Source organism: Hevea brasiliensis, chromosome 9, assembly GCF_030052815.1.
Source record: "Hevea brasiliensis isolate MT/VB/25A 57/8 chromosome 9, ASM3005281v1, whole genome shotgun sequence".
In the NCBI taxonomy this organism is placed as follows: Eukaryota; Viridiplantae; Streptophyta; class Magnoliopsida; order Malpighiales; family Euphorbiaceae; genus Hevea; species Hevea brasiliensis.
In genome coordinates, this window is record NC_079501.1 from 82,443,188 (window position 1) to 82,587,366 (window position 144,179).

The window sequence follows — 144,179 nt, forward strand, 5'->3', positions numbered from 1 at the left end:
TATTTTAATTAAAGGTGGCTAAGGCTTAGTGAGGTTATATCAAAGAATGCCTTAATCATCTCTTCATCAAGCATATACTAGGATTTTGCCTTGATAGGTCCAAGAGACATGTTCTAGAGCTGGTAAGACATTTTTAGATTTGCTTGTATTTCAAAAATTTTCTCCTAATTTTGCATGTTCAAGGTGATAAATTAATGGCTATGAAGGGTTTTAACTAGTTTAACTCCACTTAGGTGATTTAGCTTTTCATAAACAACATATTGAAGCCTTTTTGCTCATTGAGTTACATTCATTCCTCTTTCCCAGAGGGTCCAATCACTAGCTCATCAAGGTTTTAGTTATAATTCTAAGTTAAAAGCTTTTTGAAAAAGTCTAAAATTTTCAAAATTTATAAAAATTTTCAAAAATTTTCTAGATTTTTGACACACAAATATAATATAGACTTAATAAGGTGATGAAATGCAATATATGAATGCACTCTATATAATATAGACATAATAAGGTGATGAAATGCAATATATGAATGCAATGCATGAAATGCACCCCCAAACTCAAATTTAACATTGTTCTCGATGTCATCAAGATATCATAAATAGGTCAAGAGTAACATCATAAACGTAATAACAAGGAAAAGCTAATGGATATAGAATACTCCCCCTTGAAGCGTGCCTTCCCTTGAAGATTTGTGAGTTTGACCTCCATTGCTCCTCTCAAGTGCTTTTTGAACCTGCAAAGTGAACAAATATCGAAATTAAGTTTGGGAGGGTGCTAAACAAAAGAAAAAAAAAATGCAAAGATTAAATTTAAAACTTGGGTTGCCTCCCAAGAAGAGCAAATTTAAGGTCATTAGCTTGACCCCTTTTAGAATTACTGATTAAAAAGTGGTTTTCGCCCATAGTAGTTGTCATGCAACACCACATATGGGTCTTGATTTGTGGTACTCTCAAGATTGGCAAGATTTGGAATAAGATTGCACATAACACGAACAACACATGGTTTAGAGTTATCTACTTGGGAAGAGGACTGTTTTAGCTCATGGAGGACATGTGATGATGTAGGAGGTGTCCATGATAGAAAATGGTCTTCAGGTGGTGTATGTGTAAGCATCATTAATGAACTTAAATTGATAGTCTCATCAATTTCTTCATCTACCACCTTTTGTCTTTGATTTGTCTTCATGGAAACACTCTTCCGATGATCCCCCAACCATAAAAGAGTTGTTTCCTTTAGCTCTAGGTTCCACTTGTTCTTTAAGTAACTCCTGTTCTTGTGGGAATTCTACTGGTAAGTCATCTTCAAAGGAATTTTATTCTTGAAGCTCAACTTCTTATCTAGGTTCAAATTCCCACGAAGCTTCTTCATTCTCCCAACTTTGTTCATATAATTCCTCTTCATAAAGTGATAGCTCATTGTTCACCATTAGTTTGTCAAAATTTTTGAATGGAGCTATCACCTCTTCAAGTCCCACTCTATTTTCTAATTGCAACTCGAATGGTTGGTGTGAAATATTAGGTTGATAGGTGTCTAGAGGGTATTGGTGACTCCAACCCTGCAGTGAAGGATCCCAATGCCAATGGTAATCAAAATCTGTCATGTCATTCAACAAGTGAATGGCATCCCTATGGTTTCTTTGAAGAACATTATTACCGATAGCCCAAGCTCCATAATCTACCCAATTCCTTATCACTTCATCTAGACCATTGTAGAAATTAAGAGTGAGTTCATAATTTGAAAGGCTATGATTGGCAAATTGCTCTACCAATTCATTGAATCTTCTCCAAGCATTATAAAATGGTTCATTGTGTTGTTGAATAAAACTTACGAAGACTTATTGATGAAACATCTCAATGTACCTCACAAGAAAAACAACCAAAAATTAAAATTAGATAATAAATAAACTATAAAAGAAATAAGAATGTCTAGAGTAACCAAATCACTAATCGTTCAATATCAGGCATCGGTCCCCGGCAACGACGCCAAAAACTTGTTTGCTAGTTTTTCAACCACCGCAAGTGCACGGATCGCTAACAAGTAATAAAGTGATGAGTAGAATATCATTCCCATGAGAATCGTGTTGAGTACTGAACTATAGTGATTTTAATTATCTAGACGATCGAATTGTAAAGAAATAATAATTAAATCTAAGCTAAAAGAAATAAAGTCTAAAATAATTATCTAAACTAAAATAGTAACGGATGAGAACATTCTAGAGCTAGGGGTTCACACTTCAATCAATTATAAAATCAATCTAATTCATTCAATAAATGGGAGATTATTACTTTGATGGAAATTAATCTTAAGTTATCTTAAGTCCTTTCTCAAGGCACTCAAGGTGTATTTTAATTAACCTAAACCCTACTTTCATGGTGATTAAATTAATTAAAACCCTTTAAGATCCTTGATTAATTTTGAAACTCCACAAAGGTCATCAGCCTATCTCTAGGTCAGATTTTCTAGGTTCAAAATCCCGATTTTCTAATATTAACCTTCACCTTTCAGTCCTTCGATTAATATCTATAATCAATACTAAGTGGGTACCAACACATAGTATTCATTAAGATCACAAGAGATTGAATCAAAGAATAAAATACCCAATGTATTAAATAAAATCAAATCAGATCCATGATAAAATTAAGTGCTACACGCTAACCCTAGAATAAAGAACCTACTCACCCATGGTGAGCTTTACAATCAAGTTTATAAAAAGATAAAGAGAATACATGAGAAGAAAATAGAGTGAAAGAACCCAAAAGGAGAGTTGTAGCCTTGGACTTTTGGAACTTTAGCTGAAAATCCCTTCTAGCAATCTTGCAGATCTTGTTTCTCCCTTACCTCCCTTGAGGTTGATGTGCCTCCTTGAATGTAAATCGGCTCTTGAATGTTAATTCTCCTCTTTGGATGTAAATTCTCTCCTCCTCCTCAATTCATGACTTGTTCTATTTATATATGGTGTAAAAAAACCCTAATTTCAAAGTCCTAGAAGCATTAGGAGTCCATCCGGGTCTAGTTGGAGCGAAGAAAGTAGCATTAGAATTACTGTCAGGGGACTTTACAAGGGCCATGTAGTGATGCACGCCCCATGTAAATTTTTGCCACTTCATTTTTCACGTTTTCTTCAGTCCAGAGAGTTACACGAGGTCCAAGAAGTTACACGGGGCAGGTTACACAGCCCATTTATTGCTTCTGGCCCTGTATTCTTCACTTTTTGACCTCTAGATCTCTTCCAAACTCATCTTTGATTCTAGAATAACATAAAAACACCTGATAAAATATAAAAATCAATAAATTGAGTTGGATTAATATGCTTTCTAAAATAATAATGAAAACATATAAAAATAAACATAAAAGAATACTAAATGCTAACAAAATGCAATGGATGTTAAACTTGAATGTTTATATAAATTGATGCAATCATCCATCTCATCAGGAATTCAATAAATGGTTTATTAGGCTTCTGCTTAGTAGTTTCCAAGTCTCTCTGAGTGACATCCAAGGTAGTATTATATGAATACTATCCAAAAAATGCTTTAACCAGCCTATCCCACTCTTTCCTGATTTCTACCTTCAAACTGCAGTACCATGATATAGCAGCTCCTTCCAATGATAAAGAGAAAAGATAAGTTATTTGATTATCACTTAGGCTAGTTGTTTTCATGATGATCAAATATCATTTCACGTGTACAACTGGGTCTCGTAATCCATTAAATTTTGGCAAGTATGGAATCTTGAACTTGCTTGGTAGTTGTACCCTCGTTTGGAGTCCAAATCTTCCATTTCACTCATGTCTTGAAGCATAGATTGCTTCCTAAGGTCAACTTCAAACCTTTCCATCTTTTCATTCAAAGTGAAGTATGCTTCATTCATCTCATCTTTCTCCTTTGCTGCTTTTTTTTTTTTTAGGGTAGTTCTTTCCATCACAAGGATCCTCCTTATTGGATTTGCCTTTTATTTCCATTGGCCTTTTTGTTCCTCTATCTTTTTTTGCTTGTTGCTTTCTCAAGAAGTTTTCCCATCATCTCTTCTATTCTACCATTCACCATTTCTTCTAAAGCTTATTGTTGCTCTTCATTTGCCATTGCTCTCTAGCTTGTAGAGATAGGAATATTTTTGTGATGCTAAGATGGCTATAAAACAAAGTGTTAGTATGCTATGAACATGTTATGCTTATGTTATGAACCTTTACTCATTTGATTGCATATCAGTTAAAGAGCTTTGTCATGGTTATTCAACCTTGTATAAAGAAAAGCAGAAACATAGATAAAATAGAAACGCAAATCTTTATTGATAAAAATATTCAAATCTTATTACAAAATAAGCTTTATAAAGCTTTTATCTAAACTTTTCTAGAGTTCCTATCCACTTGGTTAAAAATTCTCTAGGGAAATGTCAACATGTAAGGATTTAGTGTAGAAGACTTCGCAGCTAAAGCTGTCAAATGGCTCTTCTTTCACTTGAACTCTTAGAATCTTCTTTTTGCATGGTTCTAGTCTTATCCCTTGAATCTCTTCAAGTCTTCTATTTAGGAATTTAAGTTGTTCATGTATCTCCACTTCTTTTATCATGAGAGCATTCTTAATTTCTTTTATCCATGTTCTTCTTGCATCTAACCCATGTAAGTATTTCTTTATCTCTTTAATCATTTGACTTTCCCTTCTTGTTGACATGACTCCCAACCTTTGTGCAATCAAATGATTAAAGGTTAATGCAACATAATGTAGATACATGAGAATGCTTATGCATGATATCATGCCTTTGATTTCAAACTTGTGATTTTTAATATAAAACTGAAAAGATCCTAAAAAATATAAACTCTAAAGATTTTGGAACATGAACTTTGACTCTTGAAAATTGCATGTACAAACTTGAGAAAGAAAAAAAAAATGAATGGACTTTAAACATGAACAAATTTTAGACCATGAATTTGGAACAAAAAAATGGAAAAAAATGAAAAAAATAATTAAAAAAATAAACGCTCATGTAGCTTCACCTTTTTATACCTCCAAAATACTCGTGTGAAATAAATGGTCAAGTCCAAAATTTATGGTCCTAGGTAATGGTACATTAGGCATATCAACAATGGATTAGCCTAAGATGAAGCCTTCCCTCACAAATAAAAGGTCTATAAACCCAAAAGTCCAATATCTAAGTGGGCTTTCACTTGCTCTTTAGGGAGATAAAATGAATTTGGGCTTTAATTTTCCAAAAGAAAACAAAGGACTCAAATCTTAGCCCAAATCAATCATATCTTCCTTTAAAACTTACATATCTAACACACGAGTTTACAAAGCAAACACATCACATGCAATAAGGGTCCTAAGGCCACATGTTTCTGGGGTTAGCATACTGAATCCATCCTTATACCTTCATCTCAAGTAAAAAAGGTTCTCAAAAGTGAAAGCTTAACCATTATGTCTCCCATTGACCTTAAGAAAGTCACAGGTACAAATGATTGGGTTCATGCTCTTTTTATACCCTAAGGTATGGGCCATGGGTTGCAGAGATAAGTTGACTTCCCTAAACTTGAGTGGAACAAAGGCCTCCTCAATCTTATCCCCACGGGGCTACATCATATTATGGTTGATAACGTTTTTATTGTGTATGCAAGTGGCATAAAATGCAAAGGAACTTAATAAAAGATATAATAATAGACTAAAGGAATCAAGTTAGAGTAACTGTCCTCAATCTCTAGTGGAGTCGCCAAGCTATGGGACCCTCAAACCTAGTTTAACATTATCTTCCAATAACAGTATCACAATACTTGGATATTAATGCCACAAAAGTGAAGGAAAGGAGTCACCACTAAGGTAATAATTAGGACAAATTTAAAAAAAGGAATGTGGGTGGCAACTTACCCCTTATAGAGGTCCACTATCCTTCTTTTACCATAAGCCCAATAGCCTAGGTTTGAGATAGTGGGTACAAAAGAGGGAATGTGTTAGGCACTCTTTTCGCCTGGACTTACCTTAAAATAAGGGTCAGCTTCTACTAATGATTCTTAAAGTCTATCTTAGTGTTTCTTATTAAATTCTCTAATCACACATTTTTGCAAGCTAAGATAATACACACATTGAAATTCAACCATTCAAAGAAATAACATGTATGTACATGCGAATAGAAAGTCCTAGGTGATGTTTTCAAGTTAAAAGAATTACCTTATTTACCATTTTACCCTATATGTATATTTAACTAGGTTAATTACATGCCAAGTCATTTTGCATGTCATACATAACATACAAAAGAAAGAATCCTAACAATTTTCAGTCCAAAGTACATGCATAAGAGGAGGGTCCTAACACGTCAAAATTTCTAGGTTATGTACTTAGCATTAATTACCATGTTTTCCCTATATGCATTTTCACTAAACCCAATTACATGTCAAAAGTCCCTTTGAAAATATTCAAAATAATAAAAATAGAATTAAATTCCTAAATTAAAGAAAGAGGGAGGAGAATGGAGATTAAAACCTTAAAAATAACCTTTACATCCCAAAAATAAAAATTAAATAAATTAATCTACAACTATTACAAAACCTTAAGCCTATTAACCTCATGTAAGAGGCCTTAGAGTTCCATCTTGAATTGAGCCAAATCCATCAAAGAGTCCAATTTTCTCTTCTTCTTGCTTGGCTATTCGGTTTTGGGCTTCTCCTTTTGGGCTTAAGCTTATTTATTCATTAATTATTAAAAATAAGGAAACAGTAATTAAAAGTCTTAAATAATTGAACATTACAACAAATAATTAAATAAATAAAATACAACAAAATAGATGAAAGATAATTATCAAAACAAATTATAATTAAAATTAAAATAAAATTACTAAAAGAATAAAATTTGTACTCCACCACAATTTGAATTTAGCTAGGAAATTGTTCCTTAGCCAAAATCTCAATTTTCTACCTCATTTCTAACTCTTTTAGGTCTTTTAGTAGTGGTTTCCCTTGGAATTGTGGAGTCTCCTTGACATGTTAGAAGGCTTAGAATACCAGACATAAAATAAAACAAAATATTTTGGTGTTTAACCAATGAATTATCCTAAGAAAACTAAATAAAAATTATGGTGACCGGTGTGCTAGTGTAGGTAAATTGATGAAGTTCAATTGGAATGAGAAGAGAACCGCTATGAAATAGATCTTTCCACATCAAAATATAGCAGAAAACACCCTAGATTATTTGATTTTTAGCCACTTTCATTCCCCTCCGAACCCTAAACATAAAGATAAATTTATAGTAGAGAGGGTGATAGGATAAAACTAACCTAATTTAATTAGGTTCTTAAAATTTGAAGAGATAAAAAAATAACTAAGATAAATAATAAATAAAAAATAAAATAAAATAAAAAATTATCTTCCTAATATGGGGCAACAAGGAATTTTATCTTTTTTTTAATTTTTATCTTTCCTTTTTTTATTTTATCTAATAATAATAATAATAATAATAATAATAATAGAAGTTAACTTCCACCACATGCTAAGTCTTTTTTTTTTATTTTACAAATTAAAATGCCTTTTTAATAAAGCCCAAAATATTTAAGATCATATTCATTTAATAGCTGAAATCAAAAGTTTAATGGACTTTATTATTCAATTTAGCTCAATTAAATATTTTCTAGGACTATTTAAAACCTAAAAAAAAAATAGATTAAGCTTAATTAAATAATACAGGCTTATATCTCTTAAAAACCTTTTGTGTTTCAAAACAATGCAATTAATTTTGTAAAATGCAAATTTATTTTTTTTTATTAATATTCTTGCCATTCCATAGCCTCCTAAGTACTTTAGGATTTCTCACTATCTAATATTATTTTCATCACATGGCTTCTTACTGCCTGTACAAAACATGCATTCCAAGGTGAGGAGATATAAATGGAGAGAGGGAACAAGGGGAGAGAGAGAGAGAGAGAGAGATAAATACAGAGAATATGAATAACAATTATTCCCAAACTTGATCCAGTTTGCCAGCACCTAATCAATTTTCCTTGACCTCTATATTGTGTGAGACGAGGACGAGGAGACCTTCGTCTCGCCTTGAATCCCCATATCCTAAACTCAATCCACTTCACCAGCACCTAATCAATTTTCTTCAACCTCGATATTGTGTGAGGCAAGGATGAAGAGACCTTCTTCTCACCTTGAATTCTCGTATCTTGCCTCGATAATAATATATCATTAATTTTTAATAAAAATAATTTATTTGTATGTATTCAAATATTATAATTTTAATAAAAAAATATGTGTATTATTAAGAATGTTTGAAATTTATATTTCTAACATATAATATAATTTTTAATAAATAAGTTTATATTAAATAATGATAAATTAAAAGAAAAATCCCTATGAGAAAATTTGTCCTACCTTTAATGAAGAAGTCTTCATCCCGACCCTAATCTCTTATGGGGCAAGGACAAGGGGAGCAATTTGCACCCTTACCTGATCCGAGAGAGAGAGAGAGAGAGAGAGAGAGAGAGAGAGAGAGAGAGAGAGAGAGAGAGAGAGAGAAATGAAATAATAAATAATTATAATATTTAAAAACTAAATTTTTAATATTATGAGAATTGACAATAAAAGAATTATTAGATCTTCTCTCTCATATAATCACCTTTTATAACCATAACTAACCATTAAATTGACTTAAAATAATAAAAAAATCATTTGATAGACAATCAAATTTGCACCCTTACCTGATCCGAGAGAGAGAGAGAGAGAGAGATGAAATAATTATTAAATACTAAATTTTTAATATTATGAGAATTGACAATAAAAGAATTATTAGATCTTCTCTCTCATATAATCACCTTTTATAACCATAACTAACCATTAAATTGACTTAAAATAATAAAAAATCATTTGATAGACAATCAAATTTTAAAATGCTTTAATATATTTTTTAAAAGGTAAAAATATTAATTATTGTAAAATTTAAGAATAAAATAGTAATTTAGCTTATTATATATTCTTTTGTTCCATAAAGATAAAATTATTTCTATTTTTACAGAGTTTAAGTTAATAAATTTTGTTTAGTTTTTTTCTAATATCTCTCTATTTATTTTATTTTTTAAAAAAAATTAAATAACTTATATTATTAAATCATTTTTAAACTAGTAGATTTAGGGACATATTAATAAATTAATTAATAAATTAATATTTTAAATAAAAAATTATCTATAATTTAGGATAGATTGAGGGAGTAATATACATTTTTTGAAAGGCCTAATATTTCAAAAAAATCCAAAATTTTATGCATTTTTACAATTATTGTAAAAACTTTTTTTTGTCAATTTTGATCAGATTTAAAATTTTGTATTTATTGTAATTTGGTCAAATATGGGAATTGGGGGTGTTATTGTGACGCTTGACATAACAAAAATATTATTTTTTAATATATTGTTGTTGATGTAGCGTAAACCTTCATGTTCTTGCTTATATGGTGGCTGATGTGAAAAAGTTTTTTTTTTTTAATTTCATATGTTGCTGCTACATGGCATAATTTTAACAATAAAAAAAATCCAAAATTTTTCGACTGTGTCAATTATAACTAATTATATAAGTTTCTTTCAGTAACAGTCAGTTGATTAATTGTGATCTAACTTTATCAAAAATCAATATAATAATATTTAATATAATTGTAAAAATGAATATTTATGTTACTTAGTAGGCCTAATGTACCAAAAATCTAAAATTTTACGCAGTTTTATAATTATAGCCAAAACTTTTTTTTTGTCAAATTTAGTCTGATTTGAAAGTTTAGTATTTATTGTGGCATAGTTAAAAATAGGGAAATGAAGGTGTCGATGTGACACTTGATATGGTAAAAATACTTTTTTTTATTTTTATTGATATGACAGTTAACATAGCGTGAACCTTAATGTTCTTACTGATGTAATAAAAATATTATTATTTTATAATTTATTACTGACGTGGTATACTTTTAATAATTAAAAAATTAAAATTTTTTTGATTTTTGTTAAGTATAGCCAAATCTATAAGTTTGTTTTAGTTATAGCATGTTGGCTAATTTTGATCTAACTTAGTTAAAAATTAATATTTTATTACATAATGTAATTATAAAGATAATATTTATGTTACTTAGTATAATAAAAAAATAATTGTCCTCTCTCTTTTTTTTATTTATTTAAAAAATAAAAATGCATGTAAAAAGTATCAATAATAATAATACTCATCATTTTAGAACATAATAATAATAATAATAATAATAATAATAATAATCATCAACATATGGATGGATGTGTATATATATTATTGAATGATAGTGGGTGGCAAGAGAGAGAGAGAGAGAGAGAGGGGTATATGGATATTTTTTTATACAATATTATCATAGTATTATAAATATTATATTTAATTATTTAAATTAAAATATTAATTTTAATGTTATTTTAATTGGTTATATAAATAAAATATTTAACAATTTAAAAATTATTTTTTTATTCGATCATATTTTTATTAAAGTTATGTGTTATATTACAAACATATAATATTAACTTAATTACAAACTTAAATGTAATATAATAAAAAATATATAATAATAAGTTTTAAAAATATAAATAGCGAAAATATTTAAAAATTAAAATAAATTAATAATACATATAAATTTCTCTTAAACTCTATTATTTTTTTTTAATTTGATTTGTATATATTTTATTTTAATTTTTCACATTTTAAAATAATATTAACTTGCATATCTAGATTAATACGAAAGAAATTTATTTATAAAATTAGAAAATAGAATAATTTTAAAATAATTTTTGTTAGTTTAATGTAATATCATTATAAAATTTTTATTTTTATTATATTAATATCTTGAAATTTTATATTATCATATTGTTTAATACAAAAAATTTTAAAACATAGTTAATATATTAATTATTTAATATATTTAATAAGTATTTTTTTTTAAATTATAGATTATATTATGTTACAATTCATTATCATATGTTTAGGTTTCTAATTTTAAATTAAAAATTACAATAAAATTTAAGTAAAATAAATTTTAAAAAAAATTATAAAAGAAAAATATAAATTTAATACTAATAAAAATATTTATAAGAATATTTTTATTAGTTCAAAATGTTGGCCCCTCATTCGTACTTGTATATATATTACAGTGCATGTAGTCTATTATTATAAATGTATTATATGTATATGTGTTTAAATTTTAATTATATTAAAATTATATTATATTTCTAAAAAATGGAAAAAATATTTTTATAAAATTGATTTTAGCTTTAATTATTCCTTTACTTCGTATTTAGTATGATTGGATATAATATAATTCTCGATTCAGTTATTAATAAAAAAAAAGAACTACATCAACATAATAAAATAAATTTAGTCCAATACAGTTTAATTCTTACAATATCTTTTTATTTCAATTCTTATCATTTTTTTTTGTTTCATTCAAAAGAATAGGAATAATAAACACTACTATTTTTAATGATAAAAGGAATAAAATAGAAAACATTAACAGCGTAATACTATAAATATAAATCTAATTATTAATATTACTCATTTATTTATTATTAATACAAGATATAATATTTTATAAGAAATCATACTTGTGTTAAAATAGATATATATAGCAATAATTTAATTAAGTTTAAATTTAATTTCCTTTAATGTTTTTTTTTGTTAGTATTAACATTTAATTAAAATAAAAAAAAAACTCTTTTATGTTGTTGATTTAACAAATTTTAAAATTAATAATAATCTTTGAATGATTTATATTATTTTTATTTTATTTTTATGAATTATAATCATTAAAATATTTAATTTTAATTAATATTCATAATTTTATAAATATTAACATATTATTTCATTGAAATAAAAAAATTTAGATGGAATTTAATTAAGTGATAAAATTTTTTAAATATATATAATAAATAACTAATTGTAAATATAAAATTGAAAAATTAAATACTAATGAAATATTTTATTTAGAGGTAAAAATTTTAAATTTATATTAACTCCAAAATTAAGAAATTTAAATTTATGTAAATTTTAAAATTAATTTAAATAATAAAAATATAATTATTATTAATTTTAAAAATTAAAAATAATTTAAATAAAGTCAATATTCTCTTCTATATATATATGAAGTATATATAAAGGAGATGACAATGGGTAGAAAAAGAGGTAGATTGTTAAAAAAATAAAAGGAAGAGATAGAGATTTGTAATTTTAAATAAATAAAAATTTACCTATTTTCCTATAAATGCTTAAAAAAAAGAGATAAATAGATAAATATTATTTTTTATATACAAAATAATATAAATATTTATTTTGATAATTATATTAAATAATAAAATATTAATTTTAATCAAGTTAAATAAAATTAATTGATTGACTATAAATAAAATAAAATTATAAAATTAATAAAATTAAAAAATTTTAAACTTTTTAATTATTAAAATTATACTATATTAATAATAATATATAAAATAATAATATTTTTATTATATCAATCATTACATGTATCTAACATATTAAAAAGATAAATATTTTAATTATGTTAAGCATCACATAATCACCTATTTTTATAATTACAATAAATATTAAATTTTTAAATTAAATTAAAATTAAAAAATTAATTATAATTACAAAAAGCTTAAAATTTTGAATTTTTTTTTATGACATTTGCCCTTTTTGAAATTTGAACACAAGTTCAAATAAGAATGGGACAATTTGAACATTTGAACCAAAAAAATATCAGGGAAATCTCTCATCTAAATTTCCGCCACCATCCAAAAATCCAAAGTCCACTCTTGCTCTCTACCAGACACACAGAGAAGAGAGGAGACTACACAAGCAAACAAATTAAAGAGATCACTTCATAGATAACAATCAACGACAATCAATGGCTGAATCACCACCAACGCTTTCTCTTCCTCCTCCTCCTCCTCCTCCTCCTCAGCCTATTCACATGGTCCCTCCCATCGCATCTGCAGATCCACCTCCTCCACTCCTACACCCTCTCCAATCCCCACCGCCGCCACCTCTACCTCCACCTTCACCGCGTTCTTCACTTCCCATTTTCTTCAAGAGACCCTCGGCTAGGGTCACCTCAGAGTTTGACAGTGATAGTTCCTTATTATTCCATAAGGTCTCATGTAAGTTGTTTGATAGCTTGGTTAAACTCAAGCTCTCTTTCCAGAACAACAACAAAGGAGAGGTCTCTGAACCCCAAATTACCTTCACTTCGAAACTCCTCTCCATTCACTATGATCTTGCTGACCAAAATGCTCTTATCAAGGGCTCCTTTGATGTGGGTCCCGCTTTGCAAATCAGGGCTGCCCATGATGTCAAGGTCCTCGCCTCTCTTTCTATCCTTCTTGCTAGACAGTAGATAATGTGGGTTTCTTGGTAGGCGCTACAAGTTTATACGTGTAAAAGAGTTGAAACACGGGGATAATTGTGAATGTGATTAACATTTTATAGGCCAATGTATGAAATCATGCATGGATGTGTGTGAATCTAGGCCTCTTTATGTGTGCTTTTTTCTTAAAGTGTTTTGATGCAATTCTGAGATATGGGTCCTGTGGTTAAGAGTGTAATTTTACAAATAAATTGATACAATTCAAAATTTATTGCTTCTTTCATGTAGAAGATCGCTTCTCAGCTGATAACCTTGTTCAGGGTCTGTCCTAACTCCAAAATAGGGAGAAGCAGTATTGCTTTTTGTTTACATTCCCTTGATGGCTATCTTATGATTTTAAGCTGCTTTCTAGTATATCGATGGTTTCTATAGTTTTACATCCAATGGAATTAACCTTAGCTATATGCTCGCTAAAGCTAAAATCTTTGTTTTACGTTGGTCAGTTTTCAAATGCAAGAGTATTTTCCCTTGATAACAATGATTGCTGTACTCAATTTGTAGAAAATTTTGTTCTTTATGCCTTGGATATCATGATGTATTTTTGTTTCACTTTCATGTGTAATTCATATAGTCTTGAAAGGAAGCTTCTGGCTACTTAGATTGGTATTTTTGCATTGCTTTACTATTCTTAAGTATTTTACTTATATAGTAGGGATATTTACTTCTGGAAAATTAAGGATCTTCTCTTGGTTTGATATACATATCTCCTTTTATGATGCATGCAATTCAAATGTCAGTTAGAGTTGTAGAACACCGTTCATATATTTGACATTGGCATATTTTTCCTTTAGGCTCAACAAGGAGAGTTGTCAATGCTTGCAAAGCTTGCTGATCCTGCCTATGCTCTTGAGCTGTCATCTCCTGTTCCAACAATTGGTTTGGTAAGTATGATCGTTGGCATGCTGTGGGATAGCTAGAGAGTGCTCTGCACTCTGCAGCCTCGTGTGGCGTCTATTATAGACAGCTACTTAGTGTTCCATTATTAGTTGACGTGCAAATTTCCTTTTCTTACATTCTTAGTGCTGTGGAATGCTTGTTTGGGGATAATGGATGAAACAAGATAATTTCTCTCGTCCACCCTTCTGGTCCTCCCTCCTGGTTTTTGTTAATCTTTATGGTTATCCTAATTTTGCAGCCAAGAGCAACCTTGAAATTCCCCCTTGGCGAGGTTTCACTTGAGGAGAGAGAAGATGAGGAAGTGAAAAGAACATTGTCAATAGGTGGAATTGTCAAAGGCCAGATTCTGAATGGACTATGCTCTGCTCAATTCAATGATGAAGATTTGAAACTAAGATATGCTTACAAGGTGGTTTCTTTTCTGAATGATAAATCATCATAATCTTCCATTACTTTTCTCTTTTTGAGTTGAGAGATTTGAAAGCAACATCATTTCTTAGAGGTGTTTCAGCCACTAACTTAATCAATTTTACTCGCGTTCTCCTCATGACTATTAGCTGTCCTATCTTTGTGATTGCTGCTGCAGTATTATTAATCTTATGTTACTAAATTTTGATAAAATGGATGGGATAATGTACAACTTAACTTAACTCAACTCAACTAAGTCTTTATACCAAAAATTTGGGGTCGGCTATATGGATTCTCTTTCTCCACTCTAAACGATTTTGGGTTAAATCCTCGGAAATGTGTAAGGATGGGATAATGTACATGTTAAAAAATTGGCCTAGGTGATTGTTGTGTTGGTAGCATTCTTCATGGGTTGCTTTGCATGGTTATCTTTAATTGCCCTGTTGTCAATTATATGTTGTTGAGGGTTTTGAAATATTTGCAGGATGAAGAACTTTCATTTATCCCTAGCATTTCTCTGCCTTCAAATGCTTTATCATTTGCATTCAAGCGTCGGATCAGTCCCAATAATAAGTTGAGGTTAGAAGACTCTTGAGGCTTACGATTCTGTGATTGGAATTTACTATTTTAACAAGATAAATTGGCTTGTTATGAATAAGTTGTATTTTGGGATAGTCTGCGCTTTGGATAGAAACATTAGGTAAGAATCATCACTAGAAGTAAGGGAGATGAGCAAAGATGGATGATCCTGCTTTAGACTCACTACTGGCCCGATCAATAGGTCATGACATTTGTAGGAAACCTTCCAGTTTGTTTACTTTTATAATCTTGGAATTATCAATAAATTACAACTAGCATTTAGAAGCAATCCACAGATATTTTCATCAGTATAAGTGGCTTAAGCATAGTTGGAGATGCAAATGCTGATAGTAAGCTGAAAACATCTGAAGTTTGACAGTAATTTAGCTATGCTGAAATGCTCTTGAATTGCATGCTTAGATGCATGTGGATGCAGCTAATGTTATAATGTTGATTTCATGACAGCAACTAACTAGATTTCAGGATTTAATTTGCTTGGATTCAAAGTATGGGTTTGGTCACAAGCAGGTTTGCTGGAAGTCATTGTCCCTTGCATATGGGGAGTCATCATCCAAGTACCCATGTTAGTTCTAACTTCTAAGCGTATAGGATAAAGCAAAAACTAAGTGCCATAAATTTAACAGCATCAATAAATGTACATGGTGTAGTTCTCAATAGAACAAAGGTCTCAAGAAGGTGGATTGCCCACTTTTAAGAAGTCTGTGAGACCTATATTTACAATGTAAAGGAATGTTCAATGAAGCCTATACTTATTTTCTGTTTTTTAATGAATTTGCTAAAAGTGAAAAGTCCCAAACAATTCCAGAAGTAGAGAAATGGAAATTAAACTTTGGTAACATGCTTCAAGTTGCAGGCTTGCTGTATGGATTGATGATCTAAAAAAATTTTTTTTTTTTATGATATCAAATAGGTTGTAGAAATTTTTTTTATCATTGTCATTTCCCCCCTCCAAGAGTCGTGTACTTTTAATTTGGTTTCTCATTTTTTTGGTTCATAAATATGATCCAGCTACTGGTACAATTTTGACTACAACAACTGGAGTGCTGTGTACAAACACACATATGGCAAGGATTATAAATTTAAAGCTGGCTATGATTCAGATGTGCGCCTTGGTTGGGCTTCACTTTGGGTAAGTGTTAATGTTTCCTCAATTTTGTTGCTGCTTATCTTTGGCATTACAAAATTTAACTTTTATTTGTTGATCACATCATCTTCATTGCCATTGTCATTGTCATCGTCTTATCAATTACATGATACTAGAGATTTATGCTAATCATAAATAAGGTGAATGTGAAAATGTTAGTGAGCTCTCACCTCTCAACAATCAGTATCGTTCATTGCATCCAATCAATTTAGGTCATGCTTTCAGCTTTTTTATGAAGATGTGGTTTGTGACCATTCCTTGAACATTAGAAGTGGGAGGAAATTACCATGTGATTCACTGCAGCATTGTAGTTTTACAGCTATACATATCAGCAGCTCAAACTTAGTGCAGTCTTGAGGCTTTTTAGTGATCTTACAAGTTTCAACATGGATTGTGAATCAGGAACTCTGCGATTTTTTCCATGTTTGTTTTTCCACTGTCATCAGAGAGCTTTTTAAATTGGTGGCTTAGACCATTTAAATTTCAATATACTTTAATAATGGCCACAGTGGTACACATGTTAAAATTGTATAGCCTTTTGTCATCTGTCATCCAATGGAATTTCAGGTTGAATACTGGCTAGAGTATCATGAGAGTGCTTGCTTAGGTAAACTTTCTAGGATATCTTGGTAGTTGGACATTCAAAGTTAAGTTGAAAATTTCTACCCTTTCTGCAACTGAGAGCTTTTGTTAAACCTTCGCTGTAATTTTTTGTTGTATGAAGTTTCAAAACTAGGTGTTGGTGTGAGTTCATAATGCATAATGTCATTGTTATTAGGTTGGAGATGAAGGTGGAAAGGCCAAGACTGCCCCGATGAAGATGAAAGTCCAATTTATGCTACAAGTGCCGCAAGATGATATCAGATCCTCAGCATTAATGTTCCGTGTTAAAAAGAGATGGGACATAGGGTAGGTTTGTGCTGAGAGCTGCTCTTTTCTCACACATTGTGGGTTCGATATGAGTAGTTCTGGGTGATGTTCCAATGTAATGCATATTGCTACATAATGACAACAAATGGTTTTTATAAGTTTGTTATTTGGGAAAATGAAAATCATAAATACGTGATTAAATTGGCAAGCTAGAGTATCCATCAACATCAAGTGAGGAATATCCAGCTAATTTCTGGAGAGGCTAACTGCAGGAGTCTGCTTAGTTACCATGTTGACTGGATCTGTGATGCAGTAATTTCTTGCCCAGGCTAAGCTTGCTGACTGGAAGACTTAGCAAATGCTGGAGCTATGCAGCGTGCCTGTTATCTTGAGATGCTTTGTTGGCACTCAAGTCCAGAGTGCAAAAGAATTATTGAAGGCAACTTTTAAGTACAACTTTCATTAATATGATTATTTCAGGCTCAAGATCAACTGTCCACATTTTTGCAATCCAAAGCTTACTTTTCCTAAAGAGTTGCATTTTGATTGCAAGATTTTACATTTTGGTAAGAGAACCTGAACCTCTAAATGCTGAAGGAAACATCTCTTCCTCAACTGCCAGCGACTGAGCAAACAACATGAGTATATCTGCAAATCTGCCTTGAATGAGGAGAACAAAATAGCATCGTCAAGGGAAAAGAGTTTAAAGTGGGAATTGTACCAAAGTGGGAATTGCTATGTTAGGGAGAAGTCATTCAAGATCCAGTTGAGTAAACCTATGTTTGATAAACTATATGAAGCATTTTATTGCATTTTTCAACGTATACAAAATAAAATTAGCATTGATAGAACCAATTCAAGGAAACTCTTTCCATCTTCTAAGTGAATATGGCTAAAACTTTTTTGGTAAATTACAATTTAATTTCTGAGATTTGATAAAATTTACAATTTAATCTTTTATTTTCAAAATCAAACAATTTAGCCATTGAAATTTAATAAAACTTACAGTTTAGTTTTTACAGTTAGAATTTTGTTAAGTTATTACTAATTTTAGTAAAAATAATCAAAATGTTTTATCTTTATGTAACATCCCTAATTTTTAAATTTATTATTTTTGGGTAAATATTAATATTTTAATTTTAATTAAATTTTAGGAAATTATTTGAAATTTTTTGAATTTTCGAAATCGGGTTTGATTTCCCAAAAATATAAAACTTTGATAATTTTTAAAAATTTTAAAATCCACGTGGCAAAATTAAAAATATATTTAGAGTCTACAAATTTTTCTGAGTTTTCTAGAATTTTTTCGAAATTTTTTGGCATCGTTTTCAGTCCCAAGGTTGAGTAAAAATTCAAAATTTTGTATCTTGAATCGGACCGGCCGAATCGAACCGGTCGAATCGGACCGGCTTCTTTTTCCTTTTTATTTCTCCCCGCGCGCGTCCCAACCTCTCCTTCTCTCTCTCCCGTTTTCTCTCTCCTCCCTCCTCTCCTCGCCGACCAGCCGCCACCCAGCCCTCTCCACCTCGCCGGCGTGCCACCCCAGCCTCCCCCCATCACTGGCCGCCGCCTGGAACTCCGGGAAACCGCGCGCGAAGCTGCGCAACGCATAGCGCACCGCTTTGTCTTTCAGACCGAAATCCGGCCGATCTGGCCACCGATTGGGCCGGGTCTTGTGTCAAACAACATCTATACCTCGAGAGCTTTCTATAGACACCAAGAACACCAAAATCCATTGAGCGGTTTGTCCAATTTTTGTCCGGAAAGTTTTAGCCCATTTTGACTTTTGGGCTAGATTTCTCGCAAACCTTGAACCCCACGAGGAAACTGAGAGTACAAGAGAGCTTCACTCGTCGAGAGCCAATATAAATTTCGAAATTTTCTGACACCGTTTTTCGGTGGGTCCTATGGAACTTCGTAGTGTTTTTCCGAGCATTAAATGAGTTTAGAAAATTTCGCAAAATTTATGTACTAACCCCCGTGTTGTGGGCTTCGTGTAGGTATCTTCAATTTGCAGAAATTCGACAATTGTCCGGGTCTGTGAATTTTCGACCAGACAGACCGACTACCGAAAAAGTCTTGGAATCAGATCGAGATTTTGGCTACCCCACCATTGTCAGACGTCTCGAGCGCGTCCCCGGATTCGGAATGTGCATAGGTAAACCAGAACTTTACTTTTTCGTAATTTTCTAGTGCGTAAATGAGATTAAAAATCCATAAAATATTCGTGGTAGCTCAGAAAATTATGATTCTTTTTGCATTAGCCTAGTAATATTGCTAAGGACCGCAGGGCAAAGTTTTAGAATTTTAGAGTTTATTTGGGTAATTTTTGTAAAAAGGGTCAATTATAAGGACTAAACTGTAATTTTACATGTTGTGATTGATGACTGTTTGGATGGGCCCAGGAGGGACTGTGTGATATGATTGAGTTGTAGGTGTATGGTTGGTGGATATAGAAGTGTGTTTTAAATCCATTTGCAGGTTGGGTAGGTCCTAGGTATAGGGGAGACTCTGCCGGATTTTCGATACGACTTAGGACGTATTTGGTCTTTTCTTAGTTTGTATTGAGTCAATTGTATTAAATAATTATAATAAAATTAAAATTGTCGTCGTGAGCCGACACCTTCTTTCTCTTCCGCCACAAAGGATCACAAGTCTGTGAGTAAAATATTAATTTTAATTGTAATTTCGATATTATTATATGTTCAAGCATGCCCATGCATCACTTATATGCATATATCTATGTAGTTAAACTCTAGGCACGTTTTATGTTGCATTCACAACTGTTAAAGTGCCATGGATGTTGTTGTGGTAATTTGGAGCAGTGTGCGTGCGTTGGTGTGCGTGTGATGTGGTGTTGACTATGGATAGGACGGGTAGATAAGGCTTGAGTTCTTCACTGGGACCTCGATTTGGTTTATTAAGTGAAAGTCCGGCTTGAGTTCTTCGCTGGCACAGGTTGGATTTAAGAGAGCTGTATAGGGGATCAGCTCCCATATATTTATGATTTGATATTACTAGGTGTGTGAGTGTTCCAAATTACCTTTTTGCTGTTATGATGTGAAAATATTGCTGATGTTGCATATCACTCTATAGGGTGCATTAGCTTTAGATAGTTATAGAGATTATGGTTAAAATTGATATTTTACTCTCTGAGTCGAACGCTCACTACTGTTCAATATTTTTGCAGGCCACAGGAGGATATTTTTGAGGTTAACCTGCTTTTCTCCCTCGCAGGTCGTTTATTAATGTTTGTAAAAATCTGTTAACTCTTAGAATTTTCGCATGTGTTAGAAATATTTATTTGAATTGGATCTGTAATATAAATTGTCATTTTGGACTTGTAAACTTATTATTTTATGCATGTGTATTGGGCTGGATGAGGGAGCTGAGCTCCCATTTATTTTTATGTTGTTATGAGTATGTGGAGGGTGAGCTGAGCTCCCGAATTGATTATATATTGTGTTTATAGGTCGGATGAGTCAAAAACTCCCCGTTGAAAGGTCTATTTTATGGCCGGACTCTGTTCGGTTGAATTCTTGAAATTGGGCCCAAATGGGCCTTAGAGTTGGGTTAAGAAATAGTTAGGCTTACTACGGGCCTCAGGGGCTTTAGGCTGGCCCAGGTCCTAGTGCCGATCCAGCCCATAGGTTGGGTTGTGACACTTTATTTTTAATCTAAAAATAATTTAGTACTTGAAGTTTTTTTATTAATAATTTAGCTCTTATATTTTTAAAATGTGGATCGCATAAAATTAAAAAATTTTAAAGTTAAATAATTACAATATGAATTAATTACTTTCAGACTCTTAAAAATTTTGTTTAATTACAAAAATAATCCACACATTTCATAAATTGATCCTTAAATATTATAAATAAACTCTTATAATTTTATAAAAGTCTATTTCTGCCATTTTATATATGTAATATTTTCATATATTATATTATATTATTATATATGAAAAATATATATATGAATATGGACAAATTGTTATTAAAATACAAAATTCAAAAACTAAATTGTTTTTAGATTGAAAATAGAGTTAAAAATATTTTGGTATTTTTACTAAATTTAATGGGAAATTAACCGTAATTTTAATGGTAGAGACTAATTTATAGGTTTATTAAAATGTCAATGATTAAATTACTTGATTTTAAAACCATATGACTAATTCATAAATTTAACCAAATCTCATGGACTAAATTGTTAATAAAATAAATTTCATGAACTAAATTATTTTTATATTGAAAATATAATTAAGGGTATTTTGATCGCTTTGCTAAAATTAGCAATAACTTAATTGAAATTTAACGGTAGGACTAAGTTACAGGTTTTGTTAAATCTCAAGTATTAAATTGCAGTACTTTTGAAAATATAAAAACTGAATTATAAATTTTGTCAAAACTTAGAGATTAAATTATAATTTGCTCAATTTTTTTTACAAATGGATGTCCCTATTGGATTCATGTATGCACTTGCACTGAAAGGCTTAAAAAGGCCTGAAATTTATTTCCCTCAAGTGAATCGTTCACTAAACTGATAATAGAAAATACTTGGTTTGACTATGAATTTTATTTTATTTTTTTTAGAATGTTTACACTAATAAAGACACCTTTTCAAATGCTTATTTGACAAATTCACATGTGAAAAAGTTTGCTTTCCCATCACGATAATTAGTAGAACATAAATCTGTTATCTAACAAGAAGCATTACAGAAAAAAAAAAAAAAAAAAACTTCATATGTTGCTCAATTGCTCATATTCGTACCTGGAATTCAGTCATGATGAAGATTACTGTATGGATTACTTCATTGTCCAGGCTTTCTTCTGTACATGCATTAAAAGAAAGGATACAAGTTTCCATCATGTTTTTCATTTTCGTTGTCCAAATTCTGTCAACGAATAGCTGTTAGAATTGTTGTTAAGAAAAACTCTTCAAATATGTTAATTTAAGGATATTGAAAGTTAGTTTACAGTTAAATTTGATATTTTAATTATAAAAACTTCAAAAACAATAAATAGTTAACCTTTATTTAAGAGAATCTTTTTCAACTCATATTTGAGAGTAGAAGATTATTTAATGTATGATTTTTAAAAAATTTTAAAAGTTTTTAAAAATATTTATTTTTCAACATTAAATTAGTGAATTAATAAAATTTCATTTTTAAAATCTCTAAATACCTTTAGAAAACCACATTTTCTTAATCATGAAAAACCTTACATTGAAAAATTTTCCTTTATAAAAAAATATTACTTCACCTCATACCACACAGAATGTAAAATGATACTTTGTAAAATGTGCTTTTTGACCTCCCAAATGATAGTATAAAGTATTTTTTAACTACTGGGCAACTCTACATATTAATAATAATAAATGAACCCTAAATATTACAACTCTGTTTCAATGCAAGAGTTATTATTCTAGTTAAAGTGAACTCTTAATTTAGCACGTACTTCACAGTCAAAACACATCTCAGACAAAAACAGCCACGCAAATTGTGCACAGAACTAGATATTCCCTGCCCCAGATAGGGGATAAATGTTCAATAAATACATAAAAACATGGACAACACTAACTGCAGTCTGAAAAATTGTCTGTCGTAGCACCAAATTGATACACCTGTATGCTCCAAGACTCGGGGAAAAAGTGCAAGTTCTGATCATATATTAGATGATGCCATTGTTTACTTTTGTCCACCAAGCATAACTGCAAATTAATCGACTTGCCACTTCCAGTGTCAGGGATGAAAACCCATGATTTGATCTTTCATGTCCAGGAAATTTTTCTTTGCGGCAAAGCATTTGTAATTCCAGCAGCCTGATGAGGCCTGGCTCTCTGGGGACAAGTGGTGCATTTTGACTATCCAGACAGCTATTGAAATTTTGCCACAATATTTGAAATCTGACAAACCTAGAACACGCAAGTTTAAACCTGAAATTTTCAGATTCTTTGCAAGGACCTGAACTGCCATAAAAATTGATGATTCGAAAATGAATAAAAGGACAGGGGAGAGAAAACAACCTGCATACGCTGATGTGAGCATGTCAATCATCATCATCATCATCATCATCATCATCTTGCTCATAAATCTGATACTCTCCATCACTACTGTCAGCATCCTGTATTTTATCACCACTGGCATCCACTGGTTGAAAGCTATCAAAGAGCTCTTGCAAATAGCTTCTTGAGTTGTTCCCCATATCTAGACCCAGTCAATATAGGATTATACAAAGCATCAAGATAAGGACAGATTTGGCAATGGTGGGGAAGAAAGACAGACTCCTGAGATAATTAAGATTTACATAATTAATTACAGTGAGAAGATTCCAGTTGTTTCTTCCTGAAAAAAGAAGGAAAGAATGAGGAAACTCTGCAAGGCACCTTGTCTCACCCAAAAGATCTTGTTCTATTGTTGAAAGTATGAAAACCTTCAAATTTTGAAGTTGCATCAAAAGAAGCAAAATACTATTAACTGATCCTTTTTTTTGGTTCAAGTATGCTACCTATTGGGACTTCATTTACATAACATGGGTAGTTCTTTCCCACTACATAAATCCCCCTTCGCCCAAATTCCAGTGATTAAAAACTGGGCCTTTGAAGTTAGAAACCATAAAAATTATTTCATTCTCAACTTCAAATGCACAGAAACAATTTGAACTCTCAAATCTTTTACTGGAAAATGATTATGTTGGATGTTATGCATTGACTCATGCATGAAAGAGAGACTATACCACAACTATATATCACAAGACTCAGGACAATGCATCAACTCACTAACAACTTCTTTCAACAATGTGCTATGATTCTTAAGAAGTTTTAGCTTCGTATTCGCTTAGGTTCAAGTACACACTCAAATGTACCACATCAATTTTCTGAGACTTCCATTTTGGTGCTGTCTAAATCAAAGAAACAGAACAATGTGCTTCATTAACTCTTCAAAAGAAATGGAACAAAAAAAAATTAAAGAGAAAAGTGATGCAGAACAAGCTCTAATACCAAATTGATGTAGAAAAACTGGAACAAAGGGATTAAAGGAATGAGAAACAAATTCTCAAAAAGAAAGAGAGAAATTCTCAAATTTTGTTAATTCTCAATAAAAATATCATAATAAAACTCTCCAATAAAATGCTAAGGAATAGGTATTTATAGTTTATCAACAAGTCCTATTAGTAACAAATTAGGAATACTAAACAAACTCAAGCTAGGAAAATAATAAGCTTAGTACAACAATAACCACAACTAAACCTCAATCCTAATCTAGTTGGAGTTGACCATATAGATCTTTTTTCACCATTCAACTCTGTTTAAAATTAATTCTACATTAATATCTAAAAATTGTAAATCTTTTGATACTAATTCCCTCCATACCATTACAAATCTTTCCCTTTCCATTCTCACTCCTTCCACCACTAATTCATCCCAAACCTAATATTCCCAAATAATTATAATAGAATTCCTAAATAACAGAAATCTAAGAGCTTGTTTACTTATGGAAAATAATTCTCTATTTTTCAGTTTCTAATTTCTAAGAAAACTTTAGTTTTCATCTTCTAAGGAAAACAAGGGAAAACATAAAAAACGCGTTCACCTGTCAATAATAGAAAATGGTTTTCTAATCCAAAAAATTTAAAAAAATTACATATTTCATAATTTAAAAAAAAAAATTATTATAAAAATGTTTAGAAACTTATTTTATTTTTAAAAATTTGTTAATATGTGTTATTCATTTATTTTATAATAATATGATTAATTTTATACAATAGCAACACCTAAGCCTTAATCTCAAACTAGTTGAGGTAGGCTGATGCTTAATTTTTATAATTGTAAATAAATATTTTCCTAAATAATTATTCAATTTTAGTTAAAGAAAAGTTATAGTATAATTTAGGTCATAGAAAAGTCATTATTTTCCATTTGGAAAGTAGTTCGAAAATATGACTTTTGCTATAAAGGAAAATAACTTGTTTTCTAAATATTAAATTTTGGAAAACTAGAAAACTAGATTTCAAATTTTCCATTTTGAAAGTTAGCAAATGCGAATATAAAACTCTGTTTTCCAATTTTCTCATAAAACTTTTCTAGAAAATTACTCTAGTCCTCCAAAAGTGACTGGCCCTAAACTTCTTAATTTTTACAATGAAAAATTAAATCAACATAATTCCTAAATTGAGTCTTCTTGGACTGCATCAAAAAGTATCTTATCAAATTGTGTAGCAATAATTTGTCAAACTTGCCTACAGGAAAAATCATTTCTTATTTGCACAATGCAAACCTAAAACAAAACAAGGGATAAGTATGAAGCAAGGATACATGAATGTGATAGCAAAGAGGCTTCATCATCGTCCCCAGCCTACCAACAGAAGAGTAAAGTCAAATATAAGTTAGAGAGGGAAATAGAAACATGAAAACAATAGAGGACTTTTTGCGTACCAGATCCAATGCTTCATATGCATCTAATTCCTCTTCAGGATCATCAGCCTCAATGTCATCTACCTCACCTTCATCAACAATGTTTTGATTTTCATTTGTTTCATCGCCTATGACTTCTGCATTGCAAATTTTTTTCCCCAAGAATTTTACCTTAAGAGTGTATTTGGTAGGTTAAATAAAATGCAAGAGAATGTGTTTGGTAGGTTAAATAAAATGCAAGAATTCAATTCAATTCATTTCTATTTCATTAATTTTCATGTTTGATAAGTACATAATTGCCAAAATTCAATTCTTTCAAATTAAGAAAAGTAAGTCCTTTTGGAAGAAATGATATCAGGCAAAAGGTGGTGCATTTTGCAAGAGTCCAATTCATTTAATGAGGCTCAAAATAAAAGCCCAGAACATCCTTAAGGAAATTAAATTTATCTTTTTGAAAAGAAAGGCCAAGTAGGAAGCAAATGCATTCATTTTGCTTTTCAATTGTTCCAAACATAGAATTCAAATGAATTCTATGACTTCAAAATATATTCCAAACACAAGAATTCTTTTATAAAATCATTTGAATTGAATATTATCGAAAGAATTTACTTGAATTCTACCAACTGAATTGTTTCAAACCAGGTATAAATGAGAAGGCAAGCAGAAAATAAATTTAATAGTAGACCCCACTATCTAACAGCACTCTTACAGTAGTAACCGCATTGTTATGTAAAGTCAATCAGTATATTATTTCTCTGTATATTCTGCATTCTATATTCCCATTTAGGATTTCTTATTTAGGATTTCTTCCTAATTAGTAGAACACAATTATAGGAATCAATTGTATATATATACCCATGTACAGATTAATTGAAATTAAGGAGAATCATCTCTTTCTACATGGTATCAGAGCAGGTCATTAATCTAGGGTGACTATTTGTTCTCACCACCTAGCTCATGAGAGACCTTGGCCGCCGACCGGCCGTTTCGACCCCGATCAACATCGCCCGCGTCGCCTCAACCCCCTCATTCCACCACTGTGTGCTGTTGCCTGATCCAGTACACCATTAAAGGACTTCTGAGGTTTGGCTCTCAGATCCTATTTCGACATTTGCTTGATTTGTGATTTTGGGTTATTTTGCTGCTATAAGTACTTTGGATTAGCATTTCGGTTAGTTTTCTTTGTCTCAACAAATGGCAGACAATAAGAATGTTATTTCTGATGTGATTTCGGTGATGACTAAGATCACGGAACACAAACTTAATGGTTCGAATTACCTGGAGTGGGGTAAGACTGTTAGGGTCTATTTGCGTAGCATTGATAAGGATGATCACCTTACTAAAGATCCACCCGTTGATGATACACGACAAACTTGGCTAAGGGAGGATGCTCGGTTGTTTTTGTAGCTTCGGAACTCGATTCACAGTGAGGTAATTAGTTTAATTAATCACTGTGAATTTGTTAAGAAATTGATGGATTACTTAGATTTTTTGTATTCTGGTAAAGGAAATATCTCCTGTATTTATGATGTTTGTAAGGCATTCTACCGTGCTGAGAAAGAGGATAAGTCTCTCACAGCTTATTTTATGGATTTTAGACGGGTATATGAGGAACTTAATGTATTGTTGCCTTTTAGTCCTGATGTGAAAGTTCAGCAGGCCCAACGGGAGCAATTGGCTGTTATGAGTTTTCTTGCAGGCCTTCCTTCAGAGTATGAGACTGCTAAATCTCATATTCTCTCCAGTTCTGAGATTTCCTCTTTGCATGAAACGTTCACACGGGTCCTTTGTACAGAGAGTGCCCAATCTTCACAGTCTACCAGTAGTGCTCTTATTAGCCGTAATCCAAATGGACAACTAGGTAATAGAAGAGGAAGTAGAGGAGGAATTACAGGTAACAGAAGTAATCAGCGTAATGGAGAGGCTAGTTCTAATCAGGACTCAAGAGGAGTCATTTGTTATTATTGCCATGAGCCTGGCCATACAAAATATAATTGTCCGCAACTTCAGAGGAAAAATCAGCGATCACAGATGGCAAATATGACAGCAGAGAATTCTACAGTATCTTCCTCTGAGAAAACTATTTTGTTATCTGCAGAGGATTTTGCGCAATTTTCCCAAGATCGAGCATCTCTGACCTACGGTTCACCAGCCTCACATCGAGTCGAGTCGTAAATCCACTACATGCCTTGTGTCTTCCTCATCCAAATGGGTTATTGATTCTGGTGCGACAGATCACATGACAGGTAATTCTAGTCTTCTATCTACTTTTTAGTCTAATCTCACTTCCTCTACTGTTACTTTAGTTGATGGTTCTACTTCTTGTGTCATGGGTTCTAGAACTGCGAATCCGACTTCGTCAATTTCTTTGTCTTCTGTTTTGTGTCTACCAAAATTTTCTTTTAATCTACTTTTTGTTAGTAAACTTACTCGTACCTAAAATTGTCTTGTTTCCTTTTTTCCTGACCAGTGTTTGTTTCAGGATTTTACGACGAAACAGATTATTGATAGAGGACGCGAGTCAGGTGGTCTCTACATTCTGGAAAATTATGTACCGCAGTCGCTTGTTTGCTCCAGTACCTTAACACCTCTTGAAACTCATTGTAGATTGGGTCATTCTTCTTTGTCTACCATGAAGAAGCTGTGTCCTCAATTTTAGTCTTTATCAGTACTAAAATGTGAGTCGTGTCAGTTTGCAAAACATCATTGTTTACCTTCTGTGTCTAGAGTCAATAAACGGGCTTCATCCCCTTTTGAGTTAGTTCATTCTGATGTTTGGGGTCCTTGTTCTGTTACTTCTAAAACTAGATTTCGTTATTTTGTTACTTTTGTTGATGATTACTCTTGTGTTACCTGGTTATATTTAATGAAGAATCGTTCTGAGTTGTTTTCTATCTTTTGTACCTTTTGTAATGAAATCAAAACTCAATTTAATATTTTTGTGCACATATTAAGAAGTGACAATGCCAAAGAATACTTTTCAGCACAATTTCAGTCTTATATGACACAAAATGGCATTCTTCATCAGTCTTCCTGTGTGGATCCTATCCCAAAATGGCGTGACCGAAAGAAAAAATCGACATCTTCTTGAGGTAACTCTACTCTTCTTTTTCAGATAAAAGTTCCTAAACACTTTTGGGCGGATGCAGTCTCTACGACATGTTTTTTTATCAATCGTATGCCGTCTTCTGTCCGTAATGGGGATATTCCTTATACTGCTTTGTTTCCTACAAAATCTTTGTTCCCTATTGAACCCCGTATTTTTTTGTTGTACCTGTTTTATGCGTGATGTTCGTCCACTGATTACTAAATTGGATCCAAAATCTCTCAAATGTGTCTTCCTTGGGTACTCCCGGCTCCAAAAAGGGTACCTTTGTTTCTCTCTTACTCTTAATCGTTATCTTATTTTTGCAGATAGTCACATTTTTTTAGTCCACTCCATTTTTTCCTCAATCATCTGTGTATGAGAGTCAGGGGAAGGAGGATGATCTCTTAATATATACTGTCCAACCAATGTCTAATCCTCTCCCACAGCTTATTCCTTCTGTCTCTAGACCTACTCGACCTCCCGTTGTTCATGTTTATTCCAGGAGATTGGAGATTCCTGACTCAGATCCTCCACCAGCTACTTCGTTGGGAGATCCTGTACCTCATACTGATCATGATTCTGAGCTAGACTTACCCATTGCTCTTCGTAAAAATAAACGTTCATGTACTTACCCTATCTCTTCTTTTGTTTCTTATAATCAATTGTCTTCTTGTTCTCGATGTTTTGTTACTTCTTTAGACTCTGTTCTTATCCCTAATACTGTTGGTGAGACACTGTCTCATCCTGGCTGGTGTGATGCTATGAAAGAGGAAATGGAGGCTTTAGATGCCAATGGTACATGGGAACTGTTGCCTTTGCCCACTGGTAAGAAAGCTATTGGTTACAAATGAGTATTTACAGTAAAGGTAAATCCTGATGATTCTGTGACTAGGTTAAAAGTACGCCTTGTAGCAAAAAGATATGCTCAGACATATGGGATTGATTACTCTGACACTTTTTCTCCTATAGCTAAACTTACTTCTATTCGCTTCTTATCTCTTTAGCAGCTACAATGATTGGCCCCTGCATCAATTGGATATCAAGAATGCTTTCCTTCATGGTGATCTTCAGGAGGAGGTGTATATGGAGCAACCACCTGGGTTTGTTGCTCAGGGGGAGTTGGGTAAAGTTTGTAGGCTTCGGAAGTCTCTTTATGGCTTGAAACAAAGTCCTGGGGCATGGTTTGGGAGATTCAGTGAAACAGTACAGGAATTTGGTATGCAAAAGAGTAAGTGTGATCACTCAGTATTTTATAAGCAATCTGAGGCTGGTTTAATTCTCCTGGTAGTCTATGTGGATGACATTGTCATCACTGGGAGTGACTCCGCAAGTATTTCATCTCTTAAAACCTTCATCCAAACCCAGTTTCAGACCAAAGACTTGGGATTGTTCAAATATTTCTTGGGTATCGAAGTTATGAGAAGTAAAAAGGATATTTTCTTGTCTCAAAGAAAATATGTCCTCGATCTATTGACAGAGACAGGAAAATTAGGTGCTAAGCCTTGTAGTGCACCAATGACTCCAACTTTACAACTGTTAGCAGGGGATAGTGAGTTGTTTGAAGATCCAGAGAGATACAGGAGACTGATAGAAAAATTGAACTACCTTACAGTCACTCGTCCTGACATTGCTTATGCCGTTAGTGTGGTAAGTCAGTTTATGTCTTCCACAACTGTTGCTCATTAGAAAGCCTTGGAACAAATCTTTTGTTATCTGAAGGGCGCTCCAAGAAGAGGTTTGCTATATGGTAATCATGGGTATTTGAATGTTCAATGTTTTTCAGATGCCGACTGGGCTGGATCTAAGGTTGACAGGAGGTCAACTACTGAATATTGCATTTTTGTTAGAGGAAATTTGGTGTCTTGGAGAAGCAAGAAGCAGAGTGTAGTTTCTCGATCTAGTGCTGAATCCGAATACAGAGCCATGGCACAATCAGTATGTGAGGTAATGTGGATACTTCAATTACTAGATGAGACAGATTTTAAGACCTCCCTGTCTGCGAAATTGTGGTGCGATAATCAAGCTACTCTCCACATTGCTTGTAATCCGGTGTTTCATGAGCGGACCAAACATATTGAGATTGATTGTCACTTTATTCGTGAAAAGATTCAACAACAAATCATTTCAACAGGACACATCAAAACTGGAGAGCAGTTAGGAGATATTTTCACAAAAAGCTTTGAATGGAGCTAGAATTGATTACATTTGTAACAAATTGGACATGATTAACATCTATGCTCCAACTTGAGGGGGAGTGTTAGGAAAAGTCAATTACTATATTATTTCTCTCTATATTCTGTATTCTGTATTCCTATTTAGGATTTCTTATTTAGGATTTCTTCCTAATTAGTAGAACACAATTATAGGAATCAATTGTATATATATACCAATGTACAGATTAATTGAAATTAAGGAGAATCATCTCTTTCTACACGCATATTTAGCATGAAAAAGTTGAACCAGCTTTCACAGAAAGTGCAGCAAGATTCTAATAGTAATTCAAGATATGATAACAAGTTTTTCCCCGTCCCCCAACCCAGAAAGAAAAGAGAAACACGCACACAGAGGGACGAAGAGTGCACATGCAAAACTAGCACGTTATGTAGCAGGTTCTCTGTAATGTATCAGCTGCTTCTCACTCAGAATTTACACAGAAGAAGGGAGATTAGATGAGAAAAGAAGAGAATCTGGGATGAGAGGAGAATTTAGAGAGGGTTGAGAGGAGAATTTGAGAGAGAGATTTCTGTTGTTGAGTTTTCCCATGCCAGTGTAGCATTATATTGCTATTCTTATACAAGTAGCATAACTGTTTTTCTTAGCTGTCAACAGCTCTAACATATTCTGTTACTACTGTTACTATTTTCCAAAACCCCAAAAATAACATTCCCTCCAAAACAACCACTGAATATTAGCCCTCTTCCTTCTCCTATAATATGTGACAATACCCTGGTGGCGACACTTGTATAAGAATAGCACTTCATGCCACACTTCTTCTCCCTCCAATACTACTTGGTTTTGTAACTGAAAGGCTGCTGCTCCATCATCCTCAATTTCAACAGCCATTACAGATTTTTGTCTACATTGGTGGCCAGGGAAGTACTTCTCTCCACATCTAAAGCAAGGTTTGGGCTGTCTCATAATAGTGGAACTCACATTAGTGTTTGGTTTCCGTACAGGCCGGTTACTGGAGCTGATAGATGTGGCTGGTTTTTGAAGAGGGATAGGCTGTTTGGCAATGGCAGATTGTTCTCCAATAAGGAGCTTTGGTGGTGCATAGGGTTAAGACTGATTGTTGAAAGTGGGTTTAGATTGAGTGGGGCTAGAATAGGAGGTGTAATTTGCTTTATAAGTGTTGTAATAGGGTCTACTGTTGGAAACAGGTTTCTTGTTACAATTCAAGATCTGCTCCTGGAATCTGGCAATCTCCAAGGCATGTGACAGTGTTGCTGGCCTAAACATCCTCACCATAGGCTTAATTTCTTCCTTTAAACCTCCCACAAAGCTGGCCAGAAAGAAGGCCTCCCCTAAGTTAGGCATGATCCTTTCCACTCTAATTCTTAGATCTTCAAACTTACCTTGATATTCCCCAATAGACCTATCCTGTCTTAATTTCATCATTTCTTCCACTACATCTTCTAGCCCTTCCTCACCAAATCTAGCACACAAAGCCCTTTCAAACTCCTCCCAGACATGCTACCCTTCACCCTTGATCCAATTATGGTACCATGCATCCTCCCTATCTACTAAAAACAAATTAGCTACTGCCACCATTTGATCCCTAGCAACACCATACACTTCAAAATATTTCACTCATTTTCTCAACCACACCCTAGGCTCCTTCCCTTCAAAAGTAATCAGCACAATCTTAGGTAAATTCTTTGACATACCTTCATCCAAATTGGATCCACTAGTATCTCCAATCTGCTTGTTATTCTTGGCTTCTCGGTTACCCAGAATTCCCTACCCCCCGAGAGAAGCAGAGGATTGCCCAGCATCTTCATGATCCACAGCATGTTTCTCCACTCCCAAACTTCCAAACAGGGCTCGCATCTCTATCAGAATTCTGTCACTAGAAGCTGCTACTAAGGAATCAATTTTCTGCTCCAGCTCCTCCTTATTTCTTTTCACTTCCTCCTACAGAACCCGATACTGCTCCTCCAGGTCTGCAATTCTAGCAGTAGCTACATCTTGAAGAATGGCGCCAGATCTAGTCATAATTGTGACTCTTTTGCAGAAATTTCAAAAATACTTCCCTTTGCAACTAGACTCTGATACCAATTTGTAATGTATCAGCTCTTCCTCACTCAGAATTTACACAGAAGAAGGGAGATTAGATGAGAAAAGAAGAGAATCTGGGATGAGAGGAGAATTTAGAGAGGGTTGAGAGGAGAATTTAGAGAGGGTTGAGAGAAGAATTTAGAGAGAAAGATTTCTATTATTGAGTTTTCCCATGCCAGTGTAGCATTACATTGCTATTCTTATACAAGTAGCATAACTGTCTTTCTTAGCTGTTAACAGCTCTAACAAATTCTGTTACTACTGTTACTATTTTCCAAAACCCCAAAAATAACATTCCCTCCAAAACAACTACTCTCTCAGTTCATTATTACATATTAGCCCTCTTCCTTCTCCTATAATATGTGACATTCTCAAGCACCAAATAGGAAAATGCTGCAGAAGAAGAAGAAAGAAAGAGAGAGAGCAGAAGGAAGAACAGAACAGAGAAGAGGATTGAGAAGAAGAAGAAGAAGAAGAAGAGGAAGAGAGAGAAAGAGAGAGAGAGAGAGAGAGAGAGAAGGATTTGTTGCATTATTTAATTCTTGGCTGACCCATCAGTTACAATACTATTCCTATTTATACAATTTATTCTCCTACACATTCTTATACATTCTCACAGCTCCTATTCTCCTCATTATCGTAACATTCCCTACTACTTGAGATCATTCTTGTCCTCAAGAATGAGTAAAGTAACAAAAACACATTTCTGCCCGCTAAAAAAAGATACAACACAATTTGGCCAACTCTTACGTGAATGTGCTTGGGAAGATTGCTCTGCCCCAACTCCTTCAGCAAGTTATATGACAGCAATGGAAATCTCACAGATGAGAATGAGTCATCAAGAGCCTGAAACCTTTCTTGAAAAATGAGGTCAAGAGTTGAATTTGCCAGTAACTCATCCATCGTTTGCCATCCACACAACTCCTTAACTCCCTTGCACCTCATCAAAATTGCATTGAAGAAATTCAGTGAACCAGCAAGCAAGATTGGACATACCAAGTCCTCTAAGAGGCATTCTAAAAGTGTACTGCAGCACTACTCCTTGTAAAGAAGAGTGATCCCAAGCTTGTCATCTAATAAAGAAACTGAAGTAACAAGTTTCCAAAATCCTCGGTATCTTCTAAACTGATTTCCCCATTGTACATGAAGTCGAGCACAATCTTGAATGCTTCTGGTGAGACAACACTTAAGGAGACCTTTGAGGACTGACTCTCACTTATTTTATTTGTAAACATCTCCATTGCTTTCTTTTTCAAGTCAGAGACAACAACAATCATTGCCATATTAATTCCAGCCTGCAAATCCATCACAGCTACACCAACAACAGCTACAAAATTGCAAGAGTAAAACAAAATTGAATTTTCTTCCTTTGTCCCCTCCAAATTTCAAATTTATGCTCCTTAAGTATCATATGACTATGACTTTCTACAAAATAGAGAATTAGTTTCTTTCTTTGCCTTCTTGATATCTCCCACTCATCCCTCATGAGAATTATGAGATCACAAAAATAGAACTCACAATCATGGTTAACAATGAAAGAATCATCTTTACAAAGACTACATGAACCCAACCCAAATATACTACTGTCATCCTAATAATTTTTTACTCACTTTTCTTCTTCATAAAATTTCGAGTCTTCTACTTCCACCAAAACATTCTCAACAATAAGAACACCCTTTTTGCTTCCAGAAACTTTGATAAATCTGTAGCCAAGAAAAATACCTTCATTGATAAAGACTTCAAGTCTTCAACATTCTGAATAGTATTGTTAATACCCATCTCGTCTTGAATCGCAGACTCAATCGAGGGTACCAAATTGCTTGAAGGATCACATTGAACCATATTACTTGAATTCACATAATCAAGTTTTGAATTGTTCCCAAGCTCCAAATCTTGGGACAATTCTTAGATCATTCTCAAAATTCTGATGTTCTTCCACATTTATCTCCAGCACCATGAAAAACTACCTTTTGCATCAAGGGAGATGGTCTCCTCCTAGCCTCACTATCCTCAGTCGTTCTTAATTCCCCACCATTACTTCAACTACAAGAAATCTCAGTTCCAAGGGTTCCAATTTCTGCATTTTGAATTGGTAATCCCAATTCACCAACATTACTCCGAGAATCTTCAGATATATGGATGTTAGTTTTTAATGCTTGAATCGACTCCAACATCCTACCCATTTGCTCTTGAACCAACCTGTCAAATCTTTCCATTTTCTAAACCATTTTTTCCAATCATTGTTCTAGCAACTAGTTCATCTTCTAATGGATTTCTCCATGGGTTCAAACATACCCAGAAGAATCTCTTGTTGCCAAGGTTGAATTTCCATGGTCCAATGGGAGAAAGGCTAGGGCATGGGTTACGACAGACACAGAAGGGAAAGATTATTTCCAAGAAAATTGGATAAAAGAGTTGAAGAAGGAAGGATCAGAAACTTGGAATCAGATTTGAAACAGACATAAAACAGACCTGAAACGAAAAAGAGATTCAAGCAAGAAATCCTAATTTTAGGGTTCTTCAGAAAGGAAAGAAACTAAGGAAAAGAAGAGGACATTGCAGAGAAATAGAGAAGGAAGGAAGAAAGAAATATAGAGTGAAAAATATGGATTTCAAGAAAGAAAGAAAGGAAGGATGGAGAAGAAGAGAATTTCAAGAAAAAAGGAGAACGAGAAAGAAGAGGGGGGAATGAATGAATGAAGGACAGAAGAACTAAAGGACTGAAGAAGAAACCTGGAATTTAGGATGAAAGACTCTGATCTGAACTTGTTTGTGACAACAACAATTTCATTTGGAAGCAAAGCCCATCCTAGGGCAGAGCTCTGATGCCAATATGTTACCTAGCAGGTTCTCAAGCACCAAATACTGCAGAAGAAGAAGAAAGAAAGGGAAAGATAGCAGAAGGAAGAACAGAACAGAGAAGGGGATTGAGAAGAAGAAAAAAAGGGAAGGGAGAGGGAGAGAGAGAGAGAGGGAGAGAGAAGAGAGAGAAAGAGAAGATTAGAGAGAGAAGGATTTGTTGTATTATTCAATTCTTGGCTAACCCATCAGTTACAATGCTATTCCCATCCATACAATACATTCTCCTCTACATTCTTATATATTCTCCCAGCTCCTGTTCTCTTTATTATCATATCATAGCACATGCTAGAAACAGCCAGTGCATAAACAAGCATTTTGGAGAGTGCATAAATTTTTATCAAAATGATTGAAATGTTTAATATACGTGCTAGATTTGAGAGTATCCTACAATGATTAAAATGGCATAATGAATAGGTGCAAGTACACTTGATAAAAAGGAAACCATCAAATATCAACTACAAATCCAGTGGGAGAAGCTGTTATAACCTTTATTAATTTGCTGGTGTTCTTGATCCATTTTTAAGCCATCTTTATAAATGCATGCCCTCTTTGACTTTTCAAAATCTTCAGAAGCAGCTTTTAGTAACTTAGCTGCACCGGATTTTGGGTATACTGATAGGAACCTCACCATCACACGAAGTCTCAAGCTATCATGCACGTGCTGTATGAACCAACCTGTTCCATGCTGTCAACTAAACAACATTAACACAGAACTTTAAACATGATGAAATATACAGTCAATGGTAGAATACTACTCAACTAAATTTTTATCTTGGTCTAGCTGGGGACTTCAGTCACATACATAACAAAAAAAAACTGTAAAGACTTTAAATTTGGTCTCATAAGTTAAAGATCATTGCAATTCTCCCTTTGTAGAAAGGACAAAAATTTAAACCATGCATATTCAAGGAATCTATATTGAAACTATGTTGTTAGTAACCATTTGGCTGGCATTTAGGAAGACAACTTTGAAAATTATCTTACATTGTGATATTTTACCAACCAGTGCAAAGGCAATTTGTGGACCTTTGTTGACTCAAAAAAAAACAAAAACTTTAGCAATGGTCCTTAATAATAGACTAGGAAAGATTGATATTGTCTATATCTGTTACTAGCAGATTAGGAGAGATGGGTGGAAAAGTGAAAATGGAAAGACCTCAGAGGAAAAAGATAGAGAGATGACAATCCGGTAAAGAGGAAAATGTGTTACTACTTGTATGTGCTGATGTCATAGTTGTAGATTGCCATATTATCATTTTTTTTAAACCTGAGCATATGCCATGAAACTAAACACTAACAAGGCAAAACTGTTCTGACAGGAAAGTTAAAAGATGTGGGGCTCAACAGACTTTCCCAATAAGTTCAATATGCTTTTAAAAGGCATCACACTAAGAATAGATAAGAGATAGTACATATCATCTGAAAAAAAAAAAAAAAAAAAAAAAAAAAAACCTATAATTCTGCAAGAAGATTAATTTTGTAGACTACTATAGCATTTATGTTAGACCTAGAAGATTCATTAAGAAAAATAACACTGAATCTGACATATTTTAGCTACATGCAACACCCAAAGGGATGTGCATGCCATGGTTTCAAACAACGGAATTAATTACTGTGTATATCACATGATCAAACCAACTCAAACTGAATTGAACTGCAGCGTGCAGCCACCACTAATATGAATTTTTTTCACAAAATTAGCAAAATGACTGAAATCAACGCTGAAGCAAGAATTTAACTGATATGCAATATCTCTAACACAATCAATGCCTGAAGGTTCATTTTATTAACTAATGAAACATGACTTAGAAAGAGCTGAAGGGTTGTGAAAAGATTAAAACATGAAAGTATGCTGACATGAACTATTGAGTTAGTGGCTGTTATGGCCATTACTTGCAACACAGCAGATGTTTGTGATGCAGTCAAGGAAATCTAAATTTTGGAATTATTTGACTTAATTTTTCATTATAAAATTAGGAAATGTAGGTTTCTATTATTTAGGAAATTTAAATTAGGAAGTAATATTTTATTTTATTTAGGAAGTTTGAATTGATTTGGATTCCTAATTAGTATCTGTTTAGTATTTTTCTTATTTTGTGATTCCAAAACCTAGTAGTAATAGGATTAACAATTCTACTATAGATATCGGTCCTCTTTAAGTATTTTGGTAGATTTTTGTTATTGAGAATTTGACAATTGATATTGAGAATTAATAGAAACTTGATAATTGTTTGTTATCCCCATTGAGCGTTCTATTGTGTTTTATATCAATTTGGTATCAGAGCATTTGATCCAACTGTCTGTGCAAATTACCCAGAACATTCAGTCTAAAAGATATTTGCTTTTCCCTGTGAATTTTTTTTCTCCTCCCCTCATTTGCTGGTCCTCCCCACCACTGCATGTTTTCTCTTCCCTGTCTTTCTCGCAAAGCCCTAGCTACTGCCATACACAACCCACCAGTCTTCCTTAATCAAACGACCGAAATGCCACCGCTGAACAACAGATGATCCTTCTGACACAACTCCAAACTGCCAGAAGCTGCCTAGAATCCGAGATCCGCCCAGGTCAAATTTTGACCTCAATCAACTCTGGCCTTGATTCCAACAATACGACACACCCCAGAGGTTCATGGAATGTTGATGGTCGCATTGACATGGTCAGATTGCTTGTTGGACCACCCACACACCTTACATTCTGGGTTGGGTCAAATCCTCTCCTAAAACTCAATTGAGCTCACACTGTTATGTTACATATAGCAGAGCTAGATATGGGAAAGGAAATAATAGGAATGAAGCTGTTGTTGTGTGAGGAGGAGAGCAGAGTAGTTATTGTAGAGGGAGTGTTTGCTATATAAATAAGAGAAATTTACCGGAGGAGATTCATTCCAAGAATCAATAAACAAGAATATTTTTTTCTATTCTCTTCTCCTCTTCTCTTCTCATCCAATCTATTTCTTTTCTCATCCATTCTATCTCTTTTCTCATTTATTTCTCTCTCTTTCTCTCTCTATTCCTCTGTTTCAGTAAGTTTGCAGGCTGTTATGTAACATGTTATTGTGAATCCGCTTGCACAGAATCTTGCCATGTCAATGCCAAGTCACCTAACAATACCACATCAACATCTACCATGTCGGATAATCTTGGCAAAATTACCCACTAATTTCAACATCTTGGTTCCAATTTTGACATTCATTTTGGGCAAAAATGAGTACTTAAGGCTGGTAAGAGCTTTGAATTATATTTTCAATGATATCCTATGTAGATTGAAATTCAAAGATTACAAGTTGAAATTAATGACCACAAGGTACAATTAGATTAAACATGTCATCTGAGGGAGTTGTATATTTTCCTCCTTACTTATATTATGAATATTGAACTATCGAACAACTTTTACGAGTTAGGAAAAAAATTTGAAACACAAAAGAAGGAATATATGTTTCAACCATGACTTAGGGAGAGAAAACTTGGCATATCGGAAAACTTCTTTTTCTTTTTTTATTAACCACAAATAAGTTCAACTATTTGGCTTATGATCACTGTTATCAAGGCAAAAGGCAACACTGTAGCGACAAAATACCCTATGGCCTTAAGCAAGAGGCTAGGGGCGAGGCGAATGCCTTTTTGATGCATGGCGCCATAGCCTAAATTGCCTAAACTACATTTATATATGTACTTCTAACATAAAAATTCATACTTTTAACAAGTTTAACAACTAATTATCAATACCCATATAAATTAAACAACTAATTAATAAGAATAAAAAGTAAAAGTAACAAGAAATTAACAACTAATTTAACAAATTAACAATATCCATATAAATTAAACAACTAATTAACAAGAATTAAAAAGTAAAAGTAAACAAATTAACAACTAATTAACTAATTAACAATATCCATATAAATTAAACAACTAATTAACAAGAACAAAAAAAAGTAAAAGTAAACAAATTAACAATTAATTAACAATATCATATAAATTAAACAACATTATACAAATAAAAGAAAACTTGTTGTGCTTTAGAGAACAAATTAACAATACTCATATAAAAGTAAATAACCAATACTGAATACCCATACAACAGAATTCAAGAAGAGAGGAGGAGACAGAAAGAAGAAAAAAAAAAGTAAAAAGAAAAAAGGAAGTGTGAATGATTCTACTGTGTTGTAGAGAAGAACATAATAGAGGAGAAGAGGAGAAGAAAGAAGAAGAAGAAGAGGAGGGGAGAGAGAGAGAGAGAGAGAGAGAGAGAGAGAGAGATACTCATTGCTGAGAGAGAGGAGATGTTGTGAGCCACTGTGTTTCTCCATTCTTGTTTGTATGAGCTAGCCAAGTAAGGTTTTAGTTTTATTTAAGTTAAAAGACAATTAAAAAAAAAAATTTAGCATTCTTGCCTCGGTGCCTCTTGCCTCTGTCGTTGGGGGGCGCTTGCCTCCTCAAAGCCAAGCCAGGCAGTGCTAGATGAGGCGCTAGAGGGTCGCCTGTGCGCCTCACTCGCCTTTAACAACACTACTTATGATGTTTCCTCAAATGTTCAATTTCAAAAATAATCTCAAGGAAAAGATGAGAAGCAACTTGAAGAAACTCTACATAGGCTGAAAGCATAGCTAGAAGCAATATCAAGATTTCTTGAACTTGTCATCGCTCATCACAAATCAACAGGATGCAAAGCAAGAATTTGATAGTGAAAAGCATGAAAAGCAACATGGAGAATCCAAAGTTTTGAATGTTGAGCCTTCACATGTTAAAATCCAAGATGATGAGATTGAGTTGGAAAGTTTTGAGAAACCTATTCTAAAGAAAGAAATTGATGAGAATGAGCTAGAAGAGTTTGAGGATTCGACCCTAGGGAAAGAAGAAAATAAACCGTTGAGAAGACAATGGACATTGAAAATTTATCTAATTCTAGTGAATTGAAGAGCCAGTCAATTGTATTTATGAATGATTTTATGTGTTTAGATATTTCTGGCGATGTGAAGGAATGAATGGAGTTCTTTATTTCAATCTTATTGCCCACATCCAAGAAGAGAGAGGAGAGTTGCTTGTTCTTCGAGTTCAACTCCTGATTTTTCAATACTACAAAATTCAAGGTCTCCTTTTCTCCAACTAGGGGAAATTGAAGCAATCAAAGAAATCTAAATTTAAGAATTATTTTGATTTAGTTTTTCATTGTAAAATTGGGAAGTTTGGATTTCTATTATTTAGAAATTTTAATTTAGAAAATAGTATTTTATTTTATTTAGGAAGTTTGAGTTGGTTTGAGATTCCTAATTAGAGTTTGTTTAGTAATTTTCTTATTTTGGGATTCCAAATCCTACTATTAGTAGGATTAGCAATTCTCCCATAAACATTTATGTCCTCTAGGTATCTTGGTAGAATTTATTATTGAGAATTAATAGAAATTTGAGAATTGTTTCTCATCCCCTTTAACAGTATGTTTGAGAGGAAGATTTTGGAAGTAAGATATGGATTTTTGAAGTAGTGAGTTTGTTTGTGTTATGGAATGCTAACTTTGTATATTTATTTGTATCCCTAACTTATAGCATTGCAGATATGTATTTGCTTAATTATAGGATTACTTTCCTTCTTAGTTAGGATCACAATTGTATAAATATATTGTAATCCTTCTTTGAGAAATATGAAAAAATATTTTCACAACATGGTATCAGAGCCATTGTGAAGGAAATTTCTTTTTTTTTTTTTTCTCTTTTCTATTTTTCTCTACGTTTTTTTGCTACTGGAGAATTGGGTGACCATCAAGGATGACCATCTTGCCTCACCTCCCACCCCAAACGCCAACTGGGTCGCCGATGACTAGCTTCCAGGGGGTCCGATCACCAGTGGAGCCATGCGTGAGCCGCACAATCCGACAGAAGGATTAACACAGTTTCATGCACTGGCGCGTTAAAGCACGTGCGCCATCCGATCACCGTCTATTTCTTTTCCGAGCACTTCTGATAGCCTCTTCTTGGATTAGGATAAGTTACTCGGTGTGTAGCTCCTTGATTCTTGTGCCTTTTGTGGTTCAGAGGTTTAAAACGATACTATTTTCACTATTTTTTGACAACCCCAACGTGTTATCTTGTTTCTAAGTCATCTTGTATTTGTTTTGATATTGCTTTCTGTGATTTAACCCAAAATCATTTAGAATGGAGAAAGATAATCCATATAGCCGACCCCAAATTCTTGAGATAAAAGCTTAGTTGAGTTGAGTTGAGTTGAGTTGAGTATTGCTTTCTGTGATTTGGTGTACATCTTAGTAGTTTTGAAGAAATTTTGGGTAATTTGCTCCTTGATAAATTAGATGTGTTAAGTTTCTTAGAATGGCAGATACTAAAATTGTGGTTGCTGATGTGATTCCTGTGATGACCAAAATCTCGGAGCACAAACTTACTGGTTTCAATTATTTAGAGTGGAACAAGACTGTTCGTATTTATTTGCGAAGTATTGATAAGGATGATCACCTTACCAAAGATCCTCCAAATGATGATACAAAGCAGACTTGGATGAGGGAAGATACTCGGTTGTTCCTACAGATTCGAAATTCCACTAGCAGTGAGGTAATTAGTTTAATAAATCACTGTGAGTTTGTTAAAAACATGATAGATTATTTAGAATTTTTGTACTCGGACAAAGAAAATATTTCTCGTACTTATGAAGTGTGCAAGGCATTCTATAGAGCAGAAAAGCAAGATAGATCTCTCACGGCTTATTTTATGGATTTTAAGTGAGTTTATGAGGAACTAAATGTATTGATGCCATTTAATCCTAATGCAAAAGAATACCTTTCCAACAGTTTTCAGAATTATATGTCACAAAATAGTATTCTCCATCAGACCTCTTGTGTTGATACTCCTTCTCAAAATAGAGTTGCCGAAAGAAAGAATCATCACTGTCTAGAGGTAGATAGAGCACTTCTTTTCCAAATAAAAGTACCTAAACATTTTTAGGCTGATGCAGTCTCCACGGCTTGTTTTCTGATTAATTGTATGCCATCATCTGTCCTTCACGGTGATATTCCTCACAATGTGTTGTTTCCCTCTAAGTCTCTGTTTCCCATTGGACCTCGTATCTTTGGGTGCACTTGTTTTGTTTGTGATATTCGTCCGCAGGTTACCAATTTGGATCCCATGTCTCTCAAGTGTCTTTCTTGGTTACTCTTGTCATCAAAAGGGGTATCGGTGTTTTTCTCCTACTCTCAATAAATATCTTGTATCTGCTGATGTTATATTTTTTGAGTTTACCCCATTTTTTCCTCAATCATCTGTGTATGAGAGTCAGGGGGAGGAGGATGATCTCTTAATATATACTATGTCTAGTCCTCTCCCATCATCTGATCCCTCAGCCTCGGTACCAATTCAACCTAAACCACCAGTTCATCATGTTTATTCCAGGACCTTTCCCAAGAGGATCGAAGAGATTCAAGACTCAGACTCAAACTCTCTACCGGCTTCTTCGTTGGGAGATCCAGTTTCTAGTCCTAATTTCGACCCTGATTTACCAAATGCTCTTCGTAAAGGTAAACGCACATGTACTTATCCTATTTCATCTTTAGTTTCTTATAATCAGTTATCTTCTTGTTCTTCCTGTTTTGTTACTTCTTTAGACTCTATCTATATTCTCAAAACTGTTAGTGAGGCATTATCCCATCCCGGCTGGTGTGATGCTATGAGAGAGGAGATGAAGGCTCTAGAAACTAATGGTACATGGGACTTGGTATCTCTGCCCACTAGTAAGAAGGTTGTAGGTTGTAAATGGGTGTTCACAGTGAAAGTGAATCCCGATGGATCTGTGGCTCAGTTAAAAGCTCGTCTTGGGGCAAAAGGATATACTCAGACCTATGGAGTTGATTACTCTGTTACTTTTTTACTTGTAACTAAACTTGCTTCTGTTCGCTTGTTCATTTCTTTAGCAGCTATATATGATTGGCCCTTGCACCAGTTGGATATCAAGAATGTTTTTCTTCATGGTAATCTTCAAGAAGAGGTATATATGAAGCAACCACCTAGGTTTTTGCTCAAGGGGATTCAAGCAAAGTTTGCAGGCTTCACAAATCTCTTTATGGTTTGAAACAAAGTCTCCGAGCTTGGTTTGGAAGATTTAGTGAGGTGGTAAATCAGTTTGGTATGCAAAAGAGCAATTTTGATCATTCTGTATTTTTTAAGCATTCAGAAAGTGGTATAATCTTATTTGTGGTATACGTTGATGCACTGTTATCAAAGGCGTGCCTCAGGCGCAAAGCGCACCAGGCGCAGCCCCAAGCACCTCGGGACAGCTGAGGCGCAACACCTCACTGAAGCGCACCGAGGCGCCCCAATGAGACAAGGCGCTTGATAAAAAGGTAGGCTGCTAGGGTTTCTTTTTTTAAGCTTGTCCAGCAGCCAGCAGCCAGCAAAAAGAAAAAAAGAAGAAGAAGAAGAAGAGGAGTGAAGGGAGAGATCAAACAAACCTGGTATGTATTTTTTCTTATTCTTTTCTTATTCTTCTTCTCCTCTCACTCTCCTCTGCTCTCTTCCCCTGTGCTGCATTTTTTTCTTTTTGTTTCAGTGTTTCCTTTTTTTTTTTTTTTGCTGCCAATGCCATGCTTTCTCTCTCTCTCTCTCTCTCTCTCTCTCTCTCTCTCTCCTGTGCTAGGCATTCTTTTTCCGCTTTTCTTTTTTTTTTTTTGGACTACCATGCTCTCTCTCTCTCTCTCTCTCTCTCTCTCTCTCTCCCTCTCTCTCTCTCTCCTGTAGTGTTTCTGCACTGCACTTTCTGTTTTTGCTTCTTTTTTTTTTTTGGACTGCCATGCTCTCTCTCTCTCTCTCTCTCTCTCTCTCTCTCTCTCTCTCTCTCTCGTGACCTGCTTCTCGCACTACACTATATCCTTCAGCATCTTTTTTTTTTGGCTGCCAATGCCATGCTCTCTCTGTTCCAGTTTACCAAGCATAAGCAGCTGCAATTTTTCATTTTCTTTTCATGCTCTCTCCTTAGTCCTTACCCTGCAATGTTTTTCTTTTCCTTTTCTTTTTAGTATAAATTTGTGATTTTGACATATTGTTTATTATGAATATGTGAAAATATGTTGAGACTTGACCACTTGAGATGCTATTATACTAATATGCTAATTCAATTACTCTTATTAGCTTTAAGTTTTATTATTGGATTAAAAATGTTTTATGACTTTATTTTCTTATTGCTAATTGTTATTAGGTCTTCTTAGAAATTATTAGAAATATTATAATTGAGTTTGTGTTATCATAAATTATTAATTTCTATTATTATAATTGGATTATGATACTATAAATTGGTATGTATATTATTGTTGGCTTGTTGTTACTTGTTAAATTATTAATTTTCTTATCTTTTAATTTTATTTTTGCAAAGATGGAATCGGAAGCATCTACCGCTGCTAAAACTGACAATAGCAACAAAGATCCCGCATGGAAATATGTCCACTTGGTGAATCCAAACAATAGAAATGATGTTGCTTGTAACTTTTGTAGCAAAGTTACAAAAGGAGGGATATTTCGCGCTAAACAGCATTTAGTTGGAGGATTTCAAAATGCTACAATGTGTAAGAAGTGTCCAACACGTGTGTGAGGAGCTACAAGAGTATATGCAGCAAAAGGCTTCAGCAAAGACCTTAGATAAATTGCCTAATTATGAGGATGTTGAAATTCTTGGAGATGACGAAGATGAAGATGATGTTGGGACAATTCTTAGAGGCTCAAAAGGAAATAGTAAGGTTCAAAAGAAGGCAAGGACAAAGGGTCCAATAGATTTATATTTTGCCAAAAGTGCTGCAAAGGCGGTGCAAGATAGAAAAAATTCAAAGCTGAAGCAAACCACTATTAATGAGGCATGTAAAAAGGAATTGCGAAAAAAAGCATGTAAGGATATAGCTCGATGGATGTATGATGCGGCAATTCTTTTTAACGCCGTCAATTATCCAAGTTTTCAAGTTATGGTGGAGTCTATTGGACAATTTGGAATTGGTATGAAAGCACCTAGTTTTCATGAGATGCAGGTTCCCTTATTGAATGAAGAAGTTGCTAAGGTGAAGAATTCATTAAAGTCCTATGAAGAAGAATGGGCAAAGTATGGTTGTTCTATAATGGCAGATGGTTGGACTGATAAGAAACAAAGGACTTTGATTAATTTCTTAGTGAATTCTTCAAAGGGAACTGTTTTCATGGAATCTATTGATGCTTCAGAGTACTCAAAAACTGGTGATAAGATGTATGACCTGCTTAATAGATTTGTAGGGCGTGTTGGAGAGGCTAATGTGGTTCAAGTTGTAATAGATAATGCTAGCAATTTTGTGCTTGCAAGTAATTAAGAGTTTTTATTCTTACTATTATTAGATAGTTTAATTTAATTGTAAGTAAATAATGTATTTAATATTTATGCTACTTGCTACCATATTTGTTTTGTTTTTAGGGAAGTTGTTAGAAACAAAGTGCCCTCATTTGTATTGGACTCCTTGTGCTGCTCATTGCCTAGATTTGATGCTAGAAGATATTGGAAAAATTCCCAAAATTCATAACACAATTAAAAGGACAGTGACATTGAATGCATATATTTACATTCGTCCGGGTGTGGTGAACATGTTGCGGCACTTTACTGGTGAAAGAGAGCTAATTAGGCCAGCTGTCACAAGATTTGCAACTGCTTTTCTCACCCTTCAACGTATACATAAGCACAACGCGAATTTAAGAAAGTTGTTTACCTCAGAGAAATGGACCAAAAGTAAGTGGGCAAAAGAACTTTCTGGTAAAAAAGTATACGGTATTGTCATGATGCCTACTTTTTGGACTAATATTGTTTATATCTTAAAGATATTTGGTCCATTAGTTCGTGTGCTTAGATTAGTTAATGGTGAGAAAATGCCTGCAATGGGATATATTTATGAGGCGATGGATAGGGCTAAAGAAGCAATTGCAAAGTCATTTGATGAAAATGAAGAAAAATACAGGACAATTTTTGAGATTATTGATAAACGATGGGAAAGCCAACTCCATCGACCTTTGCACGCAGCTGGATATTATTTGAATCCTGAATTTTTTTATTCAAATGAGAAAATTAATGAAGATGTTGAGGTTGTTACCAGTTTATACCAAGTTGTAGCAAGGTTGATTCCAAGCAAAGAAGAGCAAGACAAAATAATGGCACAATTACCTTTTTATCAAAATGCTGAAGGTATCTTTGGGATGGATATGGCAATTAGGAATCGAAAGAAAGTATCTCTAGGTAATATAATTTTATCCATAAGCATGTAATCTCATATTGCAATATTTTTGAATAATAATTAATATGCATTATTTTTTCATTAGCTACATGGTGGCTAACTTATGGAGCAACAACTCCAAATTTGAGAAATTTTGCTGTTAAAGTGCTTAGCCTCACTTGTAGTGCATCTGGTTGTGAGCGTAATTGGAGCATCTCTGAGCATGTAAGTGACAAAACATCTCCCTTTAGAATTATACCTTTCATTTGTTCTTTCAAAAATTATACTTATTAAAATTGTTATATTTTGCAGATTCACAGTAAAAAAAAGAAATAAACTAGCTCAAAATCGCTTGAATGATTTGGTGTTTGTCAAGTACAATCGGTCATTAAAGCATAGATATGATGCACGTGACCGCATTAACCCCATCTCATTGAAAGACATTGATTATAGTAATGAATGGCTAATGGGTCAAATGGAGGAAGAGATGGATAGAGATGAACTTGTTTTTGAAGATGATGATTTGACATGGAATGTGGTTGCTGCAGCTACTGGAGCTGAAGAGAATGCCTACAACACTAGATTAAGTAAAGGGAAAAATGTTGTATCTACATCACAACAAAAAAGAAAAGCATCACCCACTCGTACTTCTTCACTTCTTGAAGACGAGGAAGAAAATGATGATGATGAAGATGTTAATTTGGAAGATGAGTATGAGCAGGATAATGAAGATGATGAAGAAGATGAAGAGGATTTTGATATTTCTATTGATGTGGATTGAACATTTAGTAGTTTACTAGTTTATTAAACTTTAATTTTTAGTAGTTTATTTTTATCTCTTTTGGATTATAAACTAATTATTACTTGCATGTTTGTTAGTTATTATTATATAGTTTTATGTTACTTGAGGTGTGATAGCATAATTATAATTTTTTTTTATTTTTAATATATATTTTTTATTTTTGCGCCTTGGCTCTCTCGGGCGAGCGCCTGCGCCTTGTGCCTAGGCTCCGAGACACCTTGGCGCCTTGGTGCGCCTTGAGCCTTTGATAACTATGCGTTGATGACATTATCATTACTGAAAGTGACTGCTGGCATTTCATCACTTAAGTCATTTCTTCAAACTCAATTTCAAGCAAAAGATTTGAGTTTGTTGAAATATTTTTTTGGCATTAAAGTTTCAAGATGTAAGAAAGGCATTTTCTCGTCTCAAATGAAGTATGTCCTTAATTTATTGGTAGAGATAGAAAAATTAGGTGCTAAACCATGTAGTGCACCAATGACTCCTCACATTCAGCTTACAGCAGGAGATGGTGAGCTATTTGATGATCCTGAGAGGTATAGGAGATTGATTGGAAAACTGAATTATCTGACAGTGACTCGTCCAAATATTGCTTACTCTGTTAGTGTTGTGAGTTAGTTTATGTCTTCCCCTACTATTACTCATTGAGAAGCTTAGGGACAGATATTGTGCTATTTGAAAAGTGCTCCGGGTCGTGGTCTTTTGTATAGCAATAATGGGCATTTAAATGTTGAGTGCTTTTCATATGCAGATTGGGCAAGATCAAAGATTGACAGGAGATCAACAACAAAGTATTGTGTTTTTGTTGGAGGAAACTTAGTGTCGTGGAGTAGTAAGAAACAGAGTGTAGTTTCTCATTCAAGTGCTGAATCAGAATATCGGGCTATGGCACAATCAGTATGTGAAGTTATGCGGGTGCTTCAATTACTAGATAAGGTTGGTCTTAAGGTTCCATTACTTGCAAAATTGTGGTGTGATAATTAAGCAGCTTTCCATATTGCTTCTAATCCTGTGTATCATGAACAAACTAAACATATCGAGATTGACTGTCACTTTGTTCGAGAGAAGATTTAACAGAAGGTCGTCTCAATAGGGCATGTCAAAACAGGAGAGTAATTGAGAGATATTTTTACAAAAGCTCTAAATGAAGCTCGAGTTGACTATATTTGTAGCAAGTTGGGCATGATTAACATCTTTGCTCCAACTTGAGGGAGAGTGCTATGGAATGTCAACTTTGTATATTTATTTGTATCCCTAACTTATAACATTGCAGATATGTATTTGCTTAATTATAGGATTACTTTTTTTTTTTTGTTAGGATCACAATTGTATAAATATGTTGTAATCCTTCTTTGAGAAATATGAGAAAATATTAGAGTTTGTTTAGTAATTTTCTTATTTTGGGATTCCAAATCGTACTAATAGTAGGAATAACAATTCTCCCATAAACATTTATGTCCTCTAGGTATCTTGGTAGAATTTATTATTGAGAATTAATAGAAATTTGAGAATTGTTTCTCATCCCCTTTAACGGTATGTTTGAGGGGAAGATTTTGGAAGTAAGATATGGATTTTTGAAGTAGTGAGTTTGTTTCAGAGGAAAGTTTTTTAAAGGAGGTAAGGTTCTTTGGAGGTTTCAAACCTCTAAAAACCTCACTTTTTTAACCCATCAAATTGGTGGATTGAAGAAGTTTTGATAGCTTACCTTCCATCACCTTACCTTACCCTACTTTAAAAAACCTCCACAGTCCACACACTCAATTCAAGCATACTGTAAGTGTTCTATTGTGTTCTATACAGTGTTATTAAAGGTGCGCCTTGCGCGAAGGGCAGCTCCAATGAAGTCAGCCCACCAATTGCAAGAAGAACAAGAAGTAACACAATATTGGTTGAAATTGTAATGTGTACTGAGGCTTATGATGGTAATGGGCTAATGGTCGCAATGAATTGATGGTTATTGGCCTCATAGTTATTAGGCTAAACTTAATTTAGAGCTAATTTATTTTGTTAATGTTTTTCTACATGTTTTTTTTTATTCTATTTTTCATAAATTGAATATTAAATATAAATTATTTTTGTATTCAATAAATAATTATTCATAATAAAATTTATAGAATTCAATTTAAATTAGAGCTAATTTATTTTATTAATTTCTTTCTGCATGCAGTTTTTTTTATTCTAAATTTCATAAATTGAATATTAAATATAAATTATTTTTATATTCAATAAAAAATTATTCATAACAAATTTATAGAATTCAATTTAAATTATTGTAAGTTATGTTTTTTGCGTCTTGCCTCACTCGGGAGCACGCCTGCGCCTTGTGCTTTGCGCCTAGGCTCCAGGACTCCTTGTCGCCTTCGTGCACCTTGAACCTTTAATAACTATGGTTCTATATCAGTTTGTCAAACACTTTTTCTGATGCAGCATCATTCACTGTGATTTCAAAATCACACACATATTGGAGAAAGACATCAGCCACAAAATCCCATCACATGACACCTGCTATGTTGCATAATGGACAACATTTACAACCCTCGTGCATGCACATCTAACCCATCAACAAATTTACTCGAAAATAAGCACATATAGAACCTGTAATATGTAGATATCAAAAAAAAACCCAACACTCACTGTGCAAGTAGTCTGCTTTGGAGGCTTTCTTATCTCTTGTTGAATGTAATCATCATCAAGTTCAGACAGTTGCAGTGATGTCTGGCATTTGTAAGGGAAAACTTGAAATTTGCACAAATCCTCCCATTTCTGCTTCAAGCTGCAGAATCACATGCACAGAAACATAAGTATTTAGGCTAAGTTGAAATATGGCACAAGAAAACATTCCATAAGTAGTTACATTCATGTCATTATATGATTTGATTTATGAATAAAAAATCAATGACAATTTCATATCACCAAGTGGAGAATACTATCCCAATCAGCACTAAAGATCTTGGTATGGGAGTGACAATGACCTAATGTGACATTGTTGAGGAAACAAGGGTGTTAGTGGCAAGAAAGCAGATATTTCAACAGAGTTTTATCCTTGCATTATAGCTGAAGCTAGTTAGAGTTCTATCCTTGCAATATAGCTGAAGCTAGTTAATGTCGCATCCTTGAAGCATGAAAGCTGCCAGGTTAGACTATGCAGTATGCACTGGTATTTTAAATTGGAATTTAGACAGGAAAAGTTACGCTTGAATTTATAGCTGTGAAGACTGAATTTGGTACTTGCAGGATTTTCTGATCTGGTTGCTGTGAAAAAAGGAAAAAATAAAAAGGAATCTAAGCTTCATAGTTAGAAGTTCTTAGATATCACATCCAAGCGTCCCGTTGCCGTTAGCACCACACTTGGTGTTGAATTGCATCACAAAATCCCAAATTAACACAACCGTTGGAATAAAATTTAATGAAAAACATATTGCTTAAGCATTACAAGCATGGATATTTACAGGACTAAACCAGCCCTAAAAAGTTGAAAAATTGAAATATCAGACTCCTAGAACTAGTCTTAATATTTTGAGTATTTGGACTCCTACATGAAATTAGAAGGATTAATATTTTTCCTGTCTATCTCATCCCAGATGGTTTGCCTAATGAATTACTGCCTTTACGAGATGTCTAGTATAAAATTTTTTATATTTCTTGTGAAACTACATTCAAACAATATAAGTGGCAAATTATAAGATTTAAATGTCCATAGTAAAAGTTACGAAAAATTACTAACCCATTAGCAGCATTAGCATCAGAATAACTTCTTAAAGAAGGTGGTACTCGAAAGTCAATTCTCTGATATCTGCCAAGGAAAATAGCGGAGAGATAAGCAAAAAAGACAACATAGAATTTTATCACTTCAGTTTAAACAAGTAACAAAGAAAATAATCAATATACATTATCATGCACAAAGGGTGAACAAATTACAACCCACAGCAACATATTTTCAAATTGCCCATTCTCTCTCTCTCTCTCTCTCTCTCTCTCTCTCTCTCTTCATAACAATCTCTACATCAGCAACAATAAACAAGAAAAGCTACTAGGGAAAGTTACCCCTTTACAATATTATATCCATGCACAGATACCGACAACACAATGTTCATCCAAAGTTACAATAAATCAAAGTAAAACCCTAACATAATTTTTCATCCACCATAATGTTGGAAGCATCTTCATTTTAGATTGTTTAAGTTGATGAAAAAGAACAACTCTTCCCTTATGGCCTATGAGGATGATTAATCATGATGCTCACCCTTAATTAGCTTGCAAGACATGATCCCACACTTTGCACCAATTTATCAATATTTTCATAATATCGTGTGCAAAATGAAGGCAAACTTTCAATAAAATTGAAGAAAAATGTATATAAATTAAATTAGTGTTTGAGATATCAATTTATCAATAAAATAACATGTAATAAATGGATTATGTGAAATTAAGTCAATTTACTACATGTCTAAAAAGATTAATATTGGAAAATGGTGAGATCAAGCTTTAATTGAGCCACATGTCAACTTGATTAATGCACAGTTCAATTTTTGTTAGGACTGTCCGTTTACTTTATGCTTAATATTATATATATACTAAAACTCAATCCTCTACATTTTTCAGAGTTTTTTTTTTTGGCCTTTTTTTTAATTATTTTACATTTTTTTTTTAAATTGTTTACTCTTTTTCAAAAGAGTGCCAGTGCACTTAAGGGACCCTCCACAGCCTCACCACGCATCCCACCCCTCCCAAACCCTTTTCTTTTAGGTCCTCTTTTTTCATTTTTTTTCAATATTCTGTTAGTTTAACAATAACTATGACACTGTTTCTATAAGATTTTATTTTTTAAATTCTCAATGCTCTGGCACAGTGCCAGATGGTTTATTATCTTTTTTTTAAGGTTTATTATCTTTTTTTTAATGTTTTTACAATTTTTTAAAATTGAACTATAAAATAATTAAACAAATTTTTCGACCTACTTTTTTCAACAATATTTAAAATATACATTTTCAAAAAGCAATTTTTAGCCTCCCAACCTCAATAACAAACAGGAACTTCAATATATAAAATTAATAAATTTTACTTATTACTTTTCTAATATACAGTCTACTAATATTAGATGACTCATATTAATTACTCTAACTACAATTGATTAATGGTATATTTATTAATATTAATATACGTTAAATATGGACACAATAGAACACTAATAAATTAACTACTTTTTTAAAAAGGAAGTGGATTATAATTTGAGATGAATTAAAAAAAAAAAGTCTTACCTTTATAAAACAGGAGAAATAAAAGTTTTTATCTGTATTATTTTACTCTTATAATTAATTAATTAAATTTGTCAAATAAAATAATTATAACAAACCACAGCATCATGCAGGTAATTTCTCTTGTATATACTAATTGTATTTCCACTCTTCATTCTATAAGTTCTGTAAATTATAAACTGGAAAGTAATTTGGGAGTTTTAGCATGTCCTTCCAAGTTTGGTTATAATTGTAAAGTGGACTAAAAGTTTGGATTTTTTTTTTAATATTAACCGTTTCAACAATGATATAGTAGAAAATTTTGTAAATCCCAAATCCCTTGGCAGGAAAGAAAGTGAACCGGTGCATCATATGTGTAATTTAAAGCCAATGAATTATTCATACAAAAACAAATAGGAGAGGGAAATATTTAAGAAAATTTATGGTAGAGTTCTCACATGCGAGACTCAGGATCTTTGCGTGGATCATATCCTTTTCTGATCCAGAACCTGAGAAATGGTCCACCTGAAAAGTAGTATGCAACTGCAAGCAGGAGTCTGCAAGATCAACAAATAATATGTGATTAGATAGATAGGTCATTCCAAAATAAAGCTTATAGAAGCACATAAAAATATGCAAATCTAATAAAGAAGTTAACTATAGGAGAGCAATTTCTAGAAAGAACACCTTCTAAGTGTTTGATGGGTAAATTTCAAGTTTTTATCTAGTAAGCGGTCAGTCAGTGCATCCTTGGGCCATATAGGCCGCTCCTCAAACAGATCAGATACCGCCATCTGCCACCCCCACAGCTCTGTGCCTTGTACTATATTTGCCTTCCAATTTATTTCTTTAGGAATCTGTATGAAAGCTAAGTGCAACTGAATGAAAAGAACAAAACTTCATTGGACACATCTTGAGATTTTTCAACTAGTTTCCATGTTATGCAGTTCTGTAAACATTCTTTACAAAATTTTTTACTTTTATTTGCTACTAATGATACTAATGTAGTCCAGAACTCTCCACAGAACCACCTCTCAAGTCTCAAGACATTAAAATGATGGAGCACAGTTATATGGGTTCCATAGAAAAGAAATAACTGTTAACAGTAAAAAATTTTCTGGGATGGAATTGTATTTCCACAACATCCTTCACCACTATCATCAGACACCACCTTTACATCATAAATTTATGAGGGCCTCATGTTGCATACCACTATTATCACTCAAAAAGCTCCACAAATATTCACCAGCCAACTAAATCAAATCTCGCATTGCCAATTTTGTTTAGTCCCTAAGCTTGATTTCATTCTCCTTCTCTAAAAAAAAGGATTTCCTTTCTGGAAAGCAAATTTTTGTGAACAAGCAAAAATGAGCAGCCAATCCAAAAAAAAAAGAGCAAGGTAACTAAACTAGCTGGACTTGCTTGCAACTGGATTCTCTGATTGAACTAAAAAATCATAGCTCTCAGAAGGTTACATTACATGTTAAAATCATAGATCATGTTAAAAATCAATAGGTTAAATTACATGCTACAAGAAACAGCTATTGCTCATATGCGTATGTTATTTGGTTCCCAACACAAATGGAATCTATATAACATTACTAAGGGATCTTGTAAATAATTCACCATCCATTCTTATGAAAAATTTTACATTAGCAGGATTTGATAAATGCTACAAAAAAAAAAAAAAAACCCTCAATTGTTCACTAAATAGGACTACACGTCAACAATAATTGATCAAAAAGTGCAGAAACTATTCTAAATAGGGTGGTGTTCCTTTTTGTATCAAAGACACTGCAACAAGTTCAATATTTTGTAGAACTTCTATTAGAAGTAATGAAAAATTGATCATTGAGGACCATAAGAGTACTTATACAGTATTTGATGCCAAGTGATCAACATAGAAAATACCTAAAGAAGATAGACTTTACTTATGAAACAAAAAGCATTCAGATAGAATAAAAAGGAGATATAACAGCAGTAAAAAGGAGATATAACAGCAGAAATGAAACAATCAGGATATCTTTAATGTTAAAATCAATAGCAAGGGCAGGCTCTAGGTTCATCTGCAAAAGAGACAGTAAGAAAGTTGTTAGTTTGAGCAGAATGTATCACTGGAAGAACAGCGAAGATCTACCAGAAAGAGAATGAAACATGTTAAGATTAATTTCAGAACAAGGTCTAAGTTATCTTAATTGAATTTTTTATGGGAGGACCAATATATTAACAAATTTTCCCTTGTGGTTATGAATCAATTAAGTTCAAATGCTGCACAATAATTAATAGCCCCCAAAATATACCAATAGTGGGTACCACTTTAACATACATTAATGTTAAATTGATTTAGCCAATACCTCAACATGGCTTTCTACAGCTTCTTCTTGTTTCTTTTTTGAACTTGCAGTGGCTGGTGGTTTCAAGCTGAGAAGCATAACAACTATTAAAATCAGTGCAAAGAATGAAACAGTCAAACTCAAAATTATCAAAAAAAAAAATCTAGCATCAGAAAGCTCCTGACCAAACAATCATATTGGTCCTTCCTAACCCCTTATATTCTACCGCCTACTTGGCAGGCTGAGTTTATGGATTATCATTCCATAAATTCACAAAGTCAGTTGTATTGGCATTTGTTTTAGTTGTTGTCTTGCGATGGTATATCTCAGTAAATTTTTCTCTCTCTTTAAATTCAAACTCTAATGATGCTTTGAAATTTTCATAATATAAAACGCAATCAAAGCATCCTATAAAAGTGTCACTGAAATTTCAATGACAAAATTAATGCAGGAAACTACAAAATATAAGCATGTACTAATGTATAAAAACCAAGAGCTTCTTACACTAAATTCACTGGCAAATCCTTGGTTGTGAAAAGTGGAGGCAATAATATCATCACATCCTCCTGATCCAAATCCATGAGACCAGCCTTTTCTGAAAAACAGAACAAACAAACAGTTAACTACTAACAAAACCATTTTTTCCTCTGTTTCCAATCTTATTCCAATGTTGGACAAAAGCAATACAAAAGCTTTTACCAAAATGTGGCTCCTCCATTTCTGTCCAATTCCTCTTTTTCCTGCGGGCCGTATCAGCATGAACTGCAACAACATGCTGGTAGTCCGCCATTCCTTCATAAAATTTCAAATGCAGAAGGGGGGAACCCAAAAACATGCGCACAAGATTCAATCTTTTATTACTTAGTTCATTGTTTGTCAAGAAGCACAAATAAACAATAGGAGAAAAAAAAAGAAAACGAAAGAGAAACAGTCTTTTCCAACCCTCAAAATGATAAGCCTCTGGAATCCGAGCAGCAATATCAACACAAAGCTCTTTTTCAACACGTGATTCAGCTTCTGATTTATTGGCAGAATTGGGTGAATCAAGGGAAGAATTTGACGTCTTCTTAGATATTTTCAATAGCAAATTGCTACAGCCACGAAGCTCCCCAGATGAAGGATGTGAATAGGGATCCTCGGGGCGGAAATAGAGATCCAACTTGTTCGATTGCGAGCTACGAGCCTGCAGATTCAACACTAAGTTATAAAACTAGATGACTCCCAGAGAGAGATATAGAGAGAGAAGGGTAATGGGTAGTGATAGGAGAAATACCTTAAGAATTGCTTGGGTGCCTCCGAGAGTTTGGACGGCGCGAGACATGGAAGAGGGATATCCAGGATAGTGCACCGCGAATGCCTCATTGCTGGGTATAATTCCTGACACTTTTCCATCTTTTACCACTCCCATGTTGTTGTTACGGTCGCATGCACTGTGAGAAGCCCGGTGAGCAACCTCGGAAGCCACCAGGGAAGGCCGTTACAATGAGGAGGAGGAGGAACTTAGCTCGGGTGTGTGTTGAACTGTTGATGAATTGAGGAAGAAGGTAGTGGCGTTCTGGAGGGAAGCTCACGACTGTAACAATCTGTCTTCTACCGCCAAGAGGTAAAGAACGAGGACAGATAGGGCTGAGTATTATGTTAAAATAGAATAATTGAATCTATAAAATTGAATACACTGAATTACACAATATTATAAATTGAGTCAAATTAAAATAAATAAAAAATTAAATAAAATTAAATAAAAATATTTTAATTCAATTTTATTCCATCTAATTGATTTGAGCTTTAAATGGGCTTCTCTTTTGGATCTGATTTCATTGAACTTGATTTTTACTTTTTTATCTGATTTTTACTCTATTTTTAGATTTAATTTCACATTAATTAATAAAATTAAACATATAATACACAAAATTTCTATAAAAATAAAATAATTTGAAAAAAAAATCATCAAAAAACAAATACAAAAGTCCATAACAATCCAAATACATAGCTAAAGACAACAATGCTCTCTTCAGGTTTAGTGGCCTGCCTCTCCTAAGATGCATGAATTATTTACATTCATCGTATAAGTTTACACCGCTAACCTACCACTTTGCCAGTGGATTAATGTGATACATAAACAAGAAACCTGCTAATAAAATTACATTCTAAATAGAGCATCAGGGTGGGTGAGTAGCAAAAAAATAATAATAAATAAATAATAAATTTCAAATCAACGAGATGTGAGAAATAGCCAACTAAATGCAACTTCATCTGTTTTGGCATAGTCAGCGAAGAGTCAAATCCCTCGCATGATGTGGACAACCTTATACTTGTATCATTGCACCATAAAATAATGAATGGTAGTATACTTTGAATCAGAGTCTCACACTTGCATCTTCTTATAGGAAGTTGAGCTATAATAGCTTGGTCTCTTCTTTGATATCTAAACACACAATTTTTAGCACATTTTGCAACCACGATTATTGATGCACTTTTGAAGAAGCTGTATTAATCTTTTTTAAGTAATATGCCATTATTCATTTTCAGTTACATTAGTATCAGTCCTAACTTTAATATGGATATCAGTCCTAACCCCATATGTCAATACCCAGTCATCAAGGCAATCCAAGACACTAAATTTCTGTGACCCATACAATCGAACAGTTTACGAGCAATAAGAAGTTCATTGCATTTTGCATAAAAATTTATCAAGGAATTTATCAGAGGGAAGAGTTGAACTTAACGTGGATTGGAGAAGGAGAAGGAGAGCGAGAGACGCACTCCAAGCCGGCGGTAGTTAGAAGAACGATTCGAGAGAGAAAAGTGGAGAGGACTGAGTAATTGTTTGATTGAGCAGCACTGCCACTGTAGGTTAATAAACACCGATGATGTCGTGATGAGGAATGATCTTGGAAGAGGAGCGTGAAGACTAACTGAAGAGAGGATTGACAATGAGAATCGATGACCAGACCAAAACGCAGTGAGTGGAGGAGGGGGAGAATGGTGTGGCGCCTGGTCTGGAGAAAATTTATTAAATTAACCCTAACTCCAAAGGCCAAAATGTAGAGTTTTGATGAATTTCAGTTCAGTTTGGTTTAACCGAACTTTTTGACTATCAAAATCGAACCGAATCGAAATAGTTAAAATTTCATAAAAAAAACTAAATCAAAATTAACCACTCCCAAAATCGAATCAAATTACCGAAATAGAGCGGCTTGTTTCGGTTAATTCGATTTGAACCGAATAGTGCTCGGCCCTAAGGACAGAGAGAGAGAGAGAAAGGCCAAATATGTAATTTTATTTATTTATTTATTTAGGCTATAATGAAAAGGGTGAATTACAATTTGATTCATGTATATTGACATTATTTTTTAGTCAACCCCTCTTTTTTAAAAAAATTAATTGATCCCTAAATTTGTTTCGTTAACTAATAAATTTGTTCATTTAAAATTCACAAATTGCTGTTAGTGCGCAGTGAAAAGGTCTCACCACTCTTTTAGGGTGAATCTGTGTGCATATATATATATATGGGAGATTTATAATTTAATCTTTGCATATTGCCATTATTTATAAGTTTAATCTCTACATTTTCAAAAATTCACTACATTTTCAAAAATTTATTAAAATATTTCTATTTTTTGTCAATATTAACTAAAAAGTCCCTCCATCCATTTTCAACTCAGCTTGCCATTAAAATCTTGGTAAGAGGAGAGAAGTTTTAAAACCCCAAATTGGCATCCCTCATTCTATATACATATAACAAAGTCCCTCCCCTAATCTCCAAGGCTCACCATTGTTTTATTTACGGTTCTACCCAAATTCAAATCTTCTTCCCTTTTCGATCTCCTAATTATAATCAACATTATATTTCTCTTTTGCTTAACTACAACTCAAATTTTGACCAAAAATCCTTTCCTCTTTTTTGAGCTTCCATAAAAGTTGATAACAAGAATCAATAACTACGTGCATCATGTAATAACAAGAAGAGTTTCAAACAAAAGAAACAATTGTGTGTATATTTCTAACTTGGTATTCTCCATACCATCAAAACTTGTTACAAACAAGAATATGACAAAGTTTAGTTCAAATTCAAATGCACAGAGATACATCAAAATGGAAATAATGGCAAAACAATTGGAATAGCTTATGCGATGTAATGGACATCGAATGAGAAACCAACTAAATTCTAGTCCATAAATATACATAAAAATGAAAAATTACCCTCAGCAAAGCTCTGTTCGAACTTTGAAGAGAAATTAAGGATTAGCCAACTTTCAATTGCACAACATGATATAGTACTTCATCAAAAGCTGAGGGCCCAACCAACTCCTGCAATTTGAATGTAATGAAAACAAATGGAAAATTAATAAGCAAAAATTCTCAAAATCATTCTTTAGAAATTAAAATGTACAATACAATCAAAAGGAATTAGGAATTTTTGTTCAATGGAATCACCAATGAACCAATCCTCGAGATTCATAATGAAAATGGCTTCCCAAACCCAAGCAAACCAATCTTTATGGATCACATGTTCCACAATCTCACAATCGGAAGCTCACTTGCCCTTCTCTTATAGTTCGGTGTTAAAGACGGATTCTACACCTAGAATTTGTTGATGTTATATGGGAGTCTAGTAATTATCAATGGAGGAGCCTTTAGAATCACAACTTGAAGTGAGCCAAGTTATTAAGAAGAACAGGTGGAAGAAGTTGAGAAGGGAATTGAGAGAGAGAGAGAGAGAGAGAAAGAGAGAAGGAGATATTTGTTGGTGCGAGAGTAATTAGTAGGCATGTTTATGTGTTGGATTGGATTAAATTTTGAATCCAATCCAACCAAAACCAAGCCAAGGAAATAAATATGGATTTTCAATATAACCCGACCAACCTAATGCAAGAAATAGTTGGTTGGTCAGTCAAGTTATTGGATGTGCAGCAACTATTTTGCGAGTTGTGTTTGACTTTTGGTGCCAATTAGTATTAATGGAAAATTATATTTTATTCTATAATCAAAATTTATATAAATTAACTATAAAAAAGATCATATTAATAAAAAACAATCCACACAAATACCATTATAATTTAAGTATAAAAAATATTAAAAAATAAAAAAAAGATAAAAATTTAAATAAACTAACATTATAATTTATAATAAGAAAATTAAATATTAAATAAGCATACAGTCATTGAAGTATAGTTCCTCTGCATCTTCATAATAAATTTGTTTAGAACCAAGCCTACTACATTGCCTACTAGAGCGAGAAGCATTTTGATTAGCCTCATTATCCATCTAGAAAAATTTACAAGAAAGTAATTGATTTAGAAAGATAAATACACAAGGTTGATATGAATATATATACACAAGGTTATATGAAATGAAACAAATTTTAGGCATTATCTTATTAGCATTATGATAAAAAAAAATAAATAAATAAAAGGGAACAAAAGTTGTCATGTAGTCACATTCTAATGTATTCATAATTCAATCATGGTTTTATAAGTATGCATGCAACTTAAGTTCCATTAAGCTTCATGTACCACAAAATATTTTTGGTATGTGAGGCTTTCTAGCTACTTGAGAATTAACAAATTAGTGGTAAATATGGCCTTCCCAAGCCCAATATTATATTCTGCTATGGTTGAATTTTAAAAAGAGGGAAGATGGATTGAACTAATAGGATTAAACACATGGAAGTTGCAATTTATTAATTTAATTTGGTTGATAAAAGAATAAGCATGAGTAAGAGTAAAGACTATGGCTAATCAAATAAGAACATTGAGAAGCATTTTCTTAAAGAAAATGAGCTGCAAAGCAACAACAAAAAAGCCAAAGAATGATTCCTTGAAAAATTTTTATTTCTAGTGCTGGGAAATGAGAATTTCATATGATTCACTTTATTTATGATTACCTTCAATTCGAGCCCAAAAATATTGCCATTACAATACTACGTTTTCATTTGTTGTCATTATAGTACAAACTTGAGACATAACAGTAAGTTCCACCTCATTCACATTAACTGAAAATAATTTGAACCAAAGAAGGTGAATAGGTGCAATTTGAAGCTTAAGAGAGACAAGAAATCAACATGAATTAAATACAAAAGTTCATATATCACTTAGAAAGCAATTAGGTATCAACAGAAATCAATCAATTCACCATTTTTAAAACAATAAATCAACAACTAGAGATAGGAGATTAATTATATATAAAAAAAAGACTTGAATAAAATAAACAAATTATCCTCCTCAATCAGTGCATTAGTGTTTTTTCAATGACAAGCATAAATGCAAGTTTTAGGATTGGGTGTAGTGAATTTATCTATTGAGCTTGAATTATTTGAACTTATCATATTAATTTTTCTTGAAATATATTTAATAATAATATCTCTAATTTATAAAATTATTATAACAAGATTCTTTTTAGTAGCTAAAAAGTTCTAGAATTAAAGAATCAGAAGATTTTTCGCATTATTCTACATAATCATTATCCAATATTGTAAAAATCTTCAAGATTTTCTTAATTCAATAATACCACATTTGACTTGCAATTTTTTTATTTTCTTTTAAAAATGTGCTAAAGTATGTGGCATTTTTTTCATAAAAAAATGTATGAAAGTGTGTGGCCTTTTTCTTTCATAGAAAATGCATGGAAGTTTGTAACTTTTTGTTATTTTTAGTTGCTTCACAATAATATTTTACATCTCTTCAAGGTTGTGCCAAATCAGAGAATGAATAAATTGGTTTTGGAATCATTTGGGAATTTTTTTTTTAGTCTTAGATGATACCTTCCAGTCAAACTGTATTTGGGATTTTATAGATAACTTAGTTGTGCTAATGAGATTACTTCTAAAGTTGGTTCAGAACATAGGAAAGTTTGATTTTTTTTTTTCTATTTTACATTGTCTAGATTGATTTGAAATATAATCAGTATTATTGCTTCAAAGGGTTGACATGATTGATGCAAATTTCTACCAGAATAAAGGATTTTATTATAGATACTTTAAAGTTTCAAATACGTATTAGCCCATAATCCAACATGTTTAGCAAATGGGTGCAAATAATATAATATAAGAATTGAGTTGCTTGTTGCAGAGTGCCACCATTAAAACTAATCTCATTCAATATATGATATCAATTTTTAGACCGGTGCAATATATATGCATGTGTGTACAAGTGTGTGGCCTATTGGAAGAAAAGGCCAAATGTTTTTGTTAATTAACAATTATATCAAAATGTTTTAATTTTGAACTATATTCTCCAACCTTTAAGATCGGGAGTAATTGTAGCCAAACTTCGAAATTAACTTTGGAGATTTTGAAATTTGTCTATTTAGAGCAGCGATTGATAACAAAAGAAGAAAAAAAAGAAAAAAGTTTATAGTTAATACATTTTGTTGTGAATAACAAAATGAACCCTAAAATTTTGATGTTTGGATACCATTGTTACTAATTTTAAAGGCTGGGATGTATGATCCAAAATTAGAACATTTGCATATAATTGCCAATTAGTAAAAGCATTTGGTCTTTTTGTCCAATTGGCCATAAAATATTAATAAAATATATTTGTAATAATTTTATTTATATAGAATAATAAATATATATAATTTATTATAAATTAAAGAATAATTACTATGTAAATTGCGACATCCCTTACCCGTCTACAATGTAGCAGAGCAAAACATATCACACTCAGTGCCAAAGTCCTTTAACTTATCTTATTTTATTCCAATTAATCACATTTTATTTTATTAAATTTGTTCCAATTATTTTATCGAAGAAACTGATGGAGTTTTCCCCTACTTTGTTAGTAATTTTGATGATTTCCCGCCTGTTAAAATTTTTAATAATATAATCTCAATAATGTAAATTCTTTCTCATATTCTATTCCAATGCTTCATCTCAACATTTCCATTCATAATTTCAAACATTCTATATATAAATAAATTTATCATCACATTCATAAAAGAAATACTCAATCTTCATTAATTTGCATAATTTACAATAATTACACAGGTTCATAATTTACAATACAGAATGAAGACATAACTATAAAATGCAAAACTATTATCAAGCCTAATGAGTCCTACCCAAAATGCACTGTAATGGAGGTGACACTGGACTCAACGCAGATATAGACTCTCACCCAGTCTGAGGCCTGCTGGGCTCTCTATCTGTGTTTCCAGTACCTACGCGTGGCAAAAGCAATGCGCTAAGCAATACAGCTTAGTGGTGCCAATATAAGATAAAAATAAACTAAAATAATTAAATATATAGAAATTATGATATTATTTTATGCAGACTAAATTTTTTATAATTATTCATAATATTATCCATTTCGTACTTTTTATATTCATTATTTGGTAATAAATGATTAAGACTTATTTTTATTGCCTAAGTAACTTATACCAGTTGACTGGACTGCATAAACAGGTAAACTAGCACTGGATACCAAGTACCTCGGACCATCACACCATCGGTCACATAGTGTTTGCTAGGTGTGCAATAGAATGGCTAACAAGTCATAATAACAATCAGACATAAAGCCGAGTATGTCAAAGAATATCAAAATGGCCAAAAGCCATAATATCACAAAATGACACTAAAAGCCATAAATCACAAAATGGCACGAAACCATAGGCAGTAATGCAATCGAAACCCTATTAGCATGCCAACCTATCCAAACCAATCATTCTAGGCATGCTAGAGCATATTAACAAAGTTGATTGTTTAGTTCTTTGCACTTAATGTTTGGTAGTTACTATTCACCTTACTATTCATACATAATGTTGACATTTTCATAAATAATAGATATGCAAGTTCTAATTACACTATAATACCACATTTTGGATTTACATTTGTTAGCATTGATTGCCAAACTCAATTCAAGGCTCATCAGAAGTTATTTCAAATTTTCAGATTTCATTGCCTATGTTTACTGTTTTATTAGACCAATCTATAGTGAGAGTTTGGCTAAACTTTCTTCATCAAGGTTGTTCCTTTATATGTCTTCTTTAATTCTTATTTTGAATCACTCTATTTAGAGTTTTGTAGCTCAATTTATGGCATTTTTACCATAACTGGCCAGATTAGTCCATTTTAGATTTTCTAGACAGATTTGGTTCTGGCAGTTTTAGTGTCCTAATTTTGGCTAGCAATTTGAATTAGTTCTAGTCAAAATTTGGGTTTCTATTCTCCATAAAAGTTGTGCTACATTATCTAATATTTTCATGGGTTTACAAATCAGGTCATTTAGACCTCTCTATACAAAGTTATGGCCATATGAACAAACACTGTTCATTTGGTCATTTTCTAGGTCCAGAATTTTGGTTACCCAGATTTATGCAAATTTTAGGTCACCTTAAGTTGGTTTTCTGGGTAGGGTCTTTTCATAACAAATGTGGCATTATGTCCCTAGTTTCACCTTCAATTGGCCTTACACCAATTGAAGCTATACAAGTCAAGTTATAGGGCAAAACACACTAGACTCAAGTCTAAAATTTCTAGCACAAAAGAGTAGCACACCAATTCATAATCCAATGCAACAATTCCTTCCAATTTAAGGTCAATTCACCTCAAATGATCACTAATTGACCATTAGAACACTAATTTACCATCAATGTAGTAAAACCCTTGTAACATCCTTACTTTAGCTAGTCCGTGCATTCGACTGTTCCGGTGATTGATGTCAGTCCGGACAGTCGAAATGTCTGAACTATATATAAACTAGAGTGAGAAGTCATAAAAAATTCAAATAAGTGTAAGAAAAAGTAAGGAAAAATTTTAAAAACGAAATACAACAAAGTTAAATGAGCCGGTGCCCTGGTCTCTAATGGGAAGTTGCTATCTTCACAACTAGTAGCCCTAAACCCAAGAGGAATCCTGTGAAATAATTTCTGGGATGCCAGAAAAGAGTTGCAGCGCCCTAGGTAGCATTATAATGCCAAGAAAAGGTTAGGAGAATTTTTAAGATTGATATAGATAATTTTAGCTCATTAAGCTAAACGGAGGGTATTTTGGTCATTTCGCCTTCAAAGGTGATTTTTCACCAACTTGTCCAATTAAGTAAATAATTTATATGACATAAAATATGAATAAATATTGCTAAAAATTTAATTGAAAATGAATAAAAAAGAAAGAGGAAGAAAATGAATCAAATGCCTAATTATGGCATCATAATGATATCATTTAAAATCTATCCATCAATCACATTTAAACAAACCTTCTTAAAACAAATAAAAAGGGAAAAATTAAGTTAAAAATCAGTCATCTTCTCCCCATTCTTCATGCTAGCTGAAATCTTGAGAGAGAGAGAGAGAGAGAGAGAGAGAGAGAGAGCGCCTTCCACCATTTTTGGTTTCACAAAGCTTGATTTCCTCTTGTTTTTCACCCTAAAACTCATAGTTATCTTCACAAAAACTTGAACCCACACCTTGGAGAAGTGTTTGGCAGCCAAGAAAGAGAAGGAAAGTGAAGATTGGGCAAGGTCAAAATTGGCTCCAAAGAGGTTAGTGCATATTAACCTTCAAATCTTGTTTATTTCTTGGAATTTAGCTTAAATATGAGTAAATAATTAAGAAATTAGAAGAAATCATGTATAAAAGTGAGAAGTAAAATTTGGGCAGCAACTACAAGAGGAGGAATTGATGGGTTTTGTTGAATTAAAACTTGAATACAAGCTTAGATAAGGGTATATGTGTGATTGATAACCTTAGTTGGTGTGAAATTGCATGGAAGTTGATTATGGAAGTTAGGGTTTGGAGAAAACTTAGGGTTTTGCTCATGTGTTGGTGAATGGAAGTCCTAATGGTCAATTAGTGACAATTTGGCCATGTTTAATGAGGAATTAAAGTGAATTATGGCTTTAAATTTGAGGTTGGGTATGCTGCCTCATAGGACCTATAGGGCTAGATATGAGTCTAGCAAGTTTGGGCTGCTGTAACTTGAGAGGTACAGGTTCAATTGGTGCAAGACCAATTGGACATAAAACTAGACACATAATGGCACAACTTTGATGAAGAAATCTTGCCTAAAAAACAAACTTAGAATACCCTAAAAATTGACCAAATCCGGGTAACCAACCTACTGATCCTGGAAATTGACCAAATAAACAATGTCTGTTCATTTGGCCATAACTCAGTGTAGAAATGTCCAAATGACCTAAATTTTATATCAATAGAAAGCTTAGACAATTTAGAACAACTTTCATGTAGAACACAAACTCAAATTCTAGGCTTAACCAAATGAAATTGCTAGCCAAATTGAGATACCAAATCTGGCAGAACCAAGACTGCCTCGAATTCTGGGTACAAGTCAATCCGGCCAGTTATGGTAAAATGGCCATAACTTGAGCTAAAAAACTCCAAATGGAGTGATTCAAAAAGGAAATTAAAGAAGACACAATAAGAAACAACTTTCATGAAGGAAGTTTTATCAAATTTTTACTGTAGCCAGTCCAATGGAACAGTGAATTTGGACCTCAAATTCTGAAAATTTGAAATAAAACCTTGAAGGCTAGGAATTGAGTTTGGCAATCAATGCCAACAAAAATAAAATGAAAAATGTGGTATCTTAGTGAACTTAGGCTTAACAAATCTATTATGAATTAAAAAGTCAACCTTTGAAGAGAAATGGTCAAGTGAATAGTAACTACCAAAAACTTAAGTTGCTAATAGGGTCAATGGTACCCCACTTAAAGGATTTAATGTATACCTAAATTATGATATTAGATAGATGAAAATTGTATTCTCATCATAAATAGAACTTATGAGACATTGTTAATATATTTTGAAATGTGGTTTGTAAATCAATATAAATGAAAATGTTGAACCTAGGGACATGTCAAATGATGTAATAAATTAGATAAGGAATTACAAAGGGAAAAAAAAAAAACTAGATGATATAATTGATAAATAGTGAATTATATAAATGAAATTCATGAATATAAGCATTAGATGAAAATGAGTCTAGATATTATATTTTCACTAGGAAATAAAGTTTAGAATGTTATAACAAATATATATAATGGAATATATAATGAAATAATAGACCCATTAATATTAAATGGTACATGAGAGAAAATAAGGGGAATTATAAATACCTAGTAAGTAAAGATATCTCTTGAATTACAAATGATAATTCATATAAATTTTGAAATGAATAAATGAATCACATAAATGTGTGAATATGACTTTAGTTCTCATTAGGAGAGAAAGGAAGAATATTTTGAGTACAATGATACATGAGGACTATTGTTGTGAATTGTGATTAATATGAAGGATAAAATGAATGTATAAATAATGAGAAATGCGTAAACTATGTATAATTGTGATTCAAAAAAATTTATGTTTCCATTGGGAACATAATTAAGTGATATAAATTGTAATTAAAACTTATAATGAATTATTATATACTAATACATATTAACATTTAATGGTACTATGTGCCCATGTGTTGCCTAGACACGTGTGTCAGATTGGATAGATTAGCATACCAATAGGGTATTATTTTAGCAGTACTGCATAAGGCTTTATGCCCGCACTCATAGCTTTTATACCCGATTACTTGTTATCATGGCTTTTAGCCATACTGATATGTTATCATGGCTTTTTAGCCATACTAACTGCATATGTGGTTGATGTACTGAGCTTACACGTCCCATGATATGACGTCTCGAGACACTGCATGTAACATCCTCACTTTAGCTAGTCCATATAGTCTACTGTTCTGGTGACCAATGTCGGTCTAGGCAACTAGAATGTTTGAAATTATAAATAGACTAGAGTGAAGAGTTATAAATAAACCAAATAATGCTTATAAAAATCAAAGAAAATTTTTAGAAATCAAATACGCTAAGGTTAAACGAGTTAAAACCCCAATGATGAGTAACCCGAAGGGGAAGTAACGGTGAAGGTCGTTAGAAACCCTAAATCCGGGGAAAACTTCATAAAATAATTTTTGGAACCTCAGGGAAGGATTATTGGGGTTTCAATGACAATAGAATGTTAAGAAAACACAAGGAAAATTTAATCAATCGGTACAGAAAATTTTGGTCTGTTAAGTCAAACGGAGGGCATTTTGGTCATTTCTCCTTCAGAGGTAATTTTTGGCCGACTTGTCCAGTTAAGCAAATAATTATTATAATACAAAATGTGAATAAATATTGTTAAAAATTTAATTGAAATTAAATTGACAAGAAAAGGATAGAAAATGAGAGAAATGGGAATTATGACATCATTATGATGTCATTATTATTCTCTCACCCAATCAAATGTTGACACATGGCATTAACTTAGTTAAAAGGACTTAATGGACAGAAAAAGGAAAGAAAAAAAATCAGATGGTCTTCTTCCTTCTCTTGGCCGAAACCCTTCCCTCACCGCAAACCTCCATGGGAGCTTAGGAAAGCTTGAGATAACCCATTAAACCTCATTGAAACTCATCTTTGTCTTCACAAAAAATTATTCATACACTTTGGGCAAGCTAAAGACAGCAAAAGGAAGAAGAAAGGAGGAGCTTTGATAAGTTTGAATTTCACTCCATTAGAGGTTAGTGGCTTAACTTGCTTTTCTCTTTTAATTCATGTTGAAGGAGTATGAATAAGTGTAAATTTGCAAAGAAATTTAATAAATATCATGTGTATGCCCATCCTATAATTTCAGCAGCCTTGGATATGATGAGGTTTTGAGGATTTCATGGAACTAGAAATGGTAGTATGGCTGCCTTAACATTAGTCTCTTAAGTGAAATAATGAAATGTAAGTTAAATACATGATTTAAGATGTTAGGGTTAAGGTTTGGGTATAAAATGGAGACTTTGATCATGTTATGGTGAAAGTAAGTTTTAATGGTCAATTAGTGACCATATGGTTATGTGTAAATAAGAAATGAAGTAGTTTGTGTAGTAGGAATTGAGGTTAGTGTGGCTGCCTTTGGTGACCTACAGGACTGGGCATAAGTCCAGTAGGTTTGAGCAGCAATAACTAGAGTTGTAGAGGTTCAATTGGTGCAAGGCTAATTGGACATGAAACTAGACACATAATGGCACAACTTTTGTGAAGAAACCATGCCCATAAAACCAAACTAAGTTAACCTAAAGATTGCCCTAATCCGAGTGACTTACAATCTACTTGGGTAAAATGACCAAATCAACAGTATTCAATCTAAAGATTGCCCTAATCCGAGTGACTTACAATCTACTTGGGTAAAATGACCAAATCAACAGTATTCAATCATTTGGTCATAACTCAGTGTAGAAAGGTCCAATTGACCTGAAATTTTACCAGCAACAAGCTGAGATATAGACCTACAATTTTCATGAAGAAACCTAACCCAAATTATGACCATAACTTATTCAAAAAGTGACCTACAATCACTGCTCAAAATACTGCAGATTTGGTCAGTCCAGAAAATCTAGAAATTAGTAATCCGGCCAGTTGTGATTTTTGGGCCATAACTGAAGGAACGGAAGCGTGAAAAACACAAGTTTATACCATTGAATTCAAAACCTTTCACCTAGGGTCACATGCATCATGCAAGATTTATTTTTATCTATTTGATTTCAATGATAAACAACATATTAAAACTCTTTTAATATGATTTTGGATTTGTATTTGCCATTTAAGATTTTAAAAATTAATCAGATTAATTTTAGAATTCTAGATTAAATCAAGAACGATTACACTAATCTCTTGATACACTGCAGCGTGTCTGCGCCTTTGAGATTCGTCTTCAGGACACCAGATGTTATCCCTCTAGCTTGTCCACACCAAGAACACCTATGGCAGCCCTTGAATAGCTTCTAAAGCTTTTCTATTAATTAGAAATTCAAGTTTTGCCTTTTAAGAGATTAGAGATGTAAACAGGATACTAGAAACAATTTCTAGTGTTCTTAATTCAAGAGATTGATGGCTAATCTCTTTGAATTGATGAGAGATGAAGAAGAATAGATGAAAAGCCTTAAAGTGGCGTGACAAAGGAGAGGAGTGGCTGCTGGTTGCTTTTTCTTTTCATAACAACACTTAAATAGCTAGGTTAACACATTAAACCCTTGCCACATGTCACCCTTTGATTAGCTCTAGGTTTAAGTGACCCAATCACATTGTGCCAAGTGTCAAACCTATATTTAATCTTGATTTTAATCATCTTACATGATTAAAAAACATTTGGCAAGCTTATGTGTAATCCCATATGTCACCATCTCATGATGCCACATGTCACACTGTGAAATGACCAAAATGCCCCTGTGTCTTAATTTTGAGTTCTTAACCCAAAATAATTATTTTTCTTCTTCTAATCAATTTATATCAAATATAAATTAATTAATTAATCTCTATTAATTAATTTCTCATTAATTAAATTCATATTTAAACACTTTAAATATAAATTTAACTTATACTATGCATCCAATAACCTAGATTTGGTTTCAAGCCATGGTAGGGACTTTGCAATCTAATTGCAAATCAACCTATTTAATTAATTAATTAAACTCTTTAATTAATTAATTAAATCATATTTAAATAGGTGATAACTTGTGTATGTGTGTGACTTACTAGGCTCATCACTAATTGGCAATGAGACATGATATCAACTCTTAATATCATCAGAACTCTTTCTTACCATAAATGATTTCTCTAAATCATTTTATGAACCTCATAGACCATGGTTAACACCTAGCATAGCATGCCATGGCCACCCAATTAGTAATAAGGTTTACCTTAAATGAACCTATAATCATATGTTACCATGCACTAGAATCTCTCTGTTACAAAATCTCAACTCAAGCTGGAGTCATGGTTTATGTCAAACTCCATTTGTTATGAATATTATGTTCTCTTTTAATTCCAGTTCTTGATTAAAAAGATTTTCTCACGTAAACTCTTTCATGAATAAATCTATCTGTCCTGGCCAGGAACTTGAAACATCAAGAACAATTAAATGAACATAGGATTTTATCTCTATTTACTTAGAGGAACAGATTCCATCTTGATCAACACCTACCTCCATATATAACTAGTAGGGGCCAACACATGCCCATATACCCATACATAGTACAAGTATGAAAGCAGTATCAAACTCAAACTACCTATATACAAGATAACTGTGCTATCTCAGGTCTAAAGATTATATGCACTGATATGATTTATGACAAAACATTGACAAGAGTAAACTCCATGTGCTTGTCATAAGTGTCAACTGGTTGACCTACTTATCATTTATAAGTGCCTATCATGTTTGTTATATGGCATGAGACTCACCATTCCATCTTATTTATATCTCATATAAATAACTTGGGAACAAACATGAATACAATCTTTCTAGATAAGTCATGTCCTTATTATGAAGTATCCTCGATTGTGAACCTATTTATGATACTTTGTGCTAGAAATATTGTCACTCATATTCTTAACAACTTAAGAATAATATTTCTAGCTAAATATCAATGGACCTTTTCTATTACATATAAATATATTATGTAAACAGAAAAGTGGAAATGCCTTTTATTAATAAAATTATGTACAAGATGCATACTAAATGATATGCTCTAGGGCATACTACTAACAATAACTTGAGTTACAAAACTCCAAATGGAGTGATTCAAAAAGAAAAATATAACTAGACAAAATAAGGAACAACTTTCATGTTGACCACTTTGCCAAATTTCCATTGCAAAAATGACTAATGAAACAGTAAACACAAAGCTTGAAATCTGAAAATTTTGAACAATTAACATTAAGCTTAGAAATGGTATTGGCAACCAATACCAACAATTTTAGAATGCAAAATGTGGTATGTTGAGAGTATTAAAACTAATGTACCTATTGTTTATGCAAAAGTCAACATTTTTATTGACTAATGGAATGAATAGTAACACCTAAATTTAAATTTCAAGAATTGCATAAACTAAGAGTGTAACATGCCCTAGTACACCTAGCAAGATTGGTTTGGATAGGTTGGCATCCCAATAGGGTTCTGTTAGCAGTACTGCATATGGCTTCATGCCATTCTATATTTTATGGCCTCACGTGCCATTCTGTGACATAATAGCCTTTGGCTATGTTGATTGAGTTATTATACTCGAGTTTTATCCTTGATAATTATTACAGCTTATTAGCTGTTCTGTTACACACCGGGAGACACAATGTGACCAATGGTGTGATGGTCCGAGGTACTTAGTACCCGGTGCCAGTTTTCCCGTTTATCCAGTCCAGTTGACTAGTATGGGTTACTCGGGCAATGATAATAAATTTTACCAAATTTTAATCGAATAATACTGCAATAAATATCAGAAATTAAGTCTACAAAAAATGTAAACATACATTCTGCATACTTACTTTATTTTAGTTATTTTATTTTATATTGTCACCACTAAGCAGAATTGCTTAGCGCGTCGCTTTTGCCACGCGCAGGTACTGGAGACATAGCTGGGGAGCCCAGCACACATCAAACCGGGTGAACTTTCAGAGCTGCATACTGAGTCCAGAGTCACCTCACATCTGCAGTGTACTTGGTAGGACATTAGGACTTTGGGTGGCATTTTGTATTTTTGCATTTTGTATTAGTTTTGGATTGTAACTATAAACTTTTGAAATTTTGTGATAATGTAAATATATGAAATTTCATGTTATTGAAATTTTCTGTATATTATGTTGAAAAATGAAATATTGAGAAATATACATGAATGTGATTTGAATGGTAATGTGAACAAAAATATTGAAAATAGTGTGTAAATTTAGAGATTGAGTTGAGATATGTATATATTGGAGTTTTAGATTTGACAACTATATTGGAAGTGTCTTTTAAACAAGTTCAGAAGAACTGTTTTTCCAATTTATAGCCAGCACTCTGCTGGATTTTCTATAAAATTTGCGCAAAATTCAGATTAATAAAAAATTTTAAATAAATGAATAAAAAGGGGTAAATTGAATTGAAATATGATTTGGTGCTCCGACACACTGTGTGGCATATCTCGCTCGGCTACACTGTGGACTGGTAAGGGGTGTCACACTGCGGTGTCCAATGCCAACGACTCGTTATCCAGTTTAGTCAGCCTATCATAGGTTACTTGGGAAGTGAAATAAATTAAGAATATTAGAAAATTAAAATATTAGAAATTAAATAAACGAGTTAGAAAGATCTGGAATAAATTAGATTAGCTCTAAAAAAATCATTTATTTGAAAGACTCGAAATGAAGTACATTAATATTAAAATTTATCTATTACGAAATAACTCTAAGAATTTTAATTATTATGAAATGATCTAAGATAACCGAGAAAATATTGAGAAAGCGATAAAAAGATTAGCAAAGAAATTATAACTTCAATAAACATTACAAATACATTTTTTCCCAATAATATAAAGTTAAGGATAATATTTTTAGAATTTATGGGGATTGTATATTATTACTATGAATTTAGAAATTAAGCGCTTCTGAAGAGGAATAAATTAAAATAAAAGATAGTTGGTAATAGAAGTATTATATTAAATTAAATTAAATTCTAGAGTATCCAAATTATGATCTATTTCTTTCTTTATTTGCATATATTATTTTCTTGTTATATTATCGCACTACTAAGTAGCAATGCTTGGTGCGATGGATTGGTTTTCTCACGTAGGTGCTGAAGATAAAGCCTAGTGAATATTAAACAGGGATTTTAGAGTTTTGATCTGCAGAGTGTTCAAGGTTGTCACCTCCTCAGCAATGCATGTAGATAGGGCTCACATTAGTCATTTTAAGTATTTTGTATAGTATAAATATTTCTTATGTTGAAATCTAAACTAGAAAATTATAATTAATATTTATGTGTTGTAAATTAATAGAGATTGAAAATTTTCACATATGAGTTGAGCATGAATGGGAATGTATGGAAATGGATATAAATGAAATTGTATGGATTTGAATACAGAATTAAAATATATAGATGATGCATGAAATGATGAGATTTTTATTTTAAAATATTATTAAAAAATTTCAAGTAGGTGAATAGTGAAACACACCAACCAGTAATAAAATAAGGGAAACTCCATCAGTTTCTCCTTAGACTATAATTTATTTTAAAATATAACGAGTTCAAAATTATTAAAGAAATAAAGTAAGATAAGATAAGGTGATCCGGCATCGAATGTAGCACGCCTTGCTCGGCTACACTATATATCAGGTAGGGGGTGTTACAACCCTAATTTAGCTCCAAACCCTAATTTCCAAAGTTTGATTTTAACAACACACATGGAAATTATAGTCCTAATATATGTATACATATTATAAACCATCACTACACCACTTCAATTCCATCAAAATTCATCAAAACCATCTTTCATTCATGGCTGCCGAAAATCAAGGGAGGTCCAAAAATGCATGTTTTTGTTCAATTTTCATATATTCTAGCTCACTTCAATGTCCTACCAAAGAATATAATGACAGAAAAAAAGGAAATGGGCACTAACCTCTTGAAGCAATATTCTAGGGTGTCCAATCTTCCACTTTCTCTTCAATTCTTGGTAGCCAAACACTTTAACAAGGTTGGTTGACAAGTTTTAGTGAAGGAATTTATGGATTTTGGGGTGAGAAATCAAAGAATTTGAAGGTTGAAGAAGAAAGAGGTATGGAGGAAAGAGAGGGAATTCGACCACTTAAGGAATAAGAAGGAGCTGATGGCTTTTCTTAATTTTGACCTCTTTTTATCATTTTTAATGATGTTTATGTGTTCTTGTTGAATTTTAATTGGCTAAGAGGTTTTTTTTTTTTGCATCATCCATACCTCATGCTTATATAATAATTGAGTTTTAATTTTATTTTCTTTTTCTCTCTTTTCTACTTATTTTTAATTAAATTTATATTAATATTTATTCATATTTTATATCATATAACTCACTTACTTAAAGGGACAAGTTGGTCAAAAATCATCTCTGAAGGCGAAATGACCAAAATGCTATTCATTTTGCTTTTTGAGCTAAAATTGTCTGCACCGATTTACAAAATTTTCTTAGTATTTTCTTGACATTCTATTGTCATCTAAGACTCAATAACTATTCATTGGAGTCCTAAAATTTATTTTATAGGGTTTCCCTATGGGTCTAGGGTCAGCAACTGCCTTCACAGCCGCTTCCCATTAGGGTTATCCATCGCCGGAGCTACAACTCATTTAATCTTCTTGCATTCCATTTCTAAAATTTTTCCTTAATTTTTCTTATCATTATTTGATTTATTTATGACTTCTCACTCTAGTTTAAATATAGTTCCATACATTTTGGCTGTCCGGATAGATATTAATCACCAGAATAATAGAATGTACGGACTAGCTAAAGTGAGGGCATTATAGTTCTTCCCCTCTAATTAAAATTTTATCCTTGAAATTTATTTGATGCAAACAGTTGAGGAAACTATTGCCTCATCGCCTTTTCACTTTCCCAGGTTGCTTCTTCGGTGTTGTGGTGCTTCTAAAGCACTTTCATCAGTGGAATCTGCTTGTTCCTCAATTCTTTCACTTTCCGAGCTAGAATCTGTATCGGTTCCTCTTCATATGTCAAGTCTGGTTGGATTTCAATCTCTTCTATGGAGATGACAAGTGAAGGGTCTGATCTGTACCTTCTCAGCATGGATACATGAAACACATTATGGATCTTGTCCAGCTTTGGCAGTAAAGCTAGCTTGTAGGCTACTGGACCCACATGTTCAATGACTTCATATGAGCCAATGAACTTAGGGCTTAACTTACCCCTTCTCTTAAATCTTAATACCTTCTTCCATGGTGAGACTTTGAGAAACACCTTATCGCCAACTTCATATTCTTTGTCTTTTCTCCTTAAGTTAGCATAAGACTTCTGTTTGTCTGAGGTGACCTTCAAATTAGCTTTTATTAATTTAATCTTCTCCTCAGTCTGTTTTACTAGGTCCAGTCCCATAAGCTTATCTTCACCTAATTCAGTCTAGCACAATGGTGTTCTGCTCTTCCTCCCATACAATGCCTCATATGGAGCCATCTGAATGCTATTCTGGTAGCTATTATTGTAAGCAAATTCTGCCAGTGGGAGGTATCTTTCCCAACTTCCCTCAAACTCAATGACACAACTCCTTAGCATATCCTCAAGCACCTACCACATATTTCATGTTATTACTATTGTTTCAATTTAATATTTATACTAATTCAATGAGTTTTAAAGTTTTACCTGAATCACTCATTTCGACTGTCCATCCATTTGAGGATGAAAAGCCATGCCAAAATGGAGTTGTGTGCCCAAGGCTTCTTACTACTTCTTCCAAAATCTGAATATGAACCTCAGGTCTCGATCAGATATAATGGAAATTGGGATTCCATACAGTTTAACTATCTCACTGATATACAACTCTGCTAGCTTCTCCAGTGGATAGTCAGTTCTAACTGGCAGAAAATGGGTTGACTTGGTTAATCTATCTACTATCACCCATATTGCATCCTGTTTCTTCTGGGTGAGTGGTAGACCACTAACGAAATCCATGGTGACTCAGTCCCATTTCCATTCAGGTATGCTTATGGGTTGTAACAAACCTAATGAAACTTGGTGTTCTGCCTTGATTTGCTGACATGTTAAGCATCTAGTTATATAGTTAGCTATGTCCTTTTTCATACCAGGCCACCAGTAATGAGGCTTCAAATCATGATACATTTTAGTACTTCCTAGGTGCATGGCATAAACACTGTGGTGTGCTTCTTTCATAATGCTTTTTTTCAATTCCCCATCATTTGGTACACACATTCTTCCTTTATAGTGCTAACACCCATCTGCTTTCATCTCATATTCTGTCTCCTTCGCTTCTGTGATTCTGCCCATAATAATCATTAGCTTCTCATCTACCTTCTACCCATCTTGTACCTACTGTAACAAGTTTGGCTTTACTTGAACTCAGCCAAAATAGCTCCATCATGAGCTAAGAACAAACGGGCATGCAATGATCTTAATGCTGCAATGGACTTTCTGCTCAAGGCATCAATAACTACATTTGCCTTCCCAGTATGGTAGTCTATCACACAATCATAGTCCTTCAGGAACTCAATCCATCACCTCTGTCTATGGTTGAGCTCCTTCTGAGTTGGCAAGTAGTGCCTCCATATCTTCAGTGCAAATATGATAGCTGCTAACTCCAAATCATGGGTGAGGTAGTTCTTTTCATGTGGCCTTAGCTGCCTGGAAGCACAGGCTAACACTTTCTTCTCTTGCATCAGAACACACCTTAGCCCATTATGGGAAGCATCACTGTAGACCACAAAGTCTTTCTTGGATACTGGCTATGTTAACACTGGTACTTCTGTCAACATGGCCTTTAACCTCTCAAAACTAGCTTGACATTTGTAACACCCTCACTTTAGCTAGTCCATACATTCAACTGTGCCGGTCACTAATATCTGTCCGGACAGCTAGAATATCTGGAACTATAATTAAACTAGAGTGAGGAGTCATAAATAGACCAAATAATAGTAAGAAAAATTAAGAAAAAATTTTAGAAATAAAATACAACCAAGTTAAATGAGCCGGTGCCCTAGCGATGGGTAACCCAGTGGGAAGTTGCGGTCTTCTTAGCCAGAAGCCCTAAACCCGAGAAAAAATTCATAAAATAATTTTTGGGACTCCATAGAAGAGTCATTGAGGTTTCGATAGCATTAGAATGCCAAGAAAATGCTGAGAAAATTTTATCAATCGGTACAGACAATTTTGGCTCCTTAAGCCAAACGGAGAGTATTTTGGTCATTTCGCCTTCAGAGACGATTTTTTACCAACTTGTCTTTTTAAATAAATAAATTATATGACATAAAATATGAATAAATATTACTAAAAATTAAATTAAAAATGAGTAGAAAAGAAAAGAAAAAAAATGAAAAAAACTCGAATTTTGACATCATAATGATGTCATTTAACAAGCTCTCACCAATCACAATGGAACAAGCCTTCTTAAAACAATTAAAATAGATAAAATGGACAAAAAAAATTCTGGTATTTCTCCTTCTTCTTCAGCCAGCTGAGAGTCCTCTCCTCCTCCTCCATTTTTGTTTTTCTTCAAGCTTAAATTCCCTTATTTCTCACCCAAAACCTCAAAGCCCCAACACTAAAAATAATTCTTGGGTCCTCTTAGAGAAACTGTTTGGTAGCCAAGAAAGGGTTAGAAAGTGAAGAAAAATTTAAGACTAGCCAAGAGAAAATTCTGCTCACAAGGTTAGTGCTAGTCTCACTCTTTTCTTCCTTTCTAAAGTTGAAATTAAGGTTGAGTATGAATAAATTACAAGGAAAAAGGTTGAAATTTATGCATGAATTTAGAAATATAAATTTTGACTAGCCTTGGTGTGTGGTTAGTTTGATGAGTTTGATGAGTTTAATTATGTTTATGCATGATGATGATTGTATACAAATGAATTAGAATGGAGGATTGAATGATTTGCATGAATTGGAGGAAATTATGACCAATTAGGGTTTGTGACAAATTTGGGTTTTGCTCATGTGTTGGTGAATGGAAGTCCTAATGGTCAATTAGTGACCATTTGGTTGTGTTTGATGAGATATTAAAGTGAATTATGGCTTTGGATTTTAGGTTGGGTATGCAGTCTCATAGAACCTACAGGGCTGGATGTGAGTCTAGCAAGTTTGGGCAGCTGTAACTTGAGTTGTGAGGTTCAATTGGTGCAAGGCTAATTGGACATGAAACTAGACACATAATGGCACAACTTTGATGAAGAAACTATGCCCAGAAAACCAAAATAGAATGGCCTAAAAATTGACATAATCCGGGTAACATACAAACTGCCCTAGAAATTGATAAAATGAACAATGTTTGTTCATTTGGCCATAACTCAGTGTAGAAATATTCAAATGACCTGAAATTTATATCAATGAAAAGCTTAGACAATTTAGAACAACTTTTATGAAGAACACAAACTTAAATTTTGAACCTAACTAATTGAAATTTTTAGCCCAATTTAGGACACTAATTCTGGCAGAACCAAATTCTGTCCAGAATTTCTGGACAAGACTAATCCGGCCAGTTATGGTATTTAGGCTATAACTTGAGCTACAAAAGAAAATGGAGTGATTCAAAAAGGGAATTAAAGAAGACACATAAAGGAACAACTTTCATGAAGAAAGTTTTGTCAAATTTCCACTGTAATAATGACCAATGAAACAGTAAACTTAAGATATGAAATCTGAAAATTTTGAATAACATAAAATAAGCTTTGAAATGGTATTGAAAATCAATGCCAACAAAAATAAAATGGAAAATGTGGTATCTTGGTGAACTTAGGTTCAACAAATCTATTATGTATTAAAAAGTCAACTTTTGTGTAGGAATAGTTAAGTGAATAGTAACCTCAATGAAATGAATGCAAATGACCAAAACTTAAATTGCTAATAATACCTCACTTAAATGATTTAAGGTTTGTTTAAATCATGTGATTAGTTTGATGGGATTTATAGGCTCATCACAAATAGAACTTAGGAGAAATAGTTGATATAATTTGAAATGTGAATTGTAAATTACTATAAATGAAATATTAAAGATATAAATGATGTATAAATAATATTTGGGGACTTTCCCTTTTTTATTGAATAAAAATGAAAATTTGCTTGAACCTAGGTACATGTGAATTAGGGTGATAGATTAGAGATGAAATTGTAAATGAACTATACAAATGAAATTTTTGAACATATGCATTAGATAAAAATGAATTTGGACGTTGTATTCCCACTAGGAAATAAAATAGAACCTATTGACACTTAATGGTACATGAGTGAAATTAAGAGTAATCATAAATACTTAGTAAGCAAAAACATTTCTTAAATTTCAAATGATAAATTATATAAATAGTATAATGAATAAATGAACCATATTAATGTATGAATGAGACATGAGTTCTCATTATTGTAGAAGGGAAAAATATTTTGAGTACAATGGTACATGAGAACCATTGTTTTGAATTGTGATAATTATGGATAACATAATGAATATATAAATTACGATGAATGCATAAATTATATAAATATTAGACTTAGAGATTTATGTTTCTATTATGAAAAAGATTAAAATGTTAGAAATTATTAGAACCTATAATGAAATAATGAAATTTATGAACACTTAATGGTACTATGTGTCCATGTATTACCTAGGCATGTGTGTCAGATTGGATAGATTATTATGCCAATAGGGTATTGTTTTAGCAGTACTGCGTAAAGCTTTATGCCTGTATTCATGGCTTTATGCCCGCACTCATGGCTTTTATGCCCGATTATATGTTATCATGGCTTTTTAGCCATACTGACTTCATACGTGGTTGACATTCTGCGTCCCATAGTATGATGGCCCGAGGCACCGCAGTGTCTAGTGCCAACGACCCATTATCCAGTTTAGTCAGCCTGTCATAGGTTACCTGGGCAGTGTAAATTATTTAAATTATTTAAGCATATTAGCAATTAAAAACATTAGAAAGTATTGAATAAAATGTGAAAAAGAGATTAGCAATAGAAACATAACAAAAATACAATTTGCAGAATCATAGAGAGACCTCAAATAATCCTCCTAGGATAAAATGTAGATTGAATATTATTACTGTAAGGCTATAAACTCAGTACTTCTAAAGAGGAACGAATTAGCATATAAAATAGTTAATACTAGAAATGTCATTTTAAATCAAATTGATACTTGAATATTTAGAATGCTTAATTATTTCTTTATATGTATATGTTATTTTCTTGTTATATTATTGCACAACTAAGTAGAAATACTTAGCGCGATGGATTTGTTTCCTTCGAGCAGGTACTGAAGGCAAAACCCAGTGGATATTAAACTGGGATTTTGAAGTCCAGATTTGCAGAAGTGTCAGAAGGGTTCAAGGTTGTCACCTCATCAGTAATGCATGTAGATAGGACCCATATAAGTCATTTTATGTATTTTGTATATTATAAATATTTTGTATGTTGTAATGTAAACTAAGAATTTATAAGTAATATTTATGTGATATAAATTAATAAATTGATTAGTTCATATGTAATTAATTTGCATATCATGTAAATTGTAAATTTATTCAATTAGTTTGCAAATTATGTAAATTAATGAAAATATGAGAATTTTGATATGTGAATGGAGTATGAATAAAAGTGGATGGGAATGAATATAAGAATTGAAATACATGGATGATATTGAAATATGAGATGATTATGAGATTTTATTTTGCAAATGTTATTGAATTTCAAGCAGGTGAATAGTGAAATACGCCAAACGATAGTAAAATAGGGGAAATTTCGCTGGTTTCTCCATAGAAAATAATTGATATTAAAATATAACAAGATCAAATTATTAAAGGAATAAAATAAGATAAGATAGGGTGCTCCGGCACCGAGTGTGACATGTCTTGCTCTGCTACACTATAGTCGGGTAAGGGGTGTCACAACACTTGTTATTCCAAACAAATTTTATATTCTTGTGTAGCAACTTAGTCAGTGGAGCAGCTATCAGAGAAAATCCCTTCACAAACCTTCTGTAATACCCAACTAGCCTCAAGAAACTTCTGACCTCAGTTGCATTTCTGGGAGGCTTCCACTCTATCACTGCTTCAATCTTCTTGGGATCCACTCTAATCCCATCAGCTAATACTATGTGTCCAAGAAAGGCAATCTCATTCAACCATAAGTTACAATTAGACAATTTAGCATACAGTTTCTTCTCTCTCAATGTCTGCAGAACAATTCTCAAATACTCATCATGCTCCTCTTTGTTCTTGGAATACACCAAGATATCGTCAATAAAGACCACTATAAACCATTCTAAGTATGGATGGAAGATACGGTTCATAAGGTCCATAAAAGCTGCTGGTGCATTTGTTAAATCAAACGACATCACCAGAAATTCATAGTGCCCATACCGAGTCATGAATGCAGCCTTAGGCACATCTGTATCCTTTACCCTTAGCTGATGATACCTTGATCTGAGATCAATCTTAGAAAATACGCCTGCTCCCTTCAATTGATCAAACATATCATCAATTCTCGGTAATGGTACTTATTCTTCCCAGTTACTTTGTTTAGCTGCTGGTAGTCAATGCATAATTTCAAAGTCCCATCCTTCTTTTTCATAAACAGTACTGGAGCTCCCCACGGTTACACACTGGGGCGTATGAACTCCTTATCTAGTAACTCCTGCAACTGGATTTTCAGCTCTTTCAATTTAGTGGGTGCCATCCTATAAGGAGCAATTGAGATTGGTGGTGTACCTGGCATAACCTCAATAGCAAATTCTACTTCCCTTTCTGGTGGCAAACCGGGTAATTCTTCAGTGAAGACATTGGGGAAATCTCTTACAATAGGTATGTCACACAGGTCAAGCTTAGCCTGCCTAGTATCAGCCACGTATGCCAAATAGGCTTCACAGCCTTTTCTCATTAATTTCCTTACAGCAGTGGCTGAGATGACATTAGATAGAAAATTTGTCCTTTCCCCCATAACTGTTATCTCATCATTCTCAGGAGTTTTCAATGTAATCCTTTTCAATCTATAATCAACAATTGCTTGATGATGTGATAGCCAATCCATTCCAAGGATGACATCAAACTCGTGAAAGGGTAATTCAATTAGATCTGCCGAGAACTCATACTCTTAAATCCTCAATGGGTAACCTTTACACACTCTATTTACCAACACACTATGGCATAGTGGGTTAGTGACTAAAACATCTTGATCACTTTCCTCTACTTGAATTCCCCTCTCCACAGGTAACTCAATACAAATGTATGAATGTGTGGATCTTGGATCCACCAATGCATGCACAGGTATGTCATAGAGAGAGAACATAGCCCTGATGACATTTAGAGCATCCTGCTCCTCCTGAGCCCTCATAGCATACTCCCTTACTAGTGCCCTAGCCTCTGGCCTCTCAGCTAACTCTGATGCCGGCCTCTGTGAAGTCCCAACTGCCTCAGATTTACCAAGCCTTCTACCACTTTGAGCTGTAGGGGCAGGTCTATCTATTTGTACTGGAGCAACTATAACAGTCCTCCTTGGGCAATCTCTGATCTAGTGCTCATTAGACCTACACTGGAAGCAACCCCTAGTCACTTGCTAACATTCACCCTTGTGCCACTTATGGCAGTGTGGACAGGCCGAAGAGACTGCTGGGGCTGGTCCCCTATACACCATCCCTGGAGAGCTGCCCATTAATGGTGTGGACTGGCCTCTCTTTGGTGTGAACTGAGATCTGGGCTTCTGGGACTGGCCCTGACCTGGTGTCTGACTAGAAACCTAAGCAGGAGGACCTCTGAACTTCTTACTGGGTGCAGAGAATGAATCGGTATGACCTGGTCCTCTATTCTGTTGTCTATATTTTCTGCTTTGCTCATTTATTCTGACCTTTTCAACTTTCAATGCTGCTTCAACCAACTGAGCAAAGTCAGTGATCCTCAATGTATATATGCAATTTGATGTTATCATTTAACCCTTCTTTGAATCTTCTGCACTTCTCAGCCTCTGTGGGTACTATTTCCCTTCCATACCAGCTCAGTCTCACAAATTCTCTTTCATACTCTGCCACTGACATTTGTCTCTATCTCAGACTGATGAATTCTCTTATTCTCTCTTCTAAATACACATTACTGACATACTTCTTTCTAAACTCTGTGAGGAAGAATTTCCATGTGATCTGATCTAGCTTCACCTCCCTGGATACTATGTTCCACCACTAATAAGCATCATCCTGAAGTAGGGACACAACACCCTCTATGTTTTGCTCTGGGGTGCAGTGAAGTTGTCTCAGTACCCATTCTATTCTGTCTAGCCAGTTTTCGGCTATTGGAGGATCATCTTCCTTCTTTCCCAAAAAGTCCACTGCCCCATATTTTCTTAACTTCTCCAGATGGGACTTCTGTGGTAGTGGTGGATGTTGTGGCTATGGTTGTGGTATAGCCCCAGTCATCTGCCTGAAGAATTCTGTCATTTGCTGAAACAAGGCCTGCTGAGGCTGAACAGGTACCTCTTACACTGGTGGAGCAAGTTCTCCCCTGCCTCCAGCTTTAGCCATGGGTGGAGCATGACTCTCCACCTCTTCCTCAATGGCTCACTGTGATGTCGAGTGTAGTGGGCCGCCCACTAGTGATATTGTCCGCTTTGGGCCGAAGTCCTCACGGTTTTAAAACGCATCACTAGGGGTTACGAACCACCAACTTATAAACCCAGCATCTCTCCCGTGTTTTGTCGATGTGGGATTTGCCTAGGGTGTTACAATCCACCCCCCTTATGGGGCGTCCTCGCTGAGGTTTGCCCCACCATCGTTCAAGGTTGCACGCGGAGCGGCTCTGATACCACAAATGTAACAGCCTGGCCCACTAGTGATATTGTAACACCCAAGGCAAATCCCACATCGATAAAACACGGGAGAGATGCTTGGTTTATAAGTTGGTGGTTCACAACCCCTATTGAGGCGTTTTAAAACCGTGATGTCTTCGGCCCAGAGCGGACAATATCACTAGTAGGCCGGGCCATTACATTTGTGGTATTCTATTTTAAAACGTGTCAATAGGGGTTACGAACAACCAACTTATAAACCCAGCATCTCTCCCGTGTTTTGTCGATGTGGGATTTGCCTAGGGTGTTACAATATCACTAGTGGGCCGGGCCGTTACATTTGTGGTATCAGAGCCGCTCCTTGTGCAACCTTGAACGATGGTGGGGCAAACCTCGCGAGGCGAGTCCCATAAGGGGTGGATTGTAATAACACCTAGGCAAATCCCACATCGACAAAACACGGAGAGATCTTTGGGTTTATACGTTGGTGGTTCGTAACCCCTATTGACGCGTTTTAAAACCGTGAGGGCTTCGGCCCAGAGCAGACAATATCTGTAATGGCCCAGCCTACTAGTGATATTGTCCGCTCTGGGCCGAAGTCCTCACGGTTTTAAAATGCGTCAATAGGGGTTACGAACCACCAACTTATAAACCCAGCATCTCTCCCGTGTTTTCTCGATGTGGGATTTGCCTAGGGTGTTACAGTTACAATCCACCCCCCTTATGGGACTCAGCGTCCTCGCTGAGGTTTCCCCCACCATCGTTCAAGGTTGCACGCGGAGCGGCTCTGATACCACAAATGTAATGGCCCGGCCTATTAGTGATATTGTCCGCTCTGGGCCGAAGCCCTCAAGGTTTTAAAACGTGTCAATAGAAGTTACGAACCACCAATTTATAAACCCAACATCTCTCCCGTGTTTTGTCGATGTGGGATTTGCCTAGGGTGTTACATCGGGTCCATATCCTAATCAAAATAATTAAAACAAACAGATTTACATTAGTGTCACCTCAATACTTACAAATGCAATGCATAGTATAGACTCTATCTAAACCCAGAAATGCCTAAACCTCGCTCTGATACCACTAAATGTGACACCCTTATCTATCTACAATTTAGCCGAGTAAAAAATGTCACACTCGATGCCAAAGCACCTTAACTTATCTTATTTTATTCCAATTAATCAAAATTTATTTTATTAAATTTGTTCCAATTATTTTATCAGAGAAACTGATGGAGTTTCCCCCTAATTTGTTAGTAATTTTGATGATTTTCCGCATGTTAAAATTTTTAACAATATAATCTCAATAATGTAAATTCTTTCTCATATTCTATTCCAATGCTTCATCTCAACATTTTCATTCATTATTTCAAACATTCTATACATAAATAAATTTATCATCACATTCATAAAAGAAATACTCAATCTTCATTAATTTACATAATTTACAATAATTACACAGGTTCATAATTTACAATACAAAATTAAGACATAACTACAAAATGCAAAACTATTATCAAGCCTACTGGGTTCTACCCAAAATGCACTATAGTGAAGGTGACATCGGACTTAACGTAGATCTGAACTCTCACCCAGTCTAAGGCCTATTGGGCTCTCTATCTGTGTCTCCAGTACCTACGCGTGACAAAAAACGACGTGCTAAGCAATACAGCTTAGTGGTGCCAATATAAGATAAAAATAAACTAAAATAATTAAATATGCAGAAATTATGATATTATTTTATGCAGACTAAATTTTTTGTAATTATTCGTAATATTATCCATTTCGTACTTTTTATATTCATTATTTGGTAATAAATGATTAAGACTTATTTTCATTGTCCAAATAACCTATACTAGTTGACTAGACTGGATAAATGAGAAAACTAGCATTGGGTATGAAGTACCTCGGGCCGTCACACCATCGGTCACATAATGTTTGCTAGGTGTGCAACAAAATGGCTAACAAGCCATAATAACAATCAGGCATAAAATCGAGTATGTCAAAGAATATCAAAATGGCCAAAAGCCATAATATCACAAAATGGTACTAAAAGCCATAAATCACAAAATGGCTTGAAGCCATAGGCAGTACTGCAATCGGAACCCTATTGACATGCCAACCTATCCAAACCAATCATTTTAGGCATATTAAGGATATTAACAAAGTTGATTGTTTAGTTCTTTGTACTTAATGTTTGGTGGTCACTATTCACCTTACTATTCTTATATAAATGTTGACTTTTTCATAAATAATAGATATGCAAGTTCTAATTATACTATAATGCCACATTTTGGATGTTACATTTGTTGGCATTGGTTGCCAAACTCAATTCAAGGCTCATTAGAAGTTATTTTAAATTTTCAGATTTCATTGCCTATGTTTATTGTTTCATTGGAGTAATCTACAGTGAGAATTTGGCTAAAATTTCTTCATCAAGGTTGTTCTTTAATGTGTCTTCTTTAATTCTCTTTTTGAATCACTCCATTTGGAGTTTTGTAGCTCAAGTTATGGCATTTTTACCATAACTGACCGGATTGGTCCATTCCCAAATTTTCTGGGCAGATTTGGTTTTAGCAGTTTTAGTGTCCTAATTTTGGCTAGCAATTTGAATTAGTTTTGATCAGAATTTGGGCTTTTGTTCTCCATGAAAGTTATTCTAAATTATCTAATATTTTTATGAGTTTAAAAATCAGGTCATTTGGACCTCTCTACACAAAGTTATGGCTATATGAACAAACATTGTTCATTTGGTCATTTTCCAGGTTTAGAATTTTGGTTACTTGAATTTAGGCAAATTTTAGGTCACCTTAAGTTAATTTTCTGGGCAGTGTCTCCTCATAAAAAATATGGCATTATGTCCCTAGTTTTACCTTCAATTAGCCTTACACCAATTGAAGCTATACAAGTCAAGTTATAGCTGCCCAAACACTCTAGACTCAAGTCCAAAATTTCTAGCACAAAAGGCCAGCACACCAATTCATAATCTAATGCCACAATTCCTTCCAATTTAAGGTCAATTCACCTCAAATGGTCACTATTGACCATTAGAACCAATTTACCACCAATGTAGTAAAACCCTAATTTAGCTCCAAACTATAATTCCCAAAGTTTGATTTTAACAACACACATGGAAATCATAGTCCTAATACATGTATACACAATATAAACCATCACTACACCACTTCAATTTCATCAAAATTCATCAAAACCATCTTCCATTCATGGCTGCCGAAAATCAAGGGAGGTCCAAACATGCATGTTTTTGTTCAATTTTCACAAATTCTAGCTCACTTCAATGTCCTACCAAAGAATATAGTGAGAGAGAAAAAGGAAATGGGCACTAACCTCTTGGAGCAATATTCTAAGGTTTCCAATCTTCCACTTTCTCTTCAATTCTTGGCAGCGAAACACTTTAGCAAGGTTGGGTGACAAGTTTTTGTGAAGGAATTTATGGATTTTACGGTGAGAAATCAAAGAATTTGAAGGTTGAAGAAGAAAGAGCTATGGAGGAGAGAAAGAGGGAATTCGGCCACTTAAGGAAGAAGTAGAAGCTGATGGCTTTTCTTAATTTTGACCTCTTTTTATCATTTTTAATGATGTTTATGTGTGCTTGTTGAATTTTAATTGGCTAAGAGGTTTTTTTTTTTTGCCTCATCCATGCCTCATGCTTATGTAATAATTGAGTTTTAATTTTATTTTCTTTTTCTCTCTTTTCTACTCATTTTTAATTAAATTTTCATCAATATTTATTGATATTTTAAGTCATATAACTCACTTACTTAAAGGGACAAGTTGATCAAAAATCATCTCTGAAGGCGAAACGACCAAAATGCCCTTCGTTTTGCTTATTAAGCTAAAATTATCTGTACCGATTTATAAATTTTTTTTAACATTTTCTTGATATTCTATTGTCATCTAAGACTCAATAAATCTTCACTAGAGTCCCATAAATTATTTTACAGGGTTTCCCCATGGGTCTAGGGTCAGCAACTGCCTTAACAGCCACTTTCCATTAGGGTTACCCATCGCTGAAGCTACGGCTCATTTAACCTTATTGCATTCCATTTCTAAAATTTTTTCTTAATTTTTCTTGTCATTATTTGGTTTATTTATGACTCCTCACTCAAGTTTAAATATAGTTATATACATTCTGGCTGTCTGGATAGACATTAATCACTGAAACATTAGAATGTATGGACTGTTTGTAGTATGTCCTAGAGCATATTATTTTGTGTGTATCTAGTACATATTTTATTAATAAAAGATAATTTCACTTTTTCGTTTACATAATATATTTATGTGTAATAGTTAATATTTGATATAAATTGATTTAAAGAGGAGAAATTATAATTTTGGGTTGAGAACTCAAATTAAAGATTAAGGGCAAATTGGTCTTTTCACATGATGACATGTGGCACCATGAGATGGTGACACATGGCATCATATGATCTTACCACTTGTCTTCCTATGATAGAAGACTACATGTTATGATTTAAATGGAGCTTGACACTTGGCTTCATAGGATTAAATCAAATAATAACAAGATGAGATCTTGTGATGACATGTGGCAAGTGAATTAGGGTTTGACCTAAGTGTATAAAAAGAGGTTATAAAGAAAAATCAGAACACTCTCTCTTTTTTCTCATATGGGATGGCAACAAGAAGTCTCCATCTCCTCTCTTCTCTTCTCACTTGATTCAAAGAAAAATCACTTGTTTTTTTTGAATTAAAATTGCTAGAAAATGTTTATAGTGTCCTAAATACCCATTAACCTTCACTAAAGTACTAAACCCCATCTTCAAGTGGTTGGCAAAGCTTGAGAGGCAAATTTGGGGCTGCCATAGTTGCTTCTTGGTGTGCTTGTGGTGGACAAGCTAGAGAGACAACATTTGGAGTCTTAAGAGCATCCTAATATTGCATCAATTATGCATCAACAGGTTAGTATCTAAAAATCCCTATTTAGTTAGGGTTTGATTGAACTAAATGTTAATTCATAATCTTTAATGGCAAATAAAATTTTAATGCATGCTAAAATATGTTTTGGTATTCAAATGGGCATTGAAAATTGATTAAGTTCATAAGACACTTTGTATGATGCATGTAACCTTAGAAATAATCTTTGAAATTCAAGGTTCTAATGTCTAATAATCACGCTTCCACTCCTTCAATTGGTATCAGAGCCACTATATTTGCCATTAAGATTAAATATGAGGTTTAATTGTATGATTGGATCGAATTTGAATTAATCTAAAACTGTTTGGGTGATCATGTGTGGCGGTATGAATGTGATGGTGATCATGTGTGGTGGCATGAATGTGATTCACACCCCAAGGGTGTGTTTGGAGTATAGGCTTGGTTTTTAGGCCCATAATTAGGCCTATACCTAATTAAATTGTTTAATTAGGAATTTTATGAAGGAGCGGAAGCATGAAAATTATTAGATTAGAACATTGAATTCAAAATTTTTTTTCTAGGGTCTCATGCATCATGCAAGATTCATTATATACCTAATTGATTTCAATGTTCAATTGCATATTAAAACCCTTTAAATATGTATTAGGATCTACATTTGCCATTTAATATTTTTGAATTAACATATTAATTCATTAGAATCCTAAATTAATACAAGAACATGTACACTAACCTTTTGATGCACTGTAGATGTGTTTGGTACCTTTGGGAAGCACCTAGGAACCCAAATGTTGTCCCTCTAGTTTGTCCACACCAAGATCACCAATGGGAGCCCCTTGAATAGCTTCTCAAGCCTTGCCAACCAATTAGAAATTATGGATTTATGTTTACAGAGGTTGTAGATGTATATAGGACACTAGAAACAATTTCTAGCAATTTTAATTCAAGAGAATATGAGCAATTCTTTTTGAATTAATGAGAGAAGAAGAAGAAGAGATGAGAGGAGCTTCATGGGTGGCGGCACCTTTTAGAAAAAAATTAGAATGCATTTTTGTTCTTCCATCATTTCTCTTATATAGCTAGGTCATCACTTAAAACCCTTGCCACATGTCATCTTCTGATTAGCTCTTAGTTTAATTGACCCAATCACATTGTACAAAGTGTCAAACTTTGATTTAATCTTGACTTTGATCATTTTACATGATTAAAAGACAAATGGCAAGCTTATGTGTAGTGCCATGTGTCACCATCTCATGGTGCCACATGTCACCCTATGAAATGACCAAATTACCCTTGTGTCTTAATTTTGAGTTCTCAACCCAAAATAATTATTTCTCCTCTTCTAATCAATTTATAGCAAATATAAATTAATTAATTAATCTCTATTAATTAATTTCTCATAATTAAATTCATATTTAAACACTTTAAATATAAATTTAACTTATACTATACATCCAATAACCTAGATTTGGTTTCAAGCCATGCTAGGGACTTTGCAATCTAATTGCAAACCAAACCTATTTAATTAATCAATTAAACTCTTTAACTAATTAATTAAATCACATTTAACTTGGTGATTACTTGTGTATGTGTGTGACTCACTAGACTCATCACTAATTGGCAATGCGATATGATATTAACTCTTAATATCATTAGAACTCTTTCTTACCATAAATGATTTCTCTAAATCATTTTAGGCACCTCATAGACCATGGTTAACACCTAGCATAGCATGCCATGGCCACCCAATTAGTAATAAGGAATACCTTAAATGAACTTTTTATCATATGTTACCATGCACTAGAATCTCTCTGTTACAAAATCTCAATTCGAGCTGGAGTCATGGTTTATGTCAAACCTCATTTGCTATGAATATTATGTTCTCTTTTAATTCCAGTTCTTGATTAAAAAGATTTTCTCTTCAGAAACTTTTTTCAGATTAAATCTATCTGTCCTGGCCAAGAACTTGAAACATCAAGAACAATTAAATGAACATAGGATTTTATCCCTATTTACTTAGGGTAATAGATTCCATCTTGATCAATACCTACCTCCATATATAACTAGTAGGAGCCAACACATGCGTATATACCCATACACAGTACAAGTGTGAAAACAGTATCAAACTCAAACTATCTATATACAAGATAACTATGCTATCTCAGGTCTAAAGATTATATGCACTGATATGATTTATGACAATGCATTGACAAGAGTAAACTCCATGTGCTTGTCATAAATGTCATTGGTTCGGCTTACTTATCATGCATAAGTGCCTATCATGTTTGTTATATGGCATGAGACTCACAATTTTATCTTATTTATATCTCATATAAATAACTTGGGAACAAACATGATTACAATCTTTCTGGATAAGTCATGTCCTGTGTGAAGTATCCTCGATTGTGAACCAATTTATGATACTTTGTGCTATAAATACTGTCACTCATTTTTTTAACAACTTAAGAATAGAATTTCTAATAAAATATCAATGGACCTTTTTTATTACACATAAATACATTATGTAAATGGAAAACTGAAATTGCCTTTTATTAATAAAATATGTACTAGATACATACTAAATGATATGCTCTAAGGCATACTACTAATAATCTCCCACTAGCACTAGAGCCATTCATTACAGTATCTCAAACCCATGTTCTCAAGATGTCAGTCTAACTGAGCTTGTGACATAGCCTTAGTGAATGGATCAGCTGGATTTTTAGCTGATGCTATTTTCTGCATGGCTACATCGCCTTGCCCAACTATCTCTCTGATAATGTGGTAGCGCCTTTCTATGTGTTTGGATTTCTGGTGAGACCGGGGTTTCTTATATCCAAACAGCCTCTTTTGCAGCATCTGATGTAACAATATACTTAGCCGCTGCAGTGGAATCAGCAGTCGTACTCCATTTGGAACTCTTCCAACTGACTGCACCTCCATTACAAATGAACACAAACCCAGAGGTAGACTTTTATCATCAATATCTTATTGAAAATCAAAATCAGTATAACCATCCAATTGCAAGTCACCACCTTCATAAATCAAGAATAAATCCTTAGTTCTTCTCAAATACTTAAGGATATTCTTGACAGCTATCCAGTGTTCCGAACCTGGATTGGATTGAAACCTGCTAGTCAAACTAATAGCATATGCGATATCTAGCCTAGTATACAACATTGCATACACCAAACTTCCAATAGCCGAAACATATGGAATCCTGGCCATTTTATCTCTTTTTTCAGATGTCTTTGAAGACATTTCTTTAGAAAGATGGATACCATGTCTCACTGGTAACAATCCTCTCTTGGAATCAAGCATGTTAAATCTCTTTAACACCTTTTCCAAGTATAAACTTTGAGATAAACCAATTATTCTTTTCGCTCTATCTCTATAGATGCGAATCCTAAGAATATTGGTTGCCTCACCTAAGTCTTTCATGGATAATGTATTTGACAACCATACCTTTACAGCTGTCAACATACCTATGTCAATACCTATTAACAAAATGCCATCCACATATAAGACAAGGAAAGTGACAGCACAATCACTAACCTTCTTATATACACATGGCTCATCCTCATTTTTGATAAAACCAAATGACTTAATGGCTTTATCAAAACTGATGTTCCAACTCCTCAAAGCTTGTTTCAACCCATAAATGGATCGCTTTAGCTTGCATACTTTGGAACCATCTTGGGATTCAAAACCCCTAGGTTGTTCCATGAAAATGTTTTCTTCAATGTATCCATTGAGAAAAGTTGTTTTGACATCTATCTGCCAAATCTCATAATCATAATATGCAGCTGTTGCTAATAGAATCCTAATTGATTTAAGCATGGCAACAGGCGAGAAAGTCTCCTCATAGTCGATTCCTTGCCTTTGGCAAAACCCTTTCACTACTAGCCTTGTTTTATAGGTCTCTACCTTTCCATCAGAACCAATTTTCTTCTTGAAAACCCATTTGTTCCCTATAGGTACAATACCTTCAGGTGGGTTAACTAGATCCCAAACTTGATTCTTGTACATGGAATCAATCTTGGATTTCATAGCATCAATCCATTTTGAAGAGTCTATATCTGGTATAGCTTCTTCATAGGTAAGTGGATCATCTCCATGATCTACTTCTTCATGAGTTAACAACTCTTGTTCTTCTTCATGAAGAAAACCATATCTCACTCGTGGGTGAGATATCCTGGTTGATCTGCGAGAAACAGCTGTAGATGTTTCATCAATAGGTGTAAGTTGACTAGATGGATCAATATCCATCTGATCTGGTGGTTGGTCAGAATTCTCCAATTCTAACTCTATCTACCTTCCTTTGCCTCCTTCTTGAACAAACTGTTGTTTAAGAAATGTGGCATCTCTACTTACCACAACCTTTTGTGATGTCGGTAAATAAAAATAATATCCAAAACTCTCTTTTGGATATCCAACAAATCGACCTTTTTCTAATCTGGTTTCCAATTTATCAGTGTTCAGCTTTTTGATATAAGCTGGACAACCCCAAATCTTAACATGCTTAAGACTTGGTTTTCTTCCATGCCATATCTCATAAGGTGTGGAAGATACTAATTTTGATGGAATCCTATTTAGAATATGCAAAGCTGATTCTAATGCAAATCCTCAAAAGGAGATTGGCATATCAGTATAGCTCATCATACTATCTACCATATCTAATACGGTACGATTTTTCTTTTCAGATACACCATTCAGCTGTGGTTTTCCTGGAGGAGTCAGCTGGGAAATAATGTCATGCTCTTTCAAGTATTCATCAAATTCATTACTCAAGTATTCACCTCCACGATCTGATTGAAGAGCTTTAATACTTTTTTCTGTTTGATTTTTTACTTTAGATTTAAATTCTTTAAACTTTTCAAAGGATTCCTGTTTGTATTTCATCAAATACAAATACCCAAACCTTGATTTATCATCAGTAAAAGTAATAAAGTAATGAAAATCACCTCTAGCCATTTCTCTAAATGGGCCACATACATCACTATGTATTAACTCCAAAATATTTTCAGCTCTTAGTCTTTGTTCAACAAAGGGTGATCTAGTCATTTTGCCTTGAAGGCAGGATTCACAAGTTAGAGTAGATTCAGAACCCAATGAGGATAAAATCTCCATTTTCTCCAGCTTTGCAATCCTATCTTCTGCAACATGACCCAGTCTTAAGTGCCAAATATATTTTGAACTTGAGTTGATTTTCATCATAGCATTGCATTCAATTTGTGTTTATCATTATTATCCAAATAATAAAGACCATCATGCATATAACCCGAGCCAACATATTTATTTCCAAAATAAATATTGCAAATATCATATGTGAACTGAAATTCATAACCATCTCTAGTCAAACTAGATATCGAAATGATGTTCTTAAAAGCATCAGATACATATAAGATATTATTCAAACACAAAACATGTCTAGACATATAAAAAGATTTAGATCCTATGGCTAAAGCTTTAACAGTTGAGCCATCGCCAATCCAGAGTCTAACATCTTAAGAACGCAAGCTGCTACTATTTGCTCGTTCCTGCATATCATAGGAGATGTGAGAACTAGCACCAGTATCTAAAACCCAAGCTGTAGATGAACTATGAGTATTATCAGAATCTAAATAACAAGATATGGACATACCTTCCGAAGGTGTATCCTTCTTGTCATTCAGAGAAGTAAGATATCATGGGCAGCTCCTTTTCCAATGCCCATCCCGCTGGTAGTGGAAACACTTTGCTTTGCCTCCATTAGCTTTAGTCTTCCCTTTCTGTTTAGCTATCTTCTTGGAAGGACTAGGAATTTGAGGTTTCTTTTTCTTATTGTCCTTCTTATTGGACTTTCCAGCAGAAGAAGATGCAATCAAAGCTAACTCTTTTCCTTTATTGCCCGGCATATTCTTTTGGGCAATAACTAGCATATTGAGTAAAACAACCAAGATGCATTTTTGCTTAGTTATATGGAAATTTGTCACAAAATTCCCAAATGACTCAGGAAGGGGCTGAAGGATCAAATCCGTTTGTAGTTGGAAATCCATGTTAGAGTCAAGATGTTCTAGCTGCTTAATCAGTCAAATCATCTTATGAACATGATCCCCAACATTCTGTCCCTCAAACATCCTCATGCGGAATAGCTGTCTAGATATCTCATACCTAGCATTCTTGCTGTGCTCACCATACAACTCTTGTAGGTGAATGAGGATCTCACTACTCTACATGTTCTCATGCTACTTCTGTAACTCATTACTCATAGAAGCAAGCATGTAACACTTGGCTCTCATATCATGCTCCTTCCACTTGTCCAAAGTTTCATGTTCCTCTTGAGTGGCCTCTGGAGGTAAGGGACCAGGAACATTTAAGTCTAGAACATATCCAATACGTTCTAAGTTCAGGATAAATTTTAAATTTCTTATCCAATCAAAAAGATTAGGTCCTATCAACCTATTGTGATCAAGTATGCTCGCAAGGATATTAGATGGTGGTGGTTGTGGTGTGCTCATTATTATCAAGAAATTAACTGCAGAAAATAACCAGATTAATTAGTAAATATATCATGTATTTAACCAAAATGATTATGGTCTTTTAATCAAATTGGTCCTCCCACTAACTTAGCGAATCCTACGCTTCCAAAGTAGAAAATGGAAATCCTAGTTGAATGGATTTCTAGTGGGTGATTGAATTCTTATAATCCTATTGATCATCCTCAGGTACATCCATTATTGGAATTACAATAAACTATAAGTGAGCAACTCCTTGCCCATCACATCTAATGTAATGTTCAATCCTTTACCTGGCCCCTAATACTCAAAATCTCAGGCACATCCATTATTTGTTAGTAGTATGCCCTAGAGCATATCATTTAGTATGTATCTTGTACATATTTTTAATAATAAAAGGCATTTCCACTTTTCCGTTTACATAATATATTTATGTGTAATAGAAAAGGTCCATTGATATTTTGTTAGAAATATTATTCTTAAGTTGTTAAGAATATGAGTGACAATATTTCTAGCACAAAGTATCATAAATAGGTTCACAATCGAGGATACTTCATAATAAGGACATGACTTATCCAGAAAGATTGTATTCATGTTTGTTCCCAAGTTATTTATATGAGATATAAATAAGATGGAATGGTGAGTCTCATGCCATATAACAAACTTGATAGGCACTTATAAATGATAAGTAGGCCGAACCAGTGACACTTATGACAAGCACATGGAGTTTACTCTTGTCAATGTTTTGTCATAAATCATATCGATGCATATAATCTTTAGACACGAGATAGCACAGTTATCTTGTATATAGGTAGTTTGAGTTTGATATCGCTTTCATACTTGTACTATGTATGGGTATATGGGCATGTGTTGGCTCTGCTAGTTATATATGGAGGTAGGTGTTGATCAAGAAGGAATCTGTTCCTCTAAGTAAATAGAGATAAAATCCTATGTTCATTTAATTGTTCTTGATGTTTCAAGTTCTGGCAGACAGATAGATTTATTCAGAAAAGAGTTTCTGATGAGAAAAATCTTTTAATCAAGAACTGGAATTAAAAGAGAACATAATATACATAGCAAATGGAGTTTGACATAAACCATGACTCCAGCTTGAGTTGGGATTTTGTAACAGAGAGATTCTAGTGCATGGTAACATATGATTATAGGTTCATTTAAGGTAAACCTTATTACTAATTGGGTGGCCATGGCATGCTATGCTAGGTGTTAACCATGGTCTATGAGGTTCATAAAATGATTTAGAGAAATAATTTATGGTAAGAAAGAGTTCTGATGATATTAAGAGTTGATATCATGTCTCATTGCCAATTAGTGATGAGCCTAGTAAGTCACACACATACACAAGTTATCACCTATTTAAATATGATTTAATTAATTAATTAAAGAGTTTAATTGAATAATTAAATAGATTTGGTTTGCAATTAAATTGCAAAGTCCCTAGCATGACTTGAAACCAAATCTAGATTATTGGATGTGTAGTATAAATTAAATTTATATTTAAAGTGTTTAAATATGAATTTAATTGATGAGAAATTAATTAATAGAGATTAATTAACTAATTTATATTTGATATAAATTAATTAGAAGAAGAAAATAATTATTTTGGGTTAAGAACTCAAAATTAAGACACAGGGGCATTTTGGTCATTTCACAGTGTGACACGTGACACCATGAGATGGTGACACATGGCATAACACATAAGCTTGCCAAATGTTTTTTAATCATGTAAGATGATTAAAATCAAGATTAAATATAGGTTTGACACTTGGCACAATGTGATTGGGTCACTTAAACCTAGAGCTAATCAAAAGGTGACATGTGGCTAGGGTTTAATGTGTTAACCTAGCTATTTAAGTGTGGTTAACCAGCAGCCTCTCCTCTCAATTGTCACGCCACTTTGAGCCTCTCCAGCTATTTCTCTTCATCTCTCATCAATTCAAAGAGATTAGCCATCAATCTCTTGAATTAAGAACACTAGAAATTGTTTCTAGTGTCCTGTTTACATCTCTAATCTCTTAAAAGGCAGAACTTGAATTTCTAATTAATAGAAAAGGCTTTAGAAGCTGTTCAAGGGCTGCCATAGGTGTTCTTGGTGTGGACAAGCTAGAGGGACAACATCTGGTGTCACAACGAATCTCAAAGGCGCAGACACGCTGTAGCACATCAAGAGGTTAGTGTAATCGTTCTTGATTTAATCTAGGGTTCTAAAATTAATCTGATTAATTTTAAAAATCTTAAATGGCAAATACAGATCCAAAAACATATTAAAAGAGTTTTAATATGTTGTTTATCATTGAAATCAAATAGATAAAAATAAATCTTGCATGATGCATGTGACCCTAGGTGAAAATTTTTGAATTCAATGGTATAAACTTGTGTTTTTCACACTTCCGTTCCTTCAATTGGTATCAGAGCCACTATATTTGCCATTTAGATTGTTGATTATATAATTTAATTGTGTGTTTGATCATGAGATCAAGAGATTCATTGCTGGTTGGATCATGAGGTGTGGCGGCACACATGGTGAAGCCACCATTGGTGGCGGCAACAATGGTTCCTTGGGTGGTTCAAGGTTTGGCTTTTAATTCTGCAATTGTTGTATGATCTAAGGCCTATTCTTTGACTAATTAAAGTGTTTAATTAGTTGTTTTAATCACACAATTAAATTATGATTCAAATCAGAATTTTAAAAATTGTTTGAATGTGATTCAAATCTGAATTTTAAAAGTTGTTTGAATGTGATTCAAATATGAATTTTTAAAGTTGTTTGAATCATATTTAAATCTGATTTTTTAAAATTGATTCAATAAAATTCAAATCTGATTTTTTAAAAAATATTTGAATGTGATTCAAATATGATTTTTTAAAAAATGTTTGAATGTGATTCAAATCTGAATTTTTGAAGTTGTTTGAATGTGATTCAAATCTGAATTTTTAAATTTGTTTGAATGAGATTCAAATCTGAATTTTTAAATTTATTTGAATCATATTCAAATCTGGATTTTTAAGTTGAATATGAGATATTCAATTTAATTTAAAGTATGTATGTTTTATTTAATTGTTAAATAGTGATATGCATGATGGATGATCATGGACTATAAAAGACCAATGTGATTGGATTTATTTCTTTTATGTTTCTTTGGGATTGTAAATTAATTAATTTATTTTAATTTATTTTGGGCATGTATTATTAAGTTTGTAATATTTTTGGGTTGTAAATTCATTTATTTAAGTTCTTGTATATTCGCCTTGGTATGCCAAGGATTACTATGTAATATTGGATTGCAAGAAGTTCAAGGAGGTCAAGAGCATTGGTGGGACCAGTGGGAGGAATTCAATATCAAGTGTTGATTATGTACTCCTTCAGCAACTCTTGTAAAATGAATGAATGAAATGCACCTAGGAATGCCTGATTCAATTCTTAGTGGCTCGATTGAATCCCTTAGAAAGTCCATGATCATACCATATTTACTGCTTATCCATGAATGCATGAGATGTATGGGAATGTATGCAATTATATGATATATGCATGCTAAATGGATAATGTGCAAAGTGAGACCTTAATAGTAATTAGGATGGTTATAAAATCTTCCAAACAAATGATTAAGTTGGAAATGCTATAATTAAAGTAATTATAACATAAGCCCTCCATTGGGGCAATTATTTTAAGAAATTTTAAATAGTTGCATGAGATGCAATTAATTTAAGAGATTTTCTTAAGAATAATTGTTAAGCATGAGATGTTGTAAATATGTAAATGGTTTGGTGGCCAATATTGGATGTACCTGAGGACATTAAAATTATTTGCATAATTACTGGCTCAATGGGATCAACTTAACTAATGCAAGATAAGTCAATAATGGATGTACCTGAGATTTTGAGCATTAGGGGCTAGGTAAAGGATTGAACCTCACATGAGATGTGATTGGCAAGGAGTTGCTCACTTATAGTTTATTGTAATTCCAATAATGGATGTACCTGAGGATGATCAATAGAATTATAAGAATTCAATCACCCACTAGAAATCCATCCAACTAGGATTTCCGTTTTCTACTTTGGAAGTGTAGGATTCGCTAAGTTAGTGGGAGGACCAATTTGATTAAAAGACCATAATCATATTTGGTTAATTACATGATACATTTACTAATTAATCTGGTTATTTATGCAATTAAATTTTCTGATAATAATGAGCACATAAAAACCACCACCATCCAATATCCTTGAAAGCATACTTGATCGCAATAGGTTGACAGACCTAATCATGCGATTGGCTAAGAAATTTGAAACTTGTGCTGAACCTTGAACATATAGGATATGTTCTAGATTCAAATGTTCCTGGTCCCTTACCTCCAGAGGCCACACAAGAGGAACATGAAACTTTGGACAAGTGGAAGGAGCATGATATGAGAGCTAAGTGTTACATGCTTGCTTCCATGAGTAATGAGTTACAGAAGCAACATGAGCACATGCAGTGCGAGTGAGATCCTCCTTCACCTACAAGAGTTGTATGGTGAGCACAGCGAGAATGCTAGGTATGAGATATCTAGACAACTATTCCGTATGAGGATGTTTAAGGGACGAGAATGTTGGGGATCATGTCCACAAGATGATTCGGTGATTGGCGATTGGAACATCTTGACTTCAACATGGATTTCCAACTACAGCATGATTTGATCCTTGATCCCTTCTTGAGTCTTTTGGGAATTTTGTGACAAATTTCCATATGACTAACAGAATGCACCTTAGCCGTGGTTTACTCAACATGCTAGTTATTGCCCAAAATAATATCTTTGGGCAATAAAGGAAAAGAGGTAGCTTTGGTTGCATCTTCTTCACTGGAAAGTCTAACAAGAAGAAAGGCAATAAGAAAAAGAAACCTCAGATTCCTGGTCCTTCTAAGAAAATAGCTAAACAGAAAAGGAAGACTAAAGCTGATGAAGGCAAAGGAAAGTGTTTCCATTGCTAACAGGAAAGTGTTTCCATTGCCGATGAAAGTGTTTCCACCGGCGAGTATAGCAATCTAAATGAATGCAATGCGTGGTGAAAACCAACTCAAGTTCAAAATATATTTGGCACTTAAGGTTATGTCATGTTGTAGAAGATAGGATTACAAAATTGGAGAAAATGGGGATTTTATCCTCATTGGGTTCTGAGCCTACTCCAACTTGTGAATCTTGCCTTCAAGGCAAAATGACTAAATCACCCTTTGTTGGACAAGGGCTAAGAGTGAAAATATTTTGGAACTAATACATAGTGATGTATGTGGTCCGTTTAAAGAAATGGCTAGAGGGCTTTCATTATTTTATTACCTTTTGATGATAAATCAAGGTTTGGGTATTTGTATTTGATGAAATACAAACATGAATCCTTTGAAAAGTTTAAGGAATTTAAATCTGAAGTAAAAAATCAAACAGGAAAAAGTATTAAAGCTCTTCGATCAGATCGTGGAGGTGAATATTTGAAATCTTGAATTTGATGAATACTTGAGAGAGCATGGCATTGTTTCTCGGTGACTCCTCCAAGAACACCACAATTTGAATGGTGTATCGAAGGAGAAATCGTACCCTATTGGATATGGTACGTAGTATGATGAGCTATCTTGATATGCCAATCTCCTTTTGGGATTTGCATTAGAATCACTTTGTATATTCGAATAGGATTCCATCAAAATCGGTTTCTTCCACACCTTATGAGATATGGCATGGAAGAAAACCAAGTCTTAAGCATGTTAAGATTTGGGGTTGTCCAAATTATATCAAAAAGTCAACACCGATAAATTGGAGACCAGATCGTAAAGAGGTCAATTTGTTGGATATCCAAAAGATAGTTACGGATATTATTTTTATTTGCCTACTTCACAAAAGGTTGTGATAAGTAGAGATGCCACATTTCTTGAACAACGGTTTGTTCAAGAAGGAGGCAAAGGAAGGCAAATAGAGTTAGAATTGGAGAATTCGACCAACCAGCATCGGATGGATATAGATCCATCTAGTCAACCAATACCCGTTGATGAAACATCTACACTGTTCCTCGTAGAACAACCGGTATCTCACCCACCGTGAGATATGGTTTTCTTCATGAAGAAGAACAAGAGTTGTCTACTCATGAAGAAGTAGATCATGGAGATGATCCACTTATCTATGAAGAAGCTATATCGGATATAGACTCTTCAAAATGGATTGATGCTATGAAATCAGATTGATTCCATGTATAAGAATCAAGTTTGGGATCTTATTGACCCACTGAAGGTATTGTACCTATAGGGAACAAATGGATTTTCAAGAAGAAAATTGGTTACGATGGAAAGGTAGAGACCTATAAGGCAAGGCTAGTAGCGAAAGGGTTTCGCCAAAGGCAAGGAATAGACTATGAGGAGACTTTCTTGCTCTGCCATGCTTAAATCAATTAGGATTTTATTAGCAATAGTGCATACTATGATTATGAGATTTGGCGGATGGATGTCAAAGCGGCTTTTCTCAATGGATACATTGAAGAAAACATTTTCATGGAACAACCTAAGGGATTTGAATCCCAAAATGGTTCCAAGGTATGCAAGCTAAAGCGATCCATTTATGGGTTGAAACAAGCTTGAGGAGTTGGAACATCCGTTTTGATGAAGCCATTAAATCTTTTGGTTTTATCAAAAATGAGGATGAGCCATGTGTATATAAGAAGGTTAGTGACAGTGCTATCACTTTCCTTGTCTTATATGTGGATGACATCGTTGATGGGTAATGATACGGTATGTTGACGACTATAAAGGTATGGTTGTCAAATACATTCTCCATGAAAGACTTAGGGAGGCAACCTATATTCTTGGGATTCGCATCTATAGAGATAGAGCGAAAGAATAATTGGTTTATCCCAAAGTCTATACTTGGAAAAGGTGTTAAAGAGGTTTAACATGCTTGATTCCAAGAGAGGATTGTTACCGATGAGACATGGTATCCACCTTTCTAAAGAGATGTCTCCAAAGACACCAAGAAAGAGATAAGATGGCGAGATTCCATATCCTTCGGCTATCGGAAGTTTAATGTATGCAATGTTGTGTACTAGGCCGGATATCGCATATCTTTGTTAGTTTGACTAGCGGTATCAATCCAATCCAGTTTGGAATCTTTGGATAGTCATCAAGAATATCCTTAAGTACTTGAGAAGAACTAAGGATTTATTCTTGATTTATGGAGGTGGAGACTTGCAATTGGATGGTTATACCGATTACGATTTCCAATCGGATATCGATGATAGAAAGTCTACCTGGATATGTGTTCATTTGTAATGGAGGTGCGATCGGTTGGAAGAGTTCCAAGCGAGCACATTGCGATTCCACTCATCGAGGTGAGTATATTGCGGCATCGGATCTTTGCAAAAAGTCGTTTGGATAAAGAAGTTCGTGACAGAACTTACGATAGTTCCTTCCATTGAGTCGCGGTTCCACTACTGCTGTGACAACAATGGAGCGATCATACTGAGCTAAGGAACTAAGGTCTCACCCAAAATCCAAACACATAGAAAGGCACTACCACATTATCGGAGAAATAGTTGGGCGGCGATGTAGCCATGCAGAAAATAGCATCGGTGAAAATCCAGGTGATCCATTCACTAAGCCTATGTCACGGACTCAGTTAGGACCGACATCTTGAGAAGATAGGTCTAAGATATTGTAATGAATGGCTCTAGTGCTAGTGGGAGATTGTTAGTAGTATGCCCTAGAGCATATCATTTAGTATGTATCTTGTACATATTTTTAATAATAAAAGGCATTTCCACTTTTCCGTTTACATAATATATTTATGTGTAATAGAAAAGGTCCATTGATATTTTGTTAGAAATATTATTCTTAAGTTGTTAAGAATATGAGTGACAATATTTCTAGCACAAAGTATCATAAATAGGTTCACAATCGAGGATACTTCATAATAAGGACATGACTTATCCAGAAAGATTGTATTCATGTTTGTTCCCAAGTTATTTATATGAGATATAAATAAGATGGAATGGTGAGTCTCATGCCATATAACAAACTTGATAGGCACTTATAAATGATAAGTAGGCCGAACCAGTGACACTTATGACAAGCACATGGAGTTTACTCTTGTCAATGTTTTGTCATAAATCATATCGAGTGCATATAATCTTTAGACACTGAGATAGCACAGTTATCTTGTATATAGGTAGTTTGAGTTTGATCTGCTTTCATACTTGTACTATGTATGGGTATATGGGCATGTGTTGGCTCTGCTAGTTATATATGGAGGTAGGTGTTGATCAAGAAGGAATCTGTTCCTCTAAGTAAATAGAGATAAAATCCTATGTTCATTTAATTGTTCTTGATGTTTCAAGTTCTGGCCAGACAGATAGATTTATTGAGAAAGAGTTTACGATGAGAAAAATCTTTTAATCAAGAACTGGAATTAAAAGAGAACATAATATTCATAGCAAATGGAGTTTGACATAAACCATGACTCCACTTGAGTTGGGATTTTGTAACAGAGAGATTCTAGTGCATGGTAACATATGATTATAGGTTCATTTAAGGTAAACCTTATTACTAATTGGGTGGCCATGGCATGCTATGCTAGGTGTTAACCATGGTCTATGAGGTTCATAAAATGATTTAGAGAAAGCATATATGGTAAGAAAGAGTTACGATGATATTAAGAGTTGATATCATGTCTCATTGCCAATTAGTGATGAGCCTAGTAAGTCACACACATACACAAGTTATCACCTATTTAAATATGATTTAATTAATTAATTAAAGAGTTTAATTGAATAATTAAATAGATTTGGTTTGCAATTAAATTGCAAAGTCTCTAGCATGACTTGAAACCAAATCTAGATTATTGGATGTGTAGTATAAATTAAATTTATATTTAAAGTGTTTAAATATGAATTTAATTGATGAGAAATTAATTAATAGAGATTAATTAATTAATTTATATTTGATATAAATTAATTAGAAGAAGAAAATAATTATTTTGGGTTAAGACCTCAAAATTAAGACACAGGGCATTTTGGTCATTTCACGATGTGACACGTGGCACCATGAGATGGTGACACATGGCATAACACATAAGCTTGCCAAATGTTTTTAATCATGTAAGATGATTAAAATCAAGATTAAATATAGGTTTGACACTTGGCACAATGTGATTGGGTCACTTAAACCTAGAGCTAATCAAAAGGTGACATGTGGCTAGGGTTTAATGTGTTAACCTAGCTATTTAAGTGTGGTTATGAAAAGAAAACATAACCAGCAGCCTCTCCTCTCAATTGTCACGCCACTTTGAGCCTCTCCAGCTATTTCTCTTCATCTCTCATCAATTCAAAGAGATTAGCCATCAATCTCTTGAATTAAGAACACTAGAAATTGTTTCTAGTGTCCTGTTTACATCTCTAATCTCTTAAAAGGCAGAACTTGAATTTCTAATTAATAGAAAAGGCTTTAGAAGCTGTTCAAGGGCTGCCATAGGTGTTCTTGGTGTGGACAAGCTAGAGGACAACATCCGTGTCACAACAAATCTCAAAGGCGCAGACACGCTGCAGCACATCAAGAGGTTAGTGTAATCGTTCTTGATTTAATCTAGGGTTCTAAAATTAATCTGATTAATTTTAAAAATCTTAAATGGCAAATACAGATCCAAAAACATATTAAAAGAGTTTTAATATGTTGTTTATCATTGAAATCAAATAGATAAAAATAAATCTTGCATGATGCATGTGACCCTAGGTGAAAATTTTTGAATTCAATGGTATAAACTTGTGTTTTTCACGCTTCCGTTCCTTCATTATTGACTTATCTTGCATTAGTTAAGTTGATCTCATTGAGCCAGTAAACATGCAAATAATTTTAATGTCCTCAGGCACATCCATTATTGGCTACCAAACTATTTACATATTTACAACATCTCATGCTTAACAATTATTCTTAAGAAAATCTCTTAAATTAATTGTATCATATGCAAGTATTTAAAATTTTTTAAAATAATTGCCTCAATGGAGGGCCCATGTTATAATTACTTTAATTATACCATTTTCAACTTAATCATTTATTTGGAAGATTTTGTGGTCGTCCTAATTACTATTATGGTCTCACTTTGCACATTATCCATTTAGCATGCATATATCATATACTTGCATACAATCCCATACATCTCATGCATTCATAGATAAACAATAAATATGGTATGATCATGGTCTTTCTAAGGGATTCAATTCTCTGAGCTACCAAGAATTGAATCAGGGCATTCCTAGGTGCATTTCATTCATTCATATTACAAGAGTTGCTGAAGGAGTACATAATCAACACTTGATCATGAATTCCTCCCACTGGTCCCTCCAATGCTCTTGATCTCCTTGATCTTCTTGCAATCCAATTACATAGTAATCCTTGGTATATCAAGGCGAATTTATAAGAACCAAATAAATGAAATTACAACCCAAAAATATTACAACCTTTATAATATATGCCACTAAAATAAATTAAAATAAATTAATTAATTTACAACCCAAAGAAACATAAAAAAAATAAATCCAATCACATTGGTCTTTTATTGTCCATGATCATCCATTATACATATCACTATTTAACAATTAAATAAAACATATACACTAAAATTAAATTGAATATCTTATATTCAACTTAAAAATCTAGATTTGAATCTCATTCAAACAAATTTAAAAATTCAGATTTGAATCATATTCAAACAAATTTAAAAATTCATATTTGAATCACATTCAAACAAATTTAAAAAATTCAGATTTGAATCACATTCAAACAAATTTAATTGTCTGATTATAATTCTAATTAAACAATTTAATTAGACATAGGCATAATTATGGACATCAAGCATACAACAATTGCACAATTGAAGACCAATACCATGCGCACCATGGTGGTGCTCAAATCATGCGCACCATGGTGCACAACCAAGCATGCCGCCACCTATGCTTTCCAACCAGCAATGAATCAACCAACTTTTGATCAAATCACACAATTAAATCATATATTAAACAATCTAAATGGCAAATTTAGTGGCTCTGATACCTTATGAAAGAGCGAAAGCATAAAAATTATTAGATTAGAATTTTGAATTCAAAAATTTTCTTCTAGGGTCTCATGCATTATGCAAGATTCATTATATACCTAATTGATTTCAATGTTCAATTACATATTAAAACCCTTTTAATATGTATTAGGATCTACATTTTCCATTTAAGATTTTTGAATTAACAGATTAATTCATTAGAACCCTAGATTAATACAAGAACATGTGCACTAGCCTTTTGATGCACTGTAGATGTGTTTGGTATCTTTAGGAAGCACCTAGGATCCTAAATGTTATCCCTCTAGTTTGTCGACACCAAGATTACCAATGGCAGCCCCTTGAACAGCTTCTTAAGCATTGCCAACCAATTAGAAATTTGGGATTTACCTTTAGAGAGGTTGTAGATATATATAGGACACTAGAAACAATTTCTAGCAATTTTAATTCAAGAGAATATGGGCAATTCTCTTTGAATTGATGAGAGAAGAAGAAGAAGAGAGGAGAGGAGCTTCATGGGTGGCGAAATCTTTTAGAAAAAATTAGAATGAGTTTTTGTTCTTTCATCCTTTCCCTTATATAGCTAGGTCATCACTTAAAACCCTTGCCACATGTCATCTTCTGATTGGCTCTTAGTTTAATTGACCCAATCACATTGTGTAAAGTGTCAAACTTAGATTTAATCTTGACTTTGATCATTTTATATAATTAAAAGACAAATGGCAAGCTTATGTGTAGTGCCATGTGTCACCATCTCATGGTGCCACATGTCACCCTATGAAATGACCAAATTACCCTTGTGTCTTAATTTTGAGTTCTCAACACAAAATAATTATTTCTCCTCTTCTAATCAATTTATATCAAATATAAATTAATTAATTAATCTCTATTAATTAATTTCTCATAATTAAATTTATATTTAAACACTTTAAATATAAATTTAACTTATACTATACATTCAATAACCTAGATTTGGTTTCAAGCTATGCTAGTTACTTTGCAATCTAATTGCAAACCAAACCTATTTAATTAATCAATTAAACTCTTTAACTAATTAATTAAATCACATTTAACTTGGTGATTACTTGTGTATGTGTGTGACTCACTAGGCTCATCACTAATTGGCAATGAGATATGATATTAACTCTTAATATCATTAGAACTCTTTCTTACCATAAATGATTTCTCTAAATCATTTTAGGCACCTCATAGACCATGGTTAACACCTAGCATAACATGCCATGGCCACCCATTTAGTAATAAGGAATACCTTAAATGAACCTTTTATCATATGTTACCATGCACTAGAATCTCTCTATTACAAAATCTCAATTCGAGCTCTAGTCATGGTTTATGTCAAACCCCATTTGCTATGAATATTATGTTCTCTTTTAATTTCAGTTCTTGATTAAAAAGATTTTCTTATCAGAAACTCTTTTCTGATTAAATCTATCTGTCCTGGCCAGGAACTTGAAACATCAAGAACAATTAAATGAACATAGGATTTTATCCCTATTTACTTAGGGTAACAGATTCCATCTTGATCAACACCTACCTCCATATATAACTAGTAGGAGCTAACACATGCCCATATACCCATACGCAGTACAAGTATGAAAGCAGTATCAAACTTAAACCACCTATATACAAGATAACTGTGCTATCTCAGGTCTAAAGATTATATGCACTAATATGATTTATGACAATGCATTGACAAGAGTAAACTCCATGTGCTTGTCATAAATGTCACTGGTTCGGCCTACTTATCATGCATAAGTGCCTATCATGTTTGTTATATGGCATGAGACTCACCATTTCATCTTATTTATATCTCATATAAATAACTTGGGAACAAACATGATTACAATCTTTCTGGATAAGTCATGTCCTGTGTGAAGTATCCTCGATTGTGAACCAATTTATGATACTTTGTGCTAAAAATACTATCACTCATATTTTTAACAACTTAAGAATAGAATTTCTAACAAAATATCAATGGACCTTTTTTATTACACATAAATACATTATGTAAGAGGAAAAGTGAAATTGCCTTTTATTAATAAAATATGTACTAGATACATACTAAATGATATGCTCTAGGGCATACTACTAATATTTTAATCACACAATTAATTTTTAAAAAATGTTTTCAAGGAATTAAATTTAGAAAGGGTTTTTAAATTTAAATTTATTTGAATGAGATTCAAATATGAATTTTTGGTAGAATATGTGATATTCAATTTAATTTTTAGTATGTATATTTTATTTAATTGTTAAATTTTAATATGCATGATGGATGATCATGGACAATAAAAGACCATTGTGATTGGATTTATTTCTTTTGTTTTTCTTTGGGTTGTAAAATAATTAATTTTATTTTAGTGACATGTATTATAAATGTTGTAATAATTTGGGTTGTAATTTTATTTAGTTGAGGACTTTAAAGTCCAAATTCTTGTAAACTCACCTTGGTATGCCAAGGATTATAATGTAATTGGATTACAAGAAGATCAAGGAGGACAAGAGCATTTGTGGGACCAGTGGGAGGAAATCAAGATCAAGTATTGATTATGTACTGCTTTAGCAACTCTTGTAAAATGAATGAATGAAATACACCTAGGAATTCTCTGATTCAATTCTTAGTGGCTCAAAATTGAATCCCTTAGAAAGTCCATTATCATACCATATTATTTATTTATCCATGAAGTCATGAGATGTATGTGAATGTATGCAAGTATATGATATATGCATGCCAATTGGATAATGTGCAAGGTGAGGCCATAATAGTAATTAAGTTGACCAAAAAATCTTCCAAACAAATGATTAAGTTGGAAATGGTATAATTAAAGTAATTATATCATGGCCCTCCTTTGAGGAAATTATTTTATGAAATTTTAAATACTTGCATGTGATACATTTAATTTAAGAGATTTTCTTAAGAATAATTGTTAAGCATGAGATGTTGTAAATATGTAAATAGTTGGTGGCCAATAATGGATGTGCCTAAGGACATTAAAATTGTTTGCATGTTTACTGGCTCAATAGGATCAACTTAACTAATGCAAGATAAATCAATAATGGATGTGCCTGGGATTTTGAGCATTAGGGGCTAAATAAATTATTGAACCTCACATGAGATGTGATGAGCAAGGAGTTGCTCACTTATAGTTTATTGTAATTCTAATAATGGATGTGCCTGAGGATGATCAATAAGACTATAAAAATTCAATCACCCACTAGAAATCTATCTAACTAGGATTTTCGTTTTCCTACTTTGGAAGTGTAGGATTTACCAAGTTAGTGGGAGGACCAATTTGATTAAAAGACCATAATCATTTTGGTTAATTACTTGATACATTTACTAATTAATCTAGTTATTTTATGCAGTTAATTTTCTGATAATAATGAGCACACAACAACCATCACCATCCAATATCCTTGCGAGCATACTTGATCACAATAGGATGGCGGGATCTAATTTTTCTGATTGGCTATGAAATTTAAAACTTGTCCTGAACCTAAAACATATTGGATATATTTTAGACTCAAAGGTTCTTGGTCCCTTACCTCTAGAGGCCACTCAAGAGGAACTATATGCTTTAGACAAGTGGAAGGAGCATGATATGAGAGCCAAATGTTACATGCTTGCTTTGATGAGTAATGAGTTATAGAAGCAGCATAAAAATATGCAAAATGCAAGTGAGATCCTCCTTCACCTACAAGAGTTGTATGGTGAGCACAGCAGGAATGCTAGGTATGAGATATCCGGACAGCTATTCCGCATGAGGATGTCTGAGGGACAGAATGTAAGAGATCATGTCCATAAGATGATTTGGCTTATTGAGCAGCTGGACCATCTTAATTTTCACATGGATTTCCAACTATAGACGGATTTGATCCTTCAGTCCTTGCCTAAGTCATTTGGGAATTTTGTAACAAATTTCCATATGACAAAACAAGAGTGTACTTTTGGCTGGGTTGCTTAACATGCTGGTTATTGCCTAAAAGAATATGCCGGGCAATAAAGGAAAAGATGTGGCTTTGATTACATCTTCTTCTTCTACTAGAAAGTCCAAAAAGAAGAAGGGTAATAAGAATAAGAAAACTCAAATTCCTGGACCTTCCAAGAAGATAGCCAAACAGAAGGGCAAGGCCGAAGCTGACAAAGGCATGGGAAAGTGTTTCCACTGCCAGAAGGATGGGCACTGGAAAAGGAACTGCCCATAGTATCTTGCTTCTTTGAAGGACAAGAAGGATAGACCTTTAGAAGGTATGCTTGTGTCTTGTTATTTAGATTCTGATAATACTCATAGTTCATCTACAGCTTGGGTTTTAGATACTGGTGCTAGTTCTCACATTACTTTTGATATGTAGGAACTAGCAAGTGGTAGCAACTTGTAGTCACGAGATATTAGACTCTGGGTTGGCAATGGCTCAACTGTTGAAGCTTTAGTCATAGGATCTAAATCTTTATACATGTGTAGACATGTTTTGTATTTAAATAATATTTTGCATATACCTGATACTTTTAAGAATATCATTTCTATATCTAGTTTGACTAGAAATGGTTATGAATTTCAGTTCACAAATGAGGTTTGCAATATTTATTTTGGAAATAAATATGTTGGTTCGAGTTATATGCATGATGGACTTTATTATTTAGATAATAATGTTAGATACAAATCTAATGCAAGTAATCTAAATGAATATAATGCCATGATGAAAATCAACTCAAGTTCAAAATATATTTGGCACTTAAGATTTGGTCATGTTGCAGAAGATAAGATTGCAAAGCTAGAGAAAATGGGGATTTTATCCTTATTGGATTCTGAATCTACTCCAACTTGTGAATCCTGCCTTCAAGGCTAAATGACTAGATCATCTTTTGTTAGATAAGGGTTAAGAGCTGAAAATATTTTGGAATTGATATATAGTGATGTATGTGGTCCATTTAAGGAAATGGCTAGAGGCGGTTTTCATTACTTCATTACCTTTACTGATGATAAATCAAGGTTTGGATATTTGTATTTGATGAAATACAAACATGAATCTTTTGAAAAGTTCAAAGAATTTAAATGTGAAGTAGAAAATCAAACAGGAAAAAGTATTAAAACTCTTTGATCAGATCGTGGAGGTAAATACTTAAGTACTGAATTTAATGAATACTTGAAAGAGCATAGCAATGTCTCCCAACTGACTCCTCCAAAAATGCCACAACTGAATGGTGTATCTAAAAGGAGAAATCGTACCCTATTAGATATGGTACGCAGTATGGTAAGCTATACTGATATGCCAATCTCCTTTTGGGGATTTGCATTAGAATTAGCATTGCATATTCTGAATAGGATTCCATCAAAATCAGTCTCTTCCACACTTTATGAGATATGGCATGGAAGAAAACTAAGTCTTAAGCATGTTAAGATTTGGGATTGTCCTCTTAAGCATGTTAAGATTTGGGATTGTCCTCTTAAGCATGTTAAGATTTGGGATTGTCCAACCTATATTAAAAAGCTGAACACTGATAAATTGGAAACCAAATTAGAAAAAGGTCAATTTGTTGGATATTCAAAAGAAAGTTTTGGATATTATTTTTATTTACCTACATCACAAAAGGTTGTGGTAAGCAGAGATGCCATATTTGTTGAATAATAGTTTATTCAAGAAGGTGGCAAAGGAAGGCAAATAGAGTTAGAATTAGAGAATTCTGACCAACCAACAAATCAAATGGATATAGATCCATCTAGTCAACCTACACCTATTGATAAAACATCTATAGTAATTCCTCGCAGATCGACCAGGATATCTCACCCACCAGTGAGATATAGTTTTCTTCATAAAAATAAATAAGAGTTGTTTACTCATGAAGATCTAGATCATAGAGATGATCCTCTTACCTATGAAGAAGCTATATCAGATATAGACTCTTCAAAATAGATTGAAGCTATGAAATCTGAAATTGATTCCATGCATAAGAACCAAGTTTGGGACCTTTTTGACCCACTTGAAGGTATTGTACCTATAGGGAATAAATGGATTTTCAAGAAGAAAATTGGTTCTGACAGAAAGGTAGAGACCTATAAAGCAAGGCTAGTAGCGAAAGGGTTTCGCCAAAGGCAAGGAATCGACTATGAGGAGACTTTCTCACCTGTTGCCATGCTCAAATCAATTAGGATTCTATTAACAATAGCTGCATACTATGATTATGAGATTTGGCAGATGGATGTCAAAATAACTTTTCTCAATGGATACATTGATGAAAACATTTTCATGGAACAACTTAAGGGTTTTGGATCCCAAGATAGTTCCAAGGTGTGCAAGCTAAAGCGATCCATTTATGGGTTAAAACAAGCTTCGATGAGTTGGAACATCCGTTTTGATGAAGCTATTAAGTCATTTGGTTTTATCAAAAATGTGGATGAACCATGTGTATATAAAAAGGTTAGTGATGGTGCTGTTACTTTTCTTGTCTTATATGTGAATGACATTCTGTTGATAGGTAATGACATAAGTATGTTGACAACTGTTAAGATATGATTTTCAAATACATTCTCCATGAAAGACTTAGGGGAGGCAACCTATATTCTTGGAATTTGCATCTATAGAGATAGAGCGAAAAGAATAATTAGTTTATCCCAAAGTCTATACTTGGAAAAGGTGTTAAAGAGGTTTAACATGCTTAATTCCAAGAGAGGATTGTTACCAGTGAGACATGGCATCCACCTTTATAAGGAGATGTCTCCAAAGACACCATAAGAAAGAAATAAAATGGCCAGGATTCCATATGCTTCGGTTATTGGAAGTTTGATATATGCAATGATGTGTACTAGGTCGGATACCGCATATGCTATTAGTTTGACTAGCAGGTTTTAATCCAATCTAGGTTTGGAACACTGGATAACTATCAAGAATATCCTTAAGTACTTGAGAAGAACTAAGGATTTATTCTTGATTTATGGAGGTGGTGACTTGCAATTGGATGGTTATACTGATTCTGATTTTCAATCAGATATCGATGATAAAAAGTCTACCTCTGGGTTTGTGTTCATTTGTAATGGAGGCGCAATTAATTGGAAGAGTTCCAAATAGAGTATGACCGCTGATTCCCCTATAGAGGTTGAGTATATTGCTGCATCAGATACTGCAAAAGAGGCTGTTTGGATAAAAAAGTTCGTGGTAGAACTTGCAGTAGTTCCTTCTATTGAGTCAGCAGTTCTTCTCTACTGTGACAACAATGGAGCGATCATACAGGCTAAGAAACCCTGGTCTCACCAGAAATCCAAACACATAAAAAGGCGCTACCATATTATCAGAGAGATAGTTGGGCAAGATGATGTAGCCATGCAAAAAATAGCATCAGTTGAAAATCTAGCTGATCCATTCACGAAGCCTATGTCACAAGCTCAGTTAGACCGACATCTTGAGAAGATGGGTCTAAGATATTGTAATGAATGGCTCTAGTGCTAGTGGGAGATTGTTAGTAGTATGTCCTAGAGCATATCATTTTGTATGTATCTAGTACATATTTTATTAATAAAAAGCAATTTCACATTTCAATTTACATAATATATTTATGTGTAATAGAAAAGGTCCATTAATATTTTGTTAGAAATTCTATTCTTAAGTTGTTAAGAATGAGTGACAGAATTTTTATCATAAATTAGTTCACAATTGAGGATACTTCACAAAGGACATGACTTATCCAGAAAGATTATAATCATGTTTGTTCTCAAGGTATTTATATGAGATATAAATAAGATAGAGTGGTGAGTCTTATGCCACATAACAAACATGATAAACACTTATACATGATAAGTAGATCGAACCAGTGACACTTATGACAAGCACATGGAGTTTACTCTTATCAATGCATTGTCATTTATCATACCAGTGCATATAATCTTTAGACTTGAGATAACACAGTTATCTTGTATATAGGTGGTTTGAGTTTAATACTGCTTTCATACTTGTACTGTGTATGGGTATATAGGCATGTGTTAGCTCCTACTAGTTATATATGGAGATAGGTGTTGATCAAGATGGGATCCGTTACCCTAAGTAAATAGGGATAAAATCCTATGTTCATTTAATTATTCTTGATGTTTCAAGTTTCTGGCCATGACAGACAGATTTAGTCAGAAAAATAGTTTCTGATAAGAAAATCTAATTAATCTAGAATTGGAATTAAAATAGAACATAATGTTCATAGCAAATGGCGTTTGACATTAACCATGACTCCAGCTCGAATTGGGATTTTGTAACAGAGAGATTCTAGTGCATGGTAACATATGATTAAAGGTTCATTTAAGGTATTCCTTATTACTGATTGGGTGGCCATGGCATACTATACTAGGTGTCAACTATGATCTATGAGATGCCTGAAATGATTTAGAGAAATCATTTACGGTAAGAAAGAGTTCTAATAATATTAAGAGTTAATATCATTTCTCATTGCCAATAAGTAATGAGCCTAGTAAGTCACACATCTACACAAGCTAATCACCATTTAAAATTTGATTTAATTGATTAATTAAAGATTTTAATTAGTTAATTAAAGAGGTTTGGTTTGCAATAAGATTGTAAAGTCCCTAGCATGACTTGAAACTAAATATAGATTATCAGATGTATAGTATAAATTAAATTTATATTTAATTTGATTAAATATGAATTTAATTATGAGAAATTAATTAATGGAGATTAATTAATCAATTAATTTATATTTGATATAAATTGATTTAAAGAGAAGAAATTATAATTTTGGGTTGAGAACTCAAATTAAAGAGTAAGGGCAAATTGGTATTTTCACATGGTGACATGTGGCACCATGAGATGGTGACATGTGGCACCATGAGATGGTGACACATGACACCATATGATCTTGCCACTTGTCTTCCTATGATGGAAGACCACATGTTATAATTTAAATGGAGCTTGACACTTGGCTTCATAGGATTAAATCAAATAATAACAAGATGGGATCTTGTGATGACATGTGGCAAGTGAATTAGGATTTGACCTAAGTATATAAAGAGAGGTTTTAAAGAAAAATCAGCACGCTCTCTTTTTTCTCTCATATGGGACTGCAACAAGAAGTCTCCATCTTCTCTCTTCTTTTCTCACTTGATTCAAAGAAAAATCCCTTGTTTTCTTTGAATTAAAATTGCTAGAAAAGGTTTCTAGTGTCCTAAATACCCATTAACCTTCACCAAAGCATTAAACCCCATCTTCAAGTGGTTGGCAAAGCTTGAGAGGCAAATTTGGGGCTGCCATAGTTGCTTCTTGGTGTGCTTGTGATAGACAAGCTAGAGAGACAACATTTGGGATCCTAAGAGCATCCTAAGATTGCATCAATTGTGCATCAACAGGTTAGTATCTAAAAATCCCTCTTTTAGTTAGGGTTTGATTGAATTAAATATTAATTCATAATCTTTAATGGCAAATGAAATTTTAATGCATGCAAAAATATATTTTGGTATGCAATAGGGCATTGGAAATTGATTAGGTTCATAAGACATTTTGTATGGTGCATATAACCTTAGAAATAATCTTTGAAATTCAAGGTTCTAATGTCTAATAATCACGCTTCCATTCCGTCACGGACTAACTAAAGTGAGAGCGTTACATAAATAACTTACATTAGATGAATTAATAAACTGTAATCCAATGGTGAAAAGAACAAAGTAGATTAAAAATAAAGTAATCATAGAAGTTACCAAAGAAAATTACATTTAAATATTACTCAAAATCATAAAAAATAATTATAAATAATATATTATTAATAAATTATCATTAAATATATTAATTAATAGAAATTTAGCTATTTTGATTAGTTCGATAACTAAATTGATAAGCAAAAATTTTTTAGATTATTAGAAAAAAAAATCAAATTAAATCAAATTTACTTTTATCGAAATAACCAAATTTCATGGATTTACTTCGGTTATTTGGTTATACTTGAATAATGCAAACCATCAAATGTAATGACCAACTTATTAATAATGACAAAATACATGAATCAAAATTGTAATTAACAAAAAAACAAAAGGCCTATTAGCTGGATAAATTTAAATGTTTGTGTTTGTTACTCATTTTATTTAAACCTTTTAATTTTGATAATTAAATTAACCTTTTAAATTCAAAGAAAATTTATTCAATGCCCAACTTAAAATTGGTAAATGACAATCTAGTTCTGGAGGTTTGATAAAACTTTACAACTTAGTTCATATATTTTTCAATTAAGCAATTTAGTTTATAAGATTTGATAAAACCTAAAACTTAATCCCTTAATATAAACTTTATATTTAAATAATATAACAAATATATTATTCTTCCTATCAAGAATTTTCCAAAATTGTTTTGGAATTTTTTAAAAGTTTTCCAATATATATGTTTTTTTAGATTTTATTAGTGAAATTTTGATTTCTTGAAATAAAAAAAAAATTGTTGCGCTAAAACAACAAAAATAAAATCAGATTGCAATTAAAATTGCAATTCAACTCATGAGATCTCTTCTTGGAGCTTTGATCTTTGCAATTCCAGTGGCTATGGGTTTGTTTGGGGATGGGCTAGTGGATGGAGACGAGTCCTGTAGCACCCCTTACCCGATTTATAGTGTAGCCAAGCAAGAAATACAACATTCAGTGCCGAAGCACCTTATCTTATTTTACTTTATTTACTTTCAATTTTAATGTCATTTTAATTTATTGCTTAATTTATTTTCATTGGAGAAACTGAAGGACTTTCCCATGTTTTATTAACATTTGGCTTATTACACTGATCACCTGTTTGAAAATATTCTATATCAATTCATGTACTTATCAACATTCTCAAATTAAATTCATAATCTCAATCAACCATTCTCAATTTCAAGTCATCAAATTCATTCAAATTTTCATCCATTCATGCTCAAATTATACATGAAATTTGCAACTTTATTTATTACATCAGATACAAATTTAATTACATAAGTTCATAATTTATATCACAAACTAATACTTAATGTATAATGTACAAATATTAACTACTATGGCCTAGCGGGCCGTACCAAAATGCATTGGCTACAGATCTGTGCTCTCAAAAATCCCAGTCTGGAGTCCACTGGGTTTTATCTTCAGTACCTACATGTGGAAAACAATTCAATGGACTAAGCATTTCTACTTAGTGGTACAATAATATAATGAAAATATAATATACAAATAAAAATAATAATTTCATAGTTATAGTATTTATAAGGGAAATGCATTTTTAATAAATTATGGATTTGTTGAAGGCTAATAAAATTTATGATATCAACTTTTTCTTTTTTTTTTTTTTATTTTGATATTCAATTTCCTTACTTCATTTCAACTTGCATTTAATCTCATTAATACTTTTCATTGCCCAAGTTACCTATGACAGACTGACTGGATTGGATAAGTAGGTAATTAGCACTGGACACACTTGTGCCTCGGGCAGTCATACCGTGGAACACAAAATGTCAACCAGGTACGCAACAGAATGGCTAAAAAGTCATGATAGCAATTGAGCATAAAGCCATATACATCATCATATAACAGAATGGCTAGAAGCCATAATAACAGAATGGCATGAAAGCCATGATAACATAATGGCAGAAGCCATAAGCAGTACTGCAAATCAGAACCCTATCGGTATGCCAATCTATCCAACCCATACATAAAGTCTAGGCATACATGGGCACATTAGTGTTCTTAAACATCCACTAGCCACATTATTTCATCATATATGGTATTCATACTTCATAACACTTTTGTTCCAATCATGTTGGGAACATGGGTCCCAAATACATATTTATATTACATTTATGTTCAATGATTCATTGGCATTAAATACCAATCACATTTCAATTTGTTGTGAGTGTACTTCATGAATTCCTGAATTTCAATCTTGATTTCACTCTCACTTTAGGTCAAGCTATAGTAGTAATTTGATCACACTTTCTTCATGAAAATTGTTCCTTATTGTCTTAAGTTTAATTTCCTTTTTAAATCATCTAATTTAGAGTTTTCTAGCTCTAGTTATGAATAATTTATCAAGTCTTGGTTCAGTGACCAATACTATTCCAGAACAAGGCAGATTCTGGAACTCAACTTTTCAAGCTATTTAGACTAGTTGCAGCCATAATTTGGCTTATTATTCTTAATATGTTACACCCTACCCCTCCGTAAGGCATGACATTATCCCGTAGTATACCTAATGAATTACCAAACTTCGTCTACTGATAACCCATTAAATACACTACAAGGGATTTTAAACCTTTTCTTACTTCTTTTTACAGTGGTGAGAACTTTTGATAGGTATTAAAATTTGTTAACTGAAGTGAAACAAAATAACAAATTTGAGTATCAATAATTTCTGTAAAAATTTTGGCAGAGTGCCATATGTATTTTGAATAAAACAGTTCTTCAAAAACCTGTAAAAAGCACTTCAAATATATAATTCCTCAATCCCAAACTCCAATAATTTGTTCAACACAATAAATTTCTCAATATTATTAACTCAGTTCAACGATCAATTTTTCAGTGTTTCCAAAAACTGAGATAAGATAAATATATCACAATATTTTTACAGGCCAAAATAATTTATAATTTTAGTTTACAACTGCTCAAGACCAAGTACAATACATACATTTAGTGCAAATACATTACAAAAAAAACTACAAAATATAGTATACTCAATATACCCGGTGAAATCTCAAAATGTGGTACAAGCAGCCTACTCTGCTGCTCTGTCCGTCTGTCTACCTGCGACATCAATGAAAAAGCTATCGCTGAGTAAAATTTACTCAGTGGTGCACAATAACAATTTAAAATGCGGTATGTAAAACTTTTATTAACAATTTACAATCTAAACAATTCACAGTTTTTCAAAGCTCATATAACACAAATTTGAGCAAACAATTAAATAAAACAGTGTTACCAATCGATAACACAATTTGATCAAATAACTGAATAACATAGTGTTGCCAATCAATAACACAATTTGATCAAATAACTAAATAACACAGTTTTGCCAATCAATAACACAATTTTGCCAATCAATAACACAATTTGATCAAATAACTGAATAACATAGTTTTGCCAATCAATAACACAATTTAGGCTATGACAGAAATTTTTCCGAACATGCCATGTGTACATCACGACAAGGCACACTCACTCCAATAATCGAAATCAATGAGGGAAGAAGCTAGCTAGATAATGAGTACTCATCCATATTCACCTCAGACTGACAAGTCAAAGAGGGAGGAATATAATCACACTCACCCCATAAATGGAGGAGGAAAATAGAAATATTGTCATGCCAAGTGTGAATCAAAACAATTCCAAATCACAATATTTAAATATTTCATACAAACCACAAATCATATTTTATCTCAAAATTTCCATTTGCAAAGTAGGCAACACAATAATTTTTAATTAAGATTCCCAAAGCCAAAATGATAAAAAATTATTCATAACTCATTTCTCCAAATAAATTTTCTGGTAAAAGCATTGAATATAAAAAAAGTATTATGCACAGACACAATTTAAAACTATAATGTTCAATTAAATTTTTAAGTAGAAAATGAGAAATCAAAATTATTGTGCACAAACCTCTGGTATATGCCTCTTGGCCCTAACTCAGTATTCCTTATGCTTCTCAATATCCTTCTCAACTGAAACACACAATTTAAAGTGTTTTAGTACTCAATGAATTTATTTCTAACAATAAAATCCAATATTTAAATTTTCTTGGTATTATTCCCTTCAATTCATTTCATTAGTCAACCTATAATGTTGACCCTTGATGCATTCTAAGTGAGTCAATTATAATATTACCAATATGTCACATTTTATAGCCCTTTAGTATTGGCATATGTTACCAATTTCATTTCTAAGTATATTGTATTTTATTGCAATTTATTAAATTTCGGTGTACTATTTTGACATAGCCGGACGACCAAGTTCCCTCAGTTTTCGGGTTTCGGTCAAAACTACAAACTTGTAGGTCTATGTCTTATTGCACGCGGGGTAAAATTTCAGATCATTCTGAGTTGTATAGACCAAGATATGCTCAATTTACCAATGCTGGACAGAATGCACTAAAATGGTAGGCTTAGGTCATTTTTAGGTCACTTTTGGTTCGGCTAGTTTTGGTACCTGAATTTGTGCAAGTTATTTGGCTTGGTTCTAGCCATTTTTGGGCTTTGGTATCTTCATAAGAATTGTAGATCTATGTCTAAGCTATTCATGGTAAAAATTTCAGGTCATTTGGACCTGTTTTGAGTAAGTTATGGTCAAAACACTAACTGCTGTCCAAATGGTCAATTTCTAGGTTTTGAAGTCACTAATCCGAATTTGGTCATTTTTCAAGTTACTTTCTAGGCAGAATTTTGGCAACATTTCTACATGAAAGTTGGCCTATTTGGTATCTATTTTTACTCCCCATTGGCCTCATACCAATTGGGTCCACAATTTTGCACTTATAACCTAATTTAGGTACTGCCATCAATACACAACCTGCACAAGATACTTACCCTTCCATACACTCATACCTCAATATCAATTACACATGCTGCCCACAATTTAACACTATCATATTTCATTAATAAACTTCATATTCACATACCCAAATTTATGATATTATAGGCTGTCAAATATGGCAGTTTGCCAAAGCATCAAGGTCCCATTTCAAACCCTTAATTCAAGCACTAAGATGCACATACTTGGACATTAACCTACTATAACTTTTATTTGAGTTAATCAACCTTAATTCCCATCTAATACATATAAGAATAAGTCACTAACCCTGCATTTCCATGGCTGCCAAAATTAAGGTTCACCAATACTCATCATTTCCTCAATTTTTTTTAGCAATTCAACTTACCCAAAGCTCAACACAAGGATTATTAAAGGAAAATGGAAAGATTAAGCACTAACCTCAACTTGAGCTTGATAAATCCTTGAAATTTCCTCTCTGTAAGAATCATTTTTCATGAAGGAAGCTTGAAGAAATAATGGCTTGATCATGAAGAACTTAAGCTCATGCATGAAATGGCCATGGTGAATTTGGGAGGATTTCATTTTGGCCATGGATGAAAGCTTGAAGAAAATGAGATGGTTTAGTGGAACAATCTGTCCCAATTACTTATATAGGTGGCTCAAGATGAGAGTTAGTGGAGCACTTAGGAATAATTTAATGGTTATTTATTTAAAATTTTCAATTTTTGTAATTTGGCCACTACACTTTTACTATTTACATAATGTATCTCCTTTTAATTTTTCATGACATTTTCAAAGTGTAATATCATTTATTTTTAATGGACATTTAGGTCAAAAGGCAACTCAAGATGTCAAATGACCACAATACCCCTATTTGGGTTGCATTCCCAATTTTTCGGTAATACCGAGTTTTGTCATTTTCTCGATTTCTCATTTTTCTTTGTACTAATTAATTAATTTTTCTTTGATATTTCTAATGACATTTATACTTCAATAGATGTTCATTTAAGTCTTAAAAATATTTTCTAGGTTTCCCCGCGGTCTAGGGCTAGTCAACGGTCCACGCCGCAACTTCCCGGTGCGGTCACCCATCGCTATGGTTTTCGGCTCGTTTAACTTGGTTTCATTTCATTGCTATTATTTTTTCTTTGTTTTTCTTGTATTTTCTTTTCTTGTATTTCATTATTTTATGTCTCTCACTAATAATTAAATGTAGTTCTAGGCATCCTAGCTATCCGGACTGACACTGGTCACTGGAATAGTAGAACGCACTACCGAACATAGGGGTGTTACATAATATGAGTTGTTCCCCTATTCTCATGATTACACAGGTTCAAGAATTACTAAATTTGGGACTGCATAGGGTGAGTTATGGCTAATTAACCAACTTGGACACCTAAACCTGTCCATGCAGGATTTCAGGTTCAGGTTGGTATTTGTAACTCATATTTGAGGTCCTCACACTCAAAAATTGAGTGAGGTTTCTAAACCAAGATTGTAGCTCTATTTCTTAAGTTTTCAGATCAATTTGGCTCATCCCAAATGGAGTTTTCTATTGGAAGTTATGGTTCATTTACTATCCAGGTGTCAAATAGTCAAATTGGTCCAGGTACAGGAATTTCCAAATTGGGAAATCTTGAATTCTCCTAGCAATTTCTCTAAGTTGTATTTAGTTCTGGGTTTTGGTCAAAACATAAAAATTATAGTTCTAGATCTTATAAAGATTTTGGCTTTTGAATCACTACATTTGCAGTTTTATAGACAGAGCTATGACATTTTTGCCACAACTGGTCGGATGGCCTAAAGTCTAGGATTTCTAGGTCAGGTTTGGTCCAAGCAGATTTGATGACCTAAATTTTCCTAACAAATTGGTTGGGTTAAGGTCAGAATTAGGGTTTCTAATATTCATGAAAAATAATATACTATGTCTAAGCTTTCCATAGGTTCAAGAATCAAGTCATTTGGACCTCTCTATAATGAGTTACACCCATTTGAATATTTACTATTCATATAGTTATTTTTCTAGATTTAGCATATGGTTACCCAAATTCAAGCCAATTTTAGGTCACTTTGTGTTAGGTTTCTAGGCAGGGTCTCTCCATAAAAAATTTGGCATTATGTCCTAAGTTTCACCTCTAACTAGCCTTACACCAATTGAAGCTATATAACTCTACTTATGATTGCCCAAACCTACTGGATTCAAAGTCCAGAATTTCAGTACAAAGGAGCACTTCTCCTTTTAACATTTCAACTCCAAAACCAACTCCATTTTAAGGTCAAGCTACATCAAACGGTCATTAATTAACCTTAACAACATCAATTCAACAATAATTTAATAAACCCCAAATTTTCTCCACAAAACCCTAGCTCATAATTCAAGATTCATACAATACATACCAATTAAGCACACTAATTACACTTATCATCATATTCTAGCAAATTCTTAAGTTTATTTGCAATTAAACACTTTCAACCCTACGCCTACACAAGCTAGCCGAATTTCTTGTCTAACATATATCCATTAATTTCATCATTTATCATGCAATTCTATTATAATCCACTTTGTTTTCACCATTAGAATAAGGAGTAAGAGTTTAGCACTAACCTTAGTTGGTCAATCTTCCAAAACTTTCCAACTTCACTTTCCTTTAAATTCTTGGCTGCCAAATACTTCTCCAAGCCCTAATAACTAATTTTTGTATTGGGGTTTTGGGGTTTTGTGGTGAGAATTACTAGGGAATCAAGCTAGAAATGAAGAAATGGAGGAGAGCTCCATTCTCATGGTGGTTCTGCCAACTAGTGGAGAGGAAGAAGATGAATAGATTTTTGTTTCTTTTAATTTTTTTTTATCTCTTATAAATGTGTTTGTCTAATTTTAATTGGCTAAGGATTTTAATTACATCACCATGACATTATGCATATGTCATAATTAGAATTAAATTTCATTTCATTTCATTTTATTTTCTTTTCTTTTTTTCTCTACTCATTTCCATTTAAATTTTTTATCAATATTTCTTCATATTTTATTACATAAATCTCACTTAATTAAATGGACATATTGGTCAAAAATCAACTCTGAGGGTGAAATAACCAAGATGCCCTTCTTAGTGCTCACTACATCCTAATTACCGTTACCAATTGGCATAATTTTTCTTGCATTCCCATGACACTTTTATTGTCATTAAACCTTATTAATTCTTTAATTAAGTCCTAAATATTTATCTCACAGAGTTCTCCACGTGTCTGGGGTTGGCAACTGTATTCACAATTACTTCCCGTTAGGGTTACCCATTGCCTCGACTCCTTTAACCTCTTTGCATTTCATTTCTTTAATTTTTTCTAAATTTTTCTTAGTCATTATTTAGGTTATTTATGGCTCTTCACTTTAGTTTAAGTTTGATTCCAAACATTCTGACTGTCCGAACAGACGTTAATCACTGAGACAGTAGAATGTATGGACTACCTAAAGTGAGGACGCTACAAGTCCCAACTTGATCACAATTTGCAACGATTAGATGGGGTAGGGAAAATCGTGGCTTTTAAATTATCTTTCCTATAAAATATATAGAGTTAAGAGAATTTTAATCATTTATGTTATAATTAACTATCAATTAGATAAAAGAATTAAGTTATATATTTTGTCAAATCTTACATATTAAATTGCTTAGTTTCAAAAATATAGGGACTAAGTTGTAAATTTTGGTAAATTTTAGAGATTAAATTGTAATTTACTTATTAGAATTTAAGAATAAAATTTGGGTGATAGATAAAATTTCTTCAAATTTTAAAAGTTGGATTTAATTGTTTAAAATTAAAATTAAATTGTAAGTTTTGATATTTAAAAATAAAATTTAGGTGATGTATGATTTAAGGGTAAATAATTATTTAGTCTCTCAAGTTTATTAATATTAATCAGTTAGTCCTTTTATTTTTAAAAGGGTAAATTACTATTTAATCAATGTGTTTTAACGAAATTAACTATTTAGTTCTTGTATTTTAAAAAATATATTATTTAATCCTTATATTTTACTTTCGTTAAACAATTTAGTCACTTTATCAATTTTTCCATAAGTCAATAGTAGTCAAACTGCTATTTAGTCTTTCTATTTTAATGAAACTAATTAATTAGTCCTTATATTTTGAAAAAACATATTACTTAATCCCTATTATTTGACTTTGTTAACTATTTAGTTTTATAATTATTTTTTTTGTACCTAAATTATCATAATTCTCTCCCCTTTATTTCTCTTTTATCTTTCATTATTTTTCTCTTTTCATGTTTTTTTATCCTTTACACCCACACCATTCTCCCCCTCATTCTCTCTTTATTTTCATTTGTTGATAAAAATGGTACAAGTTATCTATACAAAAAAGTGAATCAATTCCCTTAAACTTCTAAGTAATTAAGGAAAATTATTTCTTAGTAAAGAAACAAAAAAATAATGTCCAAAGAATTAAAAATTAAAAAGAAATATAAATTCATATTGAGTCTCGACGTAGCAAAATTTCTAAAATTATAATTTTCAAATATTATATTTTTCAAAATATATTGACCAACTAATTAATTTTACTAAAATAGAAGAACTAAATAATAGTATTTTTCAAAATAGAAAGATCAACTAATTAATTTCCTTAAAATAAAAAGAATAAATAGTAATTTTAATAGCATGAATAGTGAAAAATTTGATGGAGTGACTAAATAGTTTAACGAAATTAAAATATAAGGACTAAATTAAGGCTGAGCATTCGGTCAGTTTGGTTCAAAACCAAACCAAACCAAATAAATTGAAAACCAAAATTTTGAATTTTCATGAACCGAAACAAACTGATTTCAATAAAAGAGCTGAACTGAACCAAACCATAATATTCAGTTCAGTTCAGTTCAATAATTTGGTTTTAAGCTCTTTCAAGTTTCAAGCTTACTTCAACCAAATTTTGAGGAAAAAAGGAAATCCATACAATAAAGGAAATCAATACTTGTTTATTTCAATACAAAACTCAAAAAAAAAGAAATCAATACCCATATATAGAATGATTACATCAATAAAAATTATAGATTGAATTAAAACTTGAATCAATCAATAAATCAATAAAATAGTCACAACATTTTAAATTCAATACCGATAAACAAAATCAATATCCATATAAGAAATCACCATGCAAATCGAAAAAAAAAACTATGAATAAATAAAAAAACAGAATGTGGTGAGAATCAAGAACCCAACGATGAATATGCAACCAAGGAGGCAAGCTACATGATTGAGGGTCCCCGTAAATTGCTAGAACAAGCTTGCATAGAGACTGAAGAACTAATGACGGCTACCATGAAAGGAATGATGAGGTAGAGAGAAGGGAAACAAAATATCATTCAACTTGAGAAGTATAACAAAGGGAAACATGTTGAAGAACCAATGGCAGCAATATGTAGAGAAGTAGAATCATGTGGTAGGCGCATGTGTTTGGCTCGATTTCAACTTCTTAGAGAGGAGAAGAAGTGTGGAAACCCATATATATTTATTATTTATTATTATTTTATTTTAATTAGCTAACAATAATTTAATATATTTATAAAAATATATATAAATTTTATTGGATGGTCTGCTTATTTATTTTTAGATATATATATATTATTCTTGAAATTAAATGTATATCTACAATCTGAACAACCCAGTTCAATAATAACTCTTATCACATTCTACACCTAATAGGACTCTTGAAATATATATATATATATATATATATATATATATATATATATATATATATATATATATATATATACCCTAATCATCTCTTCTGCTAAACTTTGCTCTCAAAACCTGTTTGTCACCTCCTTTTTCTATCAAATACTCTCAACAGATATTTTTATTATCTTTTTAATTATTATTATATATGTACATATATATATATATATATATATATATATATATAAATTTACTATTTATAATCTGATGTGCGCAGAGAATCCCTAAATTTTTACTTCTCTATTCATCACCTTCGATTCTGTTTTCAAGGTAAAAATTCTCATTCCTTATTCAATAATGGGTGAATTTGATTTTATTTTCTTTCTTCGATTTGTTACAACTACTCTAGAAATTTTTTTTTCCTTTGATCATTGGTATTGAATTGGGTTGATCATGATTACTGTGAGATAATAACCTTCAATTTAAATTTTATATATATATATAAAACCTTCGTCCCCCTGTTCATCCACATCGGCAAACCAAATTCGTCCCACCCAATATATATATATATATATATATATATATATATATATATATATTAAAATTATTTTATTTTATTATTCTTTAATATTTTTCTTTTATATTTTGGGTATGTAGGAGATTCAAATATTCAATCAGTCAGTTGAAATTGTCTCTCGTCCATTGAAAATAACTATTGTCCTGGAGATTCCAGGTGAGTGGTAATTATAGTACATGGCACCGTTTTAATCCCTTTTAAAATTTCTTAGCATTAAAGTTTGTTATTAAATGAAATTTTAAATTAATATTTTAACAATTATTTTATATGTGATTTTCTAGAGTTTTATTTTATTATTGAATTTTATTTCGATTTTGATTAAATAATTGATTTTGTCAACTATCTCTGTATTAGACCCATTAAGATTCTGGGAACAGGCCTTTAATATATTTATATTGATTGATATTTGACTATAAAATTTACCGATGTGTTACTGAATTGATTTGAGATTGATTTGATTTTATTGACTCTCTGAAACTATTGAAATACACTATTGGAATTGCACTATCAGTTATTATTTGCTATCTGAAATTTTTTATTGATTTTGATTGATTTGTACAAATTGATTTTCTATTTTGAATTGGTACCGTGCCCGATGTCGCATTTATATCCGGCCCCGTGTGGACTATCACGGTATTAGGTTGCATTGTCGAGTCATGCATCATTGCAGTTTATGGTTTGCATTAGTTTCATATGCATTGATATCTGTGAAGGAGGAGGAAGGTATTTGATATCTGGTAGCGCGCTTACCATCTGGCCTTTGGTGATGTGGTGTATCATCACCCTAGTGCACAGTACCATAAAATTTTTATTGAATGAATTTATTTTATATATATGTTTTATGAAATTATTTTATTAATGATTTTGACAGCATGAGCATGATTTTATTGAATAGAAATTTATTGTGAAATTAATCAAGCGTCTGCCTGTTCCTATTCCATTGTGTGCTATAATTATCATTCACTGAGCATCTAGCTCAAACCACGTTTTCTCTGTCTGTTATCTGTTTCAGATCAGTAGAATTCTGCAGCTGATCCAAATATTCAGTCCATTTTCTAGAGGGGGACAACTTTGATTTATTCTCATGGTATGCCCGAATTCATGTTTTCTCGGGCTAATAATTAGTTTAGTTTATCGAACAGTTTAAGTTTTTATTTGAAATCTGTAGAGACTCCGCAGTTTACTTATGGGATATTTATGATGTTATTCAACATTTTGTTTATTTGAATTTTGTCTATTTTTAGGATTAGTAAGTAACAATATATTCATTCAATATACTCTGATAAGGCTTACATAATTTAAAAATACTTAAATTATGCGCCGGTCACAGTTCAGAACTTTGGGTCGTGACAAAGTTGGTATGAGAGCTTGATTAAGGTCTAGTAAACTTGCGGAGCATAGGATCCTTAACGTCTTTTCAGTTTATCATTGCTTTAGATGTCTGCGTCCTTTGTACCTTCTCACCTGTCTTAATTTGGCTCACATTTTCAAATTTAATGCTTGTTTATTAAAATTAATAGGTGCCTGGGTCTGTTAGACGTAAGAGGAGAACTAGGGCCAAGGGTCTTAATGGTGCAAACCTTGATCCAACAGGGGAGGTACCACCTCAAACTATTAATCAGACATCTGAACAGACGCCTATGGCTAAGACTGGGGCACAACCATTCCAATTAGCTCTGCGGCTCAAGCACCTAGGGTCAAGTTCTTGTGGCGAATCCGCGGCGGGATTGCATGTAGTGAATCGTCTTTGTTAATGCTATAGCCGAGTACCTTACAACTCAACCACAAAGAACCGTGGTTGGCTCTATTTCAACACCCATTTCGGGATAGGGCTCGATTCCTTGACTCTACAGACTTTCTCAAGCTAAAACCAAAGGAGTTCACTGGAGAGGATGCATTAGCTGACCCCTTAGATTTTCTAGATGACATGGAGAGGTGTTATGACACTATGGGTTACAGTAGTGCTAGGATGGTGATGTTGGCAGGAAATCAGCTTAAGGGAGTTGCTCGTGAGTGGTATATCTCTAAGAAGAATGGGCGACCTGAAGGTTCTATCCTCTGGCCTGAGTTTCACTCTCTCTTCTTGGAGCGATTTCTCCCTCCTAGTGTTCAAGAGGCTAAGGCTTTGGAGTTTGAAACCTTGAAGAAAGGTAAAATAGCGATTCTGAGTATGAGATGAAGTTTACCAAATTATCCCGTTTTGGTAAACACTTGATTCCAAATGAGGAGAAGAAGGCTTGCAGGTTTGAAAGGGGCTTACGAGATAGGCTAATTGATCGTGTAGCTCCTTTATGACTATCTAAATATGAGGAGGTGGTTGATCGGGCTAGACAGATGTAGATGTATGATGATGAACGTTGGGCTCGTGAGCAACGTAAGCGGTTTAAGAAAGATAGTCAAGGTAATCAATTTAACAGAGGACAAAGTCATCAGGGCTCTTATCAGGATAATAAGTAGGGTTCTCAGTCTACAGTTGGTAATAGGGCACATCAATCTGGAGTTGGTCAGGGACGTGAGCAGAGGACACATGCAGGGAATGCTTGGTATAACCAAATTAGCACTGAGCCTATTACCACTCTTTGTCAGCATTGTGGTAAGCCACATAAGGTCACTTGTCATTGGGTCACTGGAGCATGCTTTGGTTGTGGACAGTTGGGACACCATAGACAGGACTGTCCTACTAGTGAGACAACTCAGGGTGCTAGTCAAGCAACACATTCTGCTCCCTCTCAGGTTCAACCAGTTTCACAGTATAGTGGTAGAAGTCAGGGTTTTGGTGGTCGTGGACAAGGTGGTAGAGGTTCTGGTGGTAGAGGATTTGCTCAAACTCAGGGACAGACATCTGGTAGTAGAGGTCAAGCTAGAGTTTTTGCTTTGACTCAGCAGGATGCTTAGGCATCTAATGCAGTAGTGACAGGTACACTTCCTATTTGCTCATTTGATGCTAGAGTACTGTTTGATCCTGGTTCCAGTCATTCCTTTGTTTCTCCATACTTTTCCATGAGATTTAGTACACTACCTACTTTGTTAGAGTATCCTTTATCTGTATCAACACCTATGGGGGATGCAATAGACACTGATATGGTGTATAGGGGATGTATAGTTCACATTGGAGATAGGGAATTAGCTGCAGATCTTGTTTTTTTGGATATGTTTGAGTTTGATGTGATTTTAGGCATGGATTGGTTAGCTACTTATCACGTTTCATTGGATTGTCATAATAAAGTTGTACTCTTTAAAATTCATGGGGAGGCAGAATTTCAATTTCAGGGAGATCACAGTATGGCCTCTAGTAATCTTATCTCTGTAGTGAGTGCTAGACGATTATTGTGAAAGAGGTGTAAAGGGTATCTAGCTTATGTTAGAGATGTTCAGGTAGAAGGTGCAGGTTTGGAGAATGTTGCAGTGGTGAAGGAGTTTCCTAATGTGTTTCCAGAAGATTTATCAGGTTTACCCCCGGAGCGAGAGGTAGAGTTTGGTATAGACTTAGTTCCTGGAACTGAGCCCATATCTATTCCACCTTATCGTATGGCACCCGTAGAACTTAAGGAGTTGAAGGAGCAACTACAGGACCTACTAGATAAGGGGCTCATTCGCCCTAGTGTTTCTCCATGGGGTGCTCCTGTGTTATTTGTACGGAAGAAGGATGGGTCTTTGAGAATGTGCATTGATTATAGGCAATTTAATAAGGTAACTGTGCATAATAAGTATCCTCTTCCACGCATAGATGACCTGTTTGACCAACTTCAAGGTGCAAAGTATTTTTCCAAGATTGATCTTCGATTTGGGTATCATCAATTGAGGGTCAAGAAAGAAGACATACTTAAGACGGCCTTTAGGACTAGGTATGGACACTATGAATTTCTTGTAATATCTTTTGGTCTTACTAATGCTCCGGTCCCTTTTATGGATCTCATGAACAGAGTTTTCAAGCCTTTCTTAGATCAATTTGTTATAGTGTTCATCGATGACATTCTAGTGTATTCAAAGAGTAAGGAGGAGCATGAACAACATTTGAGAATTGTCCTTCAGACCTTGCAAGAACACAAGCTATATGCCAAGTTCTCAAAATGTGAGTTTTGGTTAGATAGTGTGGCTTTCCTAGGCCATACAGTATCTAAAGATGGGGTGTGCGTTGATAAGAAGAAAGTTGAGGCAGTGCTTCATTGGCTTAGACCCACAACTGTGTCAGAGATTCGTAGTTTCTTGGGTTTAGCAGGGTATTATAGACGGTTTGTTCAAGACTTCTCTCGTATTGCAGCACCTTTAACTAAGTTGACACAGAATAATGTGAAATTTCAGTGGTCTAAGGCTTGTGAGAAAAGTTTTCAGGAGCTTAAGACTCGTTTAACTACAGCACCAGTGTTAGCCCTTCCATCTAGATCAGGGGGTTATGTAGTATATTGTGATGCTTCTAGGACTGGTTTAAGATGTGTTTTGATGTAGCATGGACAGTTCTTGCATATTCTTCTCGTCAGTTGAAAAGACATGAGCAGAATTATCCAACTCATAATTTGAAAATGGCTGCAGTAATTTTTACTTTGAAAATCTAGAGGCACTATCTGTATGGTGAGACTTGTGAAATCTTCACTGACCACAAAAGTCTCAAATACATTTTTGACCAACGTGATCTTAATCTTAGGCAAAGGAGATGGGTAGAATTGCTGAAGGATTATGATTGCACCATACAGTATCACCCTGGAAAGGCTAATGTGGTGGCTGATGCTCTAAGCAGGAAGTCTTCTGGTAGTTTAGCCCATATATCTACCAAGATGAGGCCTCTGATTGGTGAATTACATGGGTTGCGAGATCAGGGAGTAGAGTTTGAAATCATAGTTGGATCACTCTTAGCACATTTTCGAGTCAGGCCTATCTTGATTGATCGAATTAAGGCTGCTCAAAAGAGGAATTCTCAGCTGTGTGAGATTATAGATAATATTCATCAAGACCAAGCTCAAGGATTCATGTTAAATGATGATGGAGTTCTTAGTTATGGCACTAGACTTTGTGTCCCCAATGTTGATGAGTTGAGAAGAGAAATCATGGAGGAGGCACACCATTCTGCTTACACAGTACACCCAGGTTCAACTAAGATGTACCGTGATTTAAGGGAGCATTATTGGTGGGGTGGCATGAAGAGGGATACTGCAGACTTTATTGCTAAATGTTTGACTTGTCAGCAGGTTAAGGCAGAACATCAGAGACCATCTGGGTTACTTCAACCATTGCCTATTCCCGAGTGGAAGTGGGAGCATATTGCCATGGACTTTGTTGTGGGTTTACCTAGTACACGAGGTGGTTACAATGCAATATGGGTGATAGTGGACAGATTGACAAAATCTGCTCATTTCCTTCCTGTGAAGACTACATATGACTTTGCTAAACTTGCACAGTTGTATATAAACAAGATTGTTAGTCTTCATGGAGTTCCAATTTCCATTGTCTCTGATCGTGGTACTCAGTTTACTTCTCGATTTTGGAAGAAATTCCAAGAAGCTTTAGGAACACGAGTAGACTTTAGTACTACTTTTCACCCTCAGACGGATGGACAGTCAGAAAGGACCATACAGACATTAAAGGACATGCTTCGTGCATGCGTTATGGATTTTGGTGGCTGTTGGGATCATCATTTGCCTTTAGTGGAGTTTGCTTATAATAATAGTTATCAGGCAAGTATAGAGATGGCTCAATATGAGGCATTATATGGTCGAAAGTGTAGGTCACCGGTTTGTTGGGATGAAGTTGGAGAAAGAAGGCTTACTAGACCAGAGTTGATACAATTAACTTTAGAGAAGGTTCGACTAATTCGTGATCGACTTTTGACTGCTCAAAGTCGACAAAGAAGTTATGCTGACCCTAAGCATAAAGATGTAGAATTTATGATTGGTGATCATGTATTTCTGAGAGTTTCCCCTATGAAAGGAATCATGAGGTTTGGGAAGAAAGGGAAGCTTAGCCCTCGTTTTGTTGGTCCATTTGAAATTTTGGAGAGAATTGGAGCAGTTGCTTACCGTTTAGCCCTTCCACCTGGTTTTGCACATGTACATCCAGTTTTTCATATTTTTATGCTTAGGAAGTATGTACCAGATCCATCTCATGTTTTACAACCTCAAACCATGCAATTTAGGGATGATATGTCATATGAGGAGCAACCAGTAAAGATTTTAGATCAACAAATTAGGAAACTCCGGTCTAAGGAAGTGGCTTTGGTCAAAGTCTTGTGGCATAATCACTCAAGTAGTGAGGCCACATGGGAGGCAGAATCTGAAATGCGAGCCAAATATCCTCACTTATTTAATCCTTCAGGTTAGAATTTTGTCTATTCAAATTCGGGGATCGAATTTTTTTTTAAGGGGGAAAGTATGTGGAAACTCATATATATTTATTATTTATTATTATTTTATTTTAATTAGCTAAAAATAATTTAATATATTTATTAAAAAATATATATATTTTTTTAGATGGTCTGCTTATTTATTTTTAGATATATATATATTATTCTTGAAATTAAATATATATCTACAATCTGAACAATTCAGTTCAATAATAACTCTTATCTCATTCTACACCTAATAGGACTCTTGAAATATATATATATATATACCCTAATCATCTCTTCTACTAAACTTTGCTCTCAAAACCTGTTTGTCACCTCCTTTTTCTATCAAATACTCTCAAAAGGTATTTTCATTATCTTTTTAATTATTATTATTATTATTATATATATATATATATATATATATATATATATAAATTTACTATTTATAATCTGATGTGCGCAGAGAATCCCTAAATTTTTACTTCTCTATTCATCACATTCGATTCTGTTTTCAAGGTAAAAATTCTCATTCCTTATTCAATAATGGGTGAATTTGATTTTATTTTCTTTCCTCGATTTGTTACAACTTCTCTAGAAATTTATTTTTTTTTCCTTTGATCATTGGTATTGAATTGGGTTGATCATGATTACTGTGAGATAATAACCTTCAATTTAAATTATATATATATATATATATTAAAATTATTTATTTTATTATTATTTAATATTTTTCTTTTATATTTTGAGTATGTAGGAGATTCAAATATTCAATTAGTCAGTTGAAATTGTCTCTCGTCCATTGAAAATAACTATTGTCTTGGAGATTTCAGGTGAGTGGTAATTATAATACATGTCACCGTTTTAGTCCCTTTTAAAATTATTTAGCATTAAAGTTTGTTATTAAATGAAATTTTAAATTAATATTTTAACAATTATTTTATATGTGATTTTCTAGAGTTTTATTTTATTATTGAATTTTATTTCGATTTTGATTAAATAATTGATTTTGTCAACTATCTCTGCATTAGACCCATTAGGATTCCGAGAACAGGCCTTTAATATATTTATATTGATTGATATTTGACTCTAAAATTTACCGATGTGTTACTGAATTGATTTGAGATTGATTTGATTTTATTGACTCTCTGAAACTATTGAAATACACTATTGGAATTGCACTATCAGTTATTATTTGCTATCTGAAAATTTTTATTGATTTTGATTGATTTGTATAAATTGATTTTCTATTTTGAATTGGTACCTGTGCCCAGTATCTGTTTCTGTTATCTGGCCCCGCCGTATGGACTATCACGGTATTAGGTTGCATTGTCGAGTCATGCATCATTGCAGTTTATGGTTTGCATTAGTTTCATATGCATTGATATCTGTGAAGGAGGAGGAAGGTATTTGATATCTGGTAGCGCGCTTACCTTCTGGCCTTTGGTGATGTGGTGTATCATCACCCTGGTGCACTGTACCATAAAATTTTTATTGAATGAATTTATTTTATATATATGTTTTATGAAATTATTTTATTAATAATTTTGACAGCATGAACATGATTTTATTGAATAGAAATTTATTGTGAAATTAATCAAGCGTCTGTCTGTTCCTATTCCGTTGTGTGCTATAATTATCATTCTGAGCATCTAGCTCAAACCACATTTTCTCTGTCTGTTATCTATTTCAGATCAGTAGAATTCTGCTGCTGATCCAAATATTCAGTCCATTTTCTGGAGGGGGACAACTTTGATTTATTCTCATGGTATGCCCGAATTCATGTTTTCTCGGGCTAATAATTAGTTTAGTTTATTGAACAGTTTAAGTTTTTATTTGAAATCTGTAGAGACTCCGCAGTTTACTTATGGGATATTTATGATGTTATTCAGCATTTTGTTTATTTGGATTTTTTCTATTTTTAGGATTAGTAAGTAACAATATATTCATTCAAGATACTCTGATAATGCTTGTATGATTTAAAAATATTTAAATTATGCACCGGCCACGGTTTAGAACTTTGGGTCGTGACAAGAAGATGTGACTAGAAAGTCTTTTAAGAACAATACGCAAAGTAAAAGAAGGGAGGCTAGGGTTTTGAGAATAAGTAATATATTTATACGATGAGTTCAACAATTGAGATCAAGTTAAATGAACAGCTAAGATTTAACGAAGAGTTAAAGTTAGAAAAAGGAAAACAAAATATTAATAGAACTTAGAATCAAACACACAACCTCTAGCAATTAGAAGGGTTTCTTTACCATTGAGCTACAAACACTAAACATATCTATTCTTCTTTTAACTTATATTTATATCTATTAATGAAATAACCTTTCCTATCTGTTAATGAAATAGCCTTTGTTTATTTTTCTAATATTCACCTTTAACTATTAAATAAAAAGATAAAAATACCCTCATTTAAAATAGACTCACCACTCCTGTCCACGTCCATGTCCATTTCCCCTCTCCCTCTTGCTCCCCCAGCCTCTGTTTTTCTTCCTCTACTATTTCTCCTCCTCTCTTCCTCCCTCACAAACACAGGGCAAGAACCCCATCCACCAGCCAACCCTTGCCCCTCCCTCTATTTTTTTTTTTTAATGTGAAAACTCTTATTAATTGGATAGAAGGAAGGTACAACCAGAAAGTAAAACCATCTAAAACTAATGGCAGAGGTGATACAACAACAAGAACAAAAATGTAGCAAACACACCCAGGAACAGATATAAAAATAAACAATAGAAACAAACTAGGACTAAAATCAACCTAGAAGCACAACCAGTTGCATATTACACCTGGGAAGGAACCAACAACAACTGCAACCTAACAAGAGCTACAATCCACAATGATAATATTTTATCAAGTGATTTAAGTAATCTGCTATTAGATGCAATAATACAACCGCATCAAAACTATCTCGTATAGACTGGACTATAGCAAAATTTTGCATCAAGGCAATCTGCATATCATTAAGTATTCAAATAGAAAACGCCAAAGTAAAATTCTCCTAGAATGAAGGTTTAGAGACATGTCAACTGCTCATCGAAGAAACAATTACATAGCTACAATTAACTCCAATTTGTAATAGCAATAAGTAATACTAGGCTAACTCTAGGATCAAATGCTCATGGATACACAACCCATGCCCCTCCCTCTAATCAAATTCGGTTGCCCAGTTCCACCAACCATCCGACCTTTCACCATTAACACCACCACCAACATTAATACCTTCTCCCCACAATTGACAACACATAAGCTATTACCATCACCACTAGCAAGCTTAGCTTCAAATTAAGAAATTTGAATGATAAAAAGGAAGAGAAACAACATTCTATTCAACCAATTCTAAGTTGCAATAGGAAAAAGGGGAGAGAGGGGATAGAGAGAAAGATACATATACAGAGCCTTTCAAAACCTCATCGGTGAACTGGGTAAAAGCAGGGATTAAGTGGGTAGGGGTGCTCAAGAGGTGAGTGCATAATTTGTGTGAAGAAGGTTATTTTTGGAATAAAAATAGGTCATCTCTCATCTGATTTTATTGACCGACTAACATGGGCTTAGTGTTAATTTTGATGGAAGGAATATTTAATTAACAGTCTTAATCATGATTTATCAACTAATTGGGGTTTTAAAAATAGGACATTTCAAAAATACATATACAGAGCCTTTCAAAACCTCATCGGTGAACTGGGTAAAAGTAGGGATTAAGTGAGTAGGGGTGCCCGAGAGGTGAATGCATAATTTGTGTGAAGAAGGTTATTTTGGAATAAAAATATGTCATCTCTCATTTGATTTTATTGACCGACTAACAGAGGCTTAGTGTTAATTTTAATGGAAGGAATACTTAATTAACAGTCTTAATCGTGATTTATCAACTAATTGGGGTTTTAAAAATAGGACCTTTCAAAAATACATATACAGAACCTTTTAAAATCTCATCGGTAAACTGGGTAAAAGCAGGGATTAAGTGCGTAGGGGTGCTCGAGAGATGAATGCATAATTTGTGTGAAGAAGGTTATTTTTAGAGTAAAAATATGTCATATCTCATCTGATTTTATTGACCGACTAACAGAGGCTTAATATTAATTTTGATGGAAGGAATACTTAATTAACAGTCTTAATCATGATTTATCAACTAATTGGGGTTTGAAAAATAGGACCAACCGGTTAATATTGTCAAATTTGAGGGATTAAATAAGTTTTATTCAAAATTAAAATTAAAATTAAAAAATTTAGATAAATTGGGCTTAAAAAACACGTTTACAGGAACATCGCGCTGGCCAAGTTGGGCTCTCGACGGGAAGCTCGTTTGGGTCTCTGACGAAAGCAGAAAGATATGCGATCACTGTCCTTCCGTTGGCTCTCCAACACTATCCTCTCCGTTCAGAATCCGGCTTCAGCAAACAGAGCTATTCCTTTCAGAGGCCTCGGGGTTGGCGCTGCCCCTCCGAGAATGGATAAGAAGAGGGAAGAACAACCAAGTGCAAGGGAGATTACCGTTAAATTCAAGCCTGAAGTTAATCAAATGCAACGAATTCTTGACACCGACTCTTCTGGTACTGTCTGCTCTGTTAAAAATTTAAGACTTTGAATTTGTTTTCGTTTTCTGAAGAAAGTTCGCTTTATGGGTGTATCAGAGTAGTGTGTGTTTGACTATCTAATCTAATTACGATTGGTAGCTTCTGATATGGCCAATAAAAATTTTTGAATTTGTTTTGTTTTTAGGTTCTAGTAGGTGTTTAATTAGTTTCGTTTGATGTTTATGTCCTTGTTTAGGATTTGGTGTCTGCATTTGGTAGTTGGTGCTCTTAATAAGCAAAATACACTTGCAAATGTACAAATACACTTGCAAATGTACACAAAAACTAAGTATTCCCTGGCACAGCTGCACAGGTAGGCTCACTTTAGTATCTGAAGCTTGAATCCCAGTTACTTGCCGCTCTTTTTGAAGTCTAAATTAGTCAGGACGACATCCATCCGTCATTATTTCTTAAAGAACTAATTGAGCTATATTTTACTTAAGCAGTTAAGAAGACAAAGATCTAATCAATTATCAATCCACTGCAAGACTTTCTTGTTAGCTTTTTTCTTTTTTTTGTTTTTTTAATCTCTTATTCTATCAGTTAATGTTCCTTTCATAAGAGGTACTAGAGGAGAAACAAAATTAGAGAAATTTTCATTTATGAACTCTTGCACAAAGAAATCCACTGGTTTGAACTCCATAGAGTTGCAAGAAATCACCGTTTTTTGTGGGATGGACATCATTATTATACCCAAATTTTCCACAGTTAGAGCACTTTGTTTGCTTCGATTCATACTCAGGCACCAACTTCTAGTCACTGCCTTGCATGGGGAATGTCTCTAATTGTGGTCATTTGTATCTGTATCCTATAGTTTAGAAATTCTGTACTTATATGTTAGCTAGCCAATGTGCTGATAGGGTCTTCTCCTGCAATCTTTTTGTTATCATTGACTTGGGTGTGTAAAGTTCGTTGTTTGCTTGAATATATATTCCAAGGTTTATACCTAATCACTAACATATATTAAAATATCTTAAACTGCTGTTGCTGGGACTGTCAAAAGGAATTTGAATTGGACCCACTTGCTTCTGATCCAAGGAAATTATTTTTTAGATTTCTGCTGTTCTCAAACTTTTGTTCTTTTGACAAATCTTACACTTTTTAAGTTGTGAACTTTGGTTCATATATATGGTTTTAGAGCTTGGTATTAATTTGTGGACACTGAAGGGATCATTGAACTGCCTAAAAATGTTCAAAAAGTTAACCATTTGGGTCATTGAAACAATTGATGACCTACACTTCCATTGACAATCATTTTCTCTTTGAAGTTTGGTCTATTCTAAGTTCTTTTTTATTTGTGTTTGTGGCTTTAGTTAGACTTTTATGTACATGCATTTGTCCATTCTCTCATTCCGGCTGCATTTGTGCGGAGATAAAGTAAGTCATATGGTACATCTGTGTTAATTCATGAGAAATAAGGATATTGTTCAATTTTGCATTTTTGCTTTATTTTGTATACATGTAATGATTTCAATGTTCTCTGTTTTGAAGTTAGTTTCCTTAGCATACATATGGTGTCTGAATTATTCACTTTAATTAATTTGTTAGGTGGTTGGGAGAAGTGCTGGGAGCAAGGATTGACCCCATGGGATTTGGGACAACCAACACCTGTTCTGTTGCATCTTCATCATACAGGAGCCCTTCCTAAGGGCAACGCTTTAGTCCCTGGATGTGGCAGCGTAAATTTTAGCATTTGTTATGTGTTTGTGCACCCTCTATGTGAAAAATATTGCTGGTAGATTTGAAACACATCTACTTAAATACTCAAAATTTCCTCTTCCCCAATTATTTTTCCCTCTATTTCTTTCTTCCCTTTTATATTTGTAATTTATGAACAAAATCATTGAGATTTGCTCTAGAGCATGTACTCCTTGTTGTGCACATTGTTTTTGAAGGCCCGCCTCAAGCGCATGGGGCCCAGTCCTTTGTGCCTCAATCCTTGAAAGGCAGGTGGTGTTCAAGAGGCGTCTGCTTTTTTGTCAAGGTGCACGCCTCAAGCAAGGTGCAAGGAGTGCAGCTAGGCATGCCTTCGCAATATTTCACAAAAATTTTAATACACACGCAGACACACATTTAAGGAATGTATATCACACACACACACACACACACATAGACATGTTTAATGTATATAAGATTATAACTCGTTAAAAGGAAAGAGTCTAAAATACACACACACACACACACATTTTTAAGGAATGTATATAAGATTACAACTCATTGAAAGGAAAGAGTCTAAAACACACACACACACACACATGTTTAAGGAATGTATATAAGATTATAACTCATTAAAAGGAATGAGTCTAAAATTATGCTTCTCAATATAATATTGAAATTCCTTTAATTTTGGATTGAGATTTATTAATTCCTAAATTCTTGTTGTTAAGAGATGACTTTCCTATTTTAGGTTTCCTATGATCTATTTATTATGAGTTGACATTTTTAATTGTAAATTTCCTATGATATAGTTGTCATGAGTTGACTTATCTTTTTCAATTTTTACATATTTTTTTCAACAACAATAACAACAACTAAGCCTTGATTTCAAAATAGTTGATTATTTTTTTTTTTAATTTAATTCAAATTTATTTCCCCTGTCCAATTTAGTTTTTTCCCCTTTTCTTGGCCCTTTTTTTTCTTCTTTTTCTGTAGTCCTCTTTGTTTGTTTAGGTGCTTTTGTTTCTTCTTCTTTTTTTTTTTTAAACAATTTTTTTGGATGTTTCCATTGCTTTCTGCTAATTTATGTAGAAGAAAATGCTGCCCATAATATCTAGCTTGTATGAATTGATATTATATTATTTGTTTGGCTATAAGCAATTCACAATTAAGAGAAGAAAAGAGGTTACATTGGCAACATACAACATATTTCTTTTTGTGCAATGAAGAAGACTAAGTTACTCTTGATGAGGAGTATTTTCTTATAGTTCTTTTAGAAATTACTGCTATTTAGTGGGAATTTAGGAATATGATCAAAGAGTTTTAATATCTTTCAGTTTTATTTTTTTACTTTGAATTCAAAAACAGTGGCGCTAAAATCCTACATGATTTACGTTATTAACATGAGCTGGCTCATACAGGATTAACTGTCTAATTTTATTCTTTTGCAAGCGTGTACCTTGTGCTTAGGCTCCAGGAACCCTTTGTGCCTTTAATAACTATGATTTTGTAGTTAGTGAAGCAAGTTCTTCATATATTTGTGGTGAAAAATATTGTTTGATTTATGTTTGTTCTCTAAGGTATTGATTACATATTGAATTCATGTCTGCTAGTGGAGATGATTGGATAAGTAAAATTCAGTAGATTAATTGAGTCATTTCTGATATTATCAATTTATTGAATAGAACCACAATGTTTGCATGTCCTTCCAATGTCATGACATTGAAAAATTTTAATCTTACTTAATTGAGTCTTTTTGTGAAGAAAGAACACGTGGCTGCACTTTTTTATTTGCCTTTGGTTATTATATCTTTAGAATTGCCATGTGTTCACTGCAAATTGTTCAAATATGGCAGGGTCATGATGTGGTAGCCATTGCCTGCCCTGAACGTTATATTGTTGGGTTAGACATATCTGAGAAAGCCATTAAGAAAGCGGAAGAGGTAAGAGAAGTAGGCAGGCATATTCTACTTCAAAGAAGTTACACTTTTTTAATAAAGAAACAACAAAAATGGGATTATTTACCTTTTCATCTTCCTTTCCTTGGGTACATGTGTGTGCATAAGCTGCTATGATATATCATATATAATTTAAAGTAGCCTTAAAATGAAATGAACTATGCAATTTGTGCTGGTTTCCAATGTTATTCTGCCAAACGCCCATCCATTTATGCCTTTGTTTCTTTGCTAGAGAATTGAGGAAGTAGATTTAACTAATGTGTATTGTAGAGACAATTTAGCATGATCTGTTTTTCACAGTTGTAACCTTTTCCTTTCTTTTTATTTTCCCTTCTCCCAGATGTGCTTATTTCACTTTTGAATTAGGTTGACAAGGATCTTAAAATGCAGTCCATTTATCTGACTGCCAAAATTCACCTTTCTCCTCTCCACAACACCCCCCCCCCCCCCCCCCCCCCTCTCTCTCTCTCTCTCTCTCTCTCTCTCTCCCCCTCAATTAAGGGTTCAAAGAAATTAATTGGCAACAGAATTTTACCGGGCATTATGAACAAAATTACTTGATATGTAGATGCAGCGTTCGTTAAGCATGTACAGTTAATGGAATCTGACTTTGGTTTTTAGTTTTAAAATGGTTGCCTGAATTAATAGTTGCTATATTCTACTTCCTTAAAATTACTTATATTAAGTCTCTTTCTAATCTCAATGCAGTTATCTTCCTCGTTTCCAAATGCAAATTGTTTTAAGTTCTTAAGGGCCGACTTCTTCTCTTGGCACCCACCTGAGTTATTTGATCTTATTTTTGATTATACGTAAGTCAACTTTGTATCATGCTTGTTTAGTTTCTGAGAATGATTACCTTAGTAACATGGCAATGGAAAATTTTCAGGTTCTTTTGTGCCATTGAACCAGAGATGAGATCACAATGGGCAGTGCAAATTCGAGATCTTTTGAAACCTGATGGAGAGCTCATAACTCTGATTTTCCCAGTAACTATCTTTATCACTTGACATATTTACAAATTTCGTTTCCCTTTGGCAAGTGAACAAGGATAACATCATCTGATTCTCAAAAATTGGTTTCTTGGCATTTTATTTGATCTAGAGTTCCTATGGACATCAGTGGGATTGCTGTGTTCTTCAAATTATTCTGCATTAAACAATTTCTAAGCAAATCAGCACCTTGCACATTATTTTAATCATGTATCATAGTTGTGTAGTTAATGCTTAATACACCTTCTGAACTCTGAAAAAATGTTACAGATTGATGATCATATTGGTGGACCACCATATAAAGTATCAGTTTCTGAGTAATTCCCATCTTCAGTTTTTTTTACTGTTTTTACTTTTGCCTCAGTTGTGTCTTCTGACTTCAATTCTTTTATACTATTATTAATGATTTTTTAGTTTCAAAGATTTTTTTTTTTCTCTTCCTACAAAGTTAAATATGTTGTTCTTTGTCTTGTAGCTATGAAGAGGTATTGTGTCCCTTAGGCTTCAAGGCAGTTTCCCTTGCTGATAATGAAATGGCCATCAAAGGTCGAAAGGTATGTGGATGAGGCCTTCTAGATTCTAGTTAAGTTGGATTTGTGATTAATCATGCCTTTCCTGGAAATAGTAATTCTGAAATATAATATATTATGCTTAATGATCTGATATGATG

The 144,179-nt window shown here is 33.3% G+C and overlaps 4 protein-coding genes across 10 annotated transcripts in view; 3 read left to right on the forward strand and 1 right to left on the reverse strand.

Annotated features, from left to right (window-relative positions):
- The first annotated feature begins 12,692 nt into the window (after nt 1–12,692).
- Nucleotides 12,693–17,512, forward strand: LOC110653443 (outer envelope pore protein 37, chloroplastic). The gene is made up of 6 exons (XM_021809084.2): nt 12,693–13,316; nt 14,177–14,266; nt 14,521–14,691; nt 15,175–15,269; nt 16,299–16,419; nt 17,213–17,512. Exons 1-6 carry the CDS (start codon nt 12,867–12,869, stop codon nt 17,345–17,347), a joined length of 1,062 nt encoding a protein of 353 aa, XP_021664776.2. The 5' UTR covers nt 12,693–12,866; the 3' UTR covers nt 17,348–17,512.
- Nucleotides 17,513–22,634: 5,122 nt separating this feature from the next.
- On the reverse strand, nt 22,635–58,531 carry LOC110653441 (uncharacterized). 2 transcript variants are annotated; one of them, XM_058153831.1, is made up of 16 exons: nt 58,242–58,531; nt 56,789–57,098; nt 56,458–56,698; nt 56,215–56,307; nt 56,020–56,110; nt 55,537–55,603; nt 55,205–55,248; nt 53,870–54,040; nt 53,641–53,739; nt 51,673–51,741; nt 50,583–50,721; nt 36,428–36,626; nt 25,735–25,850; nt 25,615–25,654; nt 23,326–23,506; nt 22,635–23,214 (listed from the first exon to the last, which is right to left on the reverse strand). In XM_058153831.1, the coding sequence occupies exons 2-15, from the start codon at nt 56,921–56,923 to the stop codon at nt 23,349–23,351; spliced, it is 1,662 nt and encodes a 553-aa protein (XP_058009814.1). In that variant the 5' UTR covers nt 56,924–57,098; nt 58,242–58,531; the 3' UTR covers nt 22,635–23,214; nt 23,326–23,348. The 2 variants fall into 2 exon arrangements, with proteins under 2 accessions (XP_058009814.1, XP_058009813.1); XM_058153830.1 differs by having other exon boundaries at nt 56,789–57,105.
- LOC110653442 (uncharacterized) lies at nt 46,718–47,735 on the forward strand. 2 transcript variants are annotated; one of them, XM_058153833.1, is made up of 3 exons: nt 46,718–47,169; nt 47,253–47,371; nt 47,459–47,735. In XM_058153833.1, exons 1-3 carry the CDS (start codon nt 46,719–46,721, stop codon nt 47,480–47,482), a joined length of 594 nt encoding a protein of 197 aa, XP_058009816.1. In that variant the 5' UTR covers nt 46,718; the 3' UTR covers nt 47,483–47,735. The 2 variants fall into 2 exon arrangements, with proteins under 2 accessions (XP_058009816.1, XP_058009815.1); XM_058153832.1 differs by having other exon boundaries at nt 47,253–47,735.
- Nucleotides 58,532–138,580: 80,049 nt separating the features above from the next.
- Nucleotides 138,581–144,179, forward strand: part of LOC110653439 (probable thiol methyltransferase 2) — a 12,198-nt gene continuing 6,599 nt past the window's right edge. For all 5 annotated transcript variants that reach the window (XM_058153837.1, XM_021809077.2, XM_058153835.1 and 2 more), the window contains exons 1-7: nt 138,581–138,882; nt 140,455–140,585; nt 142,419–142,505; nt 143,229–143,329; nt 143,407–143,506; nt 143,780–143,826; nt 143,985–144,063. In XM_058153837.1, the coding sequence (XP_058009820.1) occupies nt 138,663–138,882; nt 140,455–140,585; nt 142,419–142,505; nt 143,229–143,329; nt 143,407–143,506; nt 143,780–143,826; nt 143,985–144,063 (765 nt within the window). In that variant the 5' untranslated portion in view covers nt 138,581–138,662. The remainder of the gene's footprint in view (nt 138,883–140,454; nt 140,586–142,418; nt 142,506–143,228; nt 143,330–143,406; nt 143,507–143,779; nt 143,827–143,984; nt 144,064–144,179) is intronic.

Bases quoted from the DNA above. Each gene is read 5' to 3' on its own strand.
- LOC110653443 (XM_021809084.2), top strand. From the start codon at position 12,867: ATGGCTGAATCACCACCAACGCTTTCTCTTCCTCCTCCTCCTCCTCCT. The intron at 13,317-14,176 runs GTCCTCGCCTCT...TTTTTCCTTTAG, and splicing joins GGGCTGCCCATGATGTCAAG to GCTCAACAAGGAGAGTTGTC. The intron at 15,270-16,298 runs GTTAGAAGACTC...AATATGATCCAG, and splicing joins AGTCCCAATAATAAGTTGAG to CTACTGGTACAATTTTGACT.
- LOC110653442 (XM_058153832.1), top strand. From the start codon at position 46,719: ATGCCTACTTTTTGGACTAATATTGTTTATATCTTAAAGATATTTGGT. The intron at 47,170-47,252 runs GTAATATAATTT...TTTTTTCATTAG, and splicing joins TCGAAAGAAAGTATCTCTAG to CTACATGGTGGCTAACTTAT.
- LOC110653441 (XM_058153831.1), bottom strand. From the start codon at position 56,923: ATGGGAGTGGTAAAAGATGGAAAAGTGTCAGGAATTATACCCAGCAAT. The intron at 56,111-56,214 runs GTAAAAGCTTTT...TCTGTTTTTCAG, and splicing joins AATGGAGGAGCCACATTTTG to AAAAGGCTGGTCTCATGGAT. The intron at 51,742-53,640 runs GTGAGAACTCTA...TTTCCTTGGCAG, and splicing joins AAAGATCCTGAGTCTCGCAT to ATATCAGAGAATTGACTTTC.